Source organism: Chrysemys picta, chromosome 25, assembly GCF_011386835.1.
Source record: "Chrysemys picta bellii isolate R12L10 chromosome 25, ASM1138683v2, whole genome shotgun sequence".
Lineage (NCBI taxonomy): Eukaryota > Metazoa > Chordata > Testudines > Emydidae > Chrysemys > Chrysemys picta.
The window spans coordinates 15,177,437-15,319,715 of record NC_088815.1 but is presented as its reverse complement, the minus strand read 5'-3'; the positions used below and the strand labels follow the sequence as shown (position 1 = coordinate 15,319,715).

At 45.6% G+C, this 142,279-nt stretch overlaps 4 protein-coding genes and 1 long non-coding RNA gene across 15 annotated transcripts in view; 3 read left to right on the top strand and 2 right to left on the bottom strand.

Annotated features, from left to right (window-relative positions):
- TMEM59L (transmembrane protein 59 like) overlaps positions 1 to 17,326 on the top strand; it is a 19,362-nt gene extending 2,036 nt beyond the window's left edge. The window contains exons 2-8 of one of the 2 annotated variants that reach the window (XM_005278986.5): positions 2,964 to 3,069; positions 4,650 to 4,744; positions 10,937 to 11,083; positions 11,735 to 11,843; positions 12,545 to 12,656; positions 13,380 to 13,497; positions 13,997 to 17,326. In XM_005278986.5, the coding sequence (XP_005279043.2) occupies positions 2,964 to 3,069; positions 4,650 to 4,744; positions 10,937 to 11,083; positions 11,735 to 11,843; positions 12,545 to 12,656; positions 13,380 to 13,497; positions 13,997 to 14,158 (849 nt within the window). In that variant the 3' untranslated portion in view covers positions 14,159 to 17,326. Of the gene's footprint in view, positions 1 to 2,963; positions 3,070 to 4,649; positions 4,745 to 10,936; positions 11,084 to 11,734; positions 11,844 to 12,544; positions 12,658 to 13,356; positions 13,498 to 13,996 lie in introns of both variants that reach the window. The other variant, XM_065578119.1, reaches the window with a different exon arrangement.
- Positions 8,626 to 9,194, bottom strand: LOC135977397 (uncharacterized). The gene is made up of 2 exons (XR_010594871.1): positions 9,071 to 9,194; positions 8,626 to 8,673 (listed from the first exon to the last, which is right to left on the bottom strand). It is a non-coding gene; the product is annotated as an uncharacterized LOC135977397 (long non-coding RNA).
- Positions 17,327 to 30,132: 12,806 nt separating the features above from the next.
- Positions 30,133 to 59,378, top strand: KLHL26 (kelch like family member 26). 3 transcript variants are annotated; one of them, XM_065578118.1, is made up of 4 exons: positions 30,169 to 30,300; positions 50,480 to 50,662; positions 52,358 to 52,475; positions 55,066 to 59,378. In XM_065578118.1, the coding sequence occupies exon 4, from the start codon at positions 55,070 to 55,072 to the stop codon at positions 56,645 to 56,647; it is 1,578 nt and encodes a 525-aa protein (XP_065434190.1). In that variant the 5' UTR covers positions 30,169 to 30,300; positions 50,480 to 50,662; positions 52,358 to 52,475; positions 55,066 to 55,069; the 3' UTR covers positions 56,648 to 59,378. The 3 variants fall into 3 exon arrangements, with proteins under 3 accessions (XP_005279040.1, XP_005279041.1, XP_065434190.1); XM_005278983.4 differs by lacking the exon at positions 52,358 to 52,475 and having other exon boundaries at positions 30,133 to 30,300; XM_005278984.4 differs by lacking the exons at positions 50,480 to 50,662; positions 52,358 to 52,475 and having other exon boundaries at positions 30,133 to 30,300.
- A 10,200-nt stretch (positions 59,379 to 69,578) lies between these two features.
- On the top strand, positions 69,579 to 138,062 carry CRTC1 (CREB regulated transcription coactivator 1). 7 transcript variants are annotated; one of them, XR_006177193.2, is made up of 15 exons: positions 69,579 to 69,763; positions 94,295 to 94,411; positions 97,389 to 97,526; positions 99,035 to 99,096; positions 100,116 to 100,210; positions 103,212 to 103,297; positions 105,633 to 105,676; positions 107,078 to 107,298; positions 112,356 to 112,483; positions 113,277 to 113,528; positions 116,472 to 116,573; positions 122,417 to 122,503; positions 123,305 to 123,485; positions 124,464 to 124,744; positions 137,936 to 138,062. XR_006177193.2 is itself a non-coding variant. In XM_005278980.3 (14 exons), the coding sequence occupies exons 1-14, from the start codon at positions 69,638 to 69,640 to the stop codon at positions 124,673 to 124,675; spliced, it is 1,851 nt and encodes a 616-aa protein (XP_005279037.2). In that variant the 5' UTR covers positions 69,579 to 69,637; the 3' UTR covers positions 124,676 to 125,286. The 7 variants fall into 7 exon arrangements, 3 of the variants coding, with proteins under 3 accessions (XP_005279037.2, XP_005279039.2, XP_042717930.2); XR_254593.3 differs by lacking the exon at positions 137,936 to 138,062 and adding an exon at positions 125,300 to 125,510; XM_005278980.3 differs by lacking the exon at positions 137,936 to 138,062 and having other exon boundaries at positions 124,464 to 125,286.
- Positions 138,063 to 141,751: 3,689 nt separating this feature from the next.
- Positions 141,752 to 142,279, bottom strand: part of COMP (cartilage oligomeric matrix protein) — a 20,855-nt gene continuing 20,327 nt past the window's right edge. For both annotated transcript variants that reach the window (XM_024108170.3, XM_024108171.3), the window contains exon 19: positions 141,752 to 142,279. This exon is cut by the window's right edge and continues 91 nt beyond it. The gene's annotated coding sequence lies outside the window, so the exon portion shown is untranslated.

The window sequence follows — 142,279 nt, the reverse complement described above, 5'->3', positions numbered from 1 at the left end:
AGTCCCTGTGGGTTCAGCCACAGGAGCTGGGTGCAAATCGAAAACATTTGGGGGGGGGTCTGTAACTTTATATCTCGCAAAGACATGCTTAAAATGTGAAGCCCGCTTGAAGTACATGACACATGCTGCCAAAAGGAAAAGCCTACAGCTGGCCGGAGCAACTCGCCCAAGCGTGTGAGGGCAGCACCCGGCTTGTATGGCAGGCACCTCGCTGCGGCTTGCGGAGACTACAGGTCCCAACATGCAATGTTCTATGGCGATCTGAGTGCCTTTGCTGGAACACTGCATGCTGGGTTCTGTCGCCTCTGCCCACTGCACCTCCATGTTTAAAAAAATCAGGGCAGCCTTGGGCTGGGCTGTAGAATTCCCGGGGTTGCTTTTGCACAAGGCTTTGGCTGCCCGCGATGTCGCAGAGAATGGAGGGGACTGGATGCTGCTGCTGTCCACCTGGCTGCCAGCATCTCCTTCCTGCTGGAATAACTCCTCTGAGCCAGGATGTGCGTAAAGCAGTGATTTCGGGGGAAGAGCTAGCGTCTTAAAATGGAAACTGGGCAGCCGGGGCTCTTCCGGCGTATCCCCTTGCAAGTGGCTGTTTGTTTGCCCAGACAGAAGCTGGGCAGGCGGCGATGAAAGTTGTTTGTTTTAGTCACCCTGGACAGCGTCTCCCTTTCTTAGCAAGGATGATTCTACCCCACTTCCATGCCCTAGGGCGTCCCTCAGGGTACACGCCAGTTGTCTGATACATGGACCCTCGAAGAGGAAGTGTAAAATGGATCCTTCTAAAGGCTCATGCCGAAGGGCATCCAACGGCATCTCTGTTATCCGCGCAGCATTTGAGCATGAGAAATGCAGGGCTGCGCTCCCATTTCCTGGCACAGAGACGTTTGGGATTCAGCCCTGGTGTTCTGTGCAAAACAGAGATTATGAAGCTGTAGACGTAGGTAAATAGTGTGTCTTTGTCTATCTTCAAATGCGACCATAGAGAAATACACTCCCGGGCTGGGAGGTGGCTGAACATGTCGAGCCAAAGGACAGACTGGTGGAGACGGGAAATTCCCTTGCCCCCTTTTGGAATAAATCACTCGTGGTCTCAGAAAACCAACCGTGCAGTTCTGTGGGCTCCATTTGCCAGCCCGTGCTCTGTTATTTCCAGGCATTTTCCTTTCTTGCCCTTGTTTTAGTTCTGGGTTTACTGTCATTTAGTCTCATGCAGTGAGATCGCCACGCACGTAGAAAAGAGTAACCGCAGCCCTACTTACAATCGCTGGTCCAGGGCCCCGCTGACTTCCTGCCAAGCTTGCCTTAAAACTCACCTCTTTCACCCTCCCTGCAGAGTGCTCCGCGGTGACTGGGTCAGCTGCTTGTCAGACTGATGGGAATATCTCCTCCTTCCTGGGGGCTCCTGCCTGGTCTTTGTTGGGTCTGTTTGCTGTCTCTTGGCTAGAACACTGGCCTGAGACTCAGGAGATCTGGGTTCTATTCCTGGCTCTGCCACTGGCCTGTTAGATGACCCTGGGCACGTCCTTGCTCCATGCCTCAGTTTCGCCATCTGTAAAATGGGGGTAATGATTTCAAATCTACTCATGCAAAGAGCTAGGTAGTGGTGTAGCTACTTTACCGTGGGACAGGGACCCTCCTTTTGTTACGCGTGTGTCCGGCTCCGGCATGATCCCAATACACACCATATTGGTGATACTAACACTGGGGAGGGATCAATACTTCACACGCGTGTAAGGACGCCCCGTGCCAAGTGCAGGGCCTGAGCTGTGGTGCCACAGAGACTAAGGTGGAAGCGTCACATGGCTGGTTTCCAAGCAGCCTCCTCAGTGGGTGTGTGGGGCAGAGGTGAGCTCAGGTGAGAGGGCTCAGGGTTGGCCTCGCCTCACAGGGCTGCTGTGGGTGATTGCCTGGCAGAATCGGGCCCTGGCAAAGACAGCTAGGCAGGGGGGAGGGGGCTGTGTGTCCTGCTGCGGCCCCGAACTCCCCCACTGCTGGTCAGTGATGATACGGGGGCAGGTTACTGGGCGCAGCACCCAGGAGAAGAGTGCCGCAATCGGCACCTCGGTTCTTTTGCTGAAGCTGCTGTGTTTGCTGAGGCTGGAGCAGCTCTCCCTGGGGTCCAGCCCCATGGTAGGAGCGTTTCTCTCGGGCCAGTCAGGATTCTGGGGGTGGTGGTGAAGGTGCCCTCAGAACTGTGCCCCCCCCAGCGAACATGTGCGTGGACAGCTACCCGCAGACTCCCCCACGTGCATGGGCCCGCAGAATCTGTGTGAGAAACGCACGTCCTGTTGGCTCTCCAGGCCCATAGTTCTGGGGCAGCCAGACGTTTCCAACGTCACGCTGAGCTTTTCAGAGAACCATGCGGCGCTGCAGGCTGCCCAGTGCCAGGAGGGTCAGACCAGTTAGAGATGCAGAAGGCCAGCTCGGGCTCCTCTAGTCCAGGAGCTTTTCAACCTTTTGTCATTTGCGGATCCCTACAGAATTTCGAATGGAGGTGCAGACCCCTTTGGAAATCTTAGACATAGTCTGCGGACCCCCAGGGCTCCATGGTCCACAGGTTGTAAACCACTGATCTAGTCCATTCCCCTGGGAGCCCTATCCCCGTTCCTTCCCTACAGTGTATTCTGCAGGGCCTTGTCCAGCCTCGCGGTAAATGCCCAACGCACTGGGGTTCCACCACCCCTCCTGGGAGACGGTGCCACCACCTAGATGTAGTGCTAGGTCTTGATGCTTGTGGTCCATCGACAGGGAAGAAGGATCTGGAGCTGGTGTCAGTGATCCAACCACTGGGGGTCCTGGTCCCATGCAGTGGATAGCGCCCTCCTGCCCCGCCCCTTCCCTGCTGCCCCAGTCCCAGAGCACAGCTGGGTCCCCAGGGGCATTCGGGTATTTGCAGGGCGCTGGGGTGCAACCACTGCACTGTGTGTTGTTCCGGCTCCTAGCTCTCCTCTTCCTCTCTCCAGGATGCCGTGCTCAACGCCTGTTACCGAGGATGCCGGCTGTTCTCCATCTGTCACTTTGTGGATGCGAGCGCCGAGCTGAACACAACCAGAGCCGAATGTGAATCAGGTAAAGAACAGCACAGCCAATTAACTTTCCCTCCCCTCTTCTCCCGCGGCCCCCTCAGTTACATTGTCCAGAAGTGGCTTCTCCACTTATTCCTGTCAGGACAGAGGTTGCTTCTGCGCCTTCTGCGCTCCCATGCTGTCCAGACAAAGTTCCATGGCCATGATGCACCAGCAGTGCAAATCCAGGCCGGCTCCGCTCGCTCCCTGGTGCAAATCCGGGCCAGCTCTGCTCACTCCCTGGTGCAAATCCGGGCCAACTCCGCTTGCTCCCTGGTGCAAATCTGGGCCGGCTCCGCTCGCTCCCTGGTGCAAATCTGAGCCAACTCCGCTCGCTCCCTGGTGCAAATCCGGGCCGGCTCCACTCGTTCCCTGGTGGAAATCCGGGCCAGCTCCGCTCGCTCCCTGGTGCAAATCCTGGAAGTTGGAGGGTCACGTGGATGCAAGGCCCCACATGAACCCATTAGGGCTGTGGCCACAGCAAATACCAAGGGGATTAATAATGTTCTGATCGTGAGTTCAACCTCTCAAAGGGGTAGGAGAAGGGAGGGGAGGATCCTCTGCTGAAGCCAACCACCCGGCCAGGGGTGCAGCTCTAGCCTCGCCGGCAGGCAGCTGCAAAGATGGAAGTTTCCCACAGCAGCAACCGAATCCCCCCGCCAGGCCGAAGGCTGTCCAGCAAGTTCCCGGTGTCATGTGAGCAAACCGGTCTTCCTCCCTGGCCCAGGGACGATGTGCTAACCCCCCAGTGCCTTTCAGCACAAGGGATCCCAAAGCACTTTGCAGCCTCACTGAACTGCAGCCACCTCTGGGGCGGAGCGGAGCAGCCGGTATTCAGCACCAGGGCGGGTGGACTTTTCAGCCGAGGCTATTTGGGCAACCCCCCTACTCTTGGGAAAAGTGCTCTGGGGGCTTTAATGTCCCCACAGAGTAGACAAGGCCTCAGTGTCTATGGTATTGTAGGGGAGACGACCCCCCTATGCCATGCCGCTGGGATCTCAGGATAGCTGCTTGGAACGGGGACTGGGCCGTTCCGGCGTGGGCTAACCCTCTGCTTATGGGAAATCCGGGTGTTTCCCATTGGAGGCTGAGACCTGTCTGGGAACGTTGTGCTGATTGCCATGATTGATTAGTCTTTGGGCAGAAATGAAATAGGTCATGGAGCCCGTCAGGCAGCCCTGTGTGTGCCCAGCTCAGCCCAGGGGCGCTCTCCGGGTGACTCCGCTGGGCTGTCGGACGGGGTTTGGCTGGTGGACACACCCTGGAGCTGGGTGTTTGACTCAGAGCTGGGGGGTCTCATCCCAGTCCAGGGGGGGGGGCGTTTGTCCATGTCACAGGAGTTTGGCTGTGACCTGGCTCTCTCCGTGCAGAAGGCCAACTCTGGAATAGCTGTCAGGGCTGAGGAACGCTGACAGCTGCCCATGGGCGCCCAGGGCTGGCATAGCAGGGGGCTGTGGGTGCCCTGGCAGAGCAGGGTGGGCTCTGCCTGGCTCTAGGCCGTGCTGCCAGCCCCCTGTTGTCCACGTGTCCGACAGCTGCGGGGTGCCCGGGCCCTGACCGTTCCCTTCCCCTCCTGTCTTGCAGCTTGTATCGAAGCCTATGGCAGCGCCGAGGAGCAGTTCGGCTGCACGACTGGATGCAGGAAGCAGTTGCCCGAGACGCAGAGCCGGAAAGACAAGGTTTCAGCCTCCTCTTTCCCTAGTGCCAAGGGGCTCTGCGGCCTGGGTAATGGGCCTGAACAGACCAGCGCGCAGCAGGGGGGCTGGAACAGTGTGTTCAGTGGGGGGCTGGGAGCCATTGAACCAAGCTGTAACCCCTGGGTATGATGGGAACCCCGTCAAGCCCGGGGGTGCAGCAGCTCCCCCAGCACCCCTAGTTGCAGCACCTCTGGATCATAGTGGGAGACGAGCACCAGCCGACGGCCCCTCCCGTCTCCGGCTCAGCTGCGCTGGCAGGGAAGCCAAGGAGCTGACGGAGTTTCATTCTCCCACCATGGCCCAGGGCTCCTGGGAGCAGGGTTAGAGCCAGGGTCCATTCCAGGCGGGGGCCGGAAGCCAGCTCGTGCTCATCTCTCGGCAGTGCTGAGCTGACCATCTGGCCAGCAGATTGGGTGAGCCCGGCCTCTCGCCTGGGACAGCTGGGAGGAAAACCTGGATCGACGGCACCTGGAATGGAGGCCCCCCTCCTGCAGACAGAGCCCTGTCCGTTCCAGGGGCAGTAACCAAAGGTCCCGTTCAGTGGCTGTGTCGTGAGGAAATCTGTCTGGGCAGTTGCTGTCCTCAGCCCAGCTCTGGGGGATCCCCGTGGGATGGGGCAGGCAGCAGTTCACGCCGAGGAACAGGGGAGGGCGGGTTGGGTACAGGGCCGTTACCTTCTTCCTCATGCCCTGGTTATCTCTCGGGGGCCAAAGCCCAGAGAGCTCTGCTGCTGGCGCCTGTCGGCTCAGGGTGCCGTGGACGTACGGAGCTGACAGGGTGTCCTGGAGGAAGACGATCCACCGGGCAGCTGGGGAGACCAGTGCAGGGCTGGCGGGATCTGCAGATGCAGAGGAATTCGCTGTCTGATTGAAGGATAGAGGGAGAGTTTGCCCTCCCCCCTCTGTCTAGACTCTGCATCCCGGAGGTAAGTGGAGCAGAGGAAGGGCACATGGACCTTGCATTGATTCGGCCCGGCAGGAATGCGTGGAACCCCCTTGTCCGGCAGCACGTTCTCCTCTCTTCCTTTTCCCTTCTTCCCTCGTCATCGTTCGTGCTGGCCAAAGGTGCAACGGGAAAAGGGACCCAACCCAGCTGTGTTCAAAGGGCCATGGCCAGGGCCGCCCTAGAAACGCAGCAGGTGGATCCGGCTACACTCGGAGGGTGCGTGATGGGAGCATTTGACCTTGTTCCCCCCCTTTCTGGTGGTGGTTCTGGCACAGTCCCCCAGGGGAGCTCTGCACTTTTTGGGTGGGTGATGCAGGGCTCCGTCCCCTCTTGGCACCTGTCCACGGTGCAACGTTGGCACCAATGCCCTGGTGGGGGGAACCAGATTAGCCGTTTCCAGAGCGGGGAGCGGGAAGCAGCACAAGGGCACAGTTTCTGGAAACCGGCTCTAATCGGATTAGAGCTCTGTGGTCTGTCCGTCCCAGGAGGCCGAGGCTCGTGCATTTGGCTCCTTCTCCAAAGTGCTTGTGGGCAGAAGGCGGGGAAGGCAAGGGCTGGGAACATCCCCATGTGAGTGAGTCACGGTGCATATGTTCCAGAGGAAGCCAGCCTGGGCTGCCGTGTCCTCAGAGCCACGGTCAGGCAGTGCCATCCAGCAGTTAGAGCAGAGAACAGGGAGGCAAGACACCTAGGTTCTCTGCCTGTCCTTGGAGGGGATTGTTAGCGAGTGAGCCAAGCAAGACACTGGGAGACAGGACTCCTGGCTCTGGAAGTGTCCAGAGAGCGGAGCAGTGGGGGCTGGGAGGCAGGACTCCGCGGTTCTATTCCTGTCTCTTGGAGAGGATGGGTATGTGGCTAGTGATTAGAGTGGAGGACTGAGAGATTTGGGGGAACGGCAGCTGTTTCCCCCCCTACGTGCTCCCTCGTGGCTGTGTCAGGGAGCGTCATTCGGCTCTCGGTGTCATCTCTCCTGGGTGGAGCCTCGTGGCTCACTCCCCTGTCACTGCCCAGCTCCCTGCTCTACACGGCGATATCGCTCTCTCCGAGGGCTGAGACCAGCACGTTACCAGTTACCCCCCAGCTCCTGCTCAGCAAGCGCATTTATCCTGGAGGGTAAAAGCATTACACAGAAAGCCTCTAAAATCAATAAAAGGCCCTATCTGCATTCTACCGAGAGGTGCCCCCGACTCCGGTCTGGGGCCCTGGTAGCGGTCGGTCCCTCAAACCCACAACTGGGCTTTTCCTCTGGTTACAAGTTCATATCGGCCTTGAGATCAGGAACCAGAATGAAGCCCTGAGTCAGTCCCAGCTCAGGCTGTTCAGGCCAAATCTCCTCTCTCCGTCTGTTGGTCCCTGGAGAATCCAGGCTGGACCAGAAGCCTGTAATCTGAGTGATTTGCCTTCATCACCCCCTGCAGTTTTCCCTTCCTGGCGGGGCTGTAGTAACCCTCCCTCCCCCCGGTGGAGCGCATACAGTCCCTGCTCCAGCCATGACAGAGCCCCTCAGTACCGATGGTCTGGAGATGGCACCACCGCGCAGCTGATCTCGGGCCAGACCCCCCGCCCCAGACTGATGGCAAGCCCCCACCGCGACCCTCGCATCCTTCTTCACCCGGTGGGAGAGTGTGAGGCGTTAGCCCTGTGCCCGGCAGGGCCCCGGGGCGTGGGGTGAGGGGGCGTTGCTACCCAGACGCAGCTTTTATTGTTCTCAGCGGGGAGGGGTTGGATTTCGTTCAGCCCCAGCACGAGGTGTTGCATTGAGAGCACTGGGGTGGATTGTGCTCTGGGATACCCCGGCCTCCGTGTGCCCTGTGGGGCGTTGGGAGAGGCCACCTGAGACTGGGCCCCTGGACACTCTGTTTCACCGTCGCACGGCAGAGCTGCAATGATCAGACCTCTCCTGTAGCAGAGCGTGAGGAGACTGCCTGGAGCAGCAGGGGCTGGGAGTAAATCCGCTCCTTGGCCCCATGTACAGCACCTTGCATCTCCGCCCAGCTGCATTGTGGGGAGCTTTTGTCTCCTTTGGCAGCACTGGGGATTGGCGGGAGGAGGTGGGGCTAGAAGGGCCGATGGCCTGGTCTGGGATTGCAGGGTCCTGCGGGTGTGTGGTCAGTACCTGCTCCCCGGGACGCGGGGCCCCCATGCTGCTCCAAGCAGACACATGGCTGCTCCCCTGGGAGCCGTGCTCAGGGCCTGGGCGCAGGAGGATCTGTACTCGCCCTCCAGTGGCTGGGGCTGTTGATGGGCCTTCCCCCTGGGAGGTCTGGGGGCCAGGGCATGCGGACATGTGGGCGAGAGAGCGGCGCGGGCGCAGGCAGGGCAGCCTGGAGGGAGGGAGTGTCGGTCCTGGCCAGACCTGGGGTTCAAAGCTTGCTGGTGGTTCTGGTGTCCAGTGCGGCTGCTGCACAGAGCCCAGCCGCACGCCAGGGGGTGATACCCTGGGGCTGTTTAGATTTTAAAGGGACTGGGAGACAAGTTCTGTCTCAGACCCCAGGAGGAGGCAGCGCTGTGTGTTCTGATCCCAGCTGACCTGGCCCCTGTGTGGACAGTAGAGGCAGTGAGAGCTAGTGGGCAGGGACAGCATTGACGCCTAGGTGGAGCCACGTCTAACGTGTCTCTGCCTGCTGTCAGGAGGACGAGGGCAGTCGCTCTCTCCCTGGGGTTAAAGGCTTTTCCATTGGAATGGATTCATCTTCCACCATGTCACCTCCCTGCCGGTAATCCCCCGCCCGCATTGTGGGGAATGCTGGTGCAGATCTGCACAGTCCGACCCGTCCTCTCCTTCCTCACATGCTGCGATGAGCAGGGAGGTTGGATCTGAGCTAGCACCGGTTGAAATGGACGGGGCAGTGACCATCTTGGAGCTATTGCTTCAGGCTCGCTGCAGACTCAGGCAGGCGTCACTCCACCCTGTACGCTCACTTCACCTTTGGAAGCTCCAGCCGTAGCAGCTAGAGGCTGACTTCCTTTGTAAAATGAAAGAAACAGGAAAACTGTAGAGCCCGGTTGCCATTTCCCCTTCCCGACGTCTCTCCCTTCCCCCCCCAACGCACACTCAGCAGATCAGCGGGCTGAAGATGGAGGTGGCTGTGATAACTCCTCGTAGGCCACCTGTCTGAAGCACAGACCTCTGCTCAGCTGTCCCCCTTTATTCAATTGCCCCACGTCCCCCTTGCCACCACATGGCAGCAGCCGTGTGCCGTACCCCCACATCGCAGCGTCATTACCCCAATGGCTGCAGCCCTTTGGAAGACGCTATCCTGCCTCTGCGCTCTGCAGCCGGGCATTTTGAATACCTGCGATCTCAGGTCTTTGCAGCCCCTCACGCAGCAGTAAAATTCCCCATTAGCAAACAACACTTACATATATTTGACAGCAAAAAGGGGTCTTTGCTTATTTCATGTCCTCGTCGTTCCCCCGCCAAGAATCCCGCCTGTATGGCACACCTTCGGGGCATTTGATGGTCCCCAGGTACCTGGGATGCAGGAGACAGGTGAATGGCGCCAGTGCTTATAGGGAACCTTCTAATAACATTGCCCAGGGAGTGGATTGGTCTGGGCTGTTGGAAGCAGAACCACCCAGTGCAGGGCTGTTGTGCTATTTAAATCAAATCATAAACGGCAGGTTCATTGCATTGTGCTAGGCCTGCCGTTGATTTGGGCTAAGCTAGGGGGTGGTGTTGAATTCCCAAGATGGAAGGTTCTTACCTGTGATTATTCCAGGCTCCCTGGGTTTTGATTGGCTATCCCTTTCTCCGCCTCTTTTCCTCCTACATTTAATTGATTCAGCTTTTGCCCAAATAACTGGGTTAGCCTTTGGCCTCGGGTAGAGGCTTTCACCTTTGCAGGATGGCTTTCTGCAGTGAGGAGCAAGGATCAGGCATGGGGATACGGTGCTGCGTCTATAGCTTCTCAGCCCAAGAGCTCAAAGTGCTTTCTACTAATTAATGAATGAACCCCTGGGAGGCTGGTAACAAGCATTAAATATGGGGAAACTTAGGCATGAAATGGTCCAGTGACATGCCCAAGGTCGAACACAGAATCAGTGGCAGAGCTCAATGTTTTTCTTTGTGAGAAAGAAGCCTCAGTTGCTTGGCTATATCGGAGTGGCAGCTGTCCCTGTAAAGGGGACAAGCATCTGTCCCTGCTTCCCCTGAAAGAATGGGTGGATGAAACTCTGCGAAAGGCCAGGTCCCAAACAAGATTGCTCCATGGCGATAGCGTTCCAAACATTCCCTGATTCCATTCATTCCACCCAAAATATGTTTCCTTTGGATTCCTGGGCAAGCAAGCAAAGCAGATTTAGCACAATAATCAGCTACAGAACCTGACCTATTTCTTTCCTGTTTGCTCATCTGACCGTATGAGGGGCTCTGGCATGCCCAGCCTTGGAAAATGTTCTACGTCCATGGCAAGGAGCAGCCAAGTAGATTCCAGCAGGGATGCTTTAAAACATAACAAACCTTGCAAAGAGCCAAGAATCCGGGGCATGGCTAAGCTGCCAGGAGAGAAACGCCCTCGGCATCTCAGCTCCTCTTCTTTATAACATTTTCATGTGAGTTTAGTGCTAGTGGAAGGAGCTGGGCTGGCAGCCACGCAACCCCCGTTTATCCCCAGCGCCTCCTGCCAGTGTGTGTCGACTCTGATCTCCGTGGCCTGCTCAGCTCACGGCCTTCGTGCTGAGGCCAATGGTGCTTCGAGTAGGCACGAGTGCTTGTGCAGGGGGCCCTAGACTGAGTCCTATGAACGCATTTCATGCCAGCCACTGCCCTGGGCGATATGGAGGTTAGCTGTCTTCTGTCCCCCTCCCTGCAGTATCTGAGAGTCTCCATGTCGTCAATGGATTAATCCTCGCGGTGCAGGGCTGTAATCCCTGTTGCACAGGTGGGGAAACTGAGGAACAGAGAGGCTAAGGGACTTGCCCCAGGTCACAGAGAGACTCTGTGGCAGAGCTGAGAATTGAGGCCAGGTCTCCCAAGGGCTAGGCTAGTGCTCTAACCACTAGACCATCCTGTCACTCTCAGGGGGGTTCATAGCTCATTAAGGCCAAGAGCGCTGCGGTGGGTCATTCAGCATGGTCTGGTCAATAGACCTGCTTTAGAGCCCTGGAGCAGAGCCTTGAGTCCTGAAGGGCCTCCCCTGTGCGCTAGGGGTGGGGCTGGGGTGGGGCAGGACGACGCGGAGGTTCCCAGCACAGCGAGCTGGTGCTCTTCTCTTTGCTGATTTCCAGAGTCTGGAGCTGCAGCCCGTGTCCTTCTCCATGTTTGACTTGGTCTCCAGCTTTTGCAACGACATCGTCAGCTCTGCCCAGAGCTTCATCTCCTCCACCTGGACCTTCTACCTGCAGGCAGACGATGGCAAAGTGGTGGTGTTCCAGGTAGGGCGGGCTCGTGCTGCTGAGGTCATCAGTGGCCCTGCGTGGCTGTGGGAACAGGGCACGGATCCCCATGCTTCAGGGCAGAAGCTGCAGGGGTCAGGAAGGGGTTCCCTCTTATCCCACCCGTGCCAAGCATTTCACCAGTGACCAGGTATATTTGCCTTCCTACAAAGCATCAGGTATTGGCCAGAACCAGGACTGGGACACCACATTAGGTACAGCAGGGAGGTAGGATACTGGGCTACCAGATGGAGTCATGGTCTGGTGCTAGACTAGATTGTCTCATCCAGCACTCAGACACTGCCGAGGTGACAGGCGCCCGAGACGTACAACGGACAGACAGACAGGCTGACTGACAAACCAGTGTCTGAGCCTTTGTGGCAAGTCCTGCATCCCTACAATAATAACTGCTATTGTTTGTCTCTGGTGTGGCTGAGGACGGGCCCTGAGATTGGGCCCCACTGTGCGAGGTGCTGCCCAGACGCAGCGAGAGGCTGTCTCTGGGGGTTAATGCAGCAGGAGGGATCTGGCCCTCACTATCCCGCGTGCTTCCCCCCCATGGGCCAGTCCAGCCCCCACAGGAGGTTTTGGGGCTCAGTCACTAACTGCGTTTTGGTCCTTTTTGTTTCTTGTTGAACCCTAACCACTCAGTCCCAGCCGCAGATCGAGTACCCGGTGCCCGAGGTGCCAGCGCCCAAGTCGGAGCTGATGGAGAAGTCCTGGCCTGTCTCCAGTCCTAACACCCTGAAGCCCCACACAGGTGAGCAAGGGGCAGTGCTTGGACCAGGTGGGGCGAGGAGGCGAGGGGGCTGGGAGCTGCTGGAAAGTGCTTCCAGCTCTGAACCGGTTTCTCTAGAGCCTGTGGCCTCTGATTAGCCCCCCTGGTACATGCACACACTCTTCTACCCGAGGGGCAGATGGCCCATCCCGCCCATCCCCCCTCCACTGAGCTGGGACCATCCCCCCTACTCTGGGAGCTTCCACACACAGTCCTGACCTGGGGCGGGGCATCAGGCAGCTCAGGTGCCCTGTCCCCGTCCGTCTCCAGCCTCTGCCGAGGCTGCCAGCACGAGGCCTATGGGGGTGGGTTTGAGCCGTGGACACCTGGGTGCTGGGAACCAAACTGAGAACCCACCAAACTCACTGCACACGGGCTCCTGACCAGTCACAGCCCCGTCGTGATGTTCCAGTGGGGGGCTGGGGGGCTGTGCCCAGCCTCCTGGAGCCTAGTTTAATGCCTGGAGTGATCATTATTTTAAGGCTTTGGGGGATGGTCTCATTCTAGGCTGCTATCAAGTAAGCCAGGTCAAGACCTTGCAATCCTTTTTGCCCCCGTTTTCTACCCTCCCCTTCCTGGCCTTGGCACGCGAGCAGCTGCCCCAGCTTCATTGGGGGCCCGGGTGGTTGTGCCCAGCCTGCTGTGGCCGGGGAGTCACTTGGGTCTGGGTGTCGTCCTGCCAGGCCCCCAGGAAAAGCTGGAGAAACCCCCCATGAAAGAGCCAAAGAGCAAAGCCAAGCTCCAGCACCTGGAGACCCAACAACCAGAGCACGACTTCCTGGGCTGCATGTCCAAGTAGGTGCAGGCCTGGCCCCCCAGGGGTGCGGGGGGCAGAGGGAGAGGCAGAATGAAAAGCCTTGGCAAATTGGGGGAGGGATATGTGGGGGGAGGAAAGGAGACAGGGGGCTAGAAAGGGGATGGGGGGATAGTGAGGTGGGGATAGGGATTTCCATTGCAGAATAAACCACTCTTGCAAAATGTTACTAGCAAGGGGTGGGGTTATTTGGTCCACGAGTGGGGCGCATCTGGGTGAGGGGTGGGGTTATTTGGTCCAAGAGTGGGGCGCATCTGGGTGAGGGGTGGGGTTATTTGGTCCAAGAGTGGGGCACATCTGGGTGAGGGGTGGGGTTATTTGGTCCAGGGGTGGGGCCATCTGGGTGAGGGGTGGGGTTATTTGGTCCAAGAGTGGGGCACATCTGGGTGAGGGGTGGGGTTATTTGGTCCAGGGGTGGGGCCATCTGGGTGAGGGGGTGGGGTTATTTGGTCCAGGGGCGGGGCCATCTGGGTGAGGGGTGGGGTTATTTGGTCCAGGGGTGGGGCCATCTGGGTGAGGGGTGGGGTTATTTGGCCAGGGGTGAGACTGCAAAGGGAATGCTCCATGGAGGAGGCAGGTTGGTGGTAGCCAGGGGAAATCCTTCCCTCGTTGGCCACTCTGAGTCCTGTTTGTGCCCCCTCCACCCTGATGCCCAGCCATAAACTTGTCCTCTCTCTTTGGCGGGGGGTGGTGGGGTGCTACAGGCGCTCAGGCCTTCCTCGCTGGATCCTGGCTGCCTGCCTCTTCCTCTCCATCATGGTGATGTTGTGGCTGAGCTGTGCCAGCCTAGTGACCGCCCCGGACCAGCACGTCAAGACCCAGGTACGGAGCCAGCCGGCGTCCTAGGGCAAACGCAGGTGCAGATGCCACTGAGCCGGGACCGTGCGCTGAGCCCAGCCACAGCCCACTGGGGGACGTCCGGGTGGGCTGGGGGCAGTTCGTACCCTTGGCCTGCATAGCACTGTCTGCTGGTGGAGAGCAGCATGGTGGTGACACTGAGTGGGGAGGAGAGCCTGGAAAGCACAAAAAAATACCCCATCCTCGCACATGCCCCCAGTACACTGGGGCCCTGGGACTTCACAGCCTGACGTTAGCCAAGCAGCGCCCGAGGCTGGTTTATTTTGAGGGGTTAAATCGTGGCTGCAGTTGGGAAATGAATCCCAGAAACTCTGGGAGCTGTGGTGATAACAGACTCTCGGCTGGGTCCCCGATGGGTGCAAACCAGCCCCCTGCCGCGATATGTCCCCCTCTCTGCTGCCACAGCCCCCTCCACCCCCGGCCACGCCCTGTCACCTGGTGTCTGGCTCTGACTCTCTTCCAGCCGCTGAGCATTAACGGTGATAAGGAGTACCTGGAGGACCTGGATGGCTCGGCTCCCTTTTCTCTGCACCCTGTGATCGCTGTCACCATCTGCCCAGCGGACGACAACGAGGAGGCGGGGCCGCTGCCGGTCAAGGTGGATCTGGACAAAACCGTGATCTAGAGCCCCTCCTCCACCCCCCCCCCAGCCTGTCATCTCCATGCCTTATTTCCTGTGAACATTTTAATGCAACCCCCCCCCTTTGTTTTGATCTGCCTTCCCGCTTTCTGCTGTTTTAAACCCCCGCACCGCACTGTGTCTGAAGATAACCATCCTGGACCATGAGGGAGCCATCAGCTTCCGGCCCCACCTCCATCTATTGTCCTTGTGCGCGGGAGGGGGAATTGTTTTCCTCCCCCTGTTCACAATCTCAGCCCCAGCCGGGAGCGGTACTGAGGGGGTTTCTTGTCTTGTGTCTCCGGTGCTCCAGGTGGGAGCTTTAGTGAGAACAACACGGTCTGTGACCTTGGTTGGCTGGAGTCAGATGACTGGTGGGAGCACAGGGGGGCAGGGAGAGAGTGCGCCCTGCCGTGGGGGCGGGGAGGGAGCGTGGGAGTTGGCGTGGCAGCGCCTGTCTGGAACAGGAGCTGCGTGTGGTGGGGGACCCTTGGGGTTCACAGCAGAGCCCTCACCTGGCAAGCCTCAGGGCTGCTGGTTTTGCAGGAAGCGGATGGGGCTCCATGGGGAGAGGATGTGTCAGTGGGGCGGCTCCAGCTCTCGGTTCACTTTCCCTGGATGCCGCGCGTAGGATGCGCCGGGCGGGGGGGCCTGAGAGGAGATTCTGGCCCCGGGCAGGCAGTGAATAGATTCAGTCTCAGTAAGTGCAGCAAGGCGCTTACGCTCGGGCAGACCCTGGATGTGATGCGTGTTGGGCAGATAACACTACAGAGGATCGTTTCAGGGGGCAAGGCAAAGATGCCACATTTATTATGATAACAATTTGATCTACAACCACTAGCTAATACCTTTATATATATATATGTGTGTGTGTGTGTGTGTATATACACACACACACACACACACGTTACCAGTCCTGAACATAGCGTGAGTCTGTGGCTTGATTTCGCAGCTTGGGTTCGTAGCTGGTGGCGGTAACTGGCCAGGAAAGCCAGGCACAAGGAAGGGCTGGGTCTGCCCTCCCATGTTGGCAGCAGAATGTTACCCTCCAAAGTTTTCCATCTCACCCAGCCTTTTTGTAGGCTTTAGTTTGAATCCAGAGTCTATAGGTCTTGCTGTGTCACGCTGCCTTTGGGTTCAGTGTGATTGATCACCTGTCAATTGCAGACGTGACTTTCAGCCTCGGACCTGGCTTTGATGTTTCTTCTGTTGTACCTTTGTTCTTTTCTTTTTAGGGTGGACTCTGCTTACTTTGTTAGGGCTGTTGTCTGCATCTTCAGCCGTTGGTGTTTGAACTCTATTTAATCAGGACAGGCTGGGGCTGGAGGTTGATTCCATCATCCATACATCCCTCATTCACACATCTAAACTAAACTAATAAGATTACAGCAGGTTTTGCAAAAATGAAGGTTGCAGCAAGCCCTTACAAAATGGAGTAAGCGTTTTAAAATGGAGTTTGAATTACAATATGGCAAACAGTGAACAGAAGTAGACAAGTGTAGTGAATGGCAAACAGTGAACAGAAGTTCCAATACTAAAACAGTGCAAGTCTCAGTGATTTAAGCAGGAATTGGATTGACAGTGAAACTTACAAGGGCAACTGGCTGAACAGTTATGGCTCTTAACAAGCATCTTAATTGTCAATTAGCCAGTTATTGGGGTAACCGGTTTTATGAATGAATGTTGTTTCATTCATAAAACTTTATGTATGAAGTGACATTAATAAAGTGAACAATGAAAAACAATGTCATTCATCAGTTCTACACGCGCTGCCCCCACGTGAAGGGTTTGCGCTGCGGCAGCTCTGCTCGGTCAATTCGGGTAAATCCGGCAGGTAGCCAAGGCCCCAGGCTGACACCTAAGAGGCAGGGAGTGTCAGTGTTTCCCTGTCCCCGAGCCCAGGCACTCTGTAGGGCCCAGGGCAGGTGTCAGGGAGCTACCACGACTCTTCTCCTACCACAGACAGGGTTTCTGTCTGGTCCTTGCCAGACCATGCTCGGTGCAAGGAGAACTGCTGGCTGCAGCAACCGCGACCCGGCCAGGAGCCTTGCTCTGAGCCAGATGCCGAGGAAGTTCCCTCTGGGGCTGCTCTACTAACGGTGGAGAGGGAGGGACCCCGTGGGGAGCTGTTTGGAACCCCCTGCAGCCTGTTCCCAGTGGGGATGCCGCTGCTGTGGAAGGGCCGGGTGGCAGGCCCTTATGCCACGGCATTGGAGCCAACTCAAGCCATTTCCCAGCTTGGCACCTTGCCCCACCCTCGGCCCCCGAGCACCAGCTCCCGTAGAGCGTCAGGGCAATTCCTGAGGCACACCCCAGGGTGCCTGGACAAGGCCTCCCAATTCATCCCTTTTGCTGTAACTGCTCTAGATGGTGATTGTGCTCCTGTGGCCAGGCGTGGGGCGGGGAGCCTGTCTCACGGACGTTCCCTATCCCTTGACTTCACGTCTCATTTCCTTACGGTTGTGTTGTGCTGGCATAGGCCGCTGTCCCCGGGCACTCTGCATGGGCACTCGCGCTGAGAACACCCTTCTGCAGCAGAGGGAAATCCGCTCATCTGTCCATTCGCCTGACGCTGTCTGTGTAGATTAACTTATTACCTTGGACTCCCTGCCCTCGGGTTTGAAAGCTGTATCGCTATTGACCCTTTACTTTGACGCTGCCTCGGTTTCACTGGATCCTGTAGGTTGTTATTGCAAAGAGACTCTTTCATCCTCCCCCCCTTCTGAGTTCTGTATCGTTCGGTATCACTTTAATGTGTGCAACATATCTGTTTTTTGGAGAGGGGGGAGGGCAGTTTGGGGAGGGGGGCGGGGATATTTTGTGTACGTGCTGGGATCCATCCCACTCTTTTTCATGATAGCTTTTCGGCAGATCAGCTCAGTGAGGTGATGTTTGTGGTGTTGTCCTGGCAGGTGCGTTCGAGCCAGCTGGGCCTCTCTGCCTTTCGAGTCAGCCAGTAACGATCCGGGAGCGGAAAGCCCCTCGCAGCTGCCGCTCCGAGGGAAGCTGGGTTGAAATGGGGCGGGGGGACTGGAGAGTTGTCCGGGGATCCATGTGTGTCCGGAATTGTTGGAGAGAGCTGGTTTGTTGTTTTTATCTAAAAAAAGCTGTGACAGGAGCGCGGAGCAGGCTGGGGTGAGGGGGGAGAAATGGAAATAAAGGTTTGTAAAAGAACCAGCAGGGCCTGTGGCTTTATTGGGGTCACCGTGGGGAAGGGGGCAGCGGCTCTCCATGTCGATGCACACCGGGGCATGCAATGAACCAGCGCAACCCTTCTGTACCCCGCCCCCCGGCCCCCCCGCCCCCCAGCGACGGGGAGGTCTCCGCAGAGCGCAAACAGATATGTTCTTGGTAGGGAAACCGCCCCCACCCCCAAACCCAACAAGAAGCAATCCCTACTCAGACAGGGGGTGGCAGGGGTTTGTGGGCCCAGGTCCTCGATGCCCTGGGAGGCCAAGGAGCACCGTGTTCCCTTCCCTGCCCTTCGTGGGAGCAGCTGTCTCCTTTTGCTCTGCCGCCGGCGTGGCCTCTCACCCCTGGGCCAGGGGCAGCTCGAGCTCTCCAGCTCCGCTGTCCCAAGTCTCCAGGAGCCTTTCTCCGCCTGGCTTCAGACTGACGCTGCCTCTCTCTGAGGCTGTTTCTCTCACTGTTAGCCAGGCGGTTAGAGGGCTCGTGGTTAGAGGGAAGATGCTCCCGTTCAAGACTCCTGCCAGGTCAGCCGAGGACACAGCTTCATCCCTTCCCTGGAGACGAGGCCCCTGGAGCCAGGCACTCGAAAGGCACAAAAGGGGGACCAAAGATCTGCACGGAACAAACGCCAATTTGCCACCGACTTAGTGAGAAAGGAGAGGTACCGTTCCTGGGACAAGATGAAAGCCACCCCCCTTGCCGAGCAAGCGGTGGGGCCCGGGCGGGCGCCATGAAGTGGATTTCAGGAGTGGAATGCATGCTGTGCTGTGTCTGTGTGATTTGCGGGTTGTTATGGCGACAGTGCGGACTCATTCCAAGTCAGCCAGCAAATGCTGGGGTGGAAATCTGTGTGAAGGGCTGGGTCTCACGTCGGAGCCTTCCCGGCCGTCTCTAAGACAGGCAGCCGCGAGTGTCCAGGACGGGGAGGGACGGAAACTCCCCCACGAAGAGATGCTCTTTGGAGAGCTCCCCTAGGGAATCCCCTCTTTACAAGAGTAAACAGCTGCCTGCATCCAGCAGGACGCAGGGCTGAGGGGGCTCAGAGCTCCTCCCCAATGGGGCTTTGCCCTACACTTACTGCAGACTAAGGGCATTTTCCTCCCAGGCAGTGGGGCTGGCAAGGGCTGCGGGACTGCCCCCTCCCAGGGCACAGGCTGGTCCAAGGAGGGAGTGGAAGACAGCGCCTGGCTGGGAGGATGGTGTGTGATTGCACAAGGGCGTGGGTGGGTGAGTGGGTGGGCAGGAGGCCGTGGAAAGATACATAATTGTTGTGGGCTGACTCGGGAAAACTGCTGCCCTGTCTGCCGGGCTGTCCAGAGGACAGGGAATCCAGGGACACACACGTTCTACAGACACACTCCCCCCACGGCGTGTGCACACATGCTTGTCCACATGCCCACAGGCTCCTTTCCCCACATGTTCACCCCCTGGGAATGGGGGCCCCTGTCAGCTCCTGGAAACCCTGGCCGGGAGGCCCTCAGTGAATCCAGCAGCCGGTACCTGCCCCACGTGTCGTTACTGCTGTTTACCCTCCCGGTGCATCACAACATGGCCCCTTTCCTGCTCCTGGCTCAGCCATTCATATCGCTTGCTCCTCAGCATATCCCCCGTCAGGCTTCCCAACTCGCATAGGGCCCCCCTTTTCCACTGGGGCTCAGTTTTCTCCCTGGCCTGGCTTATGGGGGCAGCAATCCTCCTCCGCCCCTGGAGTTCCCTTCATTTGACTTTCCATCTGGGAGGGTTTCCCACTGTCCATCCCCAGAAGCAGTGTTCCTTCGGTGGGGGCAGCTCCATTTCCGCCCACAGGCCACCACCCCAGGGACACCCCACAGACTTTAGCCCGGTGTCTATCCCATCCCTGGGTAGGGCATGCTCGGCTGTCCTCCCCGGCCTGGTCCTCGCAGTCTGGTGGATTCTGTGCCCCCTTAGGTGTTAAGCCCTTGGGCAGCTCTGTCTCCTCTGGGCCCACTCACTGGGCATGGGGGGTTTGCCACTGACTCTGGGATGTCCTTGTACAGGAACCCCTTGCTTCTTCACCCCCTTCTCCAGCGTCTCTTTTGCCCCACATGTCCTACATGGGCCCCACTTCCTTGTTTTGTCATTTCTTGTCCAGGGGTTACTCATCTCCCCTGGCTGGGCTCTGGGCACCACACTTGACCCCAGCTCTCCTCTTTTCTACCCTCCAATGAGGTTCCGTTTGCTGGACCTCCCTCGCCCACTTGAAGGGAGTGGAGTCCAGTCAGCTCCTAAGACCACAGGGTGGGGCAAAGTTCCCACGACCCGACGCTTTTCCATCGGAAACCCCCCCGTCCCGCCAATGTGCTACTGCCACTGGAGACGTGTCTTTTCTCCCCGTGTTTGCACGTTATGCCTAGAGCGTCCCCTCCCAAAACCACACCAGCCTGCTCTGCACAAACAAGCACCCCCTGGCTACTGAATGACTAACCCCCACCTCCGGTCTTCAACGCCCCCCCCCCTTTACAGGGATTGCTTTTACTCCTTCAGAGAGCTTCCCATCACACGTTCCACAGGCCGGCACCCCACGGAATGGGGCCTCTTCCCCCACACGGGCAGCTGGCTGTATCCTGGCTGATGAAAGTGACTTTATTTTCTCCCTGCTTGCACCCGCAGGTCTGACTACTGAGGGAGTCTCACCTTTTCCCCCCTATCCCGACAAGCTGCTTTCCTTGGGAAATCTGCCTGGACACACTCCGCGGCCAACTTTTCCGCTGCCTCCATCGCCTCTGGCTGGTGTCTCCTCACCCAGACCTTAGTGGTATCTGGGAGGCGCTGCATAATTTGCTCAATACCACGGCATCCATGACCGCATCCACATCCCTGCCCCCTTGGCCTCAGCCATCCGGTGGCCCAATCAGTAACTGCTGCACAAATGCACCGGCTCTTACCCCATAAGTCCACCTGGCTGCCCTAAATGTCTCTGGGTGTCTTTCGGCTGACAAGCCTAGCCAATCCAGCGCAGCAGCCTTTACCACACCGTAGTTCTCAGCCTGCTCTTGGCTCAACGCTGCGTAAGCGGCTTGAACGTCTCCCGCCAGCTAGGGGCTAACCGGAGCGCCCCTAAGCCTTGATCCCAGCCCCCGCTAGGTGCCATGTCCGTCCCAATGCATTGGGATCATCCCCAGGCTCCCTTTACAGAGTCCCAGCCCCCCCAACTTCCCTTCCCCAGGGCAGGGCTGGTCACGTTCTGTATTAACGGCTGCTCTCCCTGGGCCTGTTCCGTCACAAACTCCTGAAACGTTGGCGGTTGCGCCGCCTGCCACCCAAGCAGGGCTTGGCTCTGGTGTCTGGAACGCCTCCAGCGTCCACTGCATCACCTTCTGCTGCTCTCCCAGCCACTGCATTGGCTCCTCCAGGCTCAGCCTGTCCTCTCACGGGCCACCTCTCGAGCCTCCCTGGCTCTGTGAACGGGCTCCCCCGTCAGCTCCTGGAAACCATGTCTGAGAGGCCCTCGGTGAATCCAGCAGCGTGCGCAGCCCAGCCAGTACGTGTCCCAGGGGTCTTTATTGCTGGGTAAACTCCAGATGCATTGCAACATGGCAGCAGGTGTGCGGAGCCCCCTTCCTGCTCCTGGCTCAGCCTTGCTCCCCAGCACTGTCCAGCTGGTGAGCTAACGACCTCATTAGCTCAGCGGGCTCCCTGCAGCGCAAGTGATCCTGGCTACCCTTCCAAACCCAAACTGCTGACGGCCCTCCTGCACCAGTGCCCTGGCTGGGCTAAGGAACCAGGAGGGTGCTTGCAAAGGGCTCCGTTTCTGGTGCTAACAGCACCCTGTCACAATGCTGTACACACACACACACTGACACAAATGTTTCACACACAGACATTACACGCACGCATGCTGCTCCCCCCCGAGCCATATATCTCCCCCACCCACCCACACAGATAGACCCTCCCCCCATGCACACACTGGACAAACGCATTCTCCACACCGAGAGTGAAGGGGAAATTCCTGTAGTGGCCATGGCTCCCTTCATTCTGAGCCTGTTGCCTCCTTGCAGCTGGCCACGGCACTTGGTGCCCCAGGAGCCTGGAGTTCGTTGCTTTGCCCAGGGCACGTGGTGACAGGCAGAGCCCTGGAAGTGACAGGGTCTCTGCACCCAGGGCCTCAGCCTGGTACCCTCTCTCAGGCAAATCTCCCAGCAAAGCCCAGAGATGCTTTGGGTGAATAGTATGCAAGCCAGGATGTGAGGCCGTGGCTCCCACGGGACAGGGAACGGACAGTGTCACCCGCAGAGTGCCTCGGGCCCATGTGTCTCAGCAGTGCTCTGTAGGGACCCCGGCGAGGGCTCTTGGTTCTCCATGGCCCCACAGTGCCATGCTGGGGAATTGGGGCCAGTCCTGACTCAGAGGAGAGCGCGCCCCCAACTGAGCCCCTTCCCTGCTGTGGGGGTGACTATGCTGAGGTTGCTTGGTTGGTACTGATCCATCCTCCCACGGCGGCTGCCTCTTCTTAGCTTTCAAGAGTCCTTCCGCCTAATTCTCTGGCTGCGTGAAGGGTGCGTGGAGCAGCCCTGCATGGCGTGAACCACAGGTGGCACAGCAGTCACGTTCCAAGGCAACCCATGTTCTGTGGTTACACTGGCCCGTTTCTCGTTTGGGAGCTCGGTTCACGTGAGCCCCGGGGTGCCGGGAGGCGACACCAGGAGGGAGGGAGGGAGGAAGCCGCTGAGCGATGGGCGAAGGGCTGGGCTAGTCCTAGGGGCCGGACTCACAGGCTGAGCTCTGCTGTCACTTGCACCTTTGCTTCCAGGTCCCTCTTATAGCTCATCCGAAGAAGTGGGCTGTAGTCCACGAAAGCTTATGCTCTAATAAATGTGTTAGTCTCTAAGGTGCCACATGTACTCCTGTTCTTTTAGTGGATACAGACTAACACGGCTGCTACTCTGAAACCTGTCTTATAGCTCAGGCTCGGCAGCGGCTCTGGGGGCGAGAACGGCCCAGGGATGGGCTGGGTTAGGGGTAGGAAAGCCCCTGTGAGGCCTAAAGGCACATGGCCCGTCACAGGGCTCCCCTACGCTGTTACCTGGGAAGCGAGACCCCTGTTGGTCCGTGCCCACCAGTGCACATCAGCTCGATGTGGGACAGGCCAGTTCTCTTTGAGAAGGGGCTTGGGCTCCAGGAAACCGTGGCCTTTGCGCTAAGGCTGAGGGGGGGGAACTGGTGCCAAGGATGCTGTGGACTCCTGTGCCACTAGAGACTAGACTGAGCCCAGCCAGCTCGCATCCCGCAGGCCGCCTGGCAGCTAGAGGGAGTGGCATCAGGTCACAGTGGCCTGAGATAAAGTCAAACAGGGACGCAGAGGTGAGAGGCTCCATAGGCCAGCTCCAGTGCCCTCCTATTGCACAATTCTTATCTACGGGGAGTCACTTCTGGGCAAAGTGCTTGGGCTACTTGGAGCGGAGAACAGCTGTACAGCCCTTTCCGGGGGATTCACCCCGGGGCAGAGGCCCTGTATGAGGCCTAGGCACCTCTTCAGTCCCACGTAAGCCTGGACGGCTCATGCACAGGGAAAAATTCACCCTGTGCCAGCAGCTGCATTAAAGTCCTGGTGAATTCTGACCCTCACCCTGCAACATCCCCAGGCCCCAGCGCGAATCCCCTGCACAGGCCTGACACCTTGTTTCTTGCTGGGGCTGTGAGAGTCAAATTCCTCGTTGCTGGCTCTAGGTTCATGAAACAGCCTCCAAGAGCAGGTGAAGAAGATCCCAGCTCTAACTAGCAGGAGATGCATGAAATTAACCTGTTCCACTCCCCCCATCAGGCGACCAATCCATTTTCCTTTGGATTCCCCCCGCCCCATTTTGTTTATTACAGAAAAGACAAAAATCTCCGTGTGTGGCCCTATCTGCGAAGAAAAGAGAAATCTGCAAATCAATCTGCAATGGAATCGCCTCCCTCCTAGCCCCTAACTGCAGCTGATTATATGGTGGGTTGTTCCCCCCCCTTAAGTGATCTCCTGCAGCAGAAAGCAGCATCTGTGCTCCTCTACGCCCACACAAGCCTAAACAGCCCCTGCGCATCCAGGCACAGGTTGGAAAGAAATTCCAGACCAGTAGGTGGGGCCTGTTAGCCGCAGTAGAATAGAAAACACAAGTGACTCATCAACACAACTGGTAGACTAGAAAAACAAGCCTCCCTCTCTCCCCCCCACCCCTTTAAATCTATGCATCTCTGTCTTTCCTTGATTTCTAAGGGAGAGGGCCCTTCCCAGCAAGTCAGAGATAACAGCCTTGCAAGGAACTACCTGGGTCAGTGTCAATGCAACTGCCTCCATCAAGTGCAGAGTTTGCAACAGGGTGAGCATGACCGTCCTTTCCGTCAGTCTGTCTCTCTTTCCAGCTGAGCAGGGGCGGTGAGAAGCGAGTCGAGCACACACACTCTGTCAGCTGACCTGCCTATTCAAAGGTTACCTTTGCTTTCTTCACATGGTACAAGTGCACAGACACGTGTAATGGCCCTTGGAGTAACTGGCTTTGTCCAGCCAGTGTGCTGTGCCCGGAGTCCTCATCTCATGCTATTCTTTCCCCTCTTTGGTTTGAAGTGTGATGTCACCTGACGTGGCCACACAGCACTGCAGACTGCTGGGAAACTGGTTGCTGCCCCAGGCCTGCATGCACAGAAAGTTCAGTCCATGCAAGTCTCGTGAGTGGGTTTCTTCTCCCCCCCCCCTTGTTACTCAAACTGAGCCAAGAGGCAGAGCTGCGGGTGACTCAATAAAAACAAAAACAAATGAAAACCAGTCTTCTCCTGGCGATAATGGGATTGGTTCTGTCTCCACCAGGCACATTCCAGAGAGGCGCGAGGGACTGGGGGGAACCTTAATGAAGCCAAATGATTTTCCGTATTCAAATGTCAAAGTTCAGCGCGGTGCCGCTGGCTGCATCTGGCGCAGCTGGTGCCTGGTGGCAATGCGGTGGGGAGGCATCGCACCCTCTCTGCAGCCAGCACAGAGCGTCTGGTGTGTGGATCCCGCCTTCAGCCAAGTGACATGCATTTTCCATTCCCTGCTCTTCATTACTTTTTGGAACACGGACAGCGTTACACTCGGCCACAAGGGGCTTTGTTTCCCTTTGTATTTATTTTCCCTGTGTTTTGCTGTCATGTGCTCTCTTGCCAGACACGAAACTCAGCAAACCTGGTCAGTGAAAGTACAAGGGTATGGCTGTGGTTTGGCTGGGGGGATGGGAATGTTACTCCCCTGGGTGCCAATCCAGGAACGCACTTAAGCACCTGCTTAACTTTAGGCACTTGAGTAATCCTGTTGGTTTCACTGGCACATCAAATCAAGTGCCTGCATAAATGTTTGTCTGGATTGGGGTCAGTGGTTTCTACATAAGCCATGACTGGTACTTCCAGCTTTGGTGCCTGGTACTGTAAGCTCCCCCGGCCTTTTCTGGGGCCTGATCCTGTGATGAGCCAGGTGCCCTCAGCTCTCGTTGACCCGAGTGGGAGTTGAAGGAGCTAAGCACCTCACAGGAAGGTGCTAATACTTCCCCTGGATTGGGTGTCAGTTCAGCACTTCTGCCTGCCTCCCATCCAGCTCTGCACCCCCTAGCCTGCTACGGGAATTGGGCCGCTCTTCGGTTTGCAAATGCAGAGCAAAATCCCAGCGTGAACTAGGAGGAGGCTGGAAGAGATGAGATTTTTATCCTAGGAGCTGGCACAACTGTCTGAGAAGGCTGGCACCGTCTTGCTGCCTGCTACCAGGCATTTACAAGTTGCTGTACGGTAGTTTCAGCAGCATTTTAGCTTTACGTTCTTTTTCTCGTCTTCCCACCATGAGAAAGAGAATGAAGCCTCATCGATTTGATCTCTTCCCCCTGCTATTTGGATCTGTGGGTGTGAGTTTGTTGTCTCTGAGTTCATGCAGCTCTCGCTGCGTGCTTACCTGAAGAGGTACCTATGTTAATTAGCTGACCAAAGCCACATCAGTATTTGCAATGGAAATCGGCAGAGGAAGAGAAAGGCTGGTATTGAAAAGGTCCCCACGTATTTTGTGGGGAAGAAAATGTGTCACCTTAACCAGCTTCCTGGTGGAGAACAAATAATGCTCCAGTCATCAAAAACCTATCGATGTGAGAACATGATTGTGAAAAGACCCAGTCAGCACTAATGAGTGACCTGACAGGCCAAGATCCCGGGTATCCAGGAATCAGGTCCTGCAGTAATTACGTTGCAGAGCAACCCACTCATTACTCCCACACTCACCAGGGTACACACACATTCTCTGTCACACATGCTCTCCCCCTCCCCCCAGGATTATGGGGAGATTAAGGCAGGACAGTCTGTCAAAAATGAAGAGTGACCAAAGCCAGCCGAGACACAGACGCAGAAAGAGGCAACACACACACACATATTAAAAGGATGGGATAAGATTATTATTTGCGTTAGGTATTTGTTCTAGACCCTGTGTCTTAGCTACTTAAACAATGCTGCTGTAGGAGTGATTCTTGCAAGTTAGCACAACACTGTCGCTATGAGAGCTGAGCACTACCCTCAGTTTTGGAGAAAAGGAGAGATCAGCCTGCATTACCAGTGGGCAGCTGGTGAGTTTAATCCGCCGGCCTCAGGGGGAAAGTCACTGCATAACTAGTCCAGTAGCTGGCTTGGGCTATATCACGCTTTGGAAAGCTGCAAATGACGCCTTTGAAGCCGAGATAGGCCAGAGAGACAGTTCGCCCTCCCATATCTCCATGACAATAGCAAGTAAAGGCACTTAGATGATCTTTTGTGCCTGGAATACTACAGTATAGCTGCTTAGGACCTGTTCCCTATCCCTATCGCCTCCATCCAACTATGCAAGTGATAATAGCGTGTGTTGTGAGAGATGCTTGTGTATAAATGGTTAATAAATAAAGTGCCAGTAGATGGCGCTCAAGAATATGCAGTGTTGCTATCTTATGGTTTTATCCCTAGTCTGGCCATATTTGGTGTGTTTCTTGGAGCTCCAGCTTCTGGATTCATGTGAATATGTGAGAGAGACAACTTTTAATTACAAAAATAGTTTATAGCCCTTGCGGTTTCAGAGTAAAGCTTGAAAATGTGAGCTGAGGGCACCCCAAAGGGTCAAGATGCAGAAGGTAAAGAAAAACAACCACAAATGTATTATTATTTTTAATAACTGCTGATTATTAAGCCAGTCTCATTTTGAGAGGGGGGACTTGACACGTGATTTTTTAATGTTTGAGGTTGGCAATACTGAATTCCTTCCTTCAGCCCCTTTGCTATCTTGTTATTTGCTTCCTGCATCCATGCCTTTGTTTATACTGTCAGGCTGTGAGCCCTATTATATATCTGCAAAGTGTCCAGCCTGGCTTGGGTGCTATATGAGAAGGATGGTTCCGGCACTAGAAGACTTTGGTTCAAGTCCCTGCTCTGCCACAGACTCCCTGTGTGCTGCTGGGAAAATCACTCAGTGCCTCAGTTCCCCATCTGTACAATGGGATGACAGCTTGGCCTTGCCTGCCAGGGGTGTTGGGAGGATAAATACATGAAAGACTGTGAGGTGCTCAGATACTACAGCAATGGAGGCCATAAAAAAAAGGCCTTAGAGAGATATAAACATAATAACGGTAAGGTTTTCGGGACAGTCTCTGCCCTCCCTAGGGCTAAGCGCACTCAACAAATAATGAACAAAAGTAAAATAAATGTCAAATGGCACATGCAAAGCTCCTGGACCTGTTGTCAGAGATCAAGTCCCATCAGTATATGAAATAACCAGAAATATCCCCCATTGGTTTCCTTCTCCGCAGGACATGAGGCCGCATGCCTGGTCACCAGAGGAGTTATGGAATCCATCTTCCTTCCAGCATCTTATAAAGGTGTTTTTCATGCTTTGACAGACCTGGTGGGGTTTCCATTAACTGGGGTCTGGGGAACATGTGAAAGGCATTTACAGCATGCGGCATAGTCTGGCTTTTCCTGCAGGGGAAGCAGAGGTGTGATGTTCATTGCTCCAATCCTTTGATCTGGCTCTCCTCGGAAAAGGCTTGAGCAGCCACTGAGGGGAAAGCCTGCAACTCGGGGGCAGCCTGGCTAGACAAGCAGTCAGCAAAGCTGTTTTATTGCTTTGCATATATTGGGCTGAGACTTAACAAATAAAGTCAGAGTGTTTCTTTGAAACATGTAAAGCAGCAGGGGGGCGTGTGGGTAAGTGTTTATAGTATACAGTTACAGCTACACAGGGGAACCCTTAGGGGAAAGTGCAGGTTGATGAAAAATGAAGTGGAGACCAACTTCAGAGGAAAGTAACACGTGCGTGGGGTTGGGGAAGCACAGAGTACAGGGTCGGAGTCCATCAGAAACACCAGAAAACAGGTTCAGATAGCAGTGTTTCTTCATGTGGTGTGTAAACTAGTGATAAGAGCAAGGGACTGGGAGTCAGGACTCCTGGGTTCTGTAACTGACTCCGTTGACCTAGAGCAAGCCATTAACCTCTCTTTGCTTCCTCATCCCAAGCCGTAAGAGGCATTGTGAGCTAGTAGGTAGGGCATTAGAATGAAACTCAAGAGACCTGAGGATCTGCTGTGAACCTGCGGTTACCTTATGCAAGTCACTTCTCTCTATGCCTCTGTCCCCACCCCGCTTTGCTTGTCACAGCTATTTAGACTATCAGCTGTTCGGAGCAGGGACGATCTCCATGTGTAGGTACAGCATTTAACACAATAGGGCCACATTCTTGTTTGGGGCCACGTATGCTACAGGAATACAAGTCACAAATTAATAACTAGTTCTTCCCTTCTTGTCAGGGGCGGTGTGAGGCTGAAAACGAATGGCTTTAAAGTGCCGTTAGATCCCAGGTGAAAGGTGCCACATATGTTGAACTGCTCCACCAGATTTACAAGGATCAAGTTTGAAAAATACACAATTCCACTCTTTCAAATGAAATCGACTCCTTGACCTGCAGCAGCTCAGCCAGTGGAGAGAGTATTCTGGGAAACAAAGCTTTCCAAAGAAGTTTATTCTCTTGTACAAATTCCTTATCCCCCCTTTTCAGATGTGGAAACTGAGGCATGTAGAATCCAAAGTGACTGGCAAGGCCAGGATTAGACGATATTCTGATTTCCAAGTCTCCTCCCCTGCCTTCAACTTTCTCTAGTTCTCTGCCGAGGTGCTTGCTGCACACTTTTAGAACTGTGCTGATGTTTATAGATCACATGGACCATCAGCATTTTGCCCAGCTGTTGATAATGTGGCTCGCTTAGCACACAGCCAACAGTGATTATGATGGTCTACATCAGTGGTTTTCAACCTGGGATCCACAGACTATATCTAAGATTTGCAAAGGGGTCCGCACCTCCATTCAAAATTTTGTAGGGATCCGCAAATGAAAAAAGGTTAAAGGCCCCTGTTCTAGGTGCATTGGGAAGTGGTGAAGAATGACGTTTTGGACAGAGAGGTAAGAAACCCAAGACGTGAGGATCTTTGACAACAGAACTGCACCCTCTGGAGGGTACTATTGTTCTTCCACAAAACTGTTCCTTTCAGTGAATGCTGGCACAGGTAGGCTGTGGTCTAATAATTACACAGCTCAGGATCCTTGCAGGGCTTCTCCCACAGGCCGCAAACAGTAGTGAAGTACAGCATGTGCTGGGCCTGTACACGGGATACAAGACACCAAGGACAGGGGCTGCCTGCACAGGGAGACTTTTCATGGGAAGGCACTGCCCCCTCTGAAATAAATTACACACCAAAACCAAAGTGGAAATGTTAACCACTTTGGTGCGGTCAAAAGTAGGTGCACGAAACAGTGTGAAATAATAATATAACATAATAGACGCTAGAGATGGACAAGAGCTGCTAGATCAGACTGCTTGACACAAGGAGCTCCCAGGGTCTTCTGCGAGGGAGCCTTATGAGCTGTGATAGCAGGATTATTGTCAGCCACAGGTGTGTTTGCCGTGCGACAGCAGCAGCGGCTCGCACCCTTTGGCACCTCAGTAACTGGTGCACTCTGTGGGCAGCCCTGGGGATCCCCTACAGCAGCCTGCTCTGTGCCAGGGGGCCTCTTTGGTGTGAATCTCTTCACAGGGTCCCACCCTCAGGGCCCAGCTGTTTTTGTAGGGCAGCATGCTTGGGATCTGGCCAATTCTGTGGGGTGGCAGCACCACATGTACCTCCCCAGGCCTCTTCATGGGGCTGTGCCAGGGGGCACCAAGGACGCAGTCTGCTGATGGGGCACCGCGGGGCAGGGGGTTCCTGGGGGCAGCATCGGGGGCACCAAGGACCCAGTCTCCCTATGGGGGCACCATGGGGCAGGGGGTTCCTGGGGGCAGCATCGGGGGCACCAAGGACCCAGTCTCCCTATGGGGGCACCATGGGGCAGGGGACTCCTGGGGGCAGCATCGGGGGCACCAAGGACCCAGTCTCCCTATGGGGCAGGGGGTTCCTGGGGGCAGCGCCAGGGGGCAACAAGGACCCAGTCTCCCTATGGGGGCACCATGGGGCAGGGGGTTCCTGGGGGCAGCATGGGGGGCACCAAGGACCCAGTCTCCCTATGGGGGCACCACGGGGCAGGGGGTTCCTGGGGGCAGCATGGGGGGCACCAAGGACCCAGTCTCCCTATGGGGGCACCATGGGGCAGGGGGTTCCTGGGGGCAGCATGGGGGGCACCAAGGACCCAGTCTCCCTATGGGGCACCATGGGGCAGGGGACTCCTGGGGGCAGCATCGGGGGCACCAAGGACCCAGTCTCCCTATGGGGGCACCGTGGGGCAGGGGGCTCCCGGGGCAGCCCAGGGGGCCCCAGCGAGCGAGCGGCGCCTCAGGCCCGTGGCTGCGGGGGGAGGCCGGGCCTGGCCGGGCGGTGCGCGGCGGGCCCCGCTCGCTCCTGCCCCTTTAACGCGGCGGCGGCTCCAGCCCCAGCGCCGGGCCCGGCGGAGGCGCAGGGAAGATGGCGGAGTCCGGCGGGGCCGAGTTCGCCTTGGAGCGGCCGAGCAGGTGAGCGGGGCCGGGGCTCAAAATGCCCCCCCGTGGCCCCTCCTCCACCGCTCCCCGCCCCCCCCGGATCCCTCCCCCACCAGCCCCCCGATTCCTGCCCCTCCCCCCTGTTCTCCTTCCCCTCCCCCACCAGCCCCCCGATTCCTGCCCCCTCCCCCCTGTTCTCCCTCCCCTCCCCCACCAGCCCCCCGATTCCTGCCCCCTCCCCCCTGTTCTCCCTCCCCTCCCCCACCAGCCCCCCGATTCCTGCCCCCTCCCCCCTGTTCTCCCTCCCCTCCCCCACCAGCCCCCCGATTCCTGCCCCCTCCCCCGTGTTTTCCCTCCCCTCCCCCACCAGCCCCCCGATCCCTGCCCCCCTCCCCCACCTGCCCCCTGTTCTCCCTCCCCTCCCCCACCAGCCCCCCGATCCCTCTCCTCCCCTGACCTCTTTCTGCTCCCTTTTTCCCCCAGTGCTCCCCGCCTTAGCTCTCTGCTGCTGCCTGGCCCCACTTCCTCCATTGCCCCCATCCCACTGCCCCCTAGCACGTGTGCCCCTGCCCCTTCTTGCACCCACCTGCTCCCCTTGCCTGTGCCCCCTGCACTTACCCCCTGCTCACCCACCTCTGCCTACCCTGATCCCTGCGTACCTGTGCCCCCACCTGCCCTGGCTCCCCCAGACATCGGCCTGTGCCCCTTCCTCCCCCAGGCCCCACCTTGCCCTGTGCCCCGCAGCGCACCCACTTAGACACCCCCCCGCCATGGGTCCCTCTCAACACACAGAGGAAAATAAAAGTCCGGAGAAATCTTTTTTTCTCCCCTTCCTGCTTTGAGACTTAGACTTTGTCTTTCTGCACAAAGAAAAAAAAGTGTCTTTTTATATCGAGATAGCAAATGCTATGTAAAATCATAGTTGGGATAAGATGCGGGGAGTTTTTACCTGAGTCTGTCCTGTTTCAAACCACACCCTCCCCCCCAGTTTATTGTGACTTGCTACATCAGGGTAAAAACTACAGTGCCTTGTCTCCACTAGGATTTTACATCAAAAGAGCTACCTTGGTGCAAAAACACACCTCTTCTGCAGTGAAGACACAGTCAGATCTCGCAACTGAACTGGAGGGGGAGGGAGGAAAAAGAATAAAATTAACATACTTAATGATCCCTTGTCTCTGATGTCTGAACAGAGACCTCAGAAGACCCCCCCCCCCTCCAACCTCCCCAAAATCAGGGTCTTTCCTGGTAAACTAGAGGCGGAGGTGGTGGTGAATTATTGCTAATTCTTAATGTATTGATTGATTTCTGCGAAGACCAGTCCCTTTGAGGTAAACGTTTTTTATAAAGATTTTTCTCCAATAGAATCCAACCTAATCCTGAAATGAACAATGTGCATAGATATTAGTGGAGGAGGGGGAAATTGATTCCTAGGACTTCCTCCAAGATTGTATTAATAATCCCCAGACAAAAACTAGTCTCTGAAGAAATACTGCATCCTTGTTAGTTTTGTGATGCAGGCTCTTTTCTTTGGGGGAGAGAGAGGAAGTGGGCTGTGGCAAACAGCAAGTGAGTTTGCTCCTTGCTTTAATCTCTTAAACTGGCCTTAGTTCTTGGGACAGAGTTGCTTCCTAGGGACTGGGCATAGGTGTTTGGGCTGAGATTTCTGACAAAGGGATTTTTCGGTGTGCTCTTTGTCACACTCCAGTACTGCTCTCTATAGTGTAAATGAAACAGGTTACACTGAGGTCTAGTCTATGCTAGAAGAGGAGTTTCCTGGTATTGCAATGCCAGTAGAGAGTGGCAAACCCTCCTAGTGTAGATGCTGCTGTCTATCGACAGAGGAGTCTTTTGCCTGTTTGGCTTATGTCAGTTCCCCCAAACAAAATAAGCTATGTCAGCAAAATGACTTTTTTCTGAGTGTGGCTATGTCTACATTAGGGTTTTTGTTGGTACAGGAAAGGTATAAAAAATCGTACCACTAACCAACATTGGTGTATCAGCAAAAGTTCCTAGGATAAACCTGGCCACTCTTTCTTGAGTGCTCACATGAATTTAGACCCCCATCTTTTTGTATGAATAGTTGGGGTAATGTTTTCCAATGTGCATAACTTTGCAGTTATCACCGATTAATTTCATGTACCATTTTGTTGCCCAGTCACCCAGTTTTGTGAGATCCCTTTGCAACTCTTTGGAGTCAGCTTTGGACTTAACTACCTTGAGTAATTTTGTATCATCTGCAAACTTTGCCACCTCACTGTTTACCCCTTTCCCCAGACCATTTAGGAATATGTTGAACAGCACAAGCCCAAGTACAGATCCTTGAGGGCCCCTGCTATTTACCTCTCTCCATCGTGAAAACTGACCATTTATTCCTACCCTTTGTTTCCTATCTTTTAACCTGTTACTGATCCATGAGAGGACCTTCCCTCTTATCCCAGACAGCTTACTTTGCTTAAAAGCCTTTGGTGAGGGACCTTGTCAAAGGCTTTCTGAAAATCCAAGTATACTGTATCACTCTTGTCCACATGTTTGTTGACTCCTCTTGGAGTCATTGTGGAATTTGTGGGTAGTTCTCTGAAAACATCTGCTCAATGTGCAGCGACAGTCAAAAAAGCCAACAGAATGTTAGCAACTATTAGGAGAGGGATGGATAAGAAGACAGAAAATATCCTAATGTCATTATATAAATCTATGGTACACCCACACCTTAAATACGGCGTACAGTTCTGGTCAACAATATATTAGAATTGAAAAAAGTACAGAGAAGGTGTGACATTCCCTCTGGTGTTCTCTGGACCCGTGATCTGTTAGGTCACTCCAATCCTTGACTCTGGGAGCCAGCCTTACCCTGCTCTGCTGTGAGAACCCCCACTCCTGGGCTGTTCACGCATAGCCTCTGGCATGTAAACTGCTTGGATTGTGCAACTGAATGACACTAGCGAATATCTCCGGTCCCAGACACAACCCTAGGAACCTCCGTCTTGCAGTGTCCAGTTATGCCCGCTGGATGCTGCAAGCTTGTATGAATTTGGCAATTTAAGAAAGAAATTAATATGTACCAGGCTTGTTATCCCAAGGAGAGTCTCTGTCATGCTTCAAACCAAACACACTGCTTCAGGTAGAATAAACAAACAGATTTATTAACTATAAAAATAGATTTTAAGTGATTATAAATCAAAGCATAACAAGTCGGATTTGGTCAAATGAAATAAAAGCAAAACGCATCCTAAGCTGATTTTAACACTTTCAATGCCCTTACAAATGTAGATGCTTCTCACCAGAAGCTGGCTGGTTGCTCTTCAGCCAGGCTCTCCCGCCAGGCTCTCCCCTTTGATCAGCGGTTCAGTCACTTGGGGTATGTCTATACTTACCTCCGGGTCCAGCGGTAAGCAATCGATCTTCTGGGATCGATTTATCGCGTCTTGTCTAGATGCGATAAATCGATCCCGGATCGATCCCGGAAGTGCTCGCCGTCGACGCCGGTTCTCCTGCTCCGCGAGAGGAGTATTCGGAGTCGACGGGGGAGCCTGCCTGCCGCGTGTGGACCCGCGGTAAGTTCGAACTAAGATACTTCGACTTCAGCTATGTTATTCACGTAGCTGAAGTTGCGTATCTTGGTTCGAAGTGGGGGGTTAGTGTGGACCAGCCCTTGGTGTGGTGTCTGTAGATGTAGGTGGAAGAAAGAGGAAGAGCATGGCAAAGTCTCTCCCTTTTATCATGTTCTGTCTTCCCTCTTCACTTTGGAGTTAGGTGAGCATTACCTCATCCCAGTCCCAAACTAACTAAAGGAAGGGGGTGACACACTGGAGAGTCCAACAGATCATTTTGTTGCTGCCTAGGCCAGCGTCCTTTGTTCCTGTGAGGCTGGCTGGGTTTGTCCCATACATGCCCTGATGAGGTGTGAACTGCCCCTCTGCTCTTAGAGAGCTTTTGCCTGGGCTTATTTTAAGCCATGAAGACACATTTTCAGCCTCATAACTATATACATGAAATTACAGCCTATAACATTACTGTAACGACAATTACTATAACATCGTTATAACAGCAATGCTCAGTGCATCATGAGCCTTCCGAAGACACCCGACATGACAAACTTTGCATTGGATAGATTCATAGATTCTAGGACTGGAAGGGACCTCGAGAGGTCATCGAGTCCAGTCCTCTGCCCGCATGGCAGGACCAAATACTGTCTAGACCATCCCTGATAGACATTTATCTAACCTACTCTTAAATATCTCCAGAGATGGAGATTCCACAACCTCCCTAGGCAATTTATTCCAGTGTTTAACCACCCTGACAGTTAGGAACTTTTTCCTAATGTCCAACCTAGACCTCCCTTGCTGCAATTTAAACGCATTGCTTCTTGCTCTATCCTTAGAGGCTAAGGTGAACAAGTTTTCTCCCTCCTCCTTATGACACCCTTTTAAATACCTGAAATAAATACCACACAATCATTTTACAAGGATGAACATGGAGGTGCGGGGTGTTCCCCCGAGGTACAGAACGTCACAGAAGGGCAACAAAAATGGTTAGGGGTATGGAACAGCTTCCATATGAGGAAAATTTAAAAAGACTGGGACTTTTCAGCTTGGAAAAGAGACGACTGAGGGAGGATATGACAGATCTATAAAAATTGTTATTTACCCTTTCACATAATATAAGAATCAGGGGTCACTCAATAAAATGAATAGGCAGCAGGTTTAAAACAAGCATAAGGAAGTACTTATTCATATAATGCACAGTCAACCTGTGGAACTCATTGCCAGGGGATGTTGTGAAAGCCAAAAGTGTAACTGGGTTAAAAAGAATTAGATATGTTCATGGTGAATAGATTCATCAATGGCTATTAGCCAAGGTGGTCAGGGATGCAACCGCATGCTCTGGTTGACCCTGAACTTCTGACTGCCAGGAGCTGGGACTGAACAACAGGAGATGGATCACTTGATAAATTGCCCTGTTCTGTTCATTTCCTCTGATGCATTTGGCACAAGCCACTGCTGGAAGACAGGATACTTGGCTAGGTGGCCCTTTGGTTTGACCCAGTGTGGCTGTTCTTATGTTATTAGAATTAGCTTTATGGGGGATAGGAAATGAAGGAATACTGGAATTCCATGCATTCCACTTTTTTGTATTTTAAAAAAGAAACTCCCTTAAAAACCCCAACAGATCTTTATGTTCTAGCAATTTAGTTTGGCTGACACCGAGAGTAAGGTTGATGGTCTCTGGAGCGTTCTTTTTCCAGGCCTCTGGTTGTGGTGCAGGGTGAAGGAGAAGCAGTAAGGGCAGAAATTCCTGGAGGATTCTCTCCCCACTTCCCCAATGGTGATATAAATACACTTTGTGATGGGTACATGTGAGACTGTGAAATTTTACTTAATTGTTTTAATTAAAAGATGATTGGCTGTGTGGCAAATTTTGGTTTTCCTTCACTAGGAAATGTAATCATGTTTAATGACAATTTTTAACAGGTTTGGTGATCTAAAGCTGCATCAGACAAGTTGCATTCAGCTTTGTGTCAACTAGTGGGTAAACATGAGCCCCCGATTTACTTACATTACTGACATGATGCTGAACTGACTTGCTCTTTTCTAGGTTGATGTGTCTGATAATTCGATTGTTCAAAAATAAAGCTTAAACACAACTCAAGTTCTTAGTGAAAACGAGGCCTAAATGTCATTATTCATGATTTTCAGAAGGTGTTTGGATTATTTAGATTGATTTTTTTTTTTTAAATAATGTTCTTTATCAATGGGGATTTATAGGAATGGGGTTAAGTGATCCAGGAAGACGTAAATGTTTCCATCAAAAATGACCAGCTACAGCTGTTGTTTGTATGCAGAAAAACATTTGATACCATTTAAGTATTGACGGTTTATAGGATATTTTCAGGTTACACTGTTTTTGGGGCCTATTTTAAAAATACCCTGATATAACGTGAATTCAGATATAACGCGGTAAAGCAGTGCTCGGGCGGGGAAGAGGGGGCTGCGTACTCCGGCAGATCAAAGCAAGTTCGATATAACGCGGTTTCACCTATAACGCGGTAAGATTTTTTGGCTCCCGAGGACAGTGTTATATCGAGGTAGAGGTGTATTTATTTCATACTGCTTTTCTGATCCCAAATATTTTATATAGGTTCCCTCCCAAAATCACGCATTGCTGCTGTACTGATAACATCCCAGCCTTTCTTCCTGGGCAGTCAAGCAACAGCACATGCAGGGTGCTGGATTTCTCCGTACTTGTGTGTGTTGTGCTGGCCTTCCGCTCATCCAGTTTGTCTTCCTGTGATCTGTCAGGGACTGAAAAGTACAAGGATCCTCCTGCACTTTGTATGTTTCAATCCCTTATGCTCGGAATAATGGAGCCAGACCAGTGGTGTAGAAGGACAGGGTGACATCTGTGAGGCTGGGCACAGAAGCAAAGCGGGGAGGGCTGATTTTTTGGCTCACTAGACACCATAATGTCCCCTTTAAAGGCTATGTAAGATTAACAATTGATTCAGAAAGCCAGCTCCAGATCTCTGCTGTTCAGGTGGGAGCTCTTCCATGTATACATTCAAACCTCTTCTACTTCTGGTGTGTGTGTATAAAATACATATATGTAAAACCTGTTCACTGCTAAAAGATGTGTAGTTCCTTTGATTGTTGTGAACAGGAAGCTACTTAATACAGGGTAGCAAAGACCATTCAGAGAACTTTTCAACTTGGGCACCTGCAATTGCATTGTTGTTGATACATTCGAAAGCACTACATACATAAACCATACCCCTCTCTTTGCAAGTTAAAATTTATAATTGTTCAAGTGACATTCTTCACATTTGGAAAAAATCCTGAAATCCTGAAGAGACTTCCCTTCCTGGCTGCATTAGCTGGTGACTCCAATGAAATTTAAACCGATAACCACGTCAAGGTGAGACTTGCTGTAGAGGGGATAGGAAATTTCTCAAGGATGGAGATCTTGTGGACCACTAGCACAGGTGACACCGTTAGTACATGGCTGTAAATACAGGTTTGATTGTGTACGCAGTGGGATTGCCACATGCTAGTTTTTCTGGTTTACGGCATGCGTTTGTTTTACTCTCATGATCTTACAAGTTGTTACAGAACCGTGCACAGTAACTTGCATTCCCTGTCAATTCTAAATCGTATACGACTGTGTCATTCCTTCACTTGGGAGGCCAAGTGTGCCCTCTCAACTTATGCTGTCTGCATGTGCAAAAGAAATAGTCAACACATGTATCATGCTGTAGGGAGGCAGTGTGCCTAGTGGCTAGAGCACAGGATTGGGGAAGGGGCCTTTCTGAATTCTAACCCTAGCTTTGCTACTGACTTGTTGTGTAGCTTTGGTGTGTCACTACACCTCTCTCCACCCCCAAGCCCTCCTCCTTAGAAATAGGGACACTAATACTTATCTGCTTCCCGTGGATGCTGGAAGGCTAGTTAATGTCTGTACTGCGTTTGGAAGATTTACCGTGCTATGTGAAGTGGTGTCATTTGTTTCTGGAGACCCCATAAACCATCCAGAATGGAGCTTCAGCGGTTTGTTCCCTGCCCTGCGGAGAAACTGTTCTTGCATCGTTGCATGTTGGTTGTTTTGAAATAAAGGGCTCTGCCACTCTAGATACCACTATTGCTTTCTTAAGTGTGGGTTTGTGAGAGAGTTCAGGTGTCCTGACTGGAGATAGTGGGGCATCATATGCAGTCAGCGGAGTGTGAGGGAGAAGCTTTAAGGGCACCTCCTACAGACCTTTATTTTGATTTGTTGTGGTAATTAAATATTTATTCTCTAAGGCAGATGAAAACAGTCCTTTGTTGCAGTTCCACATACAGATACCATTTCAGTGATGCAGGGTTGTTCAAACAGCTGGAAATTCTGTCTGTGCAGAGGAATTACAACCGTGCTGTTAATGCTATTCACTTTAAAATAACACAGTAACCTCCGAAAAGCCAGGAAATTCAGCTACGTCGGTCACACATCCTATACACTAACCCAGTAAGGCAGAGATGGTCTCAGAACTGCATATGATCTTGCATAGGCTGTGTGCTGCCGTACTGAGGCACCTAGAAGGCACAGAGAGAAGAGTCACTATAATCCTGAATTTGCCTGGGTTTTGCATAGTAAGAAGTACGCGTGCACACATACTGCACGTCTGTTCACATGTGTTGGCAATGCTTTTCAGTTGCATCATTTCCCTTTTGATTGTTTAAAAGGCTGCAGTAAGAATTTAAGACCTTTAAAACAAAACTGAACTGATCCCAAATCCAACCCTTGTCTTTTGAAGTTAATGCTTCTTGCTTTTCGTGCAGTTAAGAGTTCATGAATGCAAAGGGCTGTTACATCCAGACCTTTCTATCTGGGTGAGGGAGAGGTAGGTTCAGGATACATAAATAGCTACTTTTAGAAGAATGGGAACAGCCCAGGTCCTAAAGGAGGATTCCGACTCCAGAGAAGTTGGGTACAGAAGAGACAGCGAGACCGCTGGGAGGAGAAGCGTCCTGAACTGCACATTAGATTGAGGGATGGGTGAACTTTACTGCAGCGTTTGAAGAGAAGAGGAAGGGTCATGTTATGCTCTAGGGAAAATCCTTTTGGACTCTAGGGAAAGGGTATTGTGCAGATTCCCTGAGTGAGAACTGACTAGGGAGGGTCTCAGCAAGGTATCGGGAAGAGGTGTGAATTTGGAATAATCTACCACAGGAAATAAGAGAAGCAAGTGGTATAAACTTTTTTAGTAAACCAAACATTCCCGTTCCCCTATTTCCCCCCCCCCCCAATAATAAAAATGAAGCCTGCGCAAAAGGAAAAATGTGAAATATTTCCCACAACCCAGGAATCCTATAATATACTTTGGTGTCACCTGCCAAGAGCAGAATGAATGGATGCAGGAGACCTACGATTTTCTCCAGCTTAAAAAATGCATGTGTCTCATTTCACATCAAGAACAAACAGGTCTGTTTTTTTTTCTTTCTTCCTTCTAAAGAAGGTGGGTGAAAGAGATCAAATGTATCAGGAAGGAGGGCAAACCCAGTACAAAGGGAGATTATGGGCTGAGCTGAGAGGCTAGGATTGAATTTATGTTGCTGTAACCTAATATACCTTTACTGTGAAGTCTGGTCCATTAGGGGACTTTTTTCCTCTAGGAACTATTAAAAAATTCAGTTTTGCATAGATTTATATTCTGTGCATTTGCAACAAGGAGCTATTAAAACAGATCTAGCTGCCAGCTATGGTAGACATAAATATATACGGTATAAATGTTTATGCTGTAGTTGAGTCACTGTAAAAATGATTGCTGCTTTATTTTTCTTTCAGCATCTAAAGCCTTCTGGGCTGATGGTTTCAGATGATGTAGTTTGAAAGTAAACTTTGGAAGTAAACTTTGGAAGGCTTGTGAGTTACTCTAGAAGTAAACATTTACTGCATTGTAAGAGACAATCCTGCATTAGTAGGGCAAAGGACTAGAGCAGGGGTTCACAAACTGTGGGTTGGGACCCCATTTTAAGGGGTCGCCAAGGCTGGTGTTGGCCCTGGGCCCCAGCAGGTCTGAAGCCCAAGCCCCACTGCCCAGAGCTAAGGTCCCCTACCAGGGCAGAAGCCCTTGGGCTTCAGCTTTGGCCTCCCCACCCGGGGCAGCAAGGCTCAGGTGGTGGGGCTCGGGCGGGCTCGGTCTTTGGTCCCCCCCCCGGAGTTGTGTAGTAATTGTTGTTGTTAGCAGCGGGTCATGGTGCAATGAAGTTTGAGAACCGCTGGACTAGGGCACTGAGAACAAATGGATATAAACTGGCTGTCGGGAAGTTTAGGCTTGAAATTAGACGAAGGTTTCTAACCATCAGAGGGGTGAAGTTCTGGAACAGCCTTCCGAGGGAAACAGTGGGGGCCAAAGACCTCTCTGGCTTTAAGATTAAGCTTGATAAGTTTATGGAGGGGATGGTTTGATGGGATAATGTGATTTTAGTCAATAGGTCAATAACGTGCCATCGCTGGTAATTAGTAACAATGGTCAATGATGGGATATTAAAAGTTGCTACAGAGAACTTTTTCCAGAGGGTCTGGCTGGAGAATCTTGCCCGCATGCTCGGGGTTCAGCTGATCGCCATATTTGGGGTTGGGAAGGAATTTTCCTCCAGGGTAGATTGGCAGAGGCCCTGGAGGTTTTTCGCCTTCCTCCGCAGCATGGGGCAGGGATCGCTTGCTGGAGGATTCTCTGCGACTTGAAGTCTTTAAATCATGATTTGGGGACTTCAACAGCTGAGTCAAGGGAGAGAATTATTCCAGGAGTGGGTGGGTCGGCTTTTGTGGCCCGCATCATGCGGGAGGTCAGACTAGATGATCATAATGGTCCCTTCTGGCCTTAAAGTCTATGAGTCTAACCTGCAGCCTGCTTGTGGCCCAGTCAGCACACAGCTGCGGCCCATGTGACAACTTCACGGCCATACAGGTAGTATATATATTGTGTGGATGCGGCCCAGATAACACAGAGAGAGCTGCATATGCCGCCCACAGTGGTAACTAGGTTGAGAACCACTGGACTAGAGGGCCTATGAAGACTTTTTCCATTTCTAATTTATATTAACTATAATTGCTGACCTTTCGTAGAAGGAGAATAGAAAATGAAATGAACTGACCTTTCCAAAGGAAAGCCATTGCAGCACTCAGGTAGGACTTAGACTGTTCTGTTCAGTTAACACAGAGCAGATGGAATTCAAGATGCGTAATGGAGAACCAGTTTATGTCCCGTCAAAGACTCTTTAGAAATGCTGTAGGAGAGCTTGTAATGGGCGCCTCCTGACCCAGGCGGCAAGTGAAAAGGTCGTAGATAATGCGGGACATGAGTGATATTAAGAGAATTTGACCATACAGAATTTGGAACTGGCGTTATAATCCCAGGTGCTCAAGCAGCTGCTTGCCAGTGCTGCAAACTCGGATTTCTTGCCTTTGCATTAAAGTGGCAGTGTTTAAAACGCTCTGGCAGGCAAAACGACGGCGTGTTTTTTTGTTTGTTTTTTGTTTTCCCCACTCTTGCTTCAGATTGGCAGTGGGTTAGCAGCACCAATCGGGTGGGTGGGTGTTTTTGGAGGGAATTACTCCATGGGTCATGAAAGTGGAGCCTTAAATTCCCATCCCTTTTACTATATTTCACATTTTGTATGTGTAAGTAACAGAGGTAATTGATACTCTGTCACGTAGGGTGTGTCTACTCTGCAATTAGACTCCCACGGTTGGCCCATGCCAGCTGACTCGGGCTAAGGGGCTGTTTAATTGCAGGGTAGATGTCAGCCCCAGCTCTGGGACCCTCCCACCTCACAGGGTCCTAGAACCCTGGCTCTGGACTGAGCCTGGACGTGTACACCACAGTGAAACAGCCCCTGAGCCCTGTGAACCTGAGTCAGCTGGCATGGGCCTGCTGTGGGCTTTTCATGGCAGTGTAGACGCACCCTTATAGAGCAGTAGTGCCCAGACGTCCCAGTCAAGCGCTACAAAGACATATAGCAACAGAGACATATCCCGACCCAAAGAGTTCACAATCTATCTTTGAAATAAGTTGTGGTGAGTGTGGAAAAAGAAGGAATGAGGGAAGGGAGGACGAGGGTAATGAAAATGCCATGGCAGGGTTACGGAGGCAGCTACCACACAAAGCGCCGAGTCCAACACATCAGACATGGGGTAGATTGATAGATTTTTAAGGCCAGAAGGGGAGGGAGAAGTGTGATCAAGAAGTGTGACCTGCTGCATAATGGAGCAGACAATTTCACCCAGTGACTCAGAGTGGAGGGAACTGTTCTTCTCTGCTCTGTACGGGGTGTTAGTATTGTGTGTTGTGTTTTGTTTTTTAATAAAATCGGCTCTCTGAGAGAGGGACAAGCTAGCCATCGCTGATTTGTGGGAGGTGTGGAAGCAGGGGTGGGTCTTGAGAAGGGATTTGAAGGCGGAAGCAGTGGCCTCATGGATTAATTCGGGTAGGGTGTTCCGTGGTACCCGGTTCTATATTTCAGTCATGTGCACATGCCTTGAACTAGAAGTATTGTCAGGGGCAGTGTGGGAAATGAAAATCAAACCAAGAGCCCCCACGTAGTTAAAGCCTGTTTGGGATCTGAATGAATTACTGCACTTCAGTATGGCACACAAGCGGGTTTGCCGTAACTCTTGCCTCTGCTTTTGCTGAGTTGTGGTCAGGGGGGCATTGTATTAGGCAAAGAAAACAAACAAAGGGTAGAAAAAACATTGGTCCAATTTTGGGGCCAAGGTGCTACTGTGATGCAGATAATACATCATGATTTTAAAAGAGGATCTCATTTTATGTAGTTGGGATTGGATGTATTTGGCTTGTTTTAAACTAGTGTTGTTTGGCTTCAGTTTGATTTAGAGACTGGATCTGAAGGATTAACAGACTCTGACTCCAGAGGATGTAAGCTTGTCACAGAGGCTTTCTCTAGCGTATCAGACAGGGTTATTACGCGTAAGGAGTATTGTGAAGACAGGGCACAGAATTTGTAACACTTTCCCGTGTAACCCTTTGAGGCACCTTAAAGGACCCTGTTTTTTTTCAGAAACTGCTGATCCTTCTGAAAATCAGGCCCATTGAAAGGGTGTCAGTTTGGGCATCCAGATCATTGGGCACGCTTGAAACGCTTGGTCAGACACGTTAGTCCAGAGCTCGATGCTCGTCCTGATCGTTTATGATGAAAGACAAAGATGCCAGGGGACAAAAAGAGAAGAGGGAGAGGAGGTGGAGGAGGGAACAAAGAAATGAGTGAAATTTATTTTATTCATTGATGTTGCTTCCTAAAGGTGGTTGGGTTTCTCTGGAAAACAACCCCTCCACTCCGCTAATGTTTAATTAGCTGCTGATCATTAAGTAATTATTGTTAATTTGGACAGGGAGAGGATGGTAGATTGTTGTTTCTGATGGTGGGCCATTCAGGGCTGGTCTACACTAGGGGGGGATCGATCTAAGATACGCAACTTCAGCTACGCGAATAGCGTAGCTGAAGTCGAAGTATCTTGGATCGAATTACCTGGGGTCCAGACGGCGCGGGATTGACGGCCCTGGCTCCCCCATCGACTGCGCTACCGCCGCTCGCTCTGGTGGAGTTCCGGAGTTGACGGTGAGCGTGTTCGGGGATCGATATATCGCGTCTTAACGAGACGCGATATATTGGTCCCGGATAAATCGATTGCTACCCGCCGATACGGCGGGTAGTGAAGACGTACCCTCAGATTCCTGCTTGCTGCTGCTGGGCATGTAAGTAGGTTAATGGGCCAGGTATTTTTAAGAGCCACATGGCGGAGTAGCAGCTAACGGCCCTCCTCCTCCAAATTGCAAGCCTTCCATGTTAGTACGGAAGGAGCCTGATTAGTGGGTTTGGGCAGAGGGAAAGAGAGCCAGAGAAGTGGTGTCTTGAAGTCAAAGCACCTATTGATATGACTCTATCCATCAGCAAACTCTTCAGTGGTCTGTTTCGCCTTATTGCTCCTTGGTAATATTTGTCAGCGTGAGTTGCTGAAAACAACGACTTTATCGTTTGGGCGTGTGAGATAAAGCCGAAGGATCTGAAATATTACGGTAACCATGGCTACCACTGACTTATCCGAGGGAGTTTGACTGTTTTGTTTTGATTTTAAGTGTCTAATTGTAGTTTAGAAATTGGAATCTGAATGTGCTTTTTACATAGGCACGAAACTGAAGGCATTTAAATGAACTGCCATAGTAAAATCTCTCTCGTGCTACCTAAAGAAGGCCCTTTGTATTCAGACAATGCGTGCAGATTCAAGTGAGTCTCTCTGGCTTCACTTTAGTTTTGCTGTCCTCACTGATGTGGCCTTAGCGCTGCCCGATGGACGGCTTGAGAGTCTGAAGTCCTTTTTTTTTATCCACAGAAAAGATGTGACAGTGCAAGTGTCATGCACGTAAACCTACCTGGGCTGCTTCACACCCCCTGTAGTGTCTTCCCTTTAGAGACTTCTCTACCATAGGGACTCTTCCAAACACCGTCCCTCCGGTGCGACCCAGGGTTAGGACTAGTGGCAGCCTTAGTGTAGCTGGGGCTCTTGTCTCAGACCTGTCTTTAGCACTGTCAGTTGTTGCTGTTGTTTATTTGAATTACAGGAGTGCCTGGAAGCCCTGTCTGGTGTCAGGGCTCCAGTGTGCTATACAAAAGACGAGACAGTCCCTCCCCCAAGGAGTTTGAGTCTAAACAGACAGACAAAGGTGGGAGGGGAAATAGATGCACACAGAGAGAGGAAGTGACTTGCTGACCAGTGGCCCGAGTCCCAGGCCAGCGCCATCAACGCCGGACCGTGCTGCCACTGGGAGCCTACAGAACCCTGTGTACTCTAGGGCTCCCAGTGGCACCGGCAGTGGTGGTAACAGTCCCTAGTGTAGACACAGTGGAGGGATAAGAGTGGAGCTCAGTATCCAGGGGCCATTAAGTCCTTGGCCTTTTTTTCTGAGGCCTTGTCTACATGGGGAAATTGTCCAGCATAACTTTTGCGGAATAAGCGTCTCTGCAATAGCTCTGCCATAATCGCTTCCCTGTGGACTCTCTGTTCTGGAATAAAAGTGACCTTTACTCCGGAATAGCACCCATGTGGGAGAGTTACCCTGGAAGAGCTGTGCCGGTCCCTTTGCCCTTTATAGACAGGGCCCGAGACTGCTGTTTAGTTTTGCCTATACTGGGGAAATGCATCCTGTTAGAAAATGTGCTAATGAATGTTAACTCCTAGGGCTAACCCCGATCAGCTGATTTGTCTTGAAACAGGAGAGCCCTTGGCCACACAAAGGGGAAAAAACTGTTTTAAACATTTGTTAGGTAAGACGTATGTTTTCTAATACAATATGTTTGCCCAGGATAGAGAAGACCAAATGCTGCAGTTGTTTTTTGTGAGACAAGGTGGGTGGGGTCAAATCTTTTATTGGACCAAATTCTGTTGGTGAGGGAGACAAGCTTTCGAGCCACACAGAGCACTTCTTCAGATCTGATTTTTTTTTTTTTCTTCTTCAGGTTGTTTTTTGTGATATGTACCATTGAGACCCACCAAATTCCTTTCCCATGGGCTATGAAACAGCTATCACATAGTAATTGTTTTCAATCCTTTGTAGCTTGGGCTGGCTTCAAAGAACAGCAGAGAGATGAAAGGCGTTGGAGTCCATTACCTGTCTCTGAGTCAGCCAGTCCCTTTCACTAAATAGAACTGTGACACTCACAGAGCGTATGGGAACATTTGGCCACTAGCCTGGGCAGTGCCCATGAAACAATCACATACAATGGGTACGTCTATACTTACCTCCGGGTCTGGCGGTAAGCAATCGATCTTCTGGGATCGATTTATCGCATCTTGTCTAGACACGATAAATCGATCCCGGAAGTGCTCGCCGTCGACACCGGTACTCCTGCTCCGCGAGAGGAGTACGCGGAGTCGACGGGGGAGCCTGCCTACCGCGGGTCCACACGCGGCAAAGTTCGAACTAAGATACTTCGACTTCAGCTACGTTATTCACGTAGCTGAAGTTGCGTATCTTAGTTCGAAGTGGGGGGTTAGTGTGGACGAGCCCAATGAGCTGCACTTACCCTACTCAGGGCTTGTCTACACTAGAAAACGGTACCGTTTGAACTGGTCTATTAAAGCAGTACAATCCAATCCCCCTGACTGGCTGCAGATAGACTGGTAGAAAGATGCTGTACACGGGAACCGCTGTTCCTGTATGGAAAGGGGAATAATTATACAAACCTTACATAACTATAAGTCATCATCCTAGCAGTGCAACTGTGTTAAAAGCCCATATCGTGCAAATGCTTTCAGGTCCTCTTCAAGTTAGTGTATAAAGCCCTCGGATGCCACGTAAATTGAACATAGTGTTACTGCTTTATGTGAATGTGGCTTTTAATTGTTGAATGTTTACACCAGGGTAATTCTGACTCGTTCATACAGACAGCCACTTCACCTTGCTCCCTGGACTGGGAGGATCTTGAAGTGCTACAGAAGCAGAATTCTCAGCTCTTGGTGAAAAACACTTTGCTTTTCTCTAGAGGTCTCTGTCGGTCCTCTGAGAGGCTCTGCAACAGAGGGAGTGGGTGGCCATAACGCTTAGCTTTGAGAGTGAAGAAATAAAACAAGGAAAATCCCCAAATGCCCCCAATCCTATCTTATTAAAAAGGGGGATGAGCGAGAGAAAAGGGAGCAAAGCTTTGCAGACCGAGTGAATAGCTTGGCCCAGTTGTACCGTGAAGAAGGCATGTTCTGAAGCACAGAGTGGTAGATGGTGACTCTTGCTTACTTTAGCCAGTGCGGCCATTTCTTCTCTATCAGACGGTTACAGCGACAAGTGTACGGTGTATGCAGATGATCTCAAATTAGATACGAACAGCCTTGCTAAGGCACTTTCAGATATTCAAGGCTTCCTTTTGTGCTTCATAGTCTCTGGCATTCAACTTCTGCCTCGCCTCGTTTCTCGTGTAGCACAAAGCCCCGGGGAGCAAGGCCACACAGTGTAATGTATTGCACCATGATTTTGTGCCCTGTGGTAGGACAGACAGACTGGTTTGAGCTTAACCTGTTTTTATCACAAATCCCTTTTGACTAACTGCAGTGTTGTGAGACACAAGGCAGTGCTTGTTCCTGCCTCTCCCCCTCACCCCCCCGCCCCTTGGTTTCTCTGCGCCTCTTCTTCTGTTTCCTGTGGGTGTGATTATTTGTCTCGGTTGGACTTTGGGTTTCCAGTTTGAGCAGTTTATTTTGTGACAGTTTTGGGGTGGTACTTTTTCAGTAAACCTAGCAAACATGGGCAACAATGCAGCAAAGAGTCCTGTGGCACCTTATAGACTCACAGACGTATTGGAGCATAAGCTTTCGTGGGTGAATACCCACTTCGTCGGATGCATGTATTCACCCACGAAAGCTCATGTTCCAATACGTCTTTTAGTCTATAAGGTGCCACAGGGCTCTTTGCTGCTTTTACAGATCCAGACTAACACGGCTGCCCTTTGATAATGGGCAACAATAACTCTCCTTATGCTATTGGATTTTTTTCATGTGCTTTATCAAAAGGAGCTAAAGTGACTTTAATTGTTGGCTCCTTTGCATTTTTCACCCAAAAGTGTAAACACGAAGTAGACAGAGGAATTGTTGAGCATGATGCAAGGGGGTATAACTAGGAGTAATGGGTTGAAACTAAATGAAGGAGGAATATTGGTACGGGGTGAACTGGTGAACAGTGAGATCTCAGGCCTGCCCCACACACAGATTTTGATCCACTTTACTGATTTTGGTTCAGGGTGAGAGATTTTTTTACCAAGATCGTTACATCAGTACAACCCCTAATGGGGTTCAGTTAGACTGTTCTGGCTCATTCCCCATCCTGGATGGGAAAAGCTGTCCCAGGTCCCAGGTTAGAGTCGTAGAGTTTAAGGCCAAGGGCCATTAGATCAGCTAGTCTGAGCTGTGTATCAGATCACTAAATTACACCCAGTTTAATCCTGTGTTGAGCCAAATAACTTGTATTTTGACTAATGAAAAACTTGCATTTGGCTAAAGCAGATTTCCCAGACAGACAGACAGACAGACAGACAGCCGCCCTAGCACAGCTTTGTGGCTTGAACGATATTGGTATAGTGAAAGCAGTGCAGCCCTTGTGTGTAGACAAGCCCTTATACGGTGGAATAGGCTCCCACGGGAACATGGACGTTTAAAACAGAACAGGACAGACTCCTGAAGAATGTTCCATTCATGGGAGATCCTGCCCTGGGGGAGGGACCAGATGTAACCTAATAAGTCTCTTCCATTTTCACTTTCCAAGATTAACAGCTAATAAGAGGAGATATTTTAAGCCATGTTTTACCTGAACCTTCCTTTTTAAGCTTCTCATTGAAACTGGACTTGGTCCAATAGTTATTTCACAGGGTACAGAGATGGGGTAAGGCTTCATGCGCTCCAACCTCATTTATCTTTAGCCACTGAAGGGGGCAAGAGCATTTTAATACAAGCTACGTGCATTTCTGCTCACAAGGAGAAATGGGTGGGGGCTAGTGACATTTTCACTAAAGTAAAACCGAGGCCAGAACTGGATTGAGCTCTATGAACCAAGGCTTCGTCATACTGGTAGGCAGCTGATTTGTAAGCGGGTGAATTACGTATACCCGGCCTAGAGGGACGCTACCACACTCGACCGCTCCCCAGATATAACCTTACATTAATGCTCTGATGGACCCCAACGTGCTCTACAGTGACATGCATGTGGCATTCCTGATTAAGGTAGCTGCCTCGTGGGCAGAGCATGACAGCTGACCAGAATGCTGGCCAACCTCTGATGGATTTTCCTTAACTCATGCTGCCATAAGGCACTGCATACAGGAAACTGTAATCGGATCACAACTAGGCAGTTGGCAAATTGTGTTCACGGCTCCTTATTGGCTAAGAACTGGGCACATCCTGTTGATTTTGCTACCCTGTCTTCTCCTCCCCCCAGCTGACCTGCTTGTTTGTCCCATCCACTTCTTCTGTCTCTTGTTTTAGATTGCAAGCTCTTTGAACAGGGACTGTCATTTCATATATATTTGTACAGCCCCTTGCACAATGAGGGCCAACCCGTTTGGCCTCTAGGCACTACTCCAATATAAATGTTAATAGCACCAATCCCTCCCCCACCTATTTCGTTAGAATACCAAATGCACTCATAGTATGGCTTGCATCTCCAGATGAGCTTGGCAGCAGTTAATCTCCAGGTAAAAGATGCACTGAACGTACGGACATAGATTACTGTGTAAATACAATGTCAGCAACTCATCAGGTTCGACAGGACCCATCTGGAACCCTTCTGTCACTCCCTCTCCCTTCCACAAAATATGCTAATTAGGGATGTAAATATCATTTAAAAAGTTAACTGGTCAAACGATTAACATGATATCATTTAACCGGTTACCCCAGGACCCCTGGCCGGCACAGCATGGCCGGGGCTGGGGTCACCCCGGCACTGCTGGGGCTGCTGTGGCCAGCACGGCCGGGTCCTGGGGCTGGGGTCCTTCCGGTCAGCCGGCATGGCCGGGCCCGGGGCTGCTCCAGCCGGCATGCAGGGGGTTAACGATAAACCTAATGCTTACTCGTTAATCTTATACATCCCTAATGCTAATTCAAATCTGATGATCAATAGTCTGAAAAAATAATAATTTCTGCAAATCGAAATCCTGGCTTGAATACTGAGGTTCTTTCCAAAAGACAGAGAAGTGTGGGATGTTGAGCAAAATGACAAGAATAAGTGAACAGTGGATCAAATTTGAAAATAGGCCTCAAAAGTGATGTGTGAACCCCATCCCCAGTGTGGTGTGATTTCAAAGTTTGCAGGCCCAGTATCAGACAGGCTTGAAAATTCAGCCTAGACAATATACATCTTAATTGTAATTGTCTGCCCAGCTGCATGGAGGATCTGGGCTCTGATGTTCTGCTCGCCCTGTCTGTGTGGGAAACTCACAGCTGCCAGTGAGAACCCTACGTCTAGCGGGTGAGGAAGTGGGGTCAAGACCCAGCATGTGGAGCTGAGGGGAGAATTTTCCCCATAGCGAAGAACACGCACAAGATATTTCAAGAAACCCAAGAAGATATTTACATGGGGAGGAGTCTAGTTACAGTGCAATTCCAAATGTTGCCTTGTACTCAATGGCAATGTCAGACTTTGCATTCCCTCTTGAGATGTGGGTCAAGCTGGTGTGAAGGAAGCACTGATTAGGGGGCTGGCCTTAGGATATACAGGATGCCAAACTGACTTGTGCCCTGCTCCAGCCGAGGCTGCTGCGGAGATTGAGCAGTCAGTTGTGTTCCCCTCCAGTGTCGAGGCCAGAGCTGGAGGTCCGGATGGGCTCTGTTAGGTAGTCACAACTGTGGGGTCCCAGCGGTGTGTGTGAATTACTTGGCCCTGTTTGCTGGTCTTTAGGCTGACTCTGATCTGCTAGCCGAGAAGCCCATGTCAGCTGCAGGCTGACAGCTTGTTGTCAGTAATGTGAAAATGTAATTTAAAAATTCAGAAATCTGTCTGGGGTTGGGGGAGTGACAGCTAAGCTATGGACATCAGCATGTTCCTCGCTGCATTTGAGCTGGAGAACCCGCTATGATTGCTGTCCAACTGCTTTACATCACAGCATCTTCCCCAGCAGGTCGCTCCATAGGTATATCACACCTTTTAAATTTAAAAACCAGTCTGTTTCTCTTGTTCTATTTTTAGCATGGCTGACAAGAACAGCGCCCTGAAATGCACGTTCTCTGCTCCTGGCCACAGCACCACTCTCCTGCAAGGACTGGCCTCGCTCCGGGCTCAGGCGCAGCTGCTTGATGTCATCCTCACTATAAATAACGAAGCGTTTCAGGTTCATAAAGTTGTCTTGGCTGCCTGCAGTGACTACTTCAGGTGAGACTCTGACAAGAAAGCAGAACCAGGCATCTCTTCCTTTGCCTTTCCCCCTTTACTCTCGGAAAGTTGGTGGGATGCTGTTTGTGAAAGTAAGCAGGGCTTTGGAGCTGTGCTCCGGCTCCGCTCCAGCTCCAGGCAAAAATCTGCAGCTCCACTGCTCCGGAGCTGCTCCGCGCTCCAGCTCCGGGCTCCGCTCCAAAGTCCTGAAAGTAAGGGCCGGCTGCTCACTCGCCCCGAGTAGCACCTTAGTCACACTGAAGTCAGCATGCGGCGTGAGTAGCTATTCAATTCTAGGCCTTGGTCTCCTTTCGTAGGCAGCATGGGCAGTGCTCTCTGCCTGCCAGGGAGGGAAACAGACCTCAGGCCACCCAGCGGTGGCTGTTCCTCCAGCTGATTAAGGAGGGTCATCGAGTGGCTCTGAGCTGGAAGGATGGTGGCCATAACCACAAGAGCCTCCAGGGGAGACGTTAGGTAGCAATAATGCAAATGCTAGCTCGTTATTTTCAACTGTTACATGTTATTTTATCTAAGATGTTATGGCCCCCATTAAGAACATCAGAATGGCCACCCTGGTCAGACCAGTGATCCATCTAGCCCAGTATCCTGTGTCTGACCAGTGCCAAATGCTTCAAGAGGGAATGAACAGAACAGGGCAGTTACTGAGTGCTCCATCCCGTCGTCCATTCCCAGGTTTAGGGACACCTGGAGCATGGGGTTACATTCCTGACTATCTTGGCTAATAGCCACTGATGGACCTGTCCTCCAGGAACTCAGCTAATTCTTTTTTGAACCTAGTTACACTTTTGGCCTTCACAACATCCCCTGGCAATGAGTTCCCCAGAGTGACTGTGCGTTGTCTGAAGAAGCACTGCCTTCTGTTTGTTTTAAACCTGCTGCCTGTTCATTTCGGTGACCCCTGGTTCTTGTGTTATGGGAAGGGATAAATTACACTTCCCTAGTCATCTTCCACACCAGTCATGATTTTATAGACCTTTCTCAGATCCCCTCTTTTAAGCTGAATGGTCCCAGTCTTTGCCATCTCTTGTTACCAGAGTAGCTGAGCATCATAGTTTGGCTGGACGTATCCTTCCAGCACCCCCGGGAGGCAGGGCTGTCACCCTCCTGGTACCAATGCAGAACTGAGGCAGAGAAATAAGCTAACTTGCCCTAGGCCAGCCCTGGAGTGAGTCTGAGGCAAAGCAGGGCATTGGACCCAGCTGTCCTGAGTCACTAGCTAGCATCCTCACCCTGGGGCCCTCCAGCCTCTGTCAAACGGTTATTAATTTACAGCGCATTTGAGAGCGGGATCTCGTCCTGACAGGGAGGTGGCAGTTTCAAATGCTAAAGGGTACGGGGGGTCCAACAGGTGTTTTGATCCCTGTGTGCCACAAAGAGTCTGAGTTTCATTGGAGTTCTCGCCGAACGGCCGTTCGACCATGGGAGCTAAATGGGCAAAGGGCCCAGGAGGTGGAGTCGGCAGTCCCTGGAAGTGCCAGCTCCTGCGTGGCCTGAGGGGCCTGGCTGCTGGATCCCGATGATCAAGAACACCAAGCACCGTGTGCAGGGACGTCTCCCACCACGTTTTGCTGCCGCTCCAGGCTGCCTTGTTGTGTGTCTGTTTTCTTAGCCAATCCAGGAGCTGTGTTTTTTCCATTATCGTGAGCCCTAAAGGTTTCTCGCTCTCCCTAACAGGCAGGCGATTAACGATGGAGATGATCGTCCACCAAATGCTAATAGCACCATTTGTATTCATCAATGCTGTATGCAGTGCCACTGCTCGGGTGTTTTCACTGTCAGCCCTAATTGCCTAGTAGGTTTCTTTTATAACTTCTGTTGTGCTAAGTAGGGCTGTCCTGGGGAACAATGGTAGCATAATCTATCCTTTGAAAATACCCTGCTTTTTATTCAGAAAGGTGGGGGGAGGAGAGAGCAATAAATGCCTCTTTCATACTTTTCTGTAGCCTGTATTTCAGAACCATAACACCTTTTAGAGGAATTGCATTATTTCACTATTTCATAGAATCACAGGACTGGAAAGGACCTCGAGAGGTCATCGAGTCCAGTCCCCTGCCTGTTTCTTTCTTCACCTTCAGCTTCTCTGCCCCACAAATACGGATGCATCCCAGCTGGACCGAAAGCAGCAAACTGCTCTGGGAGATGGTTCTGTAGTGGGCTTGTAATATAATGCTCCTTTCGGTTGCATGGACATACAATACCAGTCTATGGAAGGCCCATTTTATAGCCAGGTTTCCCACTCAGCTCAGCTGTCTGTGTGCCCACGCTGGACTGCACCAATCCTTCCGGCACAGTTTTGGGAGGGGAATTGCAACTCCCTTGCCTCTGATGAAGTCCCCAAGCCATTATTTTACTCCTGTGTCTAACTCCTTGAAGGTACAAAATCAGTTTCCTTCTCTCCAAGGTGCCCCAATTTAGGTAGCCGTGACCACCTAGTTAAGACCTTTTAAATCAAAGGAAAGGCCATTGGAGAACATGTCAAACAAAATCCCCATGGAAAGCCTAACTCCTCCAAACTGCCAGATAGTTGTGAGGTTGGGGAGGGGCACTTCCCCCTTCCCGGCTCTTTTAGGGTCTATCTACCCTGCAAGCGAAGGTGTAACTAGTGCGGGCACGCCGGCCCATGCCAGCTTTCATCTGGAGAGTGGGGGTAACCAGAGCAGGGAAGGCATGGCAGCACCTGCTTGCCGTGTCAGTACTAGCCTGCCAGGGACCCTGGCGCAGTACTTGGCCTGTGCTGAAGGCCGTGCCACCCCGTCTTCCCGGCGATTGCTCCCTGCACTAGCTAAATGAAAGGTAGTGTGAGTATTCCTCTAGGCGCTGCAGAGACAGCTTAACTTGCAGTGTAGATTGCGGCTGCTCCGTGATGTTTCTGCAGCTTCCTGCAGCAGCCCCAGGGTGATGGACAAATCCAGGAGGGTGGAACTTGGAAGGGGGAGGCAAAGGGGGCCAGCTGGGGAGTGGGAGGCCCTGAAGTGGGGGGAAGCACATCTCCATGAAAAGCCCTTTTTAAATTGCAGACCTTTTGAACCTTTATTCAGCCTGAGCCTGGTTTTGGTGAAAGTGGCTCCTCCTTGCTTCTCCAGCAACCTGTTTGCGAGAGGCGTTTGCTCCCCGCGCCCCTCTGGCAATACTAGCTGAGGCATGCGTTCGCAAAACAAACCTTTGCACTCACGCTCCCCACAAGTAACAGAAATGGTGCCTCAGTTTAATGTAAACTTATAAATGATCCGCGGCTAGAGCCCCGTCACGCCCCCAGAGCGTGAATCTGGGAAACGCAGCCCTAACCCAGAACAGCTCGACCAGTTTACTAGCTTTGCCTGCAGCACTTGGCTCAGCGTGTATGGCCCGTGGAATTTAGAAGCCTCCTGACGAGGGGATCCAGGGCCTAATCTGTGCAAGGCCTGGTCAACTGATTTGCTCACAGCTGTGCTGTAACTAGATATTGTTTTTAACTGCCTGCTAGACCCCTGCCGTCCTCCTGCAATACAACAGCAGCTTTTGGAAGATGCTGCAAACTTGCAGTTTCATCGGGAGTGGAGAATAGCCCTCAAAAACAGTAGTGGCTGGCAGGGAAGTACATAATTGCAGCAAATCTTTATAGCTAAGTAGTTCTCGACCTCCTCAAGTAAAAACACTGATGGTCCTTTAATAGGTTTGTTCCAGATATTTCTGTGAAGTGTGTAAGACTCCGCAACTGATGCCTGGCACTCCTAGAGCGGCGGGTGTATCAGGGCTGTGGTCAAAGCGTGCTGGGCATTAGCTTCCGGCAGGATGTCTCAGTGACAGGCCAGCAGCTCTCTGCAGTTCTCCATCACAATTCCCAAATGGAATTGTACACTCAAGAAAAGTCAGATCCTTGTATTGAGATTTGCAGAGTTCTCCATGCAATTGCAAAGTTCTCCATGTGTCCAGAATCTTAAAGCCATTAATAAGTTCATACACAATACAATGGGCCAAACTGAAATCCTTGTCTGAACCGCCCTGCTCCATGTAAATCCAAAGCATCATTGAACCTCCAAATGCCAGTGCCTGTAGAAATCTGTGCACTCTCATTGCATCCACAAAACCCCCATTTGCACTTGCAAACCAGGAATTTAGGTGTGCCGTTAACCCTGCTGGTTTTTGCAGGAGCAGGATTGAGACCCTATTTTTTTTTATAACTGGAATATTTGATTCTTACCTTCCTTGTATGTTCCATGCATAAGTTTAGTATCTGTTATTTCATGCTCCCATTTCTCTTCTGCAGTTAGGCCTTTCAAGATGCTGTGCTTTGATTACCAGCCTCCCCCCCCCCGCCCTTCCCGAACCCCTCCCCCCAAAAATCTTAAGGTAGATAGTGCATCATTGGAAACAAAAATTTCTCTTGTGTTTTTGACCTTCAGGGCAATGTTCACAGGAGGGATGAGAGAAACCAACCAAGATGTGATTGAACTGAAAGGGGTATCCGCAAAAGGACTGAAACACATAATAGACTTTGCTTATAGCGCTGAAGTGACTCTCGATCTCGATTGTATTCAGGATGTGCTGGGAGCTGCAGTCTTCCTCCAGATGGTGCCTGTGGTGGAGCTCTGTGAAGAGTTCTTGAAGTCTGCGATGAGTGTTGAAACGTGTCTTAATATTGGGCAGATGGCCACCACCTTCAGTCTTGCGTCCTTGAAGGAATCGGTGGACGCGTTCACCTTTAGGCACTTCCTTCAGATTTCTGAGGAAGAGGACTTTCTCCACCTGCCCCTGGAGCGCCTTGTCTTCTTCCTGCAGAGCAATAAACTGAAGAGCTGTAGTGAAATAGACCTCTTCCACGCTGCCATCCGCTGGCTGCAGTATGACCAGTCCCGCCGTGCCAACGCCAGCCAGGTGCTCTGCCACATTCGCTTCCCACTCATGAAATCGTCTGAGCTGGTGGACAGCGTGCAGACCCTGGACATCATGGTGGAAGATGTCTTGTGCCGGCAGTATTTGCTGGAGGCGTTCAACTACCAGATCCTGCCCTTCCGCCAGCATGAGATGCAGTCTCCTCGAACCACCATCCGCTCAGACATCCTGTCCCTCATCACCTTTGGCGGCACCCCATACACTGACAACGACCGGACTGTGAGCGGCAAAGTGTATTACTTGCCGGACACCAATGTGCGTCAATTCAAGGAGCTCACTGAGATGGAGGTGGGCAGCAGCCATGCCTGTGTGGCTGTGCTCGACAACTTTGTCTACGTTGTGGGGGGGCAGCATCTGCAGTACCGCAGTGGGGAGGGAGCTGTTGATATCTGCTACCGCTATGACCCCCACTTAAACCAGTGGCTGCGCATCCAAGCCATGCAAGAGAGCAGGATACAATTTCAGCTCAACGTCTTGTACGGCATGGTGTATGCTACGGGTGGGAGGAACCGGTCGGGGAGCCTGGCCTCCGTAGAGAAGTACTGTCCCAAGAAGAATGAGTGGACCTACGTGTGTTCCCTCAAACGCAGGACGTGGGGGCATGCTGGGGCCACAGTGGGAGGCAAGCTGTACATATCGGGTGGATATGGAATATCAGTAGAAGACAAAAAAGCTCTGCATTGTTATGACCCGGCAGTTGATCAATGGGAGTTTAAAACCCCAATGAATGAACCCAGAGTCCTGCATGCCATGGTCAGTGCAAATACCAGGATTTATGCCCTAGGAGGGCGCATGGACCATGTTGACCGTTGTTTTGATGTATTGGCTGTGGAATACTATGTGCCTGAAACTGACCAATGGACAACCGTGACCCCTATGCGGGCAGGTCAGTCAGAAGCTGGTTGTTGCTTGTTAGAAAAGAAGATCTATATTGTGGGAGGGTACAACTGGCACCTGAACAATGTAACGAGCATCGTGCAAGTGTATAACACGGAAACGGATGAATGGGAAAGGGACCTGCATTTCCCAGAGTCTTTTGCTGGCATAGCATGTGCTCCAGTTATACTACCACAAATAACAACCCAGAGATAACCATGTGCGACTGTGCTGTCTGTGAGCTCATCTCTTGTGTTGCATGGTCTCAGGACTGTGTGTTGTCTCTTTGTTGTTTGCAAATATCGGTGTGTGTTTCATTTGTTTGGGCGGGAGGGCGGGGGAAGGAAGGAGGAAAATACCTTGCATTCCCTTCTCCAGGAAATCTCCTCCTCCTCTTATGTAGCATTCTGGCAGCGTGTTCCATCAGAAGCACTTGTCGACCAGTTAGACTTAACATATGCTACAGCTAGACAAGGCTCTTTGTTGTTGTTTTGGGGGGGGAGGATGCATTTCTCTGACTGCCCATCTTTTTAACGAGGTCATGGATTGCAGGCAGGGACCACTCAGGAGTGTGTGAAGTACTGTGGGATGTTTAGATGAGTTCCGATTTGATTTCATTAATGTTTCACAGTTCCAAAAGCTCACTGGGGTGTGTAGATTTGTGTCGTCTTGTTGTTTTTAACAAACAAAACCAAACTCTTTATAACATACTGACCTCCAGAAGCAATACGGGGATGCTGGGAACTAGACGAGATGAGGTGCTTGGATTCTGACGCATGTTCTTGGCTTCCCAAGAAGTGATTTTTTTTCTTTCCTTTTGTCTAATAGGATACAGGTTCTCTCTGTTGATTCTGTTGGCTCTTCACCAAATGGGACAGTTTAATGAAGCTCCTCCTCCCACCCCTCCAGATAACCATGTATTGTCCTACTCAACAAAACTCCCCTTCCCTCGGGGCGCCCAAAGTGTGCAACCTTCGGGGGCCATGTTGGCAGCTCGCCAGGAGCTGGAGTGCGTTGCTAATTGAATCTAAACATGGAGGATTTTCATAATTGCCAATAAAGTGTGTGACATCCCTGGCAATAAGAACCTTGGAGTTGTTCGCTGTTTGCACCATGATGATATAGGCAGAAGGCCCCCAGAGCTGCTTTCTAGGGCCCCACTGACTGTGTCTTTCACATCTCCTTCCCTTTTGAGTGCATTTCCCCTCCCATCCCCTATGCAAATTTACCCAAACTGGGTTTTTTTAAATACTACCAAAGAGCCAGGTGGTGCTTGTCCTACTGCGAAAAGGTTCCCCCACCACTCCATTTATGAATAAGAACCGTCCGCTCCTAGTAAAACAGAAATCTGTGAAATGTAAAGTTCTGTTGCCCCTTAAACATTTTATTCTTTAACTAGAGATTCATTTTAAGAGGGCTTTGCGGTGTGTGAAATAGATTTGTGTTTTGGTTATTTCGTCTCAGATATGTTTTTTTTTTTTCGGGTCAGCTTTCTAAGGAAATTGACCTGTTGGTACATTGAAGTTTCTCCTTTTATCAGGAATTCTGTGCCAAGGGCTTCATTATATTTCTCTTTTTTTGGTGTATGCAAAATTTTGAGAAACAGTTCGGTTCTGGCATTACATAAATGCTGAGCTGTCACCTTTTATAGGGAATATAAAATGTCTGTTTTGCTAATATATCGTTGATCAGGCCTATTTCTGCCCAAGTGATAAAGCATGAGCTTCATCATTCAAATTCATTTGGAGATATCTTTCTCTAGGACTTAAATTCAGGTATTTGAAGAAGCAATACAGTAAGTATGCATGTTACCCACCTAAGCCCCAAATGTGACCTGCGTTAAAATGACCTGGTGAAAATGTAATTCTCCATCTTCATTCTGTATTTTGCCAGTGATGAATGAATAAAAAGAAAGCCCCCGTTTGCTGCAGACGTACTAGAGACACTGCAAAAAAGGTGGCTTACCAACGAATGGACAAAATTTGAGAGGAAAGAAATGTTAATAGAAGCACTAAAGCAACAAAATAACAGAGCCCCTTTTATTGAAGTATTCTACCTCTGCATGTTTATCAGAAGTTAGTAAACCCCAAATGTAATCTGCCTTTTTTCTTCCAGTTGCAAAGTCCATGTAACTTTGCCTGGGTTTCCTCCCAGAGGAACACTTCAGTGCTCTTCCCTATTTTTTTCCTATATAAATACTCTTTCTATGCCAGCAATGTAGAGCCAAAGAGCAGCCCTCTGATAACAAACCAAGGTGCATATTCCCAGTGCTCACAAACTACCCTACAGTAAACAAACCAGACAGCCTGCACGAAGGATGAGGTAGGAACCTGGTGCTAAGGAAAACTGATTTTTTTTCATTTCAAGCTTTGATGGTGGTGATTAAATTGTTGCAGGGAAAGAGAAGAGGAATATACTTTAGAAATTATGAAAATTACATTCTTGGGGTCCTTTTTAAATTACTCTTATGGAAAAAAAATCAGTTTGAAATTATCTTTGGAAGGGTGGCTTCCTTGATAGTGGGATATAAGAAGCCATTCCAAAGTGGGCATTAATTAAGCAGACTTACTGTAGCTTGACACTTACCCACTGAACTAGCCTGGTCACTGTACTCCCCTTGCAGCCCCCCATGGAATCTGTGCTAAGGTGGGCTTCCTGATCCTCTAGCTGGAGACGGCTGGCGGAGCAGTGCTATGCGCCATCTGTGCGTTAATGGAATGTTCTTTTTATAGATCTATATCAAAATAAAATTATTTTTCATAATGTTAACTTTCAAAATTCTAGCTGTTCTTAATCTAAAAGAAAGTGGCTGAACTCTTGTGAAAATGTGTATCTTGCATACCAGTAATAAAAGTTGTTTTACTCATGTCAAATACATAGTAATGGCTCTGAGCTGTTATATACATAAACTCTGTTACCCTGAAAATAAACTGGGTTCTTTGCTGGATAGAAGCTACTTGAATGAACACACAATAATACTGCTTTGTTTCTCAGATGCACAATTCAACAACTTTTTGAGTCTTAAAGGGACTCAGTGAGGGCAAAAGGTTCAGCTTTCCCGTATGCATTCTCCTGTTACGAGTCTGTCATCTGGGACTGAGTTTGCTTGGAAACCATCTACCTATTTACAAGTAGCATGGACCTGTTTGGGTGCAGATTTCTCCTTCTCTCCCTTGCCCTGACCTCACTGGCTTTGTGCCTGTAATAGGACAGTCTGTTGTTTGATACCATAGTGATGGGCTCAGTATAAATACGCAGATAGATTTGTCCAGAATTCATTTTGGGGAGTGAAAGGACTTGCTTCACTTTTTGTTTTTATTGTAGAACTCCTTATTGGCCACGTTTAGCTGGTGGAACTGCACTCTGCATGAACAGCAATTGGACTGGGATCCTCTCCCCTCGAAGCATGAATAAAGCCAAACAAATGTTTGATTGCACTCTGAGTCATTTGTTAGATTCAAAGCAGCAATAAACATTACAGGGATAAACCTGATTTGGCACATTTTTAAATACACTTGAACAGATGGGGAGCGGTAAAAGCAAAGCGTCATTAGTTCTAGGTATTTGTACAGCGCAGGCATGTCCCATTAGGGGCTCATGGCACTACCAGGAAAATAGCCTCTGTCATTTTATGGGCCTGAAAATGTACTTAAAACTGTAAAGAAAAATTGGAACTTTTGGCAGTGTCCTGTGCTTGGCAGTGTTCGTTTCATACAGCGGTGTCATTTAATACTTTCCCAAAGCTCTGTTTGCTTCGTAATCTTACTTTAGTTTCCCCCTACAATAGAACCTCGCTAATTCTCACTTAACAGCTCCCCAGGGAGGCTAATGCTCACAAGTATATCCCAGCCATCTCACCCCAATCCTCAAAGTTTTGATAGCAGGGAATATTTTATTTGGATTTAGAATGAATAAAAGCGCTCTTCTGCTCGTTCCAAGCACCCTGCCAATTATTTAAAATGACAAAATACCATACATTCAGTTCAGCCACAGCACATTTATTCAAACACTCCCAGACCTGTCCAGTGGCCAGTACCTCAATCCATCTACCCCTCTTCAGAGGCCGAATGAAACAAACAAGCCTGCAATGGCCTCTGAAAGTCAGCAAATCCCAGGGCCTTTCTTGAGATAGTCTTGCCAGCCACACCCCTCTGTTCTAGCAAGGGTGACCTAGTATCACTTGCTCCGCTGAGCAGCGTATCATGGGGAGATGCTGTCTGATGAGATGTCATATTACTAACACTCTGTTCATAACCAGACTGATCTCCTTGGTAAAGCACTTTGAGATCTACTGAGGAAAAGCACTAGTTTATGAAACATGAATGATTCAAATCTAACTACTTTTTTCAGAATAAATGATCAAAGTATACTTTGTGATGCACCTTGGTGTTTTTAACTCCTGTTTGTTAGCAGACTTCTTAAGTGACCAACTTCCATAAGTTACAGTAGGCCTCCCATCATTAGTGGGAATCAACAGGGTTTCACTGCAGGGGCCGTAAGGCAAAAGGAAAGATAGCATTGCTTAATAAATCTAAAGCTCAATTTAAAAAGAGTGGGGCCCATCCCAGTATTTCAGCTGGATAGAGGGCTTTTCCAGCAGTACCTCCTAATATTGCCTTTGCTGACGCTCAATCATTTTAGACCACATTTCAGGTGTTTGTAACTACCTCTCAAGGTCCCTTCCAGCCCTACATTTCTATGATTTGCTTTGGGAAGAAACTTAATCTGCAAGGTCCTCACCTGGGCATTGTTTTTTAATTAAAAACAACCTCCCCTAATTCCATTTGTTGTGGCGATTCTTGCATCGGACTGTGCATTTTAAATCCTGCCTGGGCATGGTACGCAAACTGCAGACCCTAAAGCTGCCTGCTTTTCCATCCTCCTCCCAAGCTACTGACTGAATTTCAATAGCACGAGTCTGTCACTTTTTAGTTGAATATCTAAACTGAAGGGAGCCGCACAGTGAAGTTTGGAACTACATTTATGAACCAGTTGTGATTTTTAACTTCATGACAGTTCAAACCCTGCACGTTCCACAAAGAGTGCTAACTCTGCCTCAGGTCTCGGCTGTGGAGTCTGGCAAGGAGCGGCTTGAAGACAGCCGCCAAACTAGCTTCATCTGCAGCCTGAAATGAGATTCAGATTGTAGGACAAAGGGTAAAGATTTAGTGCCCAAGGACTAGGCAGCACTGGGAGCCCAGAGTTGCGAACTGAAATGGAAATCAGACTAACTGCTGCAGCAAAAGTCTCTACGGTTTATTTACTGCGGAGAGAGCAAATCAAAGCCTCTTGGCTTGGTCCCTGAGGCTTCGCAGCTGCAATTTCACACCCGGGTCCTGGCACAGAGTTAGGTAGAGCAATTTCTGTGGCTTCTTAAAAATAAAAATAAAAACCTTTTTCACTTGTTTATGCAGGCCAGGGGCCAAACTCTGCTTCTGGTTACACGGGTTTAAATCTGGAGTAATTCCTTTCAAATCACTGGATTTTCTCCAGATTAACACTAGGGTAACCAGAGCAGAATTTAGCCCCATCGGCGAGTAGTGATATGCGTCTTTTCCCAGTCACATTGTTTTGGAATTGTACCCAGGAGTTTTCTACATATGGTATCTGATAACTTTCTAATCAGACCACTGCTCTGTGTCTCTGTAGGAACAGAGTTTGCCATTGTTTTAAGTGCATCATTTCCCCTTCATCCACTAGTGCACCCTAGGATCTCAAAGCTGGAGACCTGTTAAACCTGCAGCCTCGGAGGGGACAGTCTTACAGATTCAACAGCCATTCATCGTGCTGAGCGGAAGTCTTGTGTTCAGAGTAAGCATATTAATGGCAGCATTAAGATACTGATGCATAAATAAATGGGTGGTTTCACTGAGGGTTGAAGGAGACAAACTTGTAATGCAGTCAGTGTCCCTAAACTGTAGAATTTGTGGAAAGGATTTTTGCATTAGACATGCGTCTTGGCAGTTTCTTAGGAAGTGAATGCAGTCAAATAGCACAGTGATGGGTGCATTATAACCACCTTGCTAGGTGGAAATGCTTTCTGTTTGCTTAGGGAGGAACTTTCTACCCTGCCCCTTTCTGTCTAGTCACCACTCATCACTTTGAGATCTGGATCATAAAGTGACTGATTAGAGAAATCTACCTAAAGTGCTTGTTTTCCTAAGTGGAATTCGGAGTTGGGAATGGTTGACTTAAAAATCCCTAAACAAGGCTGCCCCTTTTCTCCCCTCCCCAAACCTGACACATGTTTATTCCTTGTTCATTACTTGTGTAAACTAGGACAATCAGGTTATTGCAGGTAATACAGGCATTCTCTGTTTACCATATGGGCTTGCTGTGTTAGAGGCTTCCCCATCAAGATCTGAGACTTTTAGGTAATCTTAGATAAGGAGAAAACTGTTGTTTGTCCTCTAGGGCTGCAGCTGTTGGGATGGGGTGGGGTGGGAACCTGTCCTTATCACTGTCTGTAGCAGTAACATAGAAAATATTCCAGCCATTACACCAGGCATGAACGCTGTCATGCTGGAATTCAGAAAAAGCAAAGCCTTGATCCTGTAAATCCCTTTAAATAACCAAAAAGCTGCATTTAGTTTCCCAGGACAGGGACTCAGTGACTACTCTGCTTTGGTTTATGGCTTGTAGTTTGGGGAATCTGTCATTCGCATAGTGCAAAACAAGTAACTACGTTCTGCTTTGGATGGGAATTCTATAAACAAGTAAATAAGGTTTGAATGAAGGAATCGTATCTAGCAAGGGGGACCTTAAGAAGCTGCTTGGAAAGTGCACCTATTTTGAGGTGCACAGGCCCAGTATTAGGAAAGCACTTAAGCATGTCAGTAATCCATTCCTATTCAGCAAAGCACTTAAGATTGTATTTCAAAATTCCAGGTGAACTCACATGCTTTGCTGACATAGGACTTAATCATGTGCTTAAAATTCAACACATGCTTAAGTGCTTTGCTGAATCAGGGCTTTAATTGCTAAAGGGTCTGCTTCTCTGAAACTGCGTGTGCAAGTGAAGTTCAGACTCATACAACAAAGACAGCAATCTAGTTATGGGGACCACTGTTGGTCTGTAGGTAGTTACCTGGTTACACTGCTGAATAAACAAAGTTCGGTAATGTTAAGACACTCAAACACCTGAACTGCTTGGGTTTTCCAGGCATTCTAGTTTATTTGGTGATCCAGTTCCAATGCAACAAATAAGACCTCTGCCTTCAGAAAGTCACTAAGTTCTCCTCCTTCCCGCTGCAGATTTCTGTGGGCCCTAAATATAAACTAACATTCTGTTTGCACTTAAAGTGTTCAGCTAGGCAAGGAAGCAGCAGTGATGAAGCCCCGGGCCCTGCACCAGTTTTCTGCTGTCTTTAGTGCTGATGAGTAGGACAGGTAAAAATATGAAGTTAAGCAGGGTGAATCAAACGGAAATATTCTTCTTCAAGTAGTGTCCCCAGAGGTGCTCCGCTTCAGGCGCACATGTGCCCCTCAAGCTCTTCATCGGAGATTTGTTGTTAGCAGTGTCCGTTCAGCCTGCGTTTGCATCCTATACATCCTCGTGCCATGCTCTGAGCCTAAACAGGGCTGCGTGAACGAATCACCCTCAGTTCCTTCTCAACCGCCTCGGCCTGAGACAGAGCCTCAGTGCATCTGCCGTGAGCATGCCTTGGCTATCGTTCGTGTGTAGAGCTGTAAGTTTAGTATTAACATTGATGCAGGCATTCCATTCCTTTGTCCAGCTCCAACAATCGCCGTGACAACGGATGCATCCCTGTGGGACGGGGAGCTCACCTGGATTCTTTTACGGCTCAGGGCAGATGGTCACCTCAGGAAACCAGTCTCTGCATCACCCTGTTAGAACCCAAGGCATCAGCAAGGCCTGCCTTCATTTTCTACCCCTCATCGGGGGCAAAGAAATCCAAATCATTCACCCAGGAGTAGATGGTTCTATGGCTAAAGAGAGCATCCACAGTTCCATTAGATAAGAAATATGAGGGATCAAACCTTCACGCCTCAGGGCAGACGCTAACTGGCCGGGGCTAGGGAAAAAAAATCCTGCTGTGGGCTATTTATTCCAGAATAGTCCATTGTGGGGGATTCTTACACATTTCCTCTGAAGCATCTGGTGTGGGGCATTAAAACGGGATACTGGACTAGATAGACCATCGGTCTCCTTTGGCCTCTCTGCTGAGTCTGGACATCTGTCTACCAGGGACTAAGACCTATCAACTCGGTAGGGGGTGTTGAGGCTGCATTTCAGCAGTGGGTGAAGTAAGCCCTGTCTTGACAGCCTGTGAAGTTCCTTGCGAGCCAGTATCTACTGGATTCAAAATGCTGTATCAGTGTAACAAATTATAATCTGGAGAGAGAGAGAAGGATACAAGAGACTGCAGCTCAATGTAATTTGGAACCTCCCAACAAACAACCTGAGAGACCCCCCCCATCCCAACAGTGGGGATAGCAAGGAGGGATGCGGTTACCTTCAGGTTTGACTGTTACCATGTCAACTACCTCAGGTTGGATGCATCTAAAGCCTGGCCTTGTTTGCAACAATACCTGATGCAGGCCTTTTAGCCCCTGTGCTTCCCTAACTCCAGATGAGCTTCGGAGCCACCTTCAGCATTCTGGTCTGTCCTAATCTCAAAGGTGCTTCCATCACAAAAGGTGTAGAGGGATGAGGTTGGTCTATCTACCATCCCAGGGTGTCCCTGTTGCAGTTTTCCATCAGTGTTCTCATATGACCCATCTGTGCTCATGGTGGAAAGAGGGGCAGTCCTATAAATAACATTCCTGGCATCAGTTCATCATTTTGTCAAATATTTAGCACAGCATTTGCTGAACTGCCTCCTTGCCAGAGCCTTAATACAATCAAGATTTATATTGGCTTCCAGGCCATGCACTGACTCAGCTGTAGTCCAGACCCCATCCACACCCCATAATGTGCAACTATGAGAGGGGAAGAGAGTCCAGAAGCAAATAAATGTGTGAATTTTTTAAAAGGAAATTTAATAAAATGTTAAAAACTATTTAAGAAGTTTTAACCAGTTTACAAATACTTGCCATGTAAATATCAGAAAGAAAACAGTTACCACGAACAGTTAGCTTTTGTTTAGAGAGACATACAGGAATATAGTTATCAGATCTTTCTATCTGACAGGCTGTTAGCATATTAGAGTGAGAATCATTGCAACACCTATAATGTCATTTCTAATGATTGTATTAAGTTTAACATATTTAACAGACCAGGCATATCTATCAGATGTTAATATTCAGGAACAATTGGACAGGTGTGCCTTTTTTTTTTTTTTGCAAGCAAGTGTACATTGAATATTGAATAAAAGAGAATCAAATATCTACCTATCCTCAGTCTGTTTTGCTGGGTATGTAATCGATGTGTTAATTTTCCATAACCACAACCTCCCATATTTTTTGAACCATTTCTCTATGGTTGGACTATTTTTTCTTTTTCCCATTAGTGGCTACCACTAACTGAGCAGCTACTAGCAGATGAGAGACTAATTTTTCATTTCCTCTTGTGTAACCATTTCTATTAGAAAGCCCCAGCAGGATTACCAAGGGATCATTAAACAAATTATTTTAAAATCATGGAATGTGAGCACAAGAACAAAACCTAGTTTAGGCATTGTAATTCATCCAATCACATCATAGGACTCTGGAGCCAAAGCCACATGAGAAAAACACTGTTGGAAAAAAACTGTGTTCCTCTACCATGCACCACCAGAGAAGCAGAAGTCAGGGGAGGTGAAAGGTTCTGCTGCCTTTGAGATGAAATCTAAGCGAATGGCCATCCATAGACTTTCACCCCATATTTAATCACAGAAGGAGAAAGGAAGTTGAATCAAGTTTCATCTTTAGCACTTAATCTTCTGATGGCAATACCAGCAGATTGATATCTGGGTCTATGGATGTTTGATATTCCCATTTGTATTAATCAGTTCTTAGATCGGGGTAACTCTGCAAATCATTCCCGCCCTTCCCAAGCAAAAATAAATGCATGTAGTTAATGAGTCTTAATAAGTCACAAAATATCTACACGCATTTAGCATTGAAGATCCAGTATGCAGAGTGCACACTGTTAATACCACTGTACAGTCAGTTCCATTTACTCAGCTGGGCTGTATTTAACGATTCAGTTTGCTGTTTATCTAATTATTTATTCCTGCTCAATAATACATCAGTTACTAAGTTATAAAGCAACAGAGGGTCCCGTGGCACCTTTAAGACTAACAGAAGTATTGGGAGCATAAGCTTTCGTGGGTAAGAACCTCACTTCTTCAGATGCAAGTAAGTACGTTATAAATGAACTGCAGGTTGGTAAATGGAACTCAAGGTAGAATATTACTTTGTGGTTAATAGTAATAATATATTGTGTTTACAGAGACATAATTTCATCCAGCCATCTCCAAGAGTTTTAAAACGTGCATAAGTATCGTTCTCTCTCTCTCTCTGAAAAGGGAGGGGGACAGGGGCACAGACAGGTGAAGTGACTCGGCAGAGATTGCACAGTGAGTCAGTGGCAGAGCTAGGAATAGACTCTAGGTCTTCTGACTCCCAGGCCTCTGCTCTGACCCCTCGACCATTACAAAATACAGCATTATCGGTACTATGGCATGGACTGTTCATGTGACAAATAATGCACCAAAAAGTAGGATGCTCACTTTACCTCAGCTGCTACATAAAGTGGAAGTATAAAGGCCAAGGTGTGGGTGTTGAGAAATACGAGCACGAGGAGGATTTATTACTGCTGAATGCCTGCATCTCACCTATCCCAGCACTTGACACCAAGACATCAACAACACAGCTGCAAGGGGTGACTTAGCAGCCTAAGCTTCTGCTTGAAACAGCTACACTCCCTGGCATCACAGGCTCTAATCTGAGCATAGTCACCTCTACCCTTCATCCTCTCAAAATCAGAGGCAGTAAGGTCCATGCATTTTACTGAGGGTGGAACTTCTAAGGTCCCAGCCACTCAGCATGGACAGTAAAGATGCTGGGACCCTTTTCATTAGAGTAGGGGCTGCTACAGAGCAGGAAGGATATGTGTGTGGGGGGGGGATATTTTGATACCTCTAGGAGAGGGCAGGTGTATTTACAGGTGGGTGGAGGGGTATACACTGACAGTTGTGGGGGGCTGGGTTACTACACTGTAAATATTGCTTCTACATCTCTCCTAACTTCTTGTACCCTCTCTTGCAGAAGGGGGTAGCTGCTGGTGAGCCATGACTAGAGTTTACTGTGAAAAACGAGCTGCTTTCATTGTTACTTTGTCCTCCCTCTTTCCCCCACCTCTTGCATCAAAGTTGGAAGCTCTTTGGGAGCAGGGACTATATGTAGTGTTATGCTGGGAGGTACTGGTGACTGCACGGGGCTCAAACTTCTTTGAGAGTGGGTGTGAATAGAGGTCAGGATAAGTTATCACAAGCCCACCAGCCTAGGACAAAAGGGGTTATGAACCTGCCCATGAGGTTTAGCCTGGGTGGGTAAAGGGGTTTTTCTCTTAGTCCTGGCAGAAGAACACACAGAATGGGACAGACTCAGAGGCAAAGAGCAACACAGCCCAGCAGCAGCCCGTGAACATGGTGTTTCACTCCGAGAAAAGCCGAGAGAGAGGTTCTTTTGGGTCTGGTGTGGGTTAAAGAAGCTTGCCGCTGAAGCTAAGAAACTGTTGTCCTGTCTCTGCTTCCTCCTGCATGTGGAAAAGCAGGACTTTGTACCTTCCTTGTAAAGACGCAAGACTCCATCCATTTCTAGCCCCCAACTGGACCATCCCCAGGGCCCCAAACTTTGACTAGCTGCTCAGACCATTGTAGGGGGCAGGGGGCAATGATCTATATAAATTACTACATGTCTGAATAGGGTGCAGCACAACAGTGCCCTGAGCTGCGAATAGGCCCTCTAGGTGATATCATAAAACAAATAATAAAAATGCTAGTAACAGAGGGTATTATGACAGTTAAAGTCCTGACTAGATACAGTCTGTTGGTACAGCTCCTGCCATAAAGTGGACCCATCCTGAGTAAGGTGCTCAGGCTCTCCCACAATACAAGTGATTTGTATTACAATATTGCCTACAGGAGGGGGAAATGGGGGGGTTGGGGCAGGCAGGGCTGGGATGTAGGCGGGGGGGGACAGTAGGGAGAAGTGGGGGGTTGGGGGCAGGCTGTGGTGGAGCCAGGGGGGACAGGAGGGGGGGAGTGGGGGGTTGGGGGCAGGCTGGGGTGTAGGCGGGAGGGGACAGGAGGGAGAAGTGGGGGGGGTTGGGGCAGGCTGGGGTGGAGGCGGGGGGGACAGGAGGGAGAAGTGGGGGGTTGAGGGCAGGCTGCGGTGGAGCCGGGGGGAACAGGAGGGGGAAGTGGGGGGTTGGGGGCAGGCTGGGGTGTAGGCGGGAGGGGACAGGAGGGAGAAGTGGGGGGGGGTTGGGGCAGGCTGGGGTGGAGGCGGGGGGAACAGGAGGGGGAAGTGGGGGGTTGGGGGCAGGCTGCGGTGGAGCCGGGGGGAACAGGAGGGGGAAGTGGGGGGTTGGGGGCAGGCTGGGGTGTAGGCGGGAGGGGACAGGAGGGAGAAGTGGGGGTTGGGGGCAGGCTGGGGTGGAGGGGGGGGACGACAGGAGGGAGAAGTGGGGGGGGTTGGGGCAGGCTGGGGTGGAGGCGGGGGGGACAGGAGGGAGAAGTGGGGGTTGGGGGCAGGCTGGGGTGGAGGGGGGGACAGGAGGGAGAAGTGGGGGGGGTTGGGGCAGGCTGGGGTGGAGGCGGGGGGGACAGGAGGGAGAAGTGGGGGTTGGGGGCAGGCTGGGGTGGAGGGGGGACGACAGGAGGGAGAAGTGGGGGGGATGGGGACAGCTAGAATAGGTGGCCCCGCCCCATCCATCTGTTCTTGCTGGATGGGAGTGGGAAGGTGGAGCTTAGATTTACGGCGCATGCGCGCTGTACGGTGCCCAACCTACTCCTCTTCGTTCCCCTCCCAACTCATCTTTAAAGGGCCAGTACCTGGGGGGAAGGCAGGGAAGTCCGCTGCTGCGCGTGTGCAATGGCGTCTGCTGCATTTCGCCCCGCGTACGCATGCGCACTTGGTTCACTTCGCCCCGTCTCAGGCGCGGGCGCTGCTGGTCTCCACCCCCCGCCCTGCCCCTCCGCCCGCGCATGCGCCTTGCCCCCTCCGGCCCGGGGAGGGGGATGCGGACGGGGGAAGATGGCGGCCTCGAACAACCCGCGGAAATTCAGCGAGAAGATCGCGCTGCACAACCAGAAGCAGGCGGAGGAGACGGCGGCTTTCGAGGAGGTGATGAAGGACCTGAGCCTGACCCGGGCCCACAGGGTGAGTGAGCGCGGGGCCCCGACGGGGGCTGAGGGGGGGGCGGCGGCGGACCCCTCTGAGGGGCAGTACCCGGGAGGGGGCGACGGCAGCTGACCCCCGTGGAGCGGGCGGCTGCGGAGGAGGGGGCAGCTCGCATCCCTCTCGTGGGGGAGGGGCTGAGGAGGGGGCAGTTTACATCCCTCGGGGGTGCTGAGGAGGAGGGGGCGGTTGGGCTGAGGGAGGAGGGGGCGGTTGACACTCCCCCCCTGTGTGTGGGGGGAGGCTGAGGGAGGAGGGGGCGGTTGGCACTCCCCCCTCTGTGTGTGGGGGGGGCTGAGGGAGGAGGGGGCGGTTGGCACTCCCCCCTCTGTGTGTGGGGGGGGCTGAGGGAGGAGGGGGCGGTTGACACTCCCCCCTCTGTGTGTGGGGGGGGCTGAGGGAGGAGGGGGCGGTTGGCACTCCCCCCTCTGTGTGTGTGGGGGGCTGAGGGAGGAGGGGGCGGTTGGCACTCCCCCCTCTGTGTGTGTGGGGGGGGTTGAGGGAGGAGGGGGCGGTTGGCACCCCCCCTCTGTGTGTGGGGGGGGGGTTGAGGGAGGAGGGGGCGGTTGGCACCCCCCCTCTGTGTGTGGGGGGGGGCTGAGGGAGGGGGGGTGCTGTGTGCAGCCCAAGTGCTGGTTAAACTTCCCCCTCTGGAGAGCAGGGCTCCTCAGGCGGGCTCCCCACTATATACACATGGTAGATAGTGCCATGTATTCTGGTAGCTCACAGAAGAGTGGAGACTGGTTGGATTTGTGGCATGGGGTTCTGCAGTCCCTTTTGCCCTGTCCAGCTTTTGGTGGTTGCCATAATGCCCATCTGCTGAACAGAAGTAGGTTATTACTGCTGGATAGAATCTGTACCTAGGAATGCCAATGAGCATCATTGTGTGAGTGAGAGCCCAGACTGAGGTGAGAGGAGTATCATCTGGGTGTGAGGTCCATCAGGAATGTGGGGAAGATTTCATGTAGTATTTAGGTTCAGGGGCCTTTTGTGCTTGGTCCTGTGCAAACATACGGAAAGGCATTGTGTCTCTCACAAAGAGTTTATAATCTGATCCTTGTCCTCCTCCTATGTAAATATGCATTTGCTTTCTTGCTACCTTCTGTAGAGTGCTGAAAGCTTCCTTTTGCTTTACAAAATATGAGAGATGAGTCCCTGCATTGAGTAACTTGCAACTGAATTTAGGCTTTACGCAGGATTAGTTTCAGGCACAAGAAGGTTTAGAGGAGGCACCTGTATTACCATACTGATAATAAGTAAAACTGTGTGAATGCATGGCGTTAACATCATTAATGTTTTGACAATTAAAACATAATGGGAATCAGTGCAAACTAGTGCACCTTCAACTCTGTCTTGTCTTGTGCTGTCTTTGGGAAACACATAATTAGAAATTACAGTGTAGTGAATACATTTTTAGTGCTTGCCAGGAATGTCAGGGTGCTATTTTGACTGCTTATGGATTTTTCTGGTTTAGATCTAGTGATGGTTGAGAGCGAGAGAGAGAACTCTCCATTAGTGTCTTCAGCTTGTGTGTGTGTGTGTGTGTGTCAACATTTTTGATGCTGCTTTAATTTTTCTTAAAAAAAGCAAGCCTGTTTGTAGCCCTATCATACCAGGAAAGGGCACATATTGTTGAATTTGCTGTATTGCTTTATATTCCTTGTTATCAGAATAGTGTAAATACTTGTTTATTGGTTTAATTCAAACAGCTTGGTCTCTTTCACCAATAGAAGCTGGTTCAGTAAAAGATATTACCTCACCCACCTTGTCTCTCTAATAAAACAAAGGCACATTTATTTTATCAGCTAACTCTTACTATGGTATATACTTACTTACTCTGTTCACGCTAAACTATTTGTTGACATTTAATGGAGGATGCTATGTGTAGTTTCTCCTTGTGTTAGTTGAGGATATACTGAAAGCAGTTTTAGTGATGTTTGCAGTTATCTGAATCTTCTCTTATCCCTTGTGTTGCTGTTGTCCTGGTAGAGCTTGTCAAGTTGGGTTTTGTAAAGTGTCTATTTAAATATACACAAGCTTTGTAATTTTCAACCCTCCAGATACTTCTCAGGATTTGAATATTCTTGAGAGAGAATTCCTGAAACATATATTTAAAATGTGCCCATTGAAAAGTGATATTCAGTACTGAGCATTCACAGTTTGAAATATTTATATATGGTAAGGATGTATACAAATCAAAATCCCAGATCCAATCATACCCAAATATTGGTGTTCAAAATTCTAGTCTGAATTTTGCAGATGGAACTCATCTTTAGTTTAAGGAAGACCAGCATTGAGAAAGTGACCCAAGCTGAATAATTTGTTTCAGGAATCTGGGTTCTGAAGTGATGGAAATTTTGACCAAATAGCTGAGCACAATGTCTCCTTTGTGAATTTTTTTTATTGCATGATTTCATCTGTGTTTAAAATGCAATATAAAAAGGGTTAAGCACAATCTTGCTGTTTGCTCTCAATTTCACTTGGCAACCACACACTTTGCTGTCAGTTTGAAAATGCATTATTCTGATTCAGTTTGTGGAACCAACCCAAAAATTCTCTTGGTTTTTTTCATTATTAGTAATTTTTTTTTTTTGCAGTGTTTACCCATCTTGTCTATTTAGTGTTAGTTATTGGTCATAGCAGAGGCAAAGACTTGCTATGCAAAGATTTGTGCATACGCACACTAATGCTTTTCTGAGTTGGTATTCTTCCACCTATTTATACAATATAGTCTGTCTGGTGTGGTTTTGTTGTTGTTGAAGTCATGGTATTTTCTTGTTCTTACCCCAGAGTATTTTAAATATGAAACAGCAAAGTCTTGATTTTTTTTTCACACCAGAAATGCATCCTCCCCCCCACCCCCCCCAAATTTAAATTATTTTACTTTTAAAGGTAGCTTAGCCTCATCCTGACAGAGTGGGGAGGAAGGCCCATCTTGCAGCAGAGAGAACTTGGGAGCATGTGTGTTTTTTTTTTTTAAATTATCTGAGGCAGTGTGTGGGGAGAGGGAGGTGAATGGCTAATATAGGGAACACACTAAAGTGGGGATGTGTCTCAAGTGGAATTGCCCCTTGTGTATGGGACCTTGGTGCCTGTAATTGGAGAGATCTGTGAGACCCCATCTTACCAAAGTGAGTGAAAAGAACTTCTCTTTATTGTGGACTTTAATATCATAAACTGAGAGTAGGGGCTATTTTTAAGGTTGGAAATGTAATTTTTTGGGACAGGGCATGAACTTCCAACAGCTTTCCCCCTATCAATTACTACTTTCTTTTGATGAATGGACTATCCCAGGGGTCGGCAACCTTTCAGAAGTGGTGTGCCGAGTCTTCATTTATTCACTCTGATTTAAGGTTTCGCGTGCCAGTCATACATTTTAATGTTTTTAGAAGGTCTCTTTCTATAAGTCTATAATATATAACTAAACTATTGTTGTATGTAAAGTAAATAAGGTTTTTAAAATGTTTAAGAAGCTTCATTTAAAATTAAATTAAAATGCAGAGCCCCCCGGAGCGGTGGCCAGGACCTGGGCAGTGTGAGTGCCACTAAAAATCAGCTCGCGTGCCGCCTTCGGCACACGTGCCATAGGTTGCCTACCCCTGGGCTAACCACATCAGTCTCCCCACAAAATATCTGCTCCAGCACAGCCTGATGAGGCTTGCCACTGTGTGTGTCATCTTAAATGATCGAGTAGCAGCCTTAATATTCCTTTATAAATATGAATCCATTTTTCAAGGTTATATGGACCAAAATGTTAGCACACAAAAAAATTCAAGTAATGTTGGTATTCATATTTGGACCTTCAAATGTCAGGAAATTCAGGGTCTAAAAAGGCAGTTTAGGCTCAGAATGTCATCTGCCTATTAAAGGTGGTTCTAATCCAGTTGGAGATGTCCCCTGGATTCTAGCTGTTTATTTTATATTTTTTGTAAATCACTAGGATTTGAGGGATCTCAGCCAAAACAGTATTTGAGCTCCCTCTTCTGGACTCAGCTGTGTTAACTAAGTGAGCACTGCTCTGAGAGCTATGCTGACATAGATGATGCTGGTTCATAAACAAGGAAGTAAACAAACTAGCTTCATGTCAACAGTTGGAAACATTTTGCATTATTCCAATACTCTTGTGTAAAGGTTTGTGTTGTGGATAAAACCCCAATGGTAATGGAAGTGCATGGAGATGTTTCATTCCACCTTAATACTAATAACAATACTCTTCATCTGAGGACCTCTAATAATAATAATAAGCCTATGATCCACAATGGCACACACTTATTTTATTATGTTCTATAACACACAATCCAGTGTCATATCAATCCGTATGATGGTACTGTTACAGTGTTTGCATATGTTTAAGACATGAGAAAATGGTGCATGCCTACATTACCTGGTTTTTTTTCAATGTTAGTTACTGAAAATTACTTTTGTGAAATACCTGCTCAAATTTCACCTTGACTAAGCCTGAATGCAATGAAGTTTTTAAATTGATCTTTCAATCTTAAACACAGAAAGTGACAACAATAAACTTAATGTAGTAGGTGTAGCCACATGACTGAAGTAAAATTAAATAAAATGAATGAATGATTAAACAGGGTAAGATATCAATACATTTGTGTGTGTATATATGCAATAAAATTGTTGTATGTCAAGTAAGAGAGAATTTCATTACTTGTATTTTGAATTAAAGCCTGTGTATAAGACATATTGCCCTTTATGTTCATAGAACACACAATTTGCAATCAATCAAATGTAGACATTATGCACAACAGTATTTAAAAGATTAGTTAAACCAAGAATGCTCATCCATACATTTTTTAAAAGGCAGGCTAAAAATTAATGATGGTGATACAGTATTTAATTTTATTAAGATAGTTTTTGTTAAAAGAATTCAATGAAAATGCTAACTAGGTGGATAGTCATTATACATGTATGTAAAGCTAAAATATATTGAAGAAATATATCATGGAAAATTAGGGCTTAACCCTGCAAATGCTGCGGGTAGTGCTTTACACTGGGGGTAGTCCCATTTCTGTCAATAGTACTACTTGTGGTAGTAAGCACAGTACTTCACTTATAAGGGTTTGAGAGATCTGACCCCTACATTATTTAATCAGTGTCTAAAATGCTTTTTTATTTTATTTCAGATCTTAGCTGCTAATTTCTTAAGCAGAACAACAATTTTTTTGGATATTGTACTTTGGTAATATTTTAAATATTACCTATAAATCAACACACAATATTAGCAGAGTCTGAATACAAAAGTCATGTAACTGATTTAAAAAAAAGAAGTCAACCATTAGAAAATCATGGCACTGTATTTTAGATTTTTTTTTTTTTTTTTTTAATTCGCTGTTGATGGATTTAAAGATGTTTTGTGCTGGTGCAGCTCATGATTTTTCTTTTTTCTTTTTTTTAACAGAAGACTGCTACTGTAAACATATATCTATCAATACATAGTTATAAAGGAAGTTAGCTGGATTTTAGACTGTTTCCCCTCAAATGTACATATTAATTTTGACTTTTAGTTCCCTAGATTTTTTTGGGGGAGGTGGGTGGGATGGTAAAGGTCCTCCCATTTAATTTAATTTATGGAGCTATCCTATCTCCTAGAACTGGAAGGGACCTTGAAAGGTCATTGAGTCCAGCCCCCTGCCTTCACTAGCAGGACCAAGTACTGATTTTGCCCCAGATCCCTAAGTGGCCCCCTCAGGGATTGAACTCTCAACCTTGGGTTTAGCAGGCCAATGCTCAAACCACTGAGCTATCCTTTCCCCCCGTTTAAGTCCTTCATAATTCTAAAGAAAGACTCAGGACCCTGGATACCACATCTCTAAGACAGACTAGGTCACTTAGGGCTGGCTCATAATCTTCCAGTATGGTAACTGAATTTCTGTGGCAGGACATAGACTAAAGCCATAATCCTCCAATTGGCTCTTTGTGGGTAGACACCTGTGCCTGCAGGTAGCATCCTTGAAGTGATTGGGGATTTGTGTTCAGGTGTCTGCCGGTGTGTAACAGGTTGCAGAATCAGGACCTAAATGTCCAAGGGGCCATACTGTGTGCCCATTGGCTTTGTGCATTTTGTACTTGTACTCACAAGCTTAGGGAGAATTAAATGTGCAGAAATAATTGTACCAAATGTTAATCATTCTTTGTAAGTTTTAGTGTGAATTGCATTGTGTGAACATGAAAGTTAATTACCCACAAGGGAATAAAGAGTTTCTGTTCTTGTGCATCACTCTGTGTTCCTTAACTAGTCTGCGTTGTCCAAGGGAAATAGACCTGGTTGGCTGTTGATATGCCATAGTATAAAACATACATACTTTATTTACCGGTGTAGCATTTCTTACTATAAACTTGCTTACATTTTGTTTGAAAAAAGAAAGGGGAAAATTGCTTTGTTTTTAATTTGTCATTTACATGCATTCTTATTACTGAATTTTCTTAGAGGAAGTCTTTTCCTATAAAGTTGCAGTGTTCTTGTATTTACGGTCATAATGTTTTGTTAGATTCTATACACAAGAAATTACATTTCTTTAAAGTCTACATGTCTTTAAAGTTGTTTCCAAGTGCTGGAGAATCCTTATGGTGATTTGCCTTCATAGCAGTTATTCGGTTTACAAGTTTCAGAGTGGCAGCCGTGTTAGTCTGTATCAGCAAAAAGAATGAGGAGTACTTATGGCACCTTAGAGACAAATAAATTTGTTAGTCTCTAAGGTGCCACAAGTACTCCTCGTTCTTTTTTCAGTTTACAAGCAAATCCATTCTGAAAGATATGTATGCTCAGCTCTTCCAGTTGTTTGATGTTGAACTTAGGTTTTCCTTTCCCGGTAAAATGCATTCTTGACATCCCAGACACACATGCCAGAAGTTGCAGTATTGGGATATAGACCAATAGTTGAGAACCATTAGTTTTGAGAGCAGGTTTTTCCTTAGTTAAGATCCCAAAAAGTTGTTTTGGGTTGTTAATTTCTCACTGTCCTGTTTATAACCCAAAGTCTGTAATTTTGATTTAGTACTGGTTATAATTACAAAACTTGGCCTATTGACCTGAGTGGAGAACTGCTCATGTGAATAAGAACCTCCTGCATGAATAAGGGGTTGTAGGACTGGACCACAAAACCACGTCTATGCTATGATATGGAACAATGGCTGAAAATGTTTTAGCAACACGTTTCCCTTAAAAATGTTTGAATGTAGATCAGGTTTTCAGTACTATAACAGAAAGTGTGATTGCGATTTGGTGGAAGAAAGCAAGGGAAAACAGTTTTGTACGGTCAACTCTTTTCAGTCCTGGTTTGGGGGAACCATTGCAGAAAACCAGGCTCAGTAATGGTTTAGTTTCTTATAGTAGAAAAGACTTAAGATAAGTTCTCACAACTTCTCTGTTGCCAGCTGCATCTCATTTTCCACAGGACAAAAACATCACCTTTTTCCTTGGCATCTTGATTTTTTTAAAATCACCTTAGATTTGACTGTGCCAATTGGGAGAAAGCAGACACTTTTTTTAACTGATTGACAAAATACAACTTTTAAAATAGGAAATAAGTAATTAGTGCTAGAGCCCATCTATTTGTCTCATTGATTTTGTTGCAAACTATTTCCTACATTTTAAAGAGAGTAAGGACTTCCTTCTTCACCGAACTTGGTCTGAGTGGACTCATGCCCAGATGGAGCTCCACTGAAACTCTGTGCAGGATCAGTAACTGTAAGGTGGCATTTCAGCTTTTTATGTTTGAGCACAATAATTCTGCCAATTATTTGTACTCTTCAGTGAAGTGTCTGCATTGAGAACATGTAAGGTACATGTAAAATTCTATTGCTTAGTAATTTTAAGATGATATACACTTGTTTAAAATCAGTTATGATTTAGTAGCAGCTTCTTAAATCTTCTTGCTGTTAACTTTTTTGCTTTTAAATGTTATGTATGTGGTAGTACATTGAGAGAAATTAGTTATTTAAATTTTTTTTTAATGTGCAGTAATACTAAAATGATTCAGATTCAGCAAAAAATAATAATTTTATCAAAGTAAATTTTTTGTTCAAATTGTTGCCCTTAGTGCAAGATACATTTGCATTATCTTATTATATCACTCAACTTTAATTATGAAACAACTTTAGCAATTTCTAATAGTGAATTATTACAGGAGTCTTGTCAGAGCAGCTGTGAAAATACCAATTTGTGCACAATAGCTTATTTTGTGTTGGCTTTGTTTTAGTACTGAATATATTATCAGGAACTCACTACTTTAGTGTAGTGTGCAGCAAATGTAAAACTGTATCTGAGAGAAGAAAAAACTGGGGGTTTACATTTTAAAATAAATTCAGCTTATGGCTGTAATATTACTCTTATATCATAAATGTGCTATTGTAGCTGTTTTACAGATACATATATGCCAGCTGATGGCATTGGAAGAACTAGGTGAAAAGAAATAGGCTGTCAAGATACTCTATTGGAGTTTTTGCTAACCATACAACGATGTTCACTTTGTGACAACAACCGGTTGTGACCTCAACAGTGCATCCTTTGTGCTGCTTTGCTCTTAAACTACTTGCAGTTAAGCAAACAAATGCAGCCCAAAGACTAGTGTAAATTTCAGGGGGTGGTGACCGAAGTGGAGACCTCCATGTAGTTGAAACAATGGAATTCAGGAGGCTAGTGTTTAATATAGTTTGGTTGTTTAAAATCCTCTTTCGTATAGTACTGAACATGCTATGCATGACAACTCCGAACAAGACATTTGTAAAGGTCTCCATTGGCACTTGTGTTTAGAGTCAAATTAGCATTGCAAAAGAGCATATTTTGTCAACCAAAGATGTTTGAAAATGCATCACTACTTTATAACTCATAATGCTATCACTGAATAACTATGATAGAACTGTTTATAACTGATTTCCTAGGAATAAAAATTATTCTCTCTCCCCAGAACAATCCTATGCATTATTTAAAAAAAAAATCACATAAAATGAATCTTAATTTTTTTATGATTTGTTGTGGGTAGTGGGGAGGATTAGAGTGGCACAGTCTTACTTTATGGGGTACCCTTACAAATTTCATAAACATGATTACTTTGCTATTCAGAGGAATTGTGGTCTACTGATCAGAGTAGGTTATTGGGAGCCAAGTCTCCTGAGCTGAGAGCTCCAGTTTCAGTCAGTAACTTAGTGTGTGGCCTTGGGCATGTCACTTAACCTTGTGCTTTTCCCCTCCTTTAAAATGGGAATAATGTTTGTAAAACACTTGAAGGTTCTTGGATGAAAGGTACTAGAAAAGTTCATATTTTTTATTAGGAAGTGTTCCTAGAATATTTACTTTCTTGGCAATTAATCCCATCTCTGTTTTCTTGGTGACTGGGAGAATACTCTCCCTGATGTTCCCACATACCTTAATTTTTGAGGCTGCTTGTGAGTCTTCTGCATGTTAGCAGTTGGATGTGCTAATGGCAAATTGCTGTGATGGTAGGTAAATCTTCAATTCATTTGGATTCCCAACATATAATTACTTTATTATTAGTGATGTGTTTGTTTTCCTCTGGATCATCAAGGTTTCAGAAGGGAGATAAATTAGAATTGGATGCCCCAAACCACTATCTGCCCAAGACATCAGCCAGCTGAGAATTGTGCCCAGGTAGTTCAAAAAGGTGTGTTGCTATTTGAAGCAACTGATTATCTACTGCCAGCTCTTCAGAGGCATCAGGTTAGAAAGAGATACTTGCAGAGAGGTGTGTAGCTCTACAGAGCTTTCTTCATTATTTTCATTTCTAATTGTTCTGATGCACTGAAATCCCTCAAGTTGTGTTCCGACACCTCCAGTGGGCTGGTTCTTTTGAGAAGATCTGGGGGCAGGGGTCAAGGCAATGGACTGGAGCGCCCTTTTCTTTTTCCTCAGTGGCACACTGAGGCCACTTTTATGGCTTCTAATACTGTTGGGTAGAGTGAGTTATCAAGTTCTTTACCCCTTACTATCTATATATCCAGTGGCTGTCAGATTGCTTAAAAGCTTGTGGCAAGGACACAATTGCAGGAAACCCACAACAGAGATTTTTTTTTAATTTTGTGGCATTCTCCCACTGAGGAGGACATTTTGAAGGTGCCTGATTCCCACCCTTGTGCACGGAATTCAAACTCAGTTAATCTTTTCGGTAAGATCATGTTTTTCATTTGTCCAGCAAAAGGATTAAATCTATGTGAGCTTTTAGCATTCTGGGAATGCCTAGTGTTTCCAAACTTAAGGGGGCTTGTTCCTCATCTTGTAAACTCAGGACAATTCTTGAGGTGCAGCATGAAGGTCGGAGGCTGAAGATCAAGTGTAGTCATAATTTAAAGAACTGTCAAAGGAAAAGGCATGTTGCAAAGTTTGTGACATCACTGGGATTGGTGAAGTATAAATTTGGTAGCACCGACATGGTTAAATAACCTTCTCCCCAGTGTGAATGAACACAAGACTCCACAGTGGATGAATCATTTATTCATTTTGTAACAATAACATTTTAACTAATGAATCACACTAGGCATGCTCCCAGCTACCTGTCTGTGGTGTACAGCCATGTGCCCTCATAGTACACTTCAAAGAATGTAAATATGCCCGGTTTGCTTTTTGATTTATGAAACATGTTGGGTTATATAACTGAATATTCATTCTGTGGCTAAAAATAAAAATTGGAGCATAAAAGCTTATTTTTATCTTGCTTAATGAGGGCATCTCTGCTTTTGTTTGATCTTTCCTGAGGCCTTCCTATTTGAGGAGCAGGGCATGGGGCAAAGAGCAGGTATTAGGGAGGCACACTTCATTCCAGATCATCCTGTGAAATGTCCATCAGCAAACAGACACACTTCAAAAATTATTTGTTCACAGATGGCTAAAGGTGGCTCTACACCATTAAACTTAAAACATTTCAGACAGAAGAGTTCTTTTCATAATAAACTAACCAATAAGTTTAAAGTCTGAGTCCAGGTTGAGGTTTTACATTTAATTGTCAGTGGTAGACATTCTCCTTTTGGCTGGATATTTTTCAAAAACAAAGGGTGACATTTGAGAACTGGCAGTAGATCTGATTTGTGTGTATGTGTGCTTTTTTTTTTTTTTTTTTTTTTAAGCACAAATCAGGTTTGGTTTGTATTGTAGCTTAGCTTGGCTCCATGCCCAGCGATAGAGCAGAACTCTGAAGAATAGTCACTCTTAAGTCTGAATCCTGATTTTATTTGTTACTGAGTTGTGACTGGGTTTTAAACTGCAAACTTTTGTTCACTAAAAATAGCAATGTGTATTTAAACATACAATTTAACAGATTGTTGTTGTTGTTTTTTTTTTTTAACATGTTGCAAGATATGTTCTGATTCCTTAGGCACTCAAATAGGTTATACTTCTTCATTTTCCCGAAGACTTCAGGCTTGGCTAATGGGAAAAAAGACACAGTGCTCTATTAAATCACCCACCCATATTTCTCTGGTACGTCATATCTGGATTCATATTCATATGCAAAAGGAATTTAGTGTATGAAGTATAATGCAAATTTAGCATGATGTATGAATAATAAATATTTTCACTCCTAAAATGCATAATTGGCTGCCCCCAGAATAAAAAAAGGCAACTTTTATATAACAGCAACAATATCTCCTGTTGCATAGGTGATCTCTGTGTGTGTGTAACTATAATATTGCTTTATTCATAAGAGAAATAACCTTATAACTGAGGCCACCTTGAAGATTTGTGTTAAGCTTATGAGGGTGAATTTAGAATGTCATGGAGGTCTAGCTTTATGGAATTTACAGATGAAGCATAAGAGAAGAAATGATTCCGTGAAATGAGCTGAGGTCTCAAAAATAATCTCTTCATTAAGAAGGCAGAAAAACCCCTCTCTAAACTCATGAAAGACTGTAGTAATTCTTGGCTGCTTTGTAATTGTAAGGATGCAGTGAATACCTCAGCAAGTTCAGAAGCCTAGCTGGCAGGGAATCAAATGAATGATTACTGATTAAGCTTCTATCAATAAATACCTGGACTCTGAGTTCTTATGATTGAGTGTCATTTGACTGATCGGCACTGATTTTAACACAACATTATAATTATAAGTTCTGAAAGCTTCAAAAGTGAATTAATTTTGTGTATGTATAATTGTTACCTTTTTATAGTTCTGCTATAATATTCTTGCGCAATGATGGCTCACAGAATCATGGACATTAGAAATGGGAACTTATGTCATCCAATCCAGAGATTCCCAAACTTTCTTTTTGCTTTTCCCCCTTTCGGAGAGTCCCATTCCATGCACGCTCCCCTCCACCCTTTGGCAATGCAGGGAAGAGTAGGAGGCAGGGCTGATGAGTGCCTGGGAAGATGTGGGAGGCAGGGGGTGGATTATTGCCGGGTGCCTGCTGGAGGTGAAGAGGCAGGGGTGCCTCTGATGCACTCACCCCTCCCCCAGTCACACTTCTGTCAGCAGTAAGTACCAGGTGCCCATCTGCCCCCCACCTCTTACTTGCTGCTGAGCACAGGAAGATGAACTGCTGCTGCTGGGGAGGCTCTACTTCCTCCTTGCTGCAGCTTTGTAGCGACCCCTCCCCCTCCCATCAAATCTGGTACCTCTGTAGTGTGCATGGACAGGCACCTGAAGGCTGCCCAGCTGCCTACATGCTATCTGCCTGACCTGAACTTGAGCAAAGCCCAGTTCCCAAGCCGCAAGTGATGGCAGCAGCCTCCTAACTGTGTCACCAGACGGGGCCTGCGGTGACATGCACGATGTGGCTGACTTGGAAGCACCTCTGCTCCATCCTGTTTACTACTCCCCTGATAACCTCATCCTGCCTCCCTCAGGGAGGTGCACCCCAGAGTTTTAAAACCAATGAGCTAGTGCGTTCCTCTTGTCCAAAGCAGAATCAGTCCATGCATCGCCACATGAGGAGAGATTAAAAAGACAGGGACTGTGCAGCTTAGAAAAGAGGCAGCGGGGGGAGAGAGGAGGAATGATAGAGGTCTACAAAATCATGAATGGTGTGGAGAAAGTGAATAGAGAAGTGTTTATTTAACCCTCCACATAACACACACACCAGGCGTCATCCAAGAAAATTAATAGGCAGCAGGTTTAAAACAGACATGAGGAAATACTTCACACAGTGCATAGTGAACCTGTGGAACTCATTGTCAGGGGATGTTGTGAGGGCCAAAAATATAACTAGGTTAAAAAAAGAATTAGGTATGTTCATGGAGAATAGATCCATCGATGGCTATTAGCTAAGATGGTCAGGAACGCAACCCAATGCTCTGGTTGACCCTAAACATCCGACTACTGGAAGCTGGGAATTGACGACGGGATGAATCACTCAATAATTGCCCTGTTTTGTTCATTCCCTCTGAAGCATCTGGCGCCAGCCTCTCTTGGAAGACAGGATACTGGGCAAGATGGACCACTGGTCTGACCCAGTGTGGCCATTCTTATGTTCAGTGCATATTTCTTAATGTTTTTATCCCATCTTAAATGACCTGCATAGGATTTTCGCCAAGTCCTTAGCCTAAGGCCAGGTCTACACTAACCCCCTAATTCGAACTAAGGTACGGAACTTCAGCTACGTGAATAACGTAGCTGAAGTTCGAAGTACCTTAGTTCGAACTTACCTTGGTCCACACTCGGCAGGCAGGCTCCCCCGTCGACTCCGCGGTACTCCTCTCGCCGAGCTGGAGTACCGCAGTCGACGGCGAGCACTTCCGGGTTCGACTTATCGCGTCCAGACTAGACGCGATAAGTCGAACCCAGAAGTTCGATCGCTCGCCGCCGAACTACCGGGTAAGTGTAGCCAAGGCCTTAGAGACCTTGTGGTTAGCAGAGAGTAACTGAAGTTGCAGCACGCTTAGGACAAAGATGTTTTCAAAGGGTTTGAGAAGTTGTATAGATGACTTTTTAGTGCATTGGGAAGGCTCTTGGGCTTGAGTATTGCATTTGATAGCATGTGGATGGACTGCTGATGTCAGTGGAGCTACGCACAGGTGCAGTAGTCCACCCATGTGTAGTTAATTGAAGGAGTGGGACCTTTTGTTGGAAATTGTGAGCCCACCCACGGGTGGGTACTTACTTTACGGCTCTGATATTGAAGAGGTGTGGGATTTTTAAAAAAAGCTCCAATGAAATATAGTTATGTAGCAAAAACACAGTTTTCATTGCTTTTGTCACTGGCTGATAACTTCTAACATGTTATAGGTAAGAGGATTTTTTAGTAATTTTCACTTGGTTTGTAGTAGTCATTTGGCTTCCTGTTTTGGCTTGGTTGTCTGTGCTGTAGAACCTACAGCACCTGAATATTAATGGCATCACAGCTCAAGTTTGAAGACATTGGCAGATGCAAGTAGGGAAACTTTCACACAGTCCTATCTACACTGTCTGGTTGTAGCCAGTGTTATTGCTGTTCTATTCTACGAGTAACCAAAAAAAAAAAAATTGTGTAAGAAAATAAAACTTACAAAACATTTCACAGTAAAGGTGGTGATGGAATACGTTATGTTCCTTGAGTGCCCTGGAAAGAACAGGTGCTATTACTGTAGGTTACAACTTCGCTCAAACTTCAAGCTTTCACTTCCTGTGCCAGTCCTGTTGGAAGAACATCTGTCAGTCTGGATCCAGACACTGCTGTCTGATCAGCATTAGGAATTGAAGGCAATCAGTGTCTTTAGAAAGCTTGGCTTGCTGGAGTTGCTTCCCAATTGTGACAGCAGAGAAACAGGGAGAGGAGAAGGGATTTGTTTTTTGTTTTTTTTTCTCTTTGATACAGACTCTGCTGTGCAGTCTGTCTGCACTGTCCTAGTAGAATTGTGAAAAAGCTGGCTGTGCTGTTTCCATTCTAGCGCAATATATAGTTAACCGTGTCTTCTGATGAATTAACACACTAGCGGCTTTACAGATAAAATCGATCTATTGTCATGAGCATTTAACATTTTCCACAACTAATCTGACAACTGAGTAGTATGGCCTGAAATTTAGGTTTGCTAAAAAATAAAAATTATAACACTTCAAATGTTTTAACAGCTTCTGTCTGGGTGTAAACATTCTCTTGGTGGGTTTGCAATCTAGAGGTTGAAGCCTTGGTGCTAGTGAATATGAATCATGAAGAGAAATTGGTCTCCTCTTAATGTTCAAGTTGATTAGAGTAAGTAATGTAAATTGTGAAAACCAGTGTAGCTGCTTAAAATTCTTTACCTTTTTAAAATAAAATAAGGTGTTAACATAAGCAATAATTCTCCATGCACTTGGACCCCCTGTGCCTGCGTGGATCCCCATTGACTAGAGTGGGTTCTGAATGGGTGCAAAAGTCTGCCTGTGTGTAACAGTTTTCAGGATCGTGGCCTTGGATAAGGAAATTTTTGTTTTTAAAAATCATTTTTAACTTGTTAGTGCCTCTTTGACACCTTGAAATAGCAGTGTCACACACACACAGACACACACAGCCTTTAATAATTCTGATCTAGTTATTCAGGTTTATTTGCAGAACATACAACTGCTGTTTTCTGAAGTAAAAAGAAACTGTCCACTAGTCATGGACCAGGACTCCATTGTACTAGCATCTGTGCAAACACCTCAAAAAACAGTCACTGCCCCAAAAAGCTTAAGTATAAGACTAGAGGCTGATAGACAGATGGGGGAATACGAGGAAACTGTCTGCATAATAGGCAGTGGTCTCAGCACACCAGCAGCCTAACTGTTGTCAAGTATTTTGTAAGCATCATGAGGAAGAGTTTTTTAAGGAGGGATTTGAAAGAGAATAACGAGATTGCTTCTTTTATGTGTGCACGGAGTTTCTTCCAAACATTCAGGGCAGATACTTCAAGATACGTAATGAACGATGTAATAGCCACTGTAACTCACCCGTCACTGTTTCCAGCATAATACAAGATGCCACTTCCTGGCTGTCATCTGTATTCAAGCAGCTGTCCACTTATTTGTGAGTTGTCCCTGTGGGCCTAAAATGTTTGGTGCCTTTATTTTATTTTATTTTATTTTATTTTTTAAATCGTGTTCATTGATTGTCAGACATTTTATTAGTTTACAAAGCAATGATAGCTTTGAAAATCGGCCTCCCTTTTGCAGTTTGTTTTGTGAAGTGTTGTGCTGAAGGCAAACTCTTGTCACTCATCCTCTTTAGTGCAGTAAGTGTGCTTACCCATATTGTCTTGCTGTAAAGTAAGCCATGCCCAGCAGGCGGGGAAAAAAATCTGCTACTTTGAATGTGGACTTTGTCTTTTGTAGTGTTTAATAGGGTTTCACCATATTATTTGTTTCACTTCATATATAATCTGGTATCCTTGAACATAAGGGATCCCAAGTGGCCTTACGTTCACCATAATCTTTGTTGTTGTGGACCAGAAAAATTAAAAAAGAAAAAGCAAACAAATAATACACTTCATCAGGCAGTCATGTCATTCAAGGCCAAAAACCATCTAAGGAGTTTAATGACAAATGTTAACCAGTTCTCCCAACTATTATGCTGAGTGAGTGACTAACTTGCCTAAGGATGCGCTGGATATTTAGCCAATAAGGTGTAAAATGCCTTGCGGCTAAAAGTATTAGCCAGGATGGTCAGGGATGCAACCCCGTGCTCTGGGTGTCCCTAGCCTCTGACTGCCAGAAGCTGGGAGTGGACAACAGGGGATGGATCACTGAATGATTGCATGTTCTGTTCATTCCCTCAAGCACCTGACATTGGCCACTGTTGGAACACAGGATACTTGACATAATGATCTGACCCAGGATGGGTGCTCTTATGTAGTAGGATGGTACCCTTTCATTAGTATTGTGCTTCTGATTTTTAATGGGTCTCTATGTGGGTATATGTTGGTCTGCCTGCAAGTATCTGATTGCAGGATACTTGCCAGAGTTTGTACAAATGGGAGTACTGGTTTTAAATTTTTCTTCTTAGGAGGGGATATATGGGTAGAAATTTTCTTTTTTTCATCATTGTGCAACTACTGTGATCACAATTAAAAAGAAAAACAGATTTACAAATCAGAAATTCTAGATCACTTGTGGGTAGGGTGATGTTAGTAAATAAGAGGTTCTGTGGCTGGAGGGTTAAAAGTAGAGTTAAAAATGCAAAGTGAATTTCAAAAGTCTGAACAAGAGGGCTATTCTTCGATAGTTAAAAATGATTTTATGTTCAGAGTTAAACTATTGTATAGTTTTGGGAAGCTTCTCAACATAGGCAGAAAAAACAATGTAGTTTAAGTTTTTGATGGCTTAAATAGATTTTGCTTTATGTAGTGATTGGCTGGCTTATGAAGTATTTAGCCGAAGGCTATGCTGTCAAGTCCAAATCCATATATGTGAATCTCTTATACACTATTCACTTATTTTTTCCTTTTAAGATTTTATTTGCTTTGCTTATCTTTGTGGGAGTAGTGGACAGTGAGAAGTCTTGTTTACTTTGGGAGAAAGTCTCAAATTCCTTGTGGAAACAAACTGGCTGATCTTGAGGTTATGACATTTTGTGTTTAATTTAGGGCTGGAGAAAGGTGCCAGATTGACAGCCTTGGAGACTGTGACATCCACAAGTCAGTCAGAAGCTGGGCATTTGGATTGGCAAGCTTTCTTATTGCCCTGCTGGTGTGCCTTACTCCTGATCTACGGGGTCCATCTTTAGGAATGAGAGGGGAGTTTGGTCTCAACTACCCATGTGGTCCATTGCCTCTGCTCAGATGACTAACCAGGGTAACGATTATAGTGTGGTGGGTTTTCGTTGATGTGGATGTGCAAAGAGGGAGCTGGACTGGGACCACCACCGCATTTCATATAGAAGACCCCAGATTAGCTATTGAATAGTAAGTGTGGGTGCCAGCCCAAAAACTTCCAGGCAACTGTAAGTACTTCTGGGGTGTTGTTTCTGTCTCACAGATGGTCATTTAGGAGGGGCAGTTCCTGAGCTCTTTTAAATGTGCCTTATTTGGAGACTGCTGGGAGTGCTGCTCCATGCAATCTCATTTGCGTTGAGACAGATTTGTACTGAAGACTCTTCTGTAGCGTAACGTCGTCTATTGAAGAGAATTCTTGTTAGCCCTTTAATCAGAGGAGTTTAATATCACTAATGTTTTATTTTAAATTATAAATTAGATTAAATCTTTGTTTAATTCACTGTATATTTAACTTGAAAATACTGGCTGATTCTGGAATGGCTAAGTTTGAATTTGTATATAAAATTTAGGATGGAAACTGCAAACTGGCAATTTTCTTGAGCTATTACTTCCTGTGTTCATGAGATTCACAAGAGATTATCTCTGTTCTCATCAAAAGGACACTCCACCCTTATTATGATATCAGACTTGTGGGAGCCAAGCATTCTGACTGTGTATAAAGGGATGTTTTAATAAGGGTGATCACAAAATTTGTTATCTTACTGCAGCTGAGTTCTGTGTACACGCTTGTAACTTGCTGAGAATTTTTTTGGGAAGAGTTTAGAACAGCCAGTGTTCCGTTTGCATCAATGCTGTTATATTCCCAGTGGTTAGCACTTCGTTTGGCTTCCACCTGCATATTTTGATACTTCTTAAATTTGTGCAGAAAACCCGCATGTAAAAATAACACACTTTTCACTTTCAGAGATCGGTTTCTCTTTTCTCTCTACTCCCCCCTCCCCTACATTCTGAATCCCACTGTCCAAACTCTTATATTTTTAGAAAGTTTTAGCCCAGTTTAAATGGGACTCTTGGAGGTCAGTGAAGTGAATGTGACTCTAGTTCTTGCATGCAAGTCATAAAGCAGATATAAGATACTGCTGGCTATTAGGACAAGCCAATAATTGTTAAATCTGATGGTGCTGGATTCTGGTCCAGATTCTGATCTAGGTTATACTATTGTAAATCCAGAGAAACTCCACTAACTTCAGCAAGATTGTTCTAGCTTCCTGTTGATGTAACTGAATTAGGAATCTAGTTGTTTGGAATGTGCAGGCAGTTAAGGTATCAAATTGTTACATGACAAATTGCTGTTCCATTGTAGAGGTGGTGCTGTCAGCACATGGGATGTTCTTGGCTGTATCACTTTTGTAGCTTTTTGGCAATAATGTTTTTTTTTTTAAATATAGCTCCTTTCACAAATATAAAATAACAAATTAGTAGCAAGAAATTTTCATTTGCGCAGCATTTCGTTTACCGTATACAACTGCTTAATGCAAAACCATTGTTTTTAATGATGACATTTCTAAATTGATCTTTTAATTTAAAATACATCTTCCTAATTTAGTTAGAGAAATAAGTGCTATTGGGAGGGAAAATTACAGATTCAATTAAGACGTGCCATTGGGCAAAATGTAATTCTCCCAAACAAGAATGCCAAGTCCTCTCCCCCTTCAAATATAACAAGCAAAAGCTTTTCTTACCATGAAGAGTATTCCAAAGAAGTAGCTGGAATATGCAGCATTATAGTCAACTATCCTTTGTCAGTCTTGGGCCCAAACTGCCATCAGCTAGCATTCAGACACAGTATAGGTATGGGAAACATACAGTATACGTTGATTCTGTTATCTTGGACCAAGACAGTAAAATATCTTGATGAAGTCCCAAGAGTTCAAAATAGAAAACTTCCATTAATTTAATCTCAGTAGACCAAACTAGAGTTACCATGGGAACTATGAAAGGATTTGAGAATAATCTCACTCTGTTTAAAGCAACCTTTTATTTTCAAGAATGATGATCAGAGTATTTCAAAGAGTCCAACCTCTCTTTTGTTTCTGGGATTGCATCTTTAATTTACATTTTGTGCATATGGTTGAAAAGTTTATACCCTGATGGTGTTGTTTTGATTAGAAAAAGGAGGAAGAATTTGCTCTGGTGGCATCCAGTATCTATTCCGATCTAACTTGCTTCTTATCATAGAGGCTAAGCAATCCCTCTTAAGACGAGTCACAGGTTTAGAGCACTAACAAATCATAACAGGGAAATTTGCATTGCTTTTTGTCTGGTTTATACACACACAGAAGACTTGAACTGCATTTTCTTGATTTCAGGCAAATATTTGGAGCATAAAAATGTTCCTCAAACTTTTAAAATATCAGTCAGCTGACAGCGTCATCTGATCATACAGAGTGACTTCAGGAAGTGGCCAGATGAGGGTATCTTTCCTTGTTCTTCTTCCTCCTTCTTCTTCTTCGAGTGACTGTCGTTATGTATTCCACTCTTGATGTATATATGCTCCATGTGCCAAAGATTGGAACCTTAGGACCAGCAGTGCCCATCGGCCTGCCACCAACTGCCTTTGTGCCCCTCTTCAGAGGACATAAAAGAGTTGAATAGGGTCAGCTGCCTCTCAGTTCCTTCTCACCATCTTTGGCTGAGAGATGGTTAGTGGTGTCTATACTCTAGCTATTTTTTCCTCATTTTTTTCCTACTGTAAGTGTTATATGTAGTTAGTATTAGGATTAGTGTTGAATTTCATTTGGGAATCTTTTTATATTGCTTTAATTACCCAATACTGGGTCTTCAGTCCTTATGGCTGATCAGAAATCTCCTAATTTCAAATCTCTCGTGACACAACCATTTCCCGTAATGATGGCCTTTCTAAGTGCCTTTTGTGTAGGTGAGGGACACATCATGAACAAATGCTCTATTTGTTTATTTCAAAATTGAAGTTGAAGCTGTTCTTGCTAGTTAAATATGAGACCAGCATAGGATCTGGGTATGCTGGATCCCCCAGCTTTGGAACTGTCTTCTTCAAAAAGTGCACCAGCAGCTACCATGCCATGGATGTGTCTGCCTCTTCTATTCCTTTGGCAAGGGTTCTGGCTCCAAAATCTTCATCAAAAAAGGGTAGGAGACACCATCATTCCTGTAGGGAACGCAAGATCACCTTTTCATGGAGCCTCAAAGAAAGGACAGAAATCATCTCACCCAGTCTCTAAGGGTAGTTTACGGCATAAATGTAGTTCCTTTGACATCCTAAAGCATGTCTGTATTCTTTGGTACTGTACAAAGAGCAGCCCCTTGTGGTTAACCATACTAGACTGGCATTACCACCCTTAGGGGTCTTGGCACCAGCTTCAAGTCTGTGTCAGCACTTGCTTCAATAACTCCTGTTCCAGTACTGAAGCCCTCTGAGTTGGTGTTGATGGTACTGATCGTATTGGCACTGAGCTTTATGGCTCGGGGAGATTTAGGAGTGTCAAATTTTCCAGAGTCCCAATTACTGACACAATCAGTGAGAGCCCCTTTATCAGTACTGGTATGTGCTTCTATGTTGGTTAGGGTTTCGGGGAAAGACCGCCCATGAACTCCTGTTAGATAGGTTTCCCTGTGCAAGGGAAATGAGGAAAAGGAATATTCCTCTCAAATCAGAGTAAGGTGTGTTCACCTTCTGATTCTCCAGCCCATTTCACATCTGATAAAGATTCTGTATCTTAGAATAGCAGAGCACACAAGGGGAGGCACTCAGCCTGGTGCCCCCCTCCCTTCTCTGGCCCACTACACTGTTTGCTTATAGTGCACACTCTTGCCCCTGTTGGGCTCCCAGGACCTTCAATAGCTCAGAAGACGTGTCTATATGGAGACCAGAGCAAATAAAATCCATCAGAACTCTCACCGAACAGCAGCCTTATGGTGCACAGGAGACCCGTAGCAGTTCCACACTTCTGAAGAGGAACAACTTCATCAGAATGATCTTTCTTCAGCTGCAGTATTGTCATTTTCACCTGGTGAGATTGTAACTCCGTCCACTTCAGCAGCTGCAGACTACAGATCACTTCAGGACTTCTTAAAAGTTTAGCTGAAACACTCGAGATTCCAGTGGAGGCTGTGAGTGAAAAATCTCAAACTTCTCTCTAAATTACATACATCTCTGCCAGAAAGACTGGTGATGCAGTTAATGATGGTCTTTAGGGATCAGCTCAGTTAAACTCTGGCCACAATACGTCCTATCAAGAGTGTGCAAAGTGTCATCCTTTGAACTAAATAGTTCTGACCCTTCCAAAGGTGGATTGTTAGTAGCATTTTAAACCTCACATGGGATACTGGAAGATTGTAACACCTCGTTGTTATTGCAATTGTCACTGAATGTGTGCAGTATCCAGTCTACTGCCACTGGTAGTGAGGTATTAGCCACTAAGTGTGATTAAAGATTTTAATTATTCTCTGGACTCTTGTGGTACTTCATCAAGGAAGTCCATGACCCTTTGCCAGCAAAGCTTTTGGAGAGGAGTGTTTGATAATTAGACATTTTCATTTGAAGACTGTCAGAGGATAGCTTTTCCTTCCAAATATGTCAATTCACTTAAGTCTGTTCCTTGGGGTAGGTTTGGAGCTTTTGTTATTTTGTACACCCCTGAGCCGGTGTGACCACAAAAGAAGCCATTTGTAAAAAATTGCTTGGTGTGTATGCTCCTCAACTGAAGAGAAAACAATAGGCCTCAAACACAGTCAACACATCATATCTTTATTCTTGCTCTAAACAGCTAGCATCGTTTTTGTGCCTTTTTGACAATCAAATTTCTATGATTGAGCTTAGATCTGCGAATTGTCTGATACATTGTCAGATTAATCTAGTGCCTCAAATAAAACAGTTCAGAGATCTGGGTTAACTGGGTTGTGGAAAATTGCTGGCTCTCGTAGAGTGCCCACTATTAACGGACAAGTAGATTTGTACTCTAAGATTTGGATTTTATCATATCCGTGTGCACGTTTGTCTATTGAGAGTGAATTCACTGTTTTGTGAAATTGAGCGACCTGAGAACACTGTCTAGAGCCAGACATAATACAAGCAAATCTGTGTCTTTTTCTCCCTCAGTTATGATTATCCTCTGGTGAATTTGCGCATATTCAGAACTGTTCAGGAGGCCTGGTCACATTATTACTGTTTTATCTGAGTAATTCTTGATAGTAACATTTTTCAACTTTTTAGGAGGAAACAAATTCCTTGCCATGACATAAATGTCTTTGTTCAACCCCATAGTCTTTGTTATAGCCTTTAAAGGCAGGATCATAGGTCCCATTTTATCATTTCAAAAGAAAAGAAAAACAAACATGTAAACAACTGAGCTTTGGGATGCCAGATTTTTAGTGCCATTTCCAAACCTCATTCTCTGAAATCCCGGGATTCCAAGAGAATGGCTTAAGGATCTGTTTGTGAGTGAAAATGAGAAATCTGTTGATGTACATGCCACAGTGCTTCTAGTCCAAGGATCAAACATTCTTTAAACAAATGATCACTTCCAATCTAGGAATGCCTTTCTTACTTTTCGGAAAGTAAAACATCAAAGCTGTCGCATTTAAATGATCCCAGCCCCCACTTGGTCAGTCTATCAGAAGGACATGGTGGCACTGTGACATCAGATCTGAGTTTGCTATGCAAAAGCAGTACAGCGGTCGAGGAGAAATGACTGAAAACGGAGTTAGTAACTTGGTAAATATGATTTGGATGCAAGATTTTCTGATCTTGAAAAAAGAGCCAGTCACTTAAAACTTTGTTAAAAGGCAGGTTCTGTTAATCAAAAGTGGTTAAAGACAGACCGTTCTCTGAAAAGAGAAGGAATAACAGTGAAAATAAGATTACTTAATTCCATGTGCAAAGCTTCCTTTATCTCTTCACAAAAACTGTCGTTGGTTAGATGAACATGTAAAATGTTTTTCATCTAGTGTGTTGTCATTTAACATTTGAAAATAAGATGTTTCCTGCATTCTTTAAAACTGCTATTTGCGTTACATTGTTTACACTCCTATAAGTCTGTTATAGTTAGGAATTCCTCTTATGTCCAGAATGTAAAATTTCAATCTAAGAGCTATCTGCATCTTGTCTAAAGAGCTTTTTCCAGTGTTAAGAAACTGGTGCCCTGACAATAAGAGGATTTCCTACGCAGCATAAGATTACAATTTAGACTGACTAATTCTGTTCAAATACAAATGCCGAAAACTTTGCAAGTTTGGTTAAAGAAATACATATACACCTCTACCCCGATATAACGCGACCTGATATACCACGTATTCGGATATAATGCGGTAAAGCAGTGCTCTGGGGGGGTGGGGCTGCGCACTCCGGTGGATCAAAGCAAGTTCGATATAATGCGGTTTCACCTATAACGTGGTAAGATTTTTGGCTCCTGAGGACAGCGTTTTATTGAGGTAGAGGTGTATTTTAAATGAGAATGATTTTGTTGCATATATATCTGAGCTCTTTGAACTCGTATCTAATTTTGGCATTAACATGGTCAAACATCAGATTAATGCAAGTTTTTTAAATTCTAGCTCTTTAGTGTAGTGGGTGAGATAAATACCTTATGGTTTCACATAATTTATTGATATAAACTTGCATGTGAACACTGATTACAAAGCTGACTTTCTATCATTTGTCAAGCAGAATTGGCAAGCTGTCATCTTCAATCTTACTTTTCATAGTTAAACTTATTGTGAGCTGGTGTCAATTTTCCTTTCACACTGTTTGGGATGGAAGCTGTTCTTGATGATGTCTGAAATTAAGCACAATAGAATGCAATGAATGTTGTTTTTTAAGTACCTCTCCTAGTTGCAATCATCCTTGTTTTTTTTTCTTATTTCTTCTTTAGTTACAGTTACAGAAAACACAGTATTTGCAGTTGGGACAGAGTCGTGGCCAGTACTATGGAGGGTCACTGCCAAATGTGAATCAGATTGGGAACAGTACCATGGACCTGCCTTTCCAGGTGAGCTTCAGCTGCTGTTTATACATTTTAAATCAGTGCTGTGACTTTCTTCAACTGGAGACTGTACAATAAAGGCTAATAACAGGCCCAGAGCACAGAATCATAACCTCTGCCAATCAGCATAACTGTATTAAGATTTCAGTCCTAAATAATGTAATTTTAAAGTATAAAAAGCACATAGTGCTCTATGGAAAAATATGCATGTTACCAAAAAGTTGGTTTATATAGTTCTGCTGCGTTCTGGTTGTGGACATCTTTCACAATTGGTGCCACATATAAGTGCACGCTGCCAAACGGTAACTCTGCTTTATTAATGGTTATAGTGCCCATGTGCATCTGCATAGGACTGTTCATAGGCAAGGGCCTTCGTTTTCAGTTTTTATTTTGTTTAAAATTTTCTGGGAATTTACTGGTGTTTATTACAAAAATTTAAAAAACAGTTCAAAAAATCAACTTCACAGTTTCCTGGGTAAATATTGGGGGATAGGAGGAAAGGAAAAGAGCAACAAATAAAGAAAAGCATATTGAAAGTATAAGCAGTTTAATGCTGTGGTTTATTTCATGGACTGTACATCAACTGTACATGCGCATGCGTATATATATTTACCATGACATTGCCTTACTTTAAAAGACAGCCTTGTCTCTATACATAAACTAAAGTGCATCTACTTAATATATTAGATTTTCTTAACATAACAAGTATTTTTACATACTTGAGTGGTCCATAATTTGGTCAAAATTGGTAAAAACCATGTAATAGCTTTTGTAAAAGTTTTTAGTAAAAAAAGAAAAACAAAGGGCCTTATTGATAGTGTGACCAGTATTGGACTTATCATGGGACCCGTCTCCAAAGGGGTGACAGTCTAAAGGCAAAAGTGGAAACACCCACTGGATAAAATAATCCTGGCCACAGAATAAGATGTGGGTGGGAGGTGAGTCTATTACAGAATGAATATTTTGTGGAATTGGGTGTATATTGTTGGCAACTTTTTTTTGAGGGGGTAAAATCCTTTAATCAAATGTCCTGTGACTAAACGTCCGCTTCTGAGTAGGCTCCATTCTTCAATATGGCTAATACTGAGGTTTTGTTATACTCTGGCTAATTTTTGAAATGACTCCTTTATCGAGATTATTTTTCTCATTATGCCTGAAACTGATGGCTTGTTTCATTTTATTATTTGTGGTTTATATACTAAATCTACTTAGCTTGCTTCTGTATTAAAAGATATTGTCAGGACAGTCCTAGTTATGCATTTTTTTGCCCTTGTTACTGATTAATATCCCATATTACTAAAACTTGAAAACTTTTAAAATCTCATTTAATTTTCTCTGTTTAGGTTGCTTGTGTTCTGTGTATTTAAAAGTTTTACATAATGCCAATTGCTACAGTTTCTAAGTGCTCTGTTCCTGTCTTCCCTAGACTAGGGTGGTAATGTCCCAACTCAAAAGAACAAAAATTCTTCCATCCTCCCCAGAATGAATCCTCTGCCCACTTTTCACTGCTCAAGCTCTGCAGAATTCCTTCTCACTATATCACAAGGCTGCCTCCCAGGGTCTTCTCTATGCAGGCCTGGCTAAGTTCCCTCTAAGCCGCTCAGCTGCTTATTAAGCCCCATGCAGGGGCTCAGGGCTGCGGCGGGGCAGGGCACGCCAGCCCCAGCACGGACCTGCCCCGGACTTGCCACGGCCAGCTGGGGAGAGGAGCCCCTTCCTCGGCCGAGCCCAGCCCCGCCGGAGCTGCTGGGGCCAGGGGAGAGGCGCCTCTCCCCTGTCCCCGAGCTGCTGCCGCAAGAGAGGGCTGGGGGGGGGGGGGGAGTCCTCTCTCCCCACCACAGCCCCGGGGTAGCCTGCACCCCAAAGCCCTTATGCCCAGCGGTGTACTGGTAAGATGGCTCTGTGGTTTGGCAGACAGGACAGTATACTGTATTTGCAGGACCTGAATGAAGGAGCAAATTTAGGATTTCCAAACAGATGGAGCAAAGGGATTCAGCAAAGCTGTTACGGTTGGCAAGGAGTTGAGGAGTGCCCAGTTTTTCCCACGTGGTTCATGGACATCCCTTGATGTACGAGTGGAGGCTGAGCATTCTGCTTTCCTGCAGCTTTGCACTGTGATAATGTAGAGGATTTAGAGTGAGATGGCTTGGAAGTCTTGTCTGCAGCAGCTTCAGGTTCTGGGAAACCTGTTGCCAAGTAGTAAAAATTCTAGTGGCATATACGTTGTTCTAAAGCATAAGATACATAGAATGGAATTGACCAGACTCGTTGCCGGCCCAATCTAAATGAAACTTTTAGAAAGTAAATTCAATTTTAAAATGTTCGAGGCTTTAATCATCTTGGTTAGCAAAAATTTCTTGTTTTGATATTTTTATTTTGTCATTGTCTTAAGAAAATTAGGATGCTGATAAGAGGGGGTGAAAAAAATGCCTTGAGAGAGACATTTCCTACAGAGCTTCAAGTGAATGTTAGGAATCTGAAATAATTCAGTGTACTGGATGAATCCCCTTCCTGCATCTTTTCCCTTCATAGTTAAGTTTAAGCTCTATTTGTGAGCATGTTCCTTCTGGACGCATGCTGCATGATACACCAGGAGTAACTTATGCACTGTTTAGCAGTAGGTTCATAGGTTACTCTATTCATTTCTATCATTCCTGGTGTTTCAAAGATGGGGTAGAACTTAAAGGTTGGAAAAATAGTGCAAATTTAGGAGATCTGCTGCTGTCTGCCTCTCCCTATTACTAGCCTCTCTTTTGGGAGGTAGTTTCCAGTGCTTCTCCATTCCAGATATACTGTGTTTTGTCTAGTATCTGAAAATTGCATTTAAGGAAAAAACGATATTGCCCAAATGATGATTGGCTGGTGTATCCGTAGCGGTTAGGTTTATTTTTAGTGCATACAGAATCAGGCCTAGCAGAGATATTTTGATTCTGGCCTTGTGGTTTCTACATGTATTTTTCTGTTAACTTTTTATCTCCCTTAGACTCCTTTTCAGTCATCTGGACTGGATACAAGTAGGACAACTCGGCATCATGGTCTGGTGGACAGAGTGTATCGTGACAGAAACCGCCTTGGGTCACCGCACCGGCGTCCGCTGTCTGTAGATAAACACGGAAGGCAGATATCCTTTGGTTTATGGCCTGGCATTAAAATGTTGCCTTCGTCAGCACTTTGTATTTAAAGTTTGGTTTACAAATTACTTTAAATAAACAAGCAGATAAATCCCAAACATTGTAGAGCTTGAGTGTGGATTATAATGGGGGACGCCTGAGTTCCATTCTGGTTTTGCTACTGATTCATTTTGTGACTTTGGACATAAGAACATGCCGACTCAGATTAGAAGTCCACACAGTCTTGTATCCTGTCTCTGACAGTGAATTGTGTCAAAGGAAGGTGCAAAAAAACCCATAATGGACAACTGTCTTGCTTGCAGGGGATGTTTCTCTGAAATCTGGACAGTTAATATCGCCTGTTCTAAAGCATTATCCAGTGTAATGTAACTGGATAGTCTCCTTAGTGCTATATGGCTGTCCGATCTTTCACAAATCCTAATACAAAGAAGTGAAGTATCTCAGATTCCCCAGCTGTAACAAGGGGACAATAATACATACTTACCTCCCAGAGCTGTTGAGAGGCTTAGGTAGTGCCTTGAGATCCTTTAGTGAAAAATACAACAGAAGGGCAAAATGGCAGTGTTGGTGGGTCTGAATCTTGTTTCAAAACTGAGCAGAACCAGGACTGAATTTTTTGCAGGTGATTTCTTTCCGTTTCTAATACAAGCTGGCTCATGTGAGTTCAGCATCTGCCAAGCACTATTTCTTGCTGACTTTCATAAAACAGAATTAGCTTATTGCTGTTGACTAGCTTTAAAAATGCCAGTGCCAGAGTGGTTATTGGAAATGAGGGTGATCCTGCTGTTACTCAAAAGTGACAACTACTGGCCAGTTGAGTGGCATTATGTGGTCTTGTGGTCTCTCTCTCTTTCTCTCTCTCTTCAGAGGAAAGTTGTGATACAACCTATATACACAGAGGGAGTAGTATTAATATATGCCTGGTGGCGGAAGAGATGTGTAGGTGGAATAAACTGTGTCTGAAGCAGTAGGTTGAATTGTGTCCTCCTAGCAAGGTGCCATATTTCATGACCCATCCCTACTTGTCTGAGAAGACTTCAGCCTGTGTGTGTGTGGTGGTGGGGAGCAGGGAGAGGGGGTCATTTTGTGTGTGGCTAGGGAAAACATAGGATTATATGGGAGGAGGTCAAGAAAAACGTTTGAGAAGGAGATGGAGAGTGATTACCCCTTCATTTGACTGTTCAGAATGACTCCCTCTATATCACTCCACCCTAGTAGGTATAAGCATTTTTTGTTTCTGTATTGTCAGACTTGAATTTTTAAGTAGGAATGCTCTTTCCTACAGCACATACAAAGCCACCATTAACATGCATATTTTGTTTGAAATATCATGCCAAAATTAGCATGACCTCCACAAGAAATGCTCTTCACTTTTCTCACTAGAGTGTATTGGCTCTGACCAAAGTAACTTAAATTATTCCTTGTTCAAAGCTTTCAAATGGGCCTGTTATCTAAACAAGAAGCTCCTGGTTTTCTCCCCCTTAACTAATTGAATCACGTGGACAGTTGTCCGTATGGCACTGTGTATCTGTCGCCTCCATCGGATACAAACTGGAGAAGGTTAGTGGCATAATTCCATGTGCGTTAGTCTCTGGTCTTAGATTGAGGTCTTAGATCCTGTGACAACCCTTAAAAATGCAAGAAACATTTGTTTTTCCCTATGGCAGGTTACAGTACTCAGGGTAATCTGGATTGCCATGTTCGTTTGTTTTTTTACTGAATCTAGAACTTAATGTTTTTTCAACTCTTTATGGATTCTTTTAAGAGACTATATTTTAAAGTAAAGTATGCCACTGCATACTTAGATTTTGGGATGTAAAGTTGCCCAGACTTACGTCTCTAGAGGGGTAAGATGCTCAGAATTACTGAGTTAGAAAATCTTAGTTTTTTACCACTACACTGGAAGTGGGGCTGGTCTTTCTTCACAAGCAGTCAGTGAGCAAGGAATGTGTAGTCATCTGTCCCCACCATCATGCCCCTTGCATCTGACAGCTGAAGTGCTTATGTGGTGTGTTGTGCTTACCAGTTTGAAGACACTACATCATGCAAGAGTGGCATGGTTTGAGTAGAGGACTGGGATCCTGGGACTCCCACAGTTTAATGCTGGCTCTAAGACAGGCTACTTTCGTCAGTTTCCATTGCTGTCAAATGTGGGTAATATCTTCCTCACAGAGATGCTGTGAAGCTTAAGCAATGTTTATAAATTGCTCTAAACTACAAAAGTGCTGCTGCTTATTATTTGATGAGACCATACACTGGCCCAACGATACCAGCGAGAATACACCCCAGATGGTTTTCTATCTATAGTGATTCATTTGTTCGTCTTTGATGTTCCTCCTCTGTTGTGTTGTTGAAACAATTGCTCTATAAGCCTGTAATAAATTCATTTCTCTAAAGTTATCTGATCATTTCACAGCGAAATCTTGCCCAGCATAATCCCAGTGTAATATTTTACAATTATGAAGTGGTATTTCAGGTTTCTTTTAATTTGCTGAATTTCCCATGTGACTAATGGGATTATTATCCTCATAAGCATTCTTAGTTTAAAAAGCTAACAGGTTTCTTTGCTTTCGTGCCAGGACCAATTCAGATTCTGCCTTGCATCAAAGTACAATGACCCCAACTCAACAAGAGTCCTTTTCAGGAGGGTCACAAGACATGCAGCAAAAAAGAGGTAAACTCTTTAGGGGCGGGTGGGGTGGGGGAGGGGGAAATTGAAAATTCATTTCAGAACTTGAAATCGTTAAAAAATGTTTTCCCCATATAAATGTGGTTGGTGCTGGAGAAAAGAGCCTCAATGAAAGTTCTGGAGACTGACGTCCAAAATAAGTAGAGCATGATCAGCGATGGAGCAGGCTTCTCATACGCTCTATCCTGCCATTTTACTTCAGCCTTGTTTGGCATGGCCCATCTTCAAGAGTAAGAAGGTAGTTTAGATTTCCTGGTCCATGCAGTCCATGATTTCTATGCTGGCACTACTTTCGGGGCTTCCAGCTAGTTCCAGTTTGTAGTGATGGTTTGCATTATGGACATGTTTTAGAATTGGACTGAGATCACAATGTTATTTCAATCATTTGGTGGCAACAAGTTTTTGGGTACGAGAGGTCACAGCGAGAGCTCTTTTCACAAAGAGAATATATTCCAGATGATTTTAACCAAGCTTTAATACCCCCTGGTATCAATAGTACTGGTAACTCTGTTGGGGAAAATTGCTGTAATTGGCAAGATTTCTTTTGGGCATTTTGTTTAGTTTGTTACTTGTTGATGGTGACTGGCTTGTGACAAACATTCCAAGTTGGCAGTCTCATAAAATATTAAAACAAGTGGCAAAAAAAAATCAAATTCTTGAAATGAATTCTGGTTTCAGAATCTTAGGATTGCTACATTTCCTCTCCAGTAAATTAATCCAACAGCTCTCAAGGACTTTCCTCCAGAGACCAACCTTATGTCAAAATATAAAACTTCCAGCATTCAGATTGAAAAACACATGACAGTTAACACTGATTGTTTAATGTGCAAGCCCTCAACTCTAAATATTACCTAGGTTCAGATAGTCTGATTCTCCCTTTGGACATGTGTTGGGGATCAGGAGAATAGTAAAACTACCCAGGCCTTTTGTTAAATATTTAGAGGTGGCTTTGATAACTTTCACTTTCCATTTTTAAAATTAGCCATTGTAAGCTACTTGTGGAAAATTTATCAAATAGCTATGATGGAGATGCAATTCAAATATGGCACCATAGAGGGATCTTCTCCCGTTCTTATGGGTAGCAAATAATCAATGTCTTATACCTCAGGACCAATGTTTAGAAATAATGGGTTGGTGTTCTTAATGTCACTACTGATCGATAGCAGTAACCATTAAGCATCACTGATGATTTTTGGTGCCCTCTGCTGGTTATTCCTTCTATTATCAGTTCCAAAATATATTGAAGGCCCTTTAATCTATGCAGTGAGATTTACAGATGCATCTAAAATGACTGTTTTAGTCCTTGAAGAAATACACAGTAATACTGAAATATAGAACAGTGAAGTACACACATTCTCCATTGTAACTCCGATTATGTATTCTTTACACCACTGTTAGTGAGCAGTAAAACATGCAATATAAATAACCTTTTATATAGTACTGCAAACTTATACAGTGATTTCCAAACGTAGGCTCTGGTCCTGCAATCAGAGGCATGCACGTGGGCCTTTGTGCCCGCATGGAACCTAATTGGGTTGTAAAGTCTGCATGGATGCATTTATTGGATTGGGGCCATAGTGTAATATGTCATAGCCTAGAAAGGCTTCTGAAGATGGAAATCTGCTGTGTATGGATGTTCTGTCTGTCGCTATGCAGCCTTGTTGCTTGCACGATGAAATTGTTCCCAACTTTGAACCCATAAACGTCCTGGACCACAGAAATAGTATCAATTCAGTTTCTCATATCCCAGTGGAAATGTCTAGGTGTTGCCCCAATGGGGCAACATTGGTAACTCTCTAGAAGCATTTAAGTCTTGCATATCACTTACTTAAAATAGAGCAGATAGAAAAATAGGATAGTCTCAAAGGGGAAACTACAGGTCCCAGCATGCAGTGCTCCATCTAGATTTGAGCAGTCTAAATCAGATTTGGAGTAAAACTTTCAAAGGCATATAGGGTATGTCTTCACTGGGTTCTTACTTAGGTCTTGCCCCTAACATCCCTCTCCCCTCCACATATAACAACTCGCTCGTCCAGGCTTGATGCTTTTAAACTCTTGCCTTGCTGGCCCAACTGGGGTTATAGAGCCTGGGTACAGCTTTCACTCAGGCTGGTAACCTGCCCTCTGTACAGCAAGGACACACGCTAAATCATTCAAGTGCTGATAGTCTTCTAGTACCTTCCCACAGTTCCTCCTGTGTGTCAAGGAGGTCACACAAGTTCTCTCACAATTAATTGGGAAAGAATCACTGGGAAAAACCCCACTATGTCACCACAGCTGGGGTAGGTCAGCTGACTCGCGGTCATGGGGCTCCACTTGCAAGGTTGGAGGGTCCCCGAGCTTGGGCTCCAGCCCATTGCCTGAATGTCTACACAGCAATTTTTCAGCCCTGCAGCCTGAACCCTGCAAGCCTGAGTCCACTGACCCAGGCCAGCCATGGGTTTTTTATCCCTGTGTAGACATAGCCATAGAGTGCTTTAGCTTACTGCAGCACCAAGAGCCAGGGGATATGCCCCCAGAAGTCCAAATGATACACACATGTGTATGCAGCACCAATGAGGTACAGTAACTTGGTCAGGGCTTTGCCATAGGGCTGCTCACACCAGGGCTAGTCTGCTAATCACCCAAGTTAACTCTGCAGTGAACACATTTCAAAAACGACTTAGGTACTTATCCAAGTCTTACTAAAAGTCAGTGGGACTTAGGCTACGTCACTTACATGCTTTTGAAAGTTTTCTTGGTCCTCGATGGAAAAACAAATAGCTTCTTAGAAAGCTGATGAGCTACACTTGGGGTGAAATGCTTTTTTTAATTGATCTGGATATAGTTTTATTCTGAAATAGACATCTTATTTATCAGTTGAGAATAGGAATTGTTATTTAGGGTTAAGAATTACCACAATTTTTCCTGACTGAAAAATATTGTTTTTGCAGGATTTAGCAGATTTATAATATTGGGATGTGCTAACTTTTATTCTGTTTTCTAGTCTTATTATTGACTGTCCCTGGAATGGAGGAAAGCCCATCTGAAACAGACAAAGCCCTCTCTAAACAAGCATGGGACACTAAAAAGGTAGAAACGCCAAATCTTTGTAAGGTTCAAAAGTTCTAGTCCAGATGATTTATTTTGTAAATATGTTTAGGTAAACATTTTGAAGAATATCAGAGGGGTAGCCGTGTTAGTCTGGATCTGTAAAATCAGCAAAGAGTCCTGTGGCACCTTATAGACTAACAGACGTATAGGAGCATGAGCTTTCGTGGGTGAATACCCATGTGGCATCATCCGAAGAAGTGGGTATTCACCCACGAAAGCTCATGCTCCTATATGTCTGTTAGTCTATAAGGTGCCACAGGACTCTTTGCTGATTTTGAATAATGTTGAATTGAAATGAACTTTGCTTGCTCAGACTTGAGTTGAAGTTCTGTATTCTGCAACAAACCACCTAAAGTGAGATCAGGGAGCAGTATATGTATCTCTGTGCCTATTGCTATCATCTATCTCGGGGGAAACTGTATTCTAAACTTGAGTCTTGGAAGACTTTTCAAATGCAGAATGTCCCTTTAATGAAATAAAATGCACTCTACCCCTACTTGTATCTCTGCTTTTATTTCTACCACTCACCATTCTGCCTCTTCTCTCTCTCTCCTAGTTTACATTTTTTCTGTGAATTTGTCTCATTGGCATTTCTCAAGGCAACTTCAGCACCCAAAACAGTTATCAGATTTTTGTTGTTTGTAAAACAAATGGGAAATATTCAGGACTTTAGTTATTTTGCTCCTATTGAGCGGCTGTTGTCTCCATATTTTCCCCCATCATCCTGGTTACTAGATAGAAGTAGCACTGGTAGCATTTGCTTTTGAGATCTGAATATCTTTTTAATACTTACATAAATCTGGATGTTTAAACAGGTCTGATTATTGAATATTAATAAACTTTTGATTTAAAAAAAATATATTAAAGAACCAATTGGGAAAGGATGTTTGGTTCATGAAGTTCTTCAAAACCAAGGCTGAATTAATGATTTTTCTTGAGCTGTTCTCTGTGTTAAAGTATTTTCAAAGTCTAACTGTGACTTCTCAGCATGGCAGCTTTCCCTTTTCTACGGTCTTCCTGCTCACTTTGGCAATTATGTGTTTTAACAGTCAGCCCCTAGCAAATGTAACCTTTTTAAAAAAAAGGTATGCACATTTTATAACAAGGTGTGCATTTGTTAATCAAGTTCCCTGTATTACATGCAGATTTTTATTTATATGAGTAGCTAATTCTGCTTTATGATCATACAAAGTGACTGCTGCCATCATATGGGATTTTCATATGAGAAGCCTTGAAAGTGACGTTGTTGGGAGGACTGTAAGGTTCTCTTTCTGTGGATTACCACTGTATTATTCATGTCCATAAAGTGTCTAGGAGGCAGGTTTCTCTGAGCTAGTGGAACTCACTAAGATAGAAGTAGGACTTGTATTCTGGATGTACTATGGATGCCAGACTGTCTGGTTTATGACAGTTGGATGCATAGTCTTGTACCTCATCTGAGAGCTTTTACTTTCTAACAACTGTTCTTTTAGCACAAAGATTTGCTAGCAAAGGCAGTAATTAAAACATTTCATACTATGATGTCTTATCAGGAAGGCTGCAATCCTGTTTTGGTAGAATGTACCCTGCAATTGTTCAGGAAGCTTTTCAGGAAAACAAAATGTGACCTGGACCAGGAGAAGTCAGAAATATCAAAATGAAAATACTTGACGTAACAAACACTGGGGATCAGAGTTTATATCCTGAGCTGGGAGATATGGGGAGCAAGTACTTCTGTGTAGCCCTCTTGCAGACTCATGGAGCCGTGTTAGAGAGCTTTGCGTTTTTCCCCTCCATTGGTATGAAAGTTGCTATGCCTTGGAGCTTTTGGTGTGTGGCACTGTGAGGTGGGAGATCATAAGGGCTTAGATAAGCTATTAAAGTTTTATTAATATACCTGTCTTGTACTTTCCAAGCTCTACTTGCTTTTCTGTCACTCAATTAGCGTCTTTGTGATGGTTTGTAGATTTCCATTTATTTAACATTGACAACCCCCACGTAGAGCTAGAGGCTTAGATTTAGTAAGAAAAATGACGTGGCCGATGTTTGCATGCTGACTCAAGCAGGAGATGTTTTACCCTTGCTCCATCTTCATTTTGTTTAGTTTATCATTGGAACTTTGAAGCTTAGCTGGTTTAAAGTCCATGCTGAGATCAGTTTTTGGTGTGGCACCAAACACCCATTTTGAGCAAGAAGAGGCTTTTAAGAGCATATGAGAAACTGCTCTCCTTAGGTTGTTTCATTTAGTAGGTTTCCTATCTTTTTAAACAAATTATTTCCTAAATGTTGTTTTGCACATGTCTGCCTTTCACAGTGTCTTTCTGTTCTATTTTAGACAGGGTCATCGAGGCCTAAATCATGTGAAGTTCCAGGAATCAAGTAAGTTTGGGAGTGGGGTGTATGGTTTTGTAGGGCTGCATGTAGAAAGTTCACTGCCTGTATCTAAGCTTCCTGTTCCACAAGCTCTATTGATTAAGGTTCCCTCTATGCTGACAATGAAACAATGTTAGCCAGGCTACTTTTAAACCCTGAAAACGTGGTGAATGCTAACATTCCTTGAAAAATGGTTTGCTTGGCCATGATAACCCAGATGATGAAACCATTTTAAAAATGTTCTAGATTCAGTCTCTAACTAATTATACAGAGTACATGTGATTAAAACAGGAGACTGAGAGTCAAGAATTCTGAGTTTTATTCCCAGTTTGGCATGTTTTGTGTGAACTTGGACAAATCATTTTACCTCTCTGTGCCTGATTCACAATCTGTAAAACTGGGGGCTGTTGTCAATTAATGTTTTGTAAAAAGCATTGAGATAATCAGGAAAGCACATTACACACTGTGAAAGCCCGCTGGCTTTTTTGAGTTCTCTAGATATGCTCTAGAATGCATAATTCTGGAGTAGATAGACGAAGAGCCAGAGAGGTTGCCTGAGTCTCCTGTTGATTTCCTTAAGTGATGCATTTTTGGGGGTGCCTCTAGCAAATCCTGACAAATGAACTCTTTCATAGAGGGGACTTTATTAAAAAAAAAAAAAAAAAAAAGACACATTATTGGCTAAATACTTCTCAGAACCTCCCTACAAAGTGGATTCAGTGCACAAATCTAGGCATAACTCAAAACTAATACAACTTTGCAGTTATCTTGGATGTGTGTCTTTGTCAGGAAACTTTTATCAGGTGCAGAAGCAAGTGAGTGTACAAAAAATGTTTCTAAATGACTAAGACACAGGAGACTGCATGTTTCTGTGAGATACCTTATGCATACCTCAAGTAGAGTTAGTCACTGAGACGTAGGCTTTATAAGCACCCAAGGGATCATAATCACCCTGAAATGCACAAAGTGTAGTTCCCTCTTCTAAATACACCTCTACCCCGATATAATGCAACCCGATATAACACAAATTTGGATATAACGTGGTAAAGCAGTGCTCCAGGTGGGCGGGGCTGCCCGCTCGGGCAGATCAAAGCAAGTTCGATATAACGCGGTTTCACCTATAACACGGTAAGATTTTTTTGGCTCCCGAGGACAGCGTTATATCGAGGTAGAGGTGTAATATGAAAACAACTGCAACCCCACTGAAAATATTGCCGTGTGACAACCATGGGTAAATGTTGAAACTTTATAACGGTGACCAGTCTAAATATTTTATATGTATATTTTTTACATAGCTTTGTGCATGACCGCTTCAGATAAACTTTCTTTTTGTATATCATGTGGGAAGTGTGTATGTAGACTAAAATCTCAACTGACTTTTATTACTGTTTTTTTTTTTTAATTTAGCATCTTTCCATCAGCTGACCAGGAAAACACTACAACACTGATTCCGGCTGCACATAACACAGGTGGCTCTCTGCCAGACCTGACAAACATCCATTTCCCTTCTCCTCTCCCAACACCACTAGATCCTGAGGAATCCACGTTCCCATCCCTGAGTAGCTCCAATAGCACTGGAAATCTTGCAGCCAACTTGACTCACTTGGGCATCAGCACTGCCAGTCAGGGTAAGAACATAGTCAAAGGGCTAATTTATAGATTCTGTCAGTAAAAAGTCACTTTCTATCCCTCAACAGTTGTGTAGCATTGGTGAACATTACTAAACAGCTGCTGTGTTTCATCTCAAAGTCGGCTTCATTGGTGGTTGAAATGATTTCTGTGTATGCAACTTGTATAAATTTTTTTGGGATATAGAAATGTAAATCATCATAATTAATTAACTATATTTTGCGTATACATACTGTGATATTCTTCCATCTTTCATTCTTGGCACACATGCATTATTCTGGTTTTATTTTGTATGAGTCTTCCCAGGGTGAGATGCAATGTCCGCATCTTGGCAGTAAATCAACTCATTTTATGGAGCACCAGCCAGAGTGCACCCACATAGGGTAACCACTGCAGCAAACTTATTGATTTCTTGTTTCCATTCCTTCTGTCCTCTTTTTGTTGTGGTGACTCTCTTGAGAGATTGTATTGTTCCTTTACCTGAACCTAATGTGGACTGTTAGGCAACTGAAATAGTCTATAAGGCCCCTAAAATATGTTCTAGTCAGGATTATTTGTAAGCCTGACTGTTTCATAGCACAAACTGCATTTTTGAAGAGATCCTAAATACACCCACCTACGTAAGACTTTCAGGAATAAACTTACAACCATCTGGACCACATTGCCTTAATGTTGTATCCTACTCGCTCTTTGTTTTGTTGTCGTCTTGGATTGTAAGCTCTTCAGGGCAAGGACTCTTGTGTTTGTACACCTCTTAGCACAATAGGCCTTGATGCTGGTTGGAGCCTCAGGGCTTGCTGCAATACAAATAATACATAATTAAAAATCACATTATCAACCCTGCTAGAAAACTGTCAGTAGACCAGCACAAATACTGTATTTTCAGGACCAGTAAGCTTTTCCAGATAAATGGCCTGAGCCAGTGATCAGAAAGAAAAAAGAATCAATCTCTGACTTGGGTTATTTTATTTTATTTAGAAATAACTCATGTTGCCTGAGCAAGCAGGCGCCGTAGATCACTGAAAACACCATTAGCAAAGAAATTGCATTTTATAAAGCACCAGCCCAGAGGGCCACTGAATGAGTGCTGCCAGTATTCGTTTCCTTATAGAAGCTGTCTTGGTTATACTGCACTCTTCCTTCCCTTTCTTGTGTAGCTTGCCTCTGTTGCTGGGCCCTATTACTTTGTATACACTGTACATCAGGGGCTGCAAAAGAAGCAAAGAAATGGGAAAGATAATGGGAAGGGAGAGAGACTGACAACAGACTGAGACGAAGGACAGAAGGGAGGAGAAGAAAGAAGGTGGTGTTGGGGCATGTGGCATGGGAGTTGGGATAAACATTCCTCTTATATGGTAGCCATCAGTGATCAGCACAGAACGTGGCTCTTCAGGCTGCTGCAGACCAGGACTGGGCATTGTAGCAGAAGAGGAGCCTGCTAATTCAGCCTGCTTAGATCACAAGACCTTGAAGTTATAGGATCCGAGGACCCCTCGGAAGAGGGTTTCTAAGTGTTACCCTAAAGGCGCTCTCTTTTTCTTCTGAGGTTATACTTATTAGGGGGATAGATGTGAGTGGGGTTAATAGTTTGTCTGACCATCAAATAATTACAAGCAACTTTTGTTTGCTAGTCAAATGGAGTCGTGCCATTGTATCTTGCAAGAGAAGTGTACTTCCTTCGGCAAAGCACCCCAGCAAGCTTTTTTAAAAAGTACTCACTGCAGAGCTATAATGATTCTAATCAGGTGGACACATAACCAATGACAGTAATTTAAAGAATGTCACAAGAATACTGTTAGAAATATTTTTATTCACTGATGTGCCGAACAGTCCTTTTTTATTCATTTCATCCACTTATTTTTAGTTACAATTGTCCAAATGAAAATATAAAACACCCTTTTTTTAATCAAGCCTTTCCCAGGAGCTATTTCCCATTGTATATGTTGAGATATGCTTTTTCTGAACACTTACCCTTGTACTTTGGAGGAGGTGTAAGGGGAGAGAAAGCACCTTTTTGGATTTCTTATAAGAGCTAGTTGGAAATATTTACACACAACATTTTCATCAGAACTTGATACATCAAAATCTAAGCATTTTGCGGGGCTGTGTTGATATCAATTAAACTCCACTGGAAACCTCCTGCCAGCTCACCTGCCCAGTTCCTTAGCAGCCCCCCTAGAGGCTGACAGGGTGCTGGGAGCCCGGGGATTTGGGGTTCTCGCATGTCAAGCAGCCCAGCCTTCCAGGGTCTCTTGCTCCAGGACAATCCACCAGGCTGACTGCTTAAGGGTTGAGATTCCCAGTAGAACTGGGCAGAGAACAGTAATTCTGTTTCATGGAGGATTTTGACATTTTTGATGTTTTGTTTCAAATTGCTATGAAACCAAATTTCTAAATCCTCAGTGAAATGGAATTGCCATTCTCTGCCCAGCTCTGGTTCTCATGGCTTTCTTGAAAGTCAGTGTCTCCAGCTGCTTGTTTTCGTGCTCCTCTAAGTTCCCTCCAGCTTGTCAGTAGCTCTCTGATGTTGAAATGCACAAAAACTAACATGTTGTTCAGGAAGCAGACTCAGAGCTGTATTGAATGGATTGTCCTGTCCTTGTTCCATAACATAATAGCTAAAATTAAGTTCAGTTGCTTTGGCGTGAAGATGGAAACTCTGCATGAAAGGCTCTGGCAATCTCTGTAGTGTTGCTTCTTGCATCAGCCTCCAGTGGGTACAGAGAGCACTTTGTCATAATTAAGAATTGAAATCACCTTTTGCATTAGCTACATAGTGTTTCTGTGAGTGCTGCCTTTATCCCAGCTTTTCAAGGATGAGCTGAAGCGAATAGGCAATACTAGTCAGAGTGAATGCAGAACCTTGACAGATGTTACCTGTTGAGATTGGTTGCTTTTGTGGGGAATTCATATTTAATGCAGTTAAATTTATTGTAATGAAAACTACTTGTGTGTCCTGTTCATCTACACATGTGAACAAATCTGTTACACTTAAAATGAATCTGGTCTTGCTTTGCCTGCCAGTAAACCATTTATCTCCTTTCAAATGCAGCTGGAATAGGGCTGGTGAATACAGTGGGCAGAAGCATTGTTCAGGATTCAGTGGCATAAGGACAACGAGGCGAGGAAAAATATCTGTTAAATGTACTATCCTGTTGTATAGAACACTGGGAGGGGGGAAGGGCAGAACTAGAGCACACGACTCAGGGCTTGTCTATGCTTAACACTTCAGCAGCACAGATGCACTGCTGTAGTGCTTCAGTGTAGACACTACCTACAACACAGAGATCCACCTCTCCATGAGACAGTAGCTAGAATTCTTCTGTAGATGTAGCGCTATCTACGCGGGGACTTGGGTTGGCTTAACAAAACCCCTCAGGAGTGTGGATTTTTCATATCTCCTGATGGATGTAGTTAAAGTGACCTAATTTTCTAGTGTAAACCGGGCATGAGTAACTTGTTTCCTTGTCTTTCTGCTCCAAGTTTCTGCAACTCTGATACACCATCTGGAGCTGTTGGGTTGTTCAATCTTGTCACATGAATGAGAGCCATAAGCACCAATCAAACTGTGGCAAGAGTTTTGGTGTCAGATTCTGTGTTGTCCTTGTCTCTCACTGATCCCTCAGTCATGACTACTAACAGAAACATGGGCTTGCTCCTTCACTGCAGAAAGAGTTGGTAAATTACAGCAACTTGGTAGTCTTTCATCATAAGGTTGCTTGCTTTATCTTCAGTCATGAGAGCTTCAGGAATGAGAAAGTATCTCATTTAACAACAGCATTTCTTGGGGGTGGAAGGGAGCAGGAGAGGCAGGGTTGGGATTGCCAGTTTCTATTTTCAGCGCTGCCATTTTCTTGCTCACTGACTTTGGGAAAGTCGTTTAATCTCTGTGCATTCAACTTACTCAGCTGTAAAGTGGGCATATGAATATCTGTGCCACAGGGATGTTGTGAGGGTTAGTTAACGAAGTGCCCCTGATGAAAAGTGCTGATGCCATGCAAACTATGTAGGGGTAGGAATATCCTTAGTAACTGTTTGTAGAGTGTTCTGTGCTGACCATTGAAACCTCCCTCATCTATAAATCTGACCTCTTATCCCAGTAACAAAAGAAACTCCCCCACAATGCAACCATTCATCACCGATTCATCAAACAGGTACTTTCTGCCTAGGTGCTTTGTATGGCTCTCCTCAGTGTAGTATATGAACGCCTGAGATTGTTTATGGATGTGGGCCCCCTACATGGTTCCCAGAGTCTGTGTAAGGCTTAAAAAATGTCGGTACAGCACTTGATCTGTGAATGAAAGGTGTCACAGCACGGTAAGTATTAATAAATAGGATTGCCTGCAGCCAAAGGGAGTCCATTTGGCATGGAACAATGGTATCCACAATGCAGAGTCTTGAAAGTGTCTGATATTAGTAGGGGAAATAAGAAGTGGCTCAGGACTATGAGATGAACACAGATAACAGCCTTCCCCATCATTCCAGGAAACGGAATTATGGCCCTGCTCGTATTATGTTTTTATAAAATGACCTGACTTCATTTGCCCATGGAAGTTTCCAGTGGGTCTCATGGGCTTTGGGATAGGTTGGTGGTTCTGATTTTCAGTCTGTGGGCCACTTTGTTAGAAAGGGATCATCTTGCAGACCCCCTTCCTGTTCCCTTCATCACAAACTGCACTGCCCAGTTCTTAAAATGTTTCAGTCTATGAAGCATCAAGAAAGGCTCTGCGTGCCAGTTTGACAACCACTGGACTAATTGAATGGCAGTATCTAGTTATACATCAACAGGAGTGATCAGCAGAGATGCTTGCAACAATCTTCTCTCCATCATGGCATTTTCACTGTCACAAAATACATTACAGATTTGCTAAGAATTTCAGCCTGATGCTGCGTTCAGCATAGAATACTGGCCTAGCCATATTGAACACTTTACAGTAAAGTTTTGTAAAATTCAGCCATTTATTCATCATAATTTTAATTCATATAAACAAATTGTTAAATGTAAATAAGTATCACCACAGTTCCTGCGTAAACTGGTTTCTTCCTTTAATGGCAGGAATGACAACGACGCAAGCCTCATCCCGGCAGCCAGCTGTCAGTCCCCTCTCACTGAATGCAGACTCCAGACGACCACAGTCCCAACAGATGTCTCCTACACTCTCACCTCTGTCACCAATTACTCAGGTAGGAAGCTGCTTGGAGATCTGGAGAAGCACATTTGTAAGAACAACAAACTTTGTTCCACTTTGTAAAGTTTTAGATCATAGCTGTCTCTAACTTCATTCACATAGGGAAATGTTCGCTGCAAGGTTGATAACCCTGTAGTCGCATCATTAATTCCATAATTTTCTCCTTTAGGTAAAGTTAGTGTCATTATGTTCCTTTTTATAAATAAATGCTTTGGGGCTGTTTTTAAATCAAAGCCAGCAGCCAGATCTGAGCAATTCTACCGAGATAAATTCATGTATGCTGTCAAACAGTGGAGAAGACAGTTTAAGGAAACAGATTTCACTTTGTCTTCCGAGGCCTTGGAAGCACTGAGGAAAACATCTTTCTTTAAAGATACCATCACAAGATTCTCTTGTGTTTCATGCTTCCATGTGAATCATGTGAGAAACTCCTTTGGCTCTTAGGATTTTTGACCCTTTGATGCACCTGTAGGCTGCCTCTGCCATACCTGGCATGCTCTAGTTTGGTCCATTGTCAGCTCTCAAATCAAACATCAAACTAGGTTTGCAAACACACTTTTTATTTATTTACAACAAATAAAATGTCAAATTAGTCCCTTTAAACCACATCCTTGAAGGTTTAAATGCAAGTTGTTGTTTTTTAAATGCAAGACCTCAGCTAACTTTCCAGATTGCTTATGTGATATATAATGCTTAGATCGATATGAATATTCACTTGGTGTCAAATGTTAGGAGTCTCCGAGTTGAACAGAGCTCTGCATAGTACATTTTCCTGTTTTCTCTTTAAGGCTGTGGCTATGGATGCATTGTCTTTGGAACAGCAGCTTCCACCATATCAGTTTTTTACCCAGGCTAGTTCCCAGCAACAGCAACAGACCCAAGTGGCAAGTAGTCTGCCTCAGAATACCCCTTTAATGCAGACTTCTGGCTTACAGCGAGGAGCACAGCTTCCCCCCCTCTCAGTCACGGTACCATCTACCATCCCACAGTCACCTCCAGGCAGCCAGACCCAACCTTCCATGGGCATAGACATCAACTCGGTAAGTTTGGGCAATGACTGAAGATGATATAAGTGGAAACCAGATAGCTTTCTTCCAGAGAACATGACCGTGTAGAATTCAACAGTAGTGTTGGCCTGCATTGTCAGAGTTCTCATTAGCTAGCCCTTGTAGCCGTTCCACATCCAGGCACTGTATACACTGGATTCAAACAGTTTGGCTCAACCAGTTTTTAACATGTTTTAAACATATTATAAAAAATGTTTTAAACATAATATGGCCAACCCATATGAACCAGGCCAAACTGTTTAAACTACTGAATGTGATTTCTAAAACACTTGGTAAAATGGGAATGGCTCCATAACTCTGGCTAACCCTGTCTAAATTCAGGCCCACTTGAAATTGTTTAAATAGATTTTTTTTAAAAATCAGTTTAACAAACTCAAGTTTGAAGCAGTGGAGATGCGTCTTCAGAGATATAGTTTCAGGCCAGCAAAAAAATAAACGGGTGGGTAATGAAGATGATGCCCTTATTCTTTGGGTGGATGATATATAAAATAATTTATAAACTGCCAAGGCAGAGGTCAAGGTGATATGTCAGTAGGGTTTTTAATAAAGGAAGTGGTTGGGGGGAAAATTGTCATTTTAAATGACACAACTGAGAGTTCTGAGTGCCCTACGCCTTTAGAAGGGAAGATGTAGATAAGCATCTGTGTTAGCATTGCAGTTTACAAGGTGTTAGTCACTTCATTGCTGCTTTCCAGCAGCTGAGTATGGAGAGACTGAATTCAAAAGTACCATTTTATAAACATCGCTATCTGTAAAGTGAGAAGCATCTTTTGAAATTTGGCTAGTTTTAAGTTCTGAAAGACCAGACCATTTTATACAATTGGAAAGACCAGAATTTCCTAAAACTGAAAAATATTTATTCATATTAACTATGTTCAGGTGTCTGCCAAAATGGAGTTTGGTCAGATTAGTTTAATTTTCAGACAGCAGCATTTGCACTTTAGTGCGTGTGTACTGCTGCCTTCCCAGCCATCATATGTACTTCTTTTTTGCCCCAGGTGAATCTGGTATCCACAAGTTGAGTGCTACACAGTCCAGATAAGACATTTAACTGAAGTTTGATAAAGTCGTGCTAATCTGCATTTTCCACCCAAGATACAGAAAACCACAGATACAGTTTTTTAAAGCGCAGCAGTTTGTTCAAGAGGAATTTTTTTGGCTAACATTATTTCTTGGAGAGTTGGTTATAGTTGCTTTCAAGTCTCTCTAAAGAACTGAGTATGCACATCTATGTGTATGGCGGTTGAAGGGCAGAGTTAAACTAAGAAGGCAAAAATTTTCTATTGTAAATTGTCCAGTCTCTTCCTACAAACTGGAATCCAGAATTCAGAAGGTGGTTCAATATAATAGGCCAGCCCTGAGATGATGTCCCGTTGCTAGGAAGAGGTATTTGGCACATTCTCTGCTGTTTCTGCTCCGAAGGCCAGTGAATTGCTCTCTCTGATTTCACTGAAACATCTTCTCTTCCTGGCAGTGGGGCAATACTAGCAACTGTTTAGATAACAAGAAGAGCTATTTCACTATGGAGGGCTAAGACATGATTGTGGGTTTCAATCTGGGGATCAGGTTTAAACCAGGTTGTGCTGGTGAAGATGTGGCTTCTATGCCAGGATTGTGAGGGAGTAGGAGAAGATAAAGGTGAAAGAGAAATCAGTAGTTTGAAGGGATATTGGTTTTGACATGACAGCCACTCAAAACAACATGTCTGAATGTTTTCATTCTGATGTTTATGCAATAACTAATACAGATATTCTGATTTTCCTTCTCTGCTTTTCACATTGCTTTCCTCATCCTAAACTTCTCTAAGCCCTTAACATTCAGAATGTTAGGTTTCTCTTTAGAGCTTGAAATTGTATACAAGTACACTACATTTTAAACATGGGTAAAAAAGTATTCTAAGCTACAGTGCAGCTTCATTGAAAGGTTTTCCATTAATCCTCATAGCCCCACTGAAGTCCAGTCTGCAGTATCTCAATATAATACCTGAATTCTATGGATCTTAAAAAACAAACAAAAAACCTTTGTCAAGAAAGTTTACTAACCTTGAGTTATTCTTTATGCATTTTAAACAGTGTCAGAAAGTGTTATTAATACACCACTCCTCACTCTATAAAACTGTCTGATTAAATTACTCCTTGCTCAGCAATATTGAGTTCTTCCTCATAATAATCTTGGCTCCCAAAGACAGCATTATAGAAAGAGCTGTGTTTATTATTTCAACAGCTGCTCTGTATCTGTTTTGAGTTTGTGATTCTCTTACCTTAATCCAGGGGACATTATGTGACAGTGAAAAGGTAATTTTGTGAACATCTTATCTCACTAAGGCTAAAAGCCATATGGGCATAGCTAGCATTAGCCTACATACGCTGTCTAGTTCATGCGGTGGGAAAGTATGTAGTTGTGAAAAGGGTTTGTCTTTGCAATTATATACTTTAACCTAATTAATATACCAAGACTAATTCCTAAGAGTAGGAAGAACAATATTCATATCACTTTTCTAAAGGCCATAGGCATCAAATTAAGAAGGGGGGGTGCAGTTGAGTTTGAAGGTGTCAGTGCCAATATTTTCAAATTATTCTCAGATTGGGAGGCCTCTTTCCACACGTCTCTTTTATGTGTTGGCTGACCATTTTTTAAACCAAAAACAAAACATAAACCAGAAATACTTCAGTTGTCCTTGAATAACAGCACGTCCCTGTTTTTAGGTGTGCATAGTTAGACACCAGACCATGCCGTGTTGGTATCTTGACCTTTTTCATGACGTTTGGGGCATTATTCATGGTCATAGCATAATTGCTGATCTCCGGGAGTTCTTGAAGATGGTCTCATCTGGCTTCCCCAGCTGTAAACCAATAAGTATATAATTTTTCAACCTTCCATCAATCCCATGGTCTTTAATTCTGTGTTGTTCTGTAGGCTTCACTCCAGCAGTACCGCAGTAATGCTGGATCCCCAGCCAACCAGTCTCCCACCTCTCCTGTCTCCAATCAAGGCTTCTCTCCTGGCAGCTCCCCTCAAGTAAGGGACTCTGTGCTTCCACAGGCCTTGCTTCTTGTGTTTGTTTTTTAGTTGAGTCTTTCCATTACTGACCCATGGTTGTCTCACTGTAACTTTATGTGCTTCATGCATCACTGATGTCTCATCATGTTTGCAGCTTCATTCAGATACGGAGTTTTCCAAAAGTTGGTGAATTCAAACTTTAATAGAAACTACTGTTAAACTTTTTTACACTCAATTACTCCTTCATGAGAGCTCCACAGAAAATGCATCAAGAAAGTTCCGTTTCAATAAAGGGAATGATGCCTCATGGGAAGTGTGAGTCTATAGCAGTGTTTGTTGGAGTGGCTGGAAGGGCGTGGGGATGTGAAAGGAAGTGAGGGGATGGGGAGGTCTGTTCTGGTGATTTGTGCACCTCTGAATACAGCTCGCATCCTCAGGTGCAATTAAAGCAGGAAACAATGGGCACTTCTAAAGAAACCCCTGTAGAAAGTGAACTCTTGAAAAGGCAGCAACTCCATTTCATGGCTTGAAAGAAACAGGTTAGAAAAACATTAAATATTAGGCTTGCAGGGTGGCTATCTTCCCTGTCTGTGTAAATATTAATTTATACGTGCAAGAGTCCCACAAATCTTTGTGCCTGTATTTAAACAGAGCAACAGGAATTTAATCCACCAGCTGCAGGGCAACTAAAGAAACAGTGAACCAGTTTTGAGGGGGAACTGCTAATCAGGCAGTGCTGAGATAGTTTAGAATCTCCTCCTAATGCTGCTGAAATAGGTCAAAGTTGTTGCCCTTTCCTACATCCCAAAAATGGTGATGGGATCCAGAAGGGAGCGCTCCTTGGACACCATGAAATTGTATTTCCTGGTTTCTGGTACTTTAACTTTTAAAGGATATTTATAAGGAGAAGCATAATTAAAATAAATAAAATTATTCCTCAAAGTTGGAGATTCATCTCTCCTGGCCATTAGGCAGAGACTTCAGTCAGTGGTTTCAGTCACAACGTAGTGAACTCAGTAATAGATTTGAGGGTTAGGGCTGTCAGTCGGACTTTTCAACCTTCACTTCACTGCCACTGTCCCTGATCCTTCTACCTGCCTCTTCTAGCCCTGCTGCCTTCTTTGTATGGCTCAGAGTAGGCAGGAAACGTCCTCCCTTTGCTCTAAGCTGCCATGAGGTTAATGCTGCTACCAGACACTGTTACTAATTCTCAGCCCTGAAACCCCCATTTGGGTAGTGCACCCAAATGTAGGCTTCTACTGATTGTCCATTGACTGGTCAGTAACTCCTCCCTGTCTGCCTGTGTCCTCAGATCAGGTACCTTATTATCATGGGGCAGTCTAAAATGGTGGAATGCAGTTGAGAGCAGTTTTCCCTATTGGTCTTCCCTCCGTATTTAACCCCAATTCACTGTGATGTGCCTGACTTTCATTAGTTAGCCTAACAGACGTGTGGTTCCTCCTCTAGCAGATATGTGGAAGGAGGTGGAGTTTAATTACATTGCCTGTTTTACTATTTGGCCTCTTAAAAAAATTTCATTTCATATTTGGTATGTTGACAAAGGGATACATGTCAGACCAATTTACAAGGAACAGTTAATTAATGTTGGGGCTTAGTTTCGATACTAGCAGAACTTGATTTGAAGTACTCTACTTCTAAATAGGATGCTGAGATACGGTTTGCCGTCTAACAAAAGCCTAATGGGAAAGATTGGAAAATAATTCTTGATACCTTGTTAAATTAGAAAACCTGTCCTCCTTCCCACATCTGTAAGCCAACAAGTGGGGGTGACATAACTAGCTACGTATTTTTAAGGATGGAGAGAAGTGATAGGAAAGGGTATAACTAGGAGAAAAAGGATGATAAGAAAAGGAAGATGTAGGCTGACTGGTTGGGGTGGTGGGGAGAACTTGTTAATGGTGAGGTCTGTTAGACTCCAGCATAAATAGTCTCTCAAGGGAAGAGGTGGAACCCTCATCGGTTGAGACGTTTTAAAAAATAGGCTTGTCAAGAAACTGGAAGATGTAGTGTAGGGGAACAATCTTGCTCTCATTGAGGATGGCTGGGTGGGCTAGATGTGGTTTTGTGAGCCTCTACCATCTCCAACTTCTGTTTTTTTATTAATTTTAGGTAAATCCCTATTTATCGTAATAGTAGAACCCAGCTCTCTCTATGTAAACATTTAGAATATAACTTGTTTAATCACATCTAGTTCCTGCAACAGGAATTATTCCTCAACTTCCCGCCCCAAATCTATTTGCTATTCTCTTGAGTTCCAAATGCTCATTTCTGATCTGTAAGGGACTTTCCGTTAAAACATGAATTGAAAAGCTCTGCTTGTGGTTCTCAGCTTGTTGCATGGCTCTTCATTAACACTGGCTTTGTTTATTACTACTTGTTTCAGTTAGATATAAAGTTGCTTTTTTAGTAGAACAGCTAAATACTTGGAAAATATGGTATGTATTTTTAGACAATGATTTAAGCTAGGTTTTTTGCAGTCACCACGTCATTAACCAAGGAAGATGTACTGTTGACAAAACAGACCTTGTATAGTATTTCTGTAGGAGATGGGTCAACAAGATGTATATCAGACCAGTTGATAAATTATTTTTGGACCTGAAGTGTTGAAGTAATGAACTTTCTGATTGATTTCCTTAGGGAGCTTTACCACTAATAAAATTATTAAATAGTGCATTTAGGAGTCTCAAGAAAAAATTAATGTAGCTTGAGTTTCTGTGATTTGTTCAGAGCGCCTGGTGAGGAACAGGGGCTAACACACACGAATTTTGTCCAGTTCATTGCTTTTCATGTTCTACTTCAGGCTTCTTCTAGGACAGGAGTCATGATAACCATACTTTGGCAAGGACTTTTTCTTTCTTTTTCTCTCTTTCTTCCTTTTTGCTGTATCTTTGAAAAGCTTGCATAAAAATGGCAGAAGTTAAAGGAGAAGGGTCTTGGGTAGGTTCTGTTTGGGGCGGCAGCATGTCAGCTGCATTTCTAATGACAGTTCCAGGTTGGTGTGAGTTGCTCATATTGAGGATATGAGGAGGCACTGTTGAAGTTAGGGTTTGTATTGGGGGTGGGGCAGTCATGTCTTATAAATGGTACTGAGACAGAAGCTCCTTATTTCACATGCAGGATATAATTCTGGCAAAAACATCTTGTTACAGTACTTAGAAGGAAAAGGTGCTTTTATTTTTCACTTTTTGATGCAATTAATTATAATTTAGTTTAAGAATTCATGAGAAAGTGTTTGAATCATCCCTTTCAAATGTAAAACAATAAGAGTGGGAATATTCTGTGAAGGAAACCTTGTTTTTGCTGTAAAATCCTGTTCTTTTTCATGAATCAGTGTTAAAGAAAAGATTCCTCCCTTCATTTAATAGCCAAGCCCTTTCTGAGAGTGACCGGAGACTGTGATCTTTCCTGCCAGACAAGATTTGCCGAGCATCATGATATTTTCTGATTTTACACATCAGAGTTTGGAACATAGAACCTTTGGGCATATATTCAGTGCAGTTGGCAGAGAGTCCTGCAGCCTGGGTAGATGGACTCCCGCTAGCAGAGTAAAAATAGCAGTGTGAAGGTTATGGCTTGGGCCTTCAAGCCCACCTGACCCTCTAGGCTTGAGAGCCTAAGCCACAACATCCAAACTGCTGTTTTTAGTTCACTAGCCTGAGTCCTGCTAGTGCTGGTCTGTCTACCTGGGCTGGGAGGCTTCTAGCTGCCTGGAGCAACGCTTTAAGGCTGGGTTGCAAGTATCCACCATGTTCCAGCATTGTGCTGGGTTCATACAGAATGCTCACTACTCGGGAGTTCAACAGTTTTCTGTTATCTGAGTGCATTCAAACTATGCCCTCTGCCCTCCCCCACACAATGGAACGGGGTTCACAGTATTATTAAGAACAGGCCTGGTGCATATAGGATCTGTTTAGCAAATGGATTGAATATGTGCACCACGCTGAATCCCTGCTGGGCTTTCCTCAAGGCTTTTAGTAATCAGACTATGAATCCACTGATGCCACAGTAGCTCAAGAGTCTCCCAGCAGCATGACGACACTGGAAGATTCTGCCTCAAGGTAGAAAGTTCCTTTCTTCTGCTTTGAAAAGGCATTATCATCATGCTTCATAATGGCTCCTTTTTACAAAAGACTATTGGAAGGCTTGCTGAAAAAAACAACCATGCCTTCTCCTCTTTCATACTGATTGAAATATTTTATATAGATGCATGCACAAACACACACACAAATTACTGGTGCCATTCGGAAAAGTGTTTCATCTGAGGTTTTACTATTAGTTATCTTAACTGTTGTCTGCTAAATTGGTTTTATGTTCACTGTTGTGGACTTCATCTTGTGCTTTTGAGTATTTTGCAACTTTGCCATGTTAATGTCCTTAGTTGTATTAGTTGGTGTAACTGTATAGTTGCCAATTAGGTTTTTGCTTAAAATTTCTTATGTCATTCAACTTCGTGGGAAAAATGATTTGTCTCTTAGCCTTGTGGTTGAATTTCATTAAATTAAAACTGCTTGAAAATACTGTGCAAGACATTTAAAATACAAAAACAAATACATCTCTAAACATGAGACAAACTTTCCAAGTAAGTTCTCTAAGTACACTAGTTGTGTTGGAGACAGTAGCTTTTCAGCTAGAATCTGCAAAGTTAGATAGAATTTAAAGAAGGAATTATATTTGTGATTTCTATTATAGCCAGTAGCCTTTTGAGTAAATAGAAGTTGAAAGTTGGATGGTGTTTAAAAATAAAATAACACAACAACGCAAAGCTATTGGTCACCTTCAGAATGACTGATAAATGGACATTTCAGTAAAAGGAAAAGAAGGAAATTAGCATGGTTATAGAATTCCCTCTGCAAATTTACCTTCCCTTAGTACTGCTGAAAGCACATTTCATACCCAGGCATTTTAATAAATAGCTTCTCTGATCTGTTCTTGATGCAGAAGACTTGATACTGTAAATTGAGATTCACTGTGACACCTTATTGATGTAGTTAAACTGCTAATTTTGTAAATACTAGGTGAGGGAGATGGGTAACCAGCCATCGTAGGCATATTAATGACAGAAGTACTTACTGCATTATCATAGAATCATAGGACTGAAAGGGACCTTGAGAGGTCATCCAGTCCAGTCCCCTGCACTCATGGTAGGATTAAGTATTATCTAGACCATTCCTGACAGGTGTTTGTTTAACCTGCTCTTAAAAATCTCCAATGATGGAGATTCCACAACCTCCCTAGGCAATTTATTCCAGTGCCTAACCACTCTGACAGTTAGGAAGTTTCTCCTAATATCCAACCTAAACCTCCCTTGCTGCAATTTAAGCCCATTGCTTCTTGTCCTATCCTCAGAGGTTATCGAGAACAGTTTACTTCCCTCCTCCTCCTAACAACCTTTTACGTACTTGAAAACGGTTATCATGTTACCTATCAGTTGCATCGTGCACTTTGCTGCCTTAGCTGCATTTGTGGTTTTTATTCTTTTCATGGAAAAATGTTTGTTTCTTGCAAAAATTGCAGTGGTTTTTTTGTTTTAGTATATTTGCATAACTTCTGTTACAAAGCAGAAGCTTATGTATGTCCCGTATGGGAGGAAGCTTATGGTTTCCTAGAGCCTCTATTTCTTGTGCTTTAATGAAAAGTGCTATACAGGAGGACTCTTGTGTTTGAAGAGAAAATCCAATATTTTATCTTGTTCTTTATTGGTTTTCCTTAATAAATAATTAATGGTATTTCTGACCAGATTTGATCCCATTCAGTTGGAAGGGTTCAGTCACTCACACACCTTGGCTAAGCCCAACTGTTTGTGTGACTTTCACGACATCCGGACTCTGTTTTGTTTTCAGCATTCTTCCATTCTGGGGAGTGTATTTGGTGACTCCTATTATGATCAGCAGATGACAGCTAGGCAGGCTAATGCCCTATCCCATCAGGTGAGCAAATTCATCTCCGATTTTGACTATATTTTGGCCATTCTGAGATTAAAATAAATACATAGAATTCAGTTTATGGCTATTCTAAAGATCACATTTCTGTCCATATCTTATTACTTCTGTTTTAGTTTGTAATTGCACTGGTAGTTCATTTTATTTGCTGTTCCCCATAAGCGTTATAGCAGGTGGCTTTTAAAAGGACTCTGCCAAAACTATTAGGTAAAAAAAAACACAACCTTCCTTGACAGTGACCCCATTTGGAAGATCTCACTTTGCGGGTGGCAACAAATACATCTATCTAGAATTTGCAACCAAGATGTGTGGGATCCCAAAATTTAACAAGCAGACTTCCATGCCTTTGTCAGACCAGCCACCCACTATAGTCCCTACTTTAGCTGTTAAATGTGCCAGTTTAGTTGAGAAAGTGAAATGGCTTCAGAATGGGATTGCCCTTGAGGCAGGCATCTAGTTGGCTTTAATAGCATCAATCATACCGCTTTAATTTTTTTTGCTGTTTTTTTTTTCATTTTTTTTTAAATATTGTTTTCTTTATTTCAAAGGTTTGACTGCCTGGTAAGATATTGTAGGCAGCAATTTGATTTGGCACAAGAGCTGAATTTGGCAATAAACTAGTCTGCAAAGCTAGGTGGAAATAGACCATATTCTGGTCTACAAAACTTAAAGATGAATTTGTTTGCCTGCCCTTCTGAAATGTTATCTCCCTAACTAGAGGTTTGTAAATTGCTTCACTGTATTTCCTGATGGCTAGAAGTAACTATTCCTTTGTGCCTTGGTCTTCAGCTTGAACAGTTTAATATGATAGAAAACGCCATTAGTTCCAACAGCCTGTACAGCCCCTGCTCCACCCTTAACTACTCCCAGGCAGCCATGATGGGACTTACTGGGAGCCATGGCAACTTGCAGGACTCGCAACAGCTGAACTACTCCAGCCATGGAAACATCCCCAACATCATTCTCACAGGTAAGGCACTTGCTGTCCTAACTGAACAGGGACGAGTAAAACTTTCCTTCATGGTACTGGGTCATTTTCACTGTGTGCTCTTCTTGGTGAGTGGACCTGGGAGGGAGTGTTGGAGCCTGTGAAGGCTGTGTTCTAGACTATACAAATGTTTGTGGATTTTGTGCTGATGAAAGGTCCCAGGCGGACATCCTTCATTTAGTCACAACATAAACTGTACTTGCAGTGACAGTGCTAGCTACTTCACCCCTGACCTTCTAGGACCATCTGTCATGGTGTGAGAAGAATTCAGCCTTCATGGCCCGTTTTAGCTTCAGCTTCTCTGCTGAGACTTGGCAACAAGAGAGACCCTAGTGCCAAATGTATTAATTGAGGTGGATATGAAGCACTTGAAAGTGAAGTGATTTCCCCCAGGGTCACTAAACAAGTCAGTAGCTTAGTCCAAATTTCATTTTAGGATCCTTCTGGTGTCTAGTCCTTGGCATCATGTATGTTAAGTTATGGAGAGAGCTTAATTCTTTTTGAACCTTTGGGAGGGGAGGAGTGAAGGGTGGCTTTGGTCTCACTGCACTCCTCATTTGGAAGTCAAGACCATTTTACTCCTAAAGGTGCCTCTGCAAAGCTTTCTACATTTATTTTTTAATAATCAAGTGTTGGTGTGATAGTCATGTGACTGTGTGGTCTGTCCCTTTCAGTTCCATTCCCACAGGGCTTCGCTTGAGTTATGCTTTGTATTAGGCTGCCCATGATGATGTAGAGCCCTTTAATTTAGGCTTTGTGATGCGTTTTGACAGACCTGCAATGCAGGTCAGGATCTGTTTTTCTTTTTCAAATGTATTCTTGCTAATCCAGTAAACTCCTCTGATCAGTGTGCAAGCTGTTTCATCACTTTATCTTTAGCCAGAAGATTGTGCAAAGAAATGGGTGTTTTGGTAAATGAGCAGCAATACTCAGGCCTGTCTCCCCTCCTCTTCACTCTAGTGACAGGAGAATCTCCTCCCAGCTTATCAAAGGAACTGACCAGCTCTTTGGCAGGTGTCGGAGATGTCAGCTTTGATTCGGATTCCCAATTCCCTCTGGATGAACTCAAAATTGACCCTTTAACCTTGGATGGACTGCACATGCTTAATGACCCAGATATGGTCCTCACCGATCCTGCCACAGAGGACACTTTCAGGATGGACCGGCTGTAGACTGAGGACACCATGAGCCTGGGAATAAAATTAGTTCCTGGAGCCCAGCTGAACTGAAGAGTCCAATGGGTCAGTCATGTCAGATTAAAGAGTTACCGAGAGCAGTAGCTCTGTCATGTACAACGTGTACGATGAGTAAAGCTTGTTGTTCTAAGCTTGCAGTGCTGCAGACCCCCTTCCCCGTCGCGCCATATTTGATCCCTTATCTACTCATTGCTATTAAATGAGTAAGGAGTTTGCATCAGCCTTCTCCCCTCCAAACCCCCACCAGCGAAGGCCCAGCGTAAGGTTCTCAATTTATCCTTTGCACTTGAAGGGGGAGTTTCTGGGCAGGTGATGAAGGTTCAGAGTCAAGGGTAAAGAGATTCTCTTTGTAAAATACCACATCATTAGTATTTGATCATTGGCTGTTTCTGTAACTGATCAACAGCCATCTCCTTGCGAGACTGAGAGGGGAAACTCAGACTACTGCCCTCTCACTAACTCTAAAGCAAAATGCCTGTATGGCCACCCTCTGGGAAAGGGGGGAGGCTGCTAATTGTGACTCTCCCAGACTACTTTGTGACAGTTGCTTTGTAGAGTAAAATGCTTCTCCCTTGATTGATATGCCATATTTGTTTTCAGGTTTGTTTCCTTGACTGTTGTCCAGCACCCACTGCCTGTTCGTATGCCCTGAGCAAACTCGTGTACTTGGCAAAGCAGGAAAGCGGCCTGGCAGCCCAGTGGGCTCTCGGTAGCCGGTTATCCAAAAAAACAACTGTAAACACTATTTCCAGAGCCTTTTTCTTGTTTAAAATTTCTGAGCACACAAAAAAGTACTATAATTCATTACCTGGTGAGTGTGAAGGAGTGAGTGGAGCATTTTGAAGCCACTAAAAGTATAGTGGTGGCTAAATTGCAGAGAATTTTATTTTTAAATTCTGCTTCTTGTGTGAAATTCATATAGGCAACAGGAAGGGCCGTTGTGTAGCAATACCTAGCCCAAGTCGGGGCTACTTTTATGATTTTTTTTATTCTTGTTCGTTGCCTATTGAATATTCTGTTACTGTTATTTATGCATTTTTTTATTTAAGTATTTGGATATTAGAAAAGTAGCCAAACTACATAAGGCCAATTGAAGCACTCTGCATAATACTTATACAGTACATCCTTTTGTGATTTTTATTCTAGAAATATAATATATATATATAATAGTTTAACTAACTGGAATTTGAAGCCAGATGCTGACCAGAAGTAAGCAAAACCAGGGCAAGTCTGTCAAGTGTTTGCCATTTTATATATTCACATTACGGTAACAGGAACATACATATTCTTTGGCAGGGTTATTGGCCTACTGTATAGTGAGAAGAAGATGTAGACGTGATGGATCTTGATTTCACTAAAATTTCTTGACAGATTCCCACATGATGATCTCATAAGCAAATTAGTGAAATGTGGCCTAGATGAAGTTACTAAAAGGTGGGTGCACAACTGGTTGAAAAACCATACTCAAAACATAGTTATTAACAGTCCACTGTCCAGCTGGAAGGGCATATCTAGTGGGGTTCTGAGGTAGCCAGTCCTGGGTCTGGTACTACCCAATATTTCATTAATGGGTAGGATAATGGAGTGGAAAATATGCTTATATAATTTGTGGGTGACACCAAACTGGGAGGGATTATAAGCACTTTGGGGGACAGGATTAGAATTCAAAATGACCTTGACAAATTAGAGAATTGGTCTGAAATCAACAAGATTAAATTCAGTAAAGACAAATGCAAAGTATTACACTTAGAAAGGAAAAAATCAATTGCACAACTACAAAATGGGGAATCATTGGCTAGGCGGTAGCACTGCTGAAAAGGATCTGGAGGGTTATAGTGGATCACAAATTGAGTACGAGTTAAGTGTGATGCAGGTGTGGGAAAAAAGTTAATATCCTGTGGTTTATTAACTGGAGTGTCATATATAAGACATGGTAGGTAATTGTCACGCTTTACTTGAGACTGGTGAGGCCTCAGTTAGAAAGGATGTGGCTAAATTGGAGAGTCCAAAGGAGGACAAAAATTATAAGGTTTAGAAAATCTGACCTATGAGGAAAGGGTAAAAAAACTGGGCATGTTCATTCTTGAGAAAAGATGACTTGGGAGATCTGATAGTCTTCAAATATGTTAAGGGCTGCTATAAAGAGGAAGGTGATCAGTTGTTCTCCATGTCCTCTGCAGGTAGGACATGAAATAATGGGCTTAATCTTCAGCACGGGAGATTTAGGTTAGATAGTAGGAAAAACTTTCTAGCTATGAGGGTAGTTAAGCTCTGGAACAAGTTTACAAGGGAGGTTGTGGAATCCCCATCATTGGAGATTTTTAGGAGCAGGTTGGACAAACACCTGTCAGGGATGTTCTAGGTTTACTTGGTCCTGTCTCAGCGCAGGGGGCTGGACTTGATGACTTCTCAAGGTCTCTTCCAGCTCTACATTTCTACGAGTCTGTGATATTCCTTCTGTAATCCTGGGGAAAATCACTTGCTAATAGTGAAATGTACTGTATCCTAGCATGCTGAGGCTCTTATATTCATAATAGACTACTTCTGTTAGTCACCGCTAATATTCTCTGGTATAGCATAACAGAATGGTGAATAATTTACAAAAAAAAACAAATCCATCCATTGAGTCTAAAATGGTGATTTCACAGAAATGTAATGGCTGAAATTGACATACAATAATGAGTCCTAGATTCCTGACACTAGGTCACTCTTTTACAAATCTGAGAAACATGAGTTGCTGTTTACCAAGAGCCCAGTGCACCTATGGTAATTGTCTGAAGTATAGCTGTTAAAATGTGCTCATTACACTAGTCCTCCCAGTAAGAGAACCCACGTACACGACCCTTCTCCTCAGCAGAAGTTAAAATCTCCATTATTTGACTTGTACTAACAAAAAAAAATTTTTTTTTATTCCAAATAGTATATTGAATGTGTTAATGAAGGAATTACTGCAAAAAGAGAATATTTCCCTGCAGCAGGGGCCGAACAGCCAAATATATTTTTGATAAATACAATTTCAAATAAAAAAGCCTTCGTAACTTATATTTAAAGACATCATTTGTTTGTTTGTTTTTCCCCTTCCAGGAATGGTATTTATTATCCAGCCTCTCCAAATCCTGTTCTCCTACTGACTGAGTCTGCATTGCCCTGTTTTGCATTTGGTCAAAAAATGCATCAATTAGGTTTTATTTTTATTTTTTTCCGGTTATGAAATTTTTTTATCAAAAAGCATCCCCCAACCCAATCACCCTACTCCCCAAAAACCTTTCCCTTCCTTTTTTCTAGCAAGGAACGTAAATGTCCATGGCAAAAGTGGGCTACTTCTAATGAATTATAGCTAGGTTTCTGTGTGCTTCCAGAAATCCATGAGGTGCTGTCCTGAGATGCACAGAGACACTGCTAAGCAGAATTATTGCTGGGATCTTATATAATGGGGGTGCGTGTTTGCTCACATATTTGTGCCATTAGTTGACCATTTGCACTAAAAGTGATGTGGGATTTTTATTTTTTCTGTCTAATAGCTTTTGTGTAAGCTTCTTGTTAAAGGATGGTTTTCTTTGGTTCCTCCCCACATAATTGCAAGGCTATCCTGCATCTCCATTTATAATGTTCATCAACATTTAAGCCAGATGTCACGTGTTACTCCCAAAGTCTGCTTATGTCAGATTGTGAATGCTTTTTCAATTTAAAAAAAAAAAGGTAGCTTTAAACAGGAGGATACCCTAAAAGAACGTGAGTAATTTGGGCACAGATGATATGAAGTTATTTGCTTCAAAACAGCCAAAGGTACAGTGTGAATTGAGTACACTTTGTGCAGTTTACTTAATCTCCTTGACAGTACTGTTAGTTCATTGATTGGATCTCTGTCTATATCAACCTCTTGTTCAGATGTCTCTTATGCATGTAAATCCTTGTCTGTGATGATCTATTTTTTTAAAACCAGAGTCACTTAAGAGTGAAGCGTCCAGTTAGGAATTCACAGACTCCTGACTGGATAGTTTTACAGGGAGATATCGCTAAATGCTACCTTCTATTTTTTTTTAAACTACACGTGTATATAGGAAAGCTTGTTTATTAGACTTGTAAGTAGACATTTAAAATGGCCTTAATTTAAAAATAAATAAATAAAACCCATTTAGATGCAATTGTCAAAAACAAAATGTGTGTGTGGGGGGAGGGGGGGAGATTAGGGACCATCTAGTTAGGAGAAATATCTTTACTTTGTGTTTCTTTTCTGGAAGGGGTAAGAGAAGAGGAGGTCATGGGAGAAGGAGATGATGGATGTATATGAAAGAAGTGATTCATCTCTCTAGCCCCTGTAGGGGGCAGGCTAGCTGCTTTCATTTTTAACCCTTTGAGAATCAGAGCGGTTATTTTAGTACAGTGTCAGTAACATTTCAATAGTTTCTGCACTTTGCTCCCTGGGAGAGTGGCCCGTTGACAGCAGCATGTGGGCCCTATTCTAGTAGAAGAATATTTTCCCATACCCTTTACATCTGATTTTTTTTTTAACAGTTGTGTATGAGTTTACATTATTTTAAACAATAAATGTTTAAAGTTTTCGAGTTCAAACACAGGGTGGATCCCCAATGCTTTCAGAACGTAAGTAGATTTCTATTTCATTTTAAAGTTAAGTAGTACCTTTTGCATTTTCTACTCCGCTTATGAGGGTGGTAGATGTGGAAAAGCATTGGCCATTAGAATAAAGGAACTGATGCTTACAGAGATACTTGTGGGAGGAGGGGAAGAAAGGGCATTGCTTGGGGAAAAATAAGATGAAAAAATTCTAAGTATTAAATTAGATTTAATTGTTTTTTAAACAGTCTCATGTCTCAAAGGGTTAATATCCAAACATATACCTGCTGATTGATTTCTGTAGAGCTATGTTTTTATAAGAATTTCCCACGACAGACTGTTGCATTTGCCAATACTTTGGGGAAGTAATAGGAATAAACTCTCAATGTATAAAGTACTGTGATTTAAAAAGAAAAGTGGATTTCTGCTATTTATTGCAGCTTAAGTGGTGGGGGGACGGGAGAACTCTTTTGCATTGTATATAGTACTGATTTCTGCATTCTCTTTAACAATGGATCTGCACAGGCCAAGTTATGGTAGTTCTGTATGCTGCATGCATGGTTGACCGCAGGCAGCATCAAACATGTCTGTCTCACTACTGCTTCTGCATGTTAGTGAACACTTCGCCAGCATTCTTTAACTGTGCAAAAACCTTTCCTGTACAGAGAGAACCGTTGCTTTTAAAAAAAAAAAAAAAGTGGAAAGAAAGATGTTGACTTTTAATTATGGAAGAAACTATTGATAATTTATGTACTATTTTTTGTTTTCCTTTAAAACAAAAAATTCTGCCTGAGAATACTGGTGCAAACCCTCTTAACAAAGATGGTTGCTTAAAACTTCCTTCTAGGTAAATAGAGCCACCCGAAGTTTGTAATAACTGGTACAGGATTCTTTTTTATTAAATTCCACTTCAAAGTAAGATATGAATTGTTGTTTTTTAAAAGCTCTATTTCTGTAGGAATTCTATTTAAGACTTGCCCTTCCCTTATTAGGATATTACTCAATTTGGAAATCTCCTCAGTGTATAATATGGAAGAGGAAACCCCCCTCATCATACAGTTGGTTAAAATGTACTCTGTGCTTTAAGGATGAAAGCATTTATTACTTTGACAAACGGACCCCCTGTCACTGTGATGGCAATGTGAAAGAGCAATTAGCATTTATTATATGTATATGTTCTCTTTTTAAAAAAGGAAAAACTTTGTAGTGTTCCTGTTATTTGTATTTTTAGTTGCTTACTATTTATACTGCGCAGTGTAGGCATGGATTGCATGTCAGTTTTCTATGCGGGCACCATGATGACATTATGATAACTGTGTATTATAAATCATTTTTACCTTTTTAAACAGAATCATTGTGTGGAATTTCTATACTGCAAAACACTACATTAAGTACTATATTCATTTGTGTTATTTATTTTTTTGTGGGTGGGAGGGGGTGGTTTTAACTGTGGTGTATATTGCCTTATATGTGGGCTTGACCGACTTTATCAAAATAAAGGCATAAAGGGGTAAATATGCTTACTGTTTTATTCAGTAATACAATGTGGGGCTGCCACAGAGGTAGCTGCAGAAAAGTATATTGTACAAGCATAGAATGGGAAGCAAATATATAGTATATAAATCTTTACAGGACAGGAAATCCAGCTATGTATTATAGACTGCAAATAGCGAGGAGGCTTAAAGTCCCGTGAGCAATTAAAAGTTTTTTTTATATGGCGATTATTATGCCAATCATTTTGTAGTGAGTATTATCAAAGCCCATTCTAACCTGTTCCAGCACACCTAATGTACATTCTACAGTTGTTTGAAGAAGCTCAATCCAGTAAAAGTTTTGATTTGGACACACCCTAAGAAATCTCTTTTCCTGCACCCTGTTGGTTGCAGGAACTTGACAGACGGTCCGGTTACCTGCCTTTGCCAGAGGTGGTTGCGTTTTCTGAGTTTGGAGTCTCAAGGATACATTGGAGCTGTGCATTGTGCTGTGGGTTTCTGAAGGTTGCAGACAAATCAGGCAATAAGAATTATTACAGAACATAAAAGGTGTATTTTAAAAGAAGAGCGAGAGAACAGGAAGAACTCCTGTTTGAGGCTGTAATTCAGTTTGCATGTGGTCTATATTCACAGATTACAGAGCAACATATTAACCAGGGGCTTGTGTATTTAAAAACTGGACCAGAAAATTGTCCCTAATACAAGACTTCTGATAATAGTGTTCTTCCTACTTGGCAGTTTGACCTCTCCCACACCTTTCAGTCTGCATTCACGTCTTCCTATTATGCTAAAATATAAGGAGGCATGTTTAAAGCCACAGAATTTCTCTGTTCTGTCCCCCGCTTTCAAATGCACCTAGAATCTATTGGACTCCATTGGGTTTCTTGAAGTAGCACTGCAGGAACGTACAAAGCTCTGGGGAGAGTATTCATGAGCAAACAGGTAGAGCAGAACCTTGGCTTGGGGGCCCACACTGTTGTGTGTAATCTATGATAATGCCGGTCATGGTTTCAGATTTCTTTGCAATGGAGTAGTGGGTTTTTCTTCTAATTTTGTGTCCCTCTCATTTTCAATACCAAAAAATTAGTTCACGTGCATTTATTGATGCTTTCTAGATGCAAGTAGAGTGAAGAGCCTGCCTAGTCGATGCCTGTGTTCTCCTCGATGGGCTGGGTAATACCAGCTCAGAGGTATGTGTCGCAGGTCCTGCAGCCTAATATGGTCAGTGCAATCAAATCAAGGATTGAACAGTGTGTCTATTCGTTGTGTGAGGCTGAATACAGATTACACTTAGTGCAAATTTGCAAGGAGACTTTGTAGAGCTGGAATAGTTGTGCTGCTCCGGTAGAGCCTATCTTAGTTGTGAGCACTGGCCATGTGTCACGAATGACGAACAGCTGCGTGCTGTAGGTGCCTTTACTCCAGTTACTGGGGAATAATTGTGATTCGTATATGGCTTTATTCTTGTGTTGGATCAGGAAAGGAATGTGCCATTGAATTAGCACTCTGCCCACTGCTACAGCAATATCTGCAGCAGTGTCACTTGTTTTGGCTCCAAGAAAGGCACCTACCGGGCACTACAGGAAAGGTGGTACGTATCGTTAGCTTGGCGGAGATGAATTACAAGTAACAACTCTGCTGATTTGCTCAAGCTGTTACAGCCAAATATTATTGCTAACTTCTTATGGGGGATATTTTTAAAGGCACAAAAGGGTATTAGTCATCCAGCTGCCATTGAAAGTCAGTGGGAGTTGAGTGTCCCGTTTGCATTTGTAAAACTCCCCTTAGATGCATAGTGACACAGTAATTGGGTGCTAGTAATTAAAACCAGAGCGGTTTTTAAAGTAAAGTGTAATAGCAAAGTTTCATAATGTAAATCCCTTAACTAGAGAGCAGTCCTATACATGCCATTTACTACTTATGTTCCAACGTCTGCTGAAGGGAATGCTGGCCATCTCCTCAATACGAGCTTAATTACGCTGTTGCTTCTTTCAGATTGTACGTCAGGTAAATGAGGGAGAGAGACGTGCATAAATAGATTTGATTTAATTTTAGCTTGACTCTTTTTTTTTTTGCTGGAACGCTGGATTGTATATTAAATAGCTACAGGAGAATGGGACAAATTATGTCTTTGGAATTTCTGACTTGTAGTTTCCACCTGCCGGAGAATCAGACAGATGATGTACTCTTAGTGTTTACTGGTATCTCTGAAGATCCTGTTTTCTGTTAAATGCATTTTAATCTGGTACATGGCCTAGCATTAATGCAGCATCATGATTCAGCGGAGAAAACATCTGTGGTGAGATCTTCTCTGTAAAAACAAAAACATAAAACCTTGACGTCTCTTAGCCAGTCTCCAGCAATCTGCTGGGAAGCCACGTGTCCTGTTAAGTAGTGTGCAGGTTAGCAGTGTCAGCTGTGTTGAGCTGGCAATAATTGCCTTGTTTTGGGGGTGTTTTGCATTTGTTGTCAGAGTCCCAATCCAATTCCCAGTCATTGTCTTAAGGGCTTTTGTGTGTTCTGGCTGCAGCTGACTGGGGGGCATCTGCACTGAGATATGCCCAGATAGGGCCAGGGTACTTGCTGAACAGATCTGCTATATCACTCAGTAGTGACACGCTTAGATGGTAGGTAGCTAAGAGAGAAGAGAGGTTTCAAAATAGAACAGTCCCTCTCACCCAACACTGTGATTGAGGGAAATGAACATCTCTGTTGCCGCTGCTATTTCAATGTCTGGTTTATCCAGTTACACAGCTGCATATTGGCAATTGACCGGTTTACACCCTCTTTTGGAAGGAAAGTTGAATGCTGGAGAACGCAGCAAAACACTGAAGCTGTTTTCCTGTGAACAGATCTGGCTTGCCCTGGTTAATGAGAACTTGCAGTCGCTAATGTGATAGTGGCAAAACTTTTAATAATTAGAACAAGAACCAAACACCTCTTCCGGAGCGAGCAACGATTATCAGGAAGCGGTGACTACAGGATCTGCATTTTTTCACTGCCGTTTTTTTCTTTTTCTTTTCCATTATAGTCCTGTATTCAACAGTTGCCCAGGCATGTTGCAAGCAGTAGTAAATTCCTGGAGACCTCAAACGACTTTTCCACACCCCGGTGGCAGGGTGGAAGCGAAGAGGACAGTGTTAACTATTTTACTTCTTAATTTTGCTTTCCCGCACTGATTATAATTTACACATTTTTACTTTTTAAATTTGTTGAGGGTGTTGCATATTTCTTTGTAGTTAAAATATACAGTGAGGGGTGTGAATCAGTGGAAGACAGCTGTATGAACTGGCTTCAGGACAAAAACTAATCACAAACCAGATTATATGGCCAAAACGTGGTACATGCAGGAGCTGTGCATGGGAATGTGCCAAGGGTAGGGGTAGTCAGAGCTTCTCAAAACACTCCCTTCAAACATTAGGAAGCTGGAGTCCAGTAATTGCAGGAAGCCCCGTTCTACACTCTTTGCCTTGGAGAGAGAATGAGTTCGCATTTTATAAGTCACTAATTCTGCAGGTTTTGTTTTAAATGAGCGCTGGATTTTGAACACGTGCGGTGCTTGGAAATCTAAACGAAATCCAGCTGACTCAGAAAGCTAATTATCTGTTTGAAATGGTTTAGCTCTCAACTAGCAATTTTAGATTTGTCTGTGCAGAGAGGAGCATTTCTCTGAGCGGGGGTGCTGGGATTCCTCCCTCTCCATGAAGTAGATGTCTCCTACACTGCCAGATTGTAAATCAGGAGTGCGCTGCAGAGCCTGGCACATTAGCATAAATCCTCTGGAAGAACTGAGAGTGCTCATTACTGAGTTAAAGAAGGCCTCCCACTCTCACATCCACCTTGCAGGCTTGTCAGGCTGGGAAGTTGCTTCATACCTATAAAATCTGGCATGCAAACTTTGTGGCTAGTGGGTGTTGGAAGGTGTCGTCGTCCCAGCGGCTCCAACACCTGTTCAGTAGAGTATTAGTAAATGCAGTGACTTTGTTTAAAAATTCTATTTGGAATGCAGAATCCTCTCCATTCTGTTGTCAGCACTCTTAGAATTGAACAGTTCTCAGCTGTGAATGGAATCTGTGCTGTGGGATAGAACAGATGCAACACATCTGCAGTACCCAGAAGTTGGAGTATAGAAAGGATCCCAACGCCATGTGGGGGATAGGATGCTTGGGTCTGAGCTGTGAACCTTGCTGCAGTATTTAGAGTTTCTTCCTCTAGTGTGTGTTGCAAGCCAGCATAGTCTAAGGCTTTTGTACAAGGCGGTGTGTTTGTGTGCGTGTGTGTGTGTGTGTTTAAAATGAGGTTAGATGTGAAGAATTAATCAATTCTTTGAAGTGTGGATGTATAACCACCCCTGGATACTGCGTGGCAGTGGTTTTCCTATGTTGATGTGTAGAGCTCAGTTCAGCTCGGCTGAATGAGGTGCGTTCCCCATGTTACTGTAGTTCTTGCAGCTCTTTGTTTGCATTTTTGTTTAATATTGGGATCAAGCCTGGCATCTTTTGTAGTATTTTCCTTAGGTTTGTGTGGCAGATGAGTCAGAATGAGGTTGGAACCTTCAGTGTTAGAATCAGTATGAGCAAGTTGGATGTTTAACGTGCTACAGAGTGAGTGACAAAGGCTGACTCATATTTTTTCGTTTGGCTGTTAAATATGTTTTCACAGTTCCTGATATCTGTTTAAAAACGGTCAAGTGACTCAAAAATCCTAGTGATCTCTCCCTCCCCCCACCCCCACCCCTTTTTTTTGGGGGGGGAGGGCAGATCATTCGAAAATCCTTAACTGAATATTTTAAGGCAGACCAATTAAATCACAGTAAGAAAAAAATTCTCAGCACATAAGTTAAATTGGGTTTAGGGCTTGCAAAAATTAAGTTGCAACTAATATTAACCTAAGCTCTCCCCTGCTGCTCCCATCCCCTTGGACGTTGACATTCTTTAACTGAAGAAAAGTATCCGAGCCTCATCTTCGTGCATTTAATGAGTCAAGAGTGATATTCTGTGTCTCAGGGCTTCTAAAATCAGATGTGCAGATGAGACGACAAAACCAGCTGGTGATTATACTGAAGAAAATGCAGATGAGGAATGGTAAAGGCCTCTGGGGGTTTTCCACCCGAAACTCTTTGGGGGCAGCCGATGTCTCACTTTGTGCCTTGTAAGGTGCTACGCCTGCTATCAACTCTTAATAGTGAGTCCCCTTTGCTAGTGCAGGATTCTTCCCTACATTATGGTCGTCAATAGCATAATGTAGGGACCCTACATAGCAATGTAATAACCCTAACCCTAACCTCTTCCATTTGGAGATTCTCTTGAAGCCAAGAAAAAGGAGAGCACTGATTTGGGTCATCTTGTTTTGAGACTGCTGCTATAAAGCACCAGGCCATGCCAGTTGAACCAAATACAAATTGCTTGACTAGGAGCCTTTTAAAAAACTCACTCATGTGGCTGTTTAGTGTTAAAAAAACATTCCCCAACGTTATATATTAGAAAAAGCACAGCTACCGAATTCTGTCAAAGGGAACTCATTTCTGCAAGCCCTAATTATAGAGTAAACTTGAAACAGCCTTTGTTTTTTTTATAATTGCAGTTAGGATTTTCAATATCAACATATAAAGCTACAGAAAAAGATGTTTATGGGGAAGATGGTGGTATGAAAGGGAAGACTCCATCCTGCCCATTGGTAGAGTGTCATTTTTTGCCATGTGTAAGTTTGCTAACGTACGTTTTAAAAAGATTAGCCTGAGATGTGTGCCGATTCATGTAACCTTTATTTCTTTTTCCTAAACTTGTGACGCAAGTTGTTTCCTGAAAAGCTTAAATTGTCGCAGTTGAGAGTAAGTGATAGAGAAATGGGTTTCCTCAGATGGCAGGAGTTTTATATATGTAATGAATCGTAGCTAAATCTGTGGAAGTAGGGTAAGGCTCTTTGGCCAGTTTGAAGGCAGTCTGATCTATCTTGGATCCCTTTGGAAAGCAAAGTATCAAGCAATTTACTGAAAGGTTGTTGTACCTTCTGCTGGTTTTCATTAGAAAGGTGTCTGCTTTCAGATGCTCCCTCTTCCTCTGTCTTCTAAACTGGTGTATTTATACAGTAAATGAAGTGTAAGGGTCATTTGTACATGTCCTATGGACTATTCAATCCAATCTTTTTATACTAGGGCTTAGAAAAAAAAATGGTGGAGGGTGTTTCTATTTATAAATCCAGTGTAGGACTCATTCCTGCCACGGTAATAATGGTGCGTCAGTATCCACAGGAGACGTTTTAGGGGCTTATAACTTGGCCACAGAAATTAACTCTGGTTTGAAATTTACCAGACATGCGGGAAATTATTTATTCAGATCTGTTCTGGGTATTTGGTAGTGAAGAAAAAGAAAACTAGTAGTTGTCTTTATGCTTTACATAATGCCACAAGAGTCTCCGTTGGAGAGGAAAAGGTAGTCAGTCATCCAGCCTAATTGTTGGAATCGGGAAGAAAATTAAACAAACGAAAGGAAGATAAGCCGGTAGAAAAATCTTTCTTTACTTGCAGAGTAGACGATAAATATAAGTATTGTGTATATATAAAATATAAAGTATTTATGGGACAAAGTATTGAGGGAAATAGGACTCACTTAAACAAATCTTTGTCTTTACTTACTGGATCCTAAATATTTATGGCACGAGCCTTTACAAGCCTAGATGATACATGGTGTGTGTGTGTGTGTGTGTGTGTGTATATATTAATACACATCCAGATACTGTTTGGTCAGCATTATAATGCATAGCAATTAAAAATACTGTATTTCCATCAGTTCTAAGTCACAGGTCAGTAGATATTAGGGTTTTGTTTTCTTTTGGAGGGAATTGGAAGTTGTCATTTCTGTTTTTCTCTGAGTGGGGTCCCCATCTTTGATTGGATTCCTTTAAAAGAACTGCAAGTCAAATGCAATAGGAAAGTGCTTACGAAGGGGAAGGTTTGATTTCAGTCAAGTTAAATCCAGCTGCTTCTGACAGCTTCTCTCGCAGACTGGCAGCTAAAAACCACTTCGTGTAGTTCACTGAGTTTGGGGGAAAACGTGTTGGATTTACGTCTTTTCAGAGACAGTAGAATATACTGTTCTTTACAAGCTAAACTTTTCTATCAAAATAACTTGTGGATTATTTCACTGATATATGCAAATCCCGTATTCAGCTACAGCTTTGGTGACCCAGGAACTCTGGAGACATTGTCCCTGCGACATAGAAGTTGAATTGATTGTGCTTTTCTATAGGTGAAGTGGAAAACTGAAGTTGGCTTTAAGTGTTTGCAATCTGAGAAATGATGTGAAAAAGCAGCTCAACTAAGTGTATATTCTTTTCACTCCGTTTTCGTGTGACGGCTTTTGTCTTTGTATCTTTGTAAATGAAATGTAATAAAGTTCAAATGTTTTTCGTCTCTGGCTGCCCGGCTTTTCTTCCTTAAGAGTTTCTTACTGAAGCTTTTTAATGTTCAAGTGGTTAAAAAAAAGACTCTTTTAGTCATGTTGACTAGAAACCGTGGAGGCAAATCACTGTGGCTGGCTAACATTATGCTTGATGATGCTTTTGTGGATATGCAAACTGACAATGATCTAGGTAATGAAATCCCAGTTTCAGGATGTGCCTTGTGCTTTTAGATAACAGGTCTAGAAAGATGAGAGAGCATTGTGTTAACACTCAACACTTAAGTCCTCACAGCACCAGTGGTAACGGTAGAGTGGTCAATCCTGCCATCTTTTCAATGGGACATAACCCAAGGTTCTGATCACTTGTGATCATTGACTATCCTGTGGTGCTGTTTGTAAACATCGGGTGTCTAATGCTGGTGTCCTGACCAAATTCTGAATCAGGTAAGTTCTAGTTGACCGTGCTGAATTGCCCCTGGCAGTTTTGTGGAACGTGGTGGTATTCTTCTGCACTTCCTGACCTAACTTGTTGCTGCTGCTGTGTTACATTGGGGTGGATGCATTTCACTAGTGGGAGAATGGATCCCTACATATTCTTCACAGCTCAGCACCCTGTTAAATAGATAACCGGGCAAAGACTGTAAGATGTCTGAAAAAGTACTAAAAAACACCGTTACTTTGTGAGCTCCACGCGTTATATTTCAGTGATCTGTAGATAAACTTGAGCCCAGTCAGGAGGTTTTCCCAACTGGCAGTGCCACAAACTCCACCTAGGATCTAAAATAGTTACTGCCACAAATTAGCAAACCATCTTATTGCTGAGGTATAGCACAAAATTACACCCAAGCTCATCTCCTACAGCTGTATTAACTCTGCAGTGCTAAATGCAGGAGTGTCAAAGGAAGTGAGTTGGGGTGGGGAGGGGTTGTGGATAGAACATGAGTGGGAGTTGGATAACTTGGTTTTTGTTCCTGGTATTGCATTGTTCCTGTTTGACCTTGGCCAAGTCACTTCACCTCCAGGTCCTACTTCATCTAATGTGTGTCTAATGCCTTATGTGTAGGGGAGTCGTGGGACTTAGCACTTTTAAACGTTAACAAACTATATAATTTGAGAGCATTATAAAGTAAGACGGGGCTGTTTTAGAGTGATTTTTAAGCTATAACTGGACTTTTAAAAAAAAAATCATGTAAAAGTTCAAGCAAGTTGCTTGGTTGACCCTTCAAGCATATGCCCATATACTGAAAACTGGGTGCAGATGATACATGCAGTGAAACCTGCTACATAAGTTGGTCGTTAGAGATGTGAGACAGGTATGACCAGTGGTGAACGGGGCAAGTTTTCTGTTTGTATTACAGAGGTAATCCATAGTTGGAATATGGTGACTATTTAGCTCTTGAGACAGCTATTACTGAACCCTCCCTGGAAGGAATTCACCTTCTGTTACATTTTGATTTATTCCTGTTTGTGAGAGGTAAATTGATGGAGGTTTAGCTCTAACCAGAATTCTGAATGAAGGGGCAGCAGCAGCACTCCTGTTCTTCTAGTGATGAGATGCAGTTCTGGTGGGACTGTTTTGCATGAGAGGTAGATTACCTTGTGGGAGAATCTACCCCCAGTGTGACAGAAGGACCACATACAATAAACACATGTAAATGAAATGTGATTTAGTCTTTTGTGACAGCAGCCATACTGAAGATGTATTTAGCTTTCCAAAGGAAGTTGTGGAATCCACATGTCTTGAACTGTTTGAAATCAGATGGGACAAAATCTTGACGCACAGAATGTTTTCTGAACAAACCTGCACTGGACCCTGCAGATGGATTGACGGGCTTTCCCGTCACGGAAGTCTTAAAGGATCATTTCTTGTTGGGTTTTTAATTCCTGTCCTTATGATGCCTCTTTTCCTGCCCCAGTACATTTTGCATAGGGATTTTTAAAAATGATTTAAAACTTTTCATTCTTTGTTTTGGAACATTACTCATCTGCATTTTGTCCTCTGGTAGAACAACAACTTGGTTGGATCTGTGTTTTCATGGTAACCTTAAAGGGAGGGAGACACTGTCAAGAAAACTTACCGGAGAAATCCCCGTCCTGTTGTTCATTTGGCTGGAACAGTGAAACTAGACTTGGCAGCATCACCTTAGGCTCTTTGTCTGTCGAGAGGAGGAAGAGGATAGTGCTGTGTGATTGGCGACCGCAGTATTATTCTTGCAGGGCTCTGCAAAATGGATGTCCCATTTTGGGTGTAATATTCAAATGCAAAAACGTGTCAGACCTGGGCACCACTAGGTGAGTTTTGAAGCTTTTGGAGTCACGGCTGAAGAACATTCTGATAAACTTGAGGGAGAGATCGCATCTGTGGTTCTTGCCGCTCTGAAATTCTTGTGCTTGGCTACATGGTAACACTCAGCAGCAGCTGAAACCACACATGATCCCCATGTACCTTTTCAAGGAATGGCTATATTAAGCATGGTCAGAAACCGGGTCTGATGTGTCCTGTCCAGAAATGCTGGGCCTGCGATCTGCAGCATTCCCAGAATGCGGTTCTGCAAACCTGAGTATTGAAGCATTGATTGATCGAAGAACCCCCCCTCTCTGCAGTGTAGGGGCCACTGCCAAAGGTAGGGTGAGAAATAGAGGACCGAACACTACATCCATAGTTTTTCCTGCAGAATTCAGTCTCTGCTCTAGTCCCCTCCTTCAGAAAGGGAAAAGCCAGTCCAAGATGAATGCTCTTGGCAAATTCAGCCTGATGAATTCGCCGGAGAGGGAAAGGTGGTGTCCTGCAGTGTTCAGGCGTGAGACTAGTGACAAGGAAACCAAGGGTTTGGGAAATGCTCTCATGGCTCAGGCTTACCTACCTCTGAAAATAGCCACAACTCCCCCAGGTGGAGTGGAAGAATGTGGTAAATAAATTCTAAGAGGGGAAGAAGTCTCTTAAATGATAAAGCTCTAGGTGGGAGGGGCCCTGTGCTAATATTTTGACAGTCTTATAGTGCTTGGAGCCTGGAGTGGTTCCTCTTTAAGCTCCCCTCAGCTGAACTTTCCAGTACAATTCAGCATGACTTCCACCTGTGGAGAGCAGAAGCCACCCCGAACCCCTTTATCATCTGGGAGCTGCTAAACGTATCATACCAAATGGGATGGAGAAGAGAGGAACAGCTTGAGTTATTTTTACAAACCCAGGACAGGGCAGGGGCACCACCACCATGTGGCCAACCTGCAGTGGGGAACCAGCCAGAGACTCCAGCCTGTAGGAACAGCCAAAGCAGGGACCTCTGGACAGTGAGAACTTCCTGCAGTCTCCTCACCTCAGTTTCACTCCCCCCAGGCCCCCATCACCCTCTTCTCACCTGTAGGATCCCTATTCTTCACTTCTTTCCATTTAGCTTCTTCCCTCCTACCTAAACCCAGAAGAAAAATCTGTCCTGAGATTTGGGGTAGGGCCTTACTCTGGAGTGCCCAGTACATTCTTGGGGAATCCTTGGATGCTACGTAACAGCAAATCTGACTGCTTCTCCCACCTGCTGCAGCCAGTCCGTAAAGGAGATTTAAACAGGTCAATGATCACGAAGAAGTACTTAAGTCTATTAGTGTTGTTTATTTTCCAAATTATTCCAGAATTAAGGTGCCCTTTTAAAGTGCCTTTTGTGTTCCACGAGTAATTCAAACATCCTGCCCATCTCTAATGTACGTGTGCTTTTCAAACTGACATTTCCTGGCCTGACCAGTAATGGGACATGAGCTAACAGGAGGCGAAGTGTAAAAATGTTTTAAGGCTTCAGAGCCACTATGTAGGGGACAGTTATTCAAATAGTTCCAGCCATAGCAGGTAGCGTCTCAGCACATCTGTTTCCAGGCTGTGTGGCAGACTAGTGTTAACAGCACAGTCGTCATTTTTGGCTTCTATTCACACTTCATTTATGAATCTCCTTCCAGCACCTAAAATCTCTGCAATTCCAATAGACTTTCATAGCAGTTACAGAGATTTGTTGTTGTAGAAAAGATGCCCGATAGGCAGTGTGACACCTGCTGCTGTACAGAGTGCAGTGGTACATTACATAGTTCTTTATACAGTATATCAGAGCTGCAGTAGTGGATAGCTGAGT

Coding starts and splice junctions, on each gene's coding strand:
- KLHL26 (XM_005278983.4), top strand. CDS start 30,254: ATGGCGGAGTCCGGCGGGGCCGAGTTCGCCTTGGAGCGGCCGAGCAG. Junction 30,301..50,479: donor GCCTTGGAGCGGCCGAGCAG/GTGAGCGGGGCC, acceptor TTCTATTTTTAG/CATGGCTGACAAGAACAGCG. Junction 50,663..55,065: donor GCCTGCAGTGACTACTTCAG/GTGAGACTCTGA, acceptor TTTGACCTTCAG/GGCAATGTTCACAGGAGGGA.
- CRTC1 (XM_005278980.3), top strand. CDS start 69,638: ATGGCGGCCTCGAACAACCCGCGGAAATTCAGCGAGAAGATCGCGCTG. Junction 99,097..100,115: donor TCGGATACAAACTGGAGAAG/GTTAGTGGCATA, acceptor CTTTCGTGCCAG/GACCAATTCAGATTCTGCCT. Junction 122,504..123,304: donor CTAATGCCCTATCCCATCAG/GTGAGCAAATTC, acceptor CTTGGTCTTCAG/CTTGAACAGTTTAATATGAT.